Source organism: Melopsittacus undulatus, chromosome Z, assembly GCF_012275295.1.
Source record: "Melopsittacus undulatus isolate bMelUnd1 chromosome Z, bMelUnd1.mat.Z, whole genome shotgun sequence".
NCBI classification, from domain to species: domain Eukaryota; kingdom Metazoa; phylum Chordata; class Aves; order Psittaciformes; family Psittaculidae; genus Melopsittacus; species Melopsittacus undulatus.
The window spans coordinates 95715511-95859689 of record NC_047557.1 but is presented as its reverse complement, the minus strand read 5'-3'; the positions used below and the strand labels follow the sequence as shown (position 1 = coordinate 95859689).

At 38.5% G+C, this 144179-nt stretch overlaps 1 protein-coding gene across 2 annotated transcripts; it reads left to right on the top strand.

Moving 5' to 3' along the window:
• The first annotated feature begins 63581 nt into the window (after window positions 1-63581).
• On the top strand, window positions 63582-139207 carry ADAMTS18 (ADAM metallopeptidase with thrombospondin type 1 motif 18). Of its 2 annotated transcripts, XM_034073225.1 has the most exons (23): window positions 63582-63697; window positions 63853-63931; window positions 65799-66115; window positions 91314-91596; window positions 94925-95124; window positions 95876-95959; window positions 96804-96963; window positions 97585-97690; window positions 99819-99956; window positions 101438-101591; window positions 102595-102690; window positions 103671-103819; window positions 109165-109337; window positions 111073-111203; window positions 111370-111493; window positions 112717-112961; window positions 122650-122791; window positions 124306-124432; window positions 128930-129134; window positions 131486-131677; window positions 132040-132252; window positions 133615-133762; window positions 137171-139207. In XM_034073225.1, exons 1-23 carry the CDS (start codon window positions 63596-63598, stop codon window positions 137284-137286), a joined length of 3684 nt encoding a protein of 1227 aa, XP_033929116.1. In that variant the 5' UTR covers window positions 63582-63595; the 3' UTR covers window positions 137287-139207. The 2 variants fall into 2 exon arrangements, with proteins under 2 accessions (XP_033929116.1, XP_030907849.2); XM_031051989.2 differs by lacking the exons at window positions 63582-63697; window positions 63853-63931; window positions 65799-66115 and having other exon boundaries at window positions 91540-91600.
• The last annotated feature ends 4972 nt before the right edge of the window (window positions 139208-144179 follow it).

Sequence of the window (144179 nt, the reverse complement as noted above, 5' to 3'; positions counted from 1 at the left end):
ACTTGGCTATGCAGTCATCTAGGGAGGTTTCTGTGCTCTCTATAAACTGACACTTTGGGAGGCAAATCTACAGGGTTGTTTGCAGACTTTTGATTACAACTGGCTATCATCCAACCAGCTCTGAGTGTGGGCAAAGCAAGCATGTGTGTGTCTGTGAAATACCAGGAGACACCACTGTGGGGTTTTCTAGGATTGCTCTACTTATAGCATGTCTTGCAAATCAGCTGAGTGTCAAAAAAGCTATGCTGAAATCTGGAAATAACATTTTTCAACAGCAACCCCAACTAACTGAATCTATAGGAAATAACTGACCCAGATCCTGTGGAAGCTGATAGACACTTTTGACTACACTTGGCTTTGGAAATAGGCCTTAGTAGTCTTCAACACTTGTAATGCAGAGCCAAATCTGATCACATAAGCATACTGCACATTCTCATATTCCCCATCATTCTCCTTTTCCTTCAAATCAAGAAAGAGACCAAAACAGAATCTGATGGTTTTTTTTTTCTGAGTGGATGCTCCCAAACTTCTAGAAAGCACAAAGCAAATATATAAGGTTGCATTTTTGATGATTAGAAATTTCCTGGACACTGATGGTTTTGCCTCATGGTGTGGATATCTTAAAGTGAAGACACAACCAATCATCTTTGTTCTCTTTCTATAGGTTATATTTTATCTTGAATGCATACAAAGCATTTCTTTAGGCTTCTGATTGTGATGGCCTGCTAAGTCATTAATTGCCATGGGGCACTTAAAATCTGTTTCTGCTTCTACCCGCTACTGTTTCATTGCGTTTTAGTTTATAATTGCTTTCAAATACACCTCATGAATCTACATTATTTTAAAAAGTGTTATTCCAAAAGGCAAAATTAATTTAAAAGGAAGTTTCTTGTCCTCAAATTAGCTTATATTTGGATGGCACATAGTCATACTACATAGGAGAATAATGCAGTACTAGATTACTGCATTAAGTTAAAATCAATTCAAAGTCAGTGAAATTCTCTAATCTAATAAATGCCAGATATTCTGGATTTCTTCAGCTGGAGTACTTACAAAGTTTGTAACTAGTGACTAATGAGAAGAAAAATATTCACAAATTACACAGAATAAAGACAACAGAAAAATTAAAGATAGATTTGGGAAAGAAATAGTATTGAATGAACCTTAAAAGATATAACATCTTAGTCAACTTCTTACCTGTAGGTTATATTATTCCCTGCAATTTTAAAGCAATCAAATATTTACATCACAATAAAAGGAGACAAGAGATGGTGGCTCAAATGAAGCTAATGGTAAGAGTATCCATTGTTTAATGCTAACAGTCTTGCTGCTGAGAAAGAACATTCCATTCCATGTGTAACAAAGAATCTTGCATATGGTTTAATCAAGATCTGTAAATAGATTGGATCTATATTGGTTCCCCATCTGTCTTATGATGTTGAGCTCTATGCAGTTTCAGCTAAATGTAGGAAGAAAAACAAAGATCACCTTGTTGTACAGGCTTTGTGTAAATAGTAAGCGAAATATAGGAAAGACCTGCTCCTGCTGAAGAAGAGGGAAGGCTGTAAACTACAAATTTAATGTAATCAGCAGAGATCCAGACTTCACTAGTTTAACTGCTCAGGTTTTATTTAGATCTATGTTGGTTAGAAAAACCACACATTAACCAATTTGACTTATTAAATATGGATGAAATTTATGTAAAATTATAAGAATAAATAAACAGCCTTCACTCACTATATGCAAAAATTACACTAGAAGTTTTGCCTCCACAAACAATAACTGATATTTTATCCTGACTTCTGCATCCTAAATAAAAAGGTGAAGATAGGCATTACTGAATGTACAGTTTATTCCATTTAGTAGTATCTGAAATAATCTGTGCAAAACAGGACATAGAAACAATTTTTTTTTTTGCAGTGTTTCAGTATTTTTAAAAGGTTTGGGGTTTCTTTCATTTTTTTTCAAAAACTCTTTCAAGTGAATGCAAAATATAAAAAGCAGTAATGGTTAAAATTAGCTATTTTAAAAATTTCCTTGAGAAAAACCTGTCATTTGTGAGTTTTGCCACCTGTGCAAAGCTATGAATTGGCTCATATTTAGCTTGACTGTACAGTGGATGGAAGGAAAATCTTCTGCAGGCCAGCCCTGTGTTTGTGCTCCATAGCAAACATGATTACTAGGAGCACTTGGTAGGTGGAAGTCCACTGTGAGCACTGTGTGCAGCCGAAATATCCCACAGTCATGCACATGTAAAACATTAATGCTTGTAAATGGACATCTGGTGTGAAAAGATTATCAGGTACACCTCGCAGAGCTGAGAGCCCACAGGAGCTGTTTGAATTCCAAGGAGAGATGGGTGTTTCAATCACAGCACCAAGAGTTTCTGACCACCCACTGATTTCATGGGAGTGGCAGAAACCCGGTATATTTAATGATCATGTTCTTAGTTATGTAGCATATTTTACAAAAATCAATAAATTTACTCATCTGAGGCTGGACTGTGTCTCCTTTTCATGTAGTACCTATTACCTCAAAGACTTATTGTCTTAACAGTTCACTTACCAGCTTCTATACTGATTTATGCCTAACAATGTGGCAAGTCCCAAATGAATACAAAATACTCATTTCTTCCAATATTGTATCTAGCTTACGAGAAAACAGGAAAACAGGGAGCATAGGGACCAGTTAAGAAAGAGCAGTAGAAGTAAGGATGGAATCCACCCAATATACTCTGTCCACTAAGCAGTTTCAACATGCTCTGTATCTGTTTTCACTAGTCACAAATTATTTGTAGACATTACCAAAGTTAAGTGTGTGTGTACTTTTTCACTTAGAGTGTAGGCTGGCTTTTAGTTCACCTTATGATGTTTCAATTTTGGATTATATTCTTTAAAGCATATTTTATCATAGGACTGAACACCAGCCAATTTTATCCTGGCATTTACTGGAATGCTGTTTTCTTTTGGAAAATTGAGGTTTCCTGAAATGTGGTTTATTTTGCAAATTCAAAAAGTGTAGAAAGCCAGGTTCTTGATCTTCTTTTTAAGAATCAGATCTTATCAAACTTGTATTTTTCTACCATGAATTCCCACAAGAATAAAAAAATACCTTATTTTATTAAAATATTTTTACTAAGCACGTTTTAAATATATTTTAATATAGAAATTTACATTCTTGTACATTCATTTTGTGTTTCTAATAGATCTTGTCAGACAGAAGAAATCTAAAATATCAAGTATTGTATAAGCTGTGTTTAGCTTCTGAATAGCTCTGACTCAGCACAGACTGTATTAAGCCAATGGCTGTTCAAAATGGGTTGGTTCTGTTTGGTTGACTGAGATGGTAAAATCTGCCAAAATAAACACAAACTCTACCAGCACTACTAAACAGTTTTCTGTTTGTATTAGATTCAAAAGTAACTAAGCACTCTTCAGTTTTGCATTAAGAATTATTTGAGTTGACTTCTGCTTCTTCAAGTAGGAAAACTTCCATGTTCATCTTTTGGCATACAATTTGGTTTATTGGTGTGTCCTTTTAGTATCACTTTCCGTGTAATGAGGCTTATATATGAATCAGGCCAAAAAAATGCTTCCCCAGATATTTAAATTGAAAAGACTTTAAACCTTGTGTGAATACAGGGGAAAAACATGGTGTCGTTCTTAACTGAGATGGTGTCTGTCATGCTCACCACCTCTTAATGTCACTCTGTTTTCATTTGATTCCACAAACGTAGACCAAACGTGTCTTGTCCTTTTCTGGAAATGGAGGGGGTGACCCCTCACTTAATTAGGCTGTTTCCACATTTATAGGATGCAAAGAAAGGAAGTCTAATGGCCATCTCCTGGTTATGGTAACAGTGAGGACAGCTGATACACTAGTTTTTATGTCCTTGGTGTTATTTAATTTTCCCCATAACACACACTTGGATCAGTCATGGCTTATTGATCATCCTGAAATAGCTGTTTCCAAAATTATAATGCCCTTGGGCAGAGCAATGAATACTTCTAACTCATTCCTTGATTCCCTACTTTCTTCAGGTTAAAAGTAACCTGTTGATCTCCATCATGCATACCCTTTGATATACTGGGGGAATGAGGTACCGGTTTTGTATAGCTGTCCTTCTCTGCCATTTGGTCAAGTTGCAGAAGTCCAGAATATGTCCCTCAGCTCCCTGCTTTGTACATGAGTGGGTAGAGTGACAGCGTGGGGTGGAAATGGAACTCATCTAATATGGGCAAAAGTGCTGGTCTTCACCACATTTCCCCACAGTTTTCTAAATGCAAGAGGTACAAAAGTCTGATTCATTTGCTGTAGATTATCTGTGATCGTAAGGTAAATCATTACTAGCCTGTTACCATAACAATTTTAGATGCCCGGCCAGACCCCAGGTAGCCTCTCATTCCTCGAGTTGTCAGTAAAGCTTCAGCTTATTTATTTGTTCTGTGCTTCTGAACCCCACATCTTTGTACTGCTTCAGTTCAGTGCTTCTCAGACAAAAACAGAAGAGAATTGTTTACAGAGTTTCTACTAAGGGCAAGCTGCAGATTTCACACCCACCGCTGGAGTCTTAAGGAAGCTGCAGTTGGGCAGTGAGAAGGTTATTTAAACAGAGCAGTTAAAGATAATCAATCCTAGTGACTTAGTGACTGCACGGCCGAAGTTTGCTTTGAGATGCTCGTCTTAGAGCCAGGGCTAATTGAGTTCCATACTATTGTTCTTCTTACTGTAAGCTGACAAGTGTCTGACAAAAATTATAGGGTATGATGCTTACAATAGCAGAGGAGTTGACTCAGAGATCTAGGAGGTTTGTTCCAGTCCTTTGTTTCTACAGAAAACCAAACTGTTGAGTTCAGAAATTGGCCCAATTTCTATTAAAGGAATGCTGAAAGACTGTGAAGCTGCAGTGTTCTCTGGGGAGGTTTGGTGGCATGTAGATGTTAGTGTCACACTGAAGACATTGAGAAGTCATCAGATTATGCATGTAAGTGTACTGGGAAGGGTTTATGCTGAAATCTGTGTAAAAGTAACAGTGGAAAAAAATCTGTTGGAAATAACCATTTAGCAATTATTTATAAAATTTTGCAGCTGTTTTCAGTGTTTTGATACTACAGATCATGTGTTACGTGTTATTTCACTGCTTTTGGTCCCCAAAAATACTGAAAATCAGAATTGTGTTCTGCACACATGAGCAAAAAATCTGAGAATGGTCTCAGGAAAGAGGGCTGTATACTGTAATTCCTATTTTACATCTGGACCTGTCCTAAGACAGAAAATAGTATTAGAAATGACAGAAATATTAAGATTATACAGAATTCAAAGCATACTGGTTTCCTTTTCAAAGTGCTATTTAATAAAATAATGGGGAAGCTCAAAATCTAAATTTCAGGTGAAGTTTCAGAGAAGCCTGTTTTTAACCAGTTCCATTTGATTTTCCACTAAATGTTTTCATTAACGACTAAGATGAATGCACATTCAAAACTTGTAAATTATAGTTAACTGAAATGGTTTCAAATATTTTGGAGGACAGGATGAGAAAACCTGTGTGGGAAAATAGTGTGTAGTAGTTGTTAAAAAGAAATATTCACACCTATTCCAGCTGCTGGTTGCAGATGTTTATATATATATCAAGTATTATTCTGTAAGACTTCGCACTCTGTTTCCTTCGCTTTTACACTGCAATAATATTTATTTTTTTAATCCTGAGATTTTACCTTTTTTTCAGCAAAACCTCAAGGGCAAGAAAGAGGAAAATCCATATGTGATATTATCTCAGCACTCCCTGTTCTCCTGTTTTACTACATAGGATTTGAGTAGCACATACACAAGTTAAAGTGTTTTCCAAACACTTTTGACAGGCAAGTTTTCAGAAGGCTCAAATATATTATAGGAAAAATAATAATAAATACAAGTGTTTCAAGATGAGCCTCAATGGCCATTTAGCTTCCACAGAGAAATGACACAACATTGGGTATTATGTTCACTATTTATGTATTAAACAATAATTTGCTGTTGCCTATAGTATACTTGCTAGTGTTGATCTATAGCTATTACCACACTACAGTCCCAGTTTGACTTCCTCTGACCTTTTTTTAACTGGTGTAATTCCATCAGTTTCACTGGAGTAGCTCTTAACTTAAATAGCTAAAACTGAGGTACAAATGGTGAATACTTGAAGTTTTTTCAGGCATAAAGAGAGTTAAAGTACACAAAACCTCAACAGACAATATCTGTGCAATGACAGGAATGTGTCATTTATGTGGGCTTTGTTGCTGTCATAGGATGTGAAGTTTTTCCCACCTCTTTCTGTGACATGATGCTATATAAATCCAGACTTTTTCATATTAACAGTCCCACTGAGTTCAGTACTGTTAGGTATGTGAGAAAAGTTAAATGAATTTGACTCTCATTAATTCCAGCATTAATGAGGGACAACATCAAAGTGAAGAGAAAGAATAATAATAAAACAAAAGTTGAATTTCTAATCAGAAATAAAAATATAATTAACTGTTCCATTAAAGCACAAAGATAATGAATGTGACATACTCAATAGGAAGTGAGGGTAAAATGTTATGTTCAGGTGAGAATTGCCAATCCATAAATCATGCATATAGTGTTTCAGAAGGAATTTATCCAATTGATTATGAAGCCATCAGATAAATCACTAAGGAAATAATCCATGACAACAGGCTTTATTGTTCCTCACAGAAGTTCCCATAGTATTCTTTTCCATTATTTCACTGGAACAGCACTCTAAACTTGTAACACAATAAAAACATTCCAATTCAACCAGATGGAAAAATCAGATTTGTACCCATGGTACTCATACGACAGATACTGCAACATCATCACAGCACACACGTACTTTTGTATCTAAGAATGTGACATCCTCCAGAACAGCACACTAAAATTCATGGCCTTTAAAGTAATAAGAGGCAGTTATTTTTAAGTAGTAAGTGGTTATAGTAGTTAAAGATGTTAGAAGGGGACAAGCACTGTGTACTGTAGTGACTGAAGCACATGTGGTCTTAAATCTGCAGTGTAAAATTTTGACATAGGGAAATATTGCAGCCTCTTAGCATCAAGAAGAGATATTGTTGAATAATACACCCAATCTGTTTTTCCTCTGTCTTGTTTACAAATTGCTAGGACCAACTTGTGCAGAATGTTGTTCTTTTATGTAATATGTGATCTGTAATAACTTTTTGTTCCTCACTTTCCCCTGCTGTAAGAGGTAGGACAATTGATATCTACCACTCTTTCAAGAGATCAGCAGTACCTGTGAGACACAGTCATGATTACGGATCAATTCCTTTGAAATCATTTGACAAACGACTCTTTGTGAGCAGTTAACAGCTCAGATTGCTCTGGTTTGGCACGTATGATAGCTAGGATGTTTCTGTTCCCTGATGAGCTGGACTCCTCAAAGCAGGACTGACATGAATGCTTCATTATGGCTAACTCAAGATACATTCAATACAAATTGATTCACAATATTAACTCAGAAGTCAGGCTTTGGGCAAACACGGCTCTTGTAGAATTATTTTAGATTGTGTCAATCTAATGACAGTCATAGTATACACCTTTTGAATGGCAGAGAGTTTTTTGCTGTATTCACCAAGAATCAGTGAGAGTTCATGCGGATATACAATGAAGAAATGGGCATGAGTTACCTCAGCACATTTTTGCATCTCAACATATATATTACAAACAGCAAAACCCAAAGATTTTAAACTTTAAGGAATGTGCTGCCATACAGCTTAAGTGTTTTTTATCCCTTAGAAACCACGTCCTTTAGCTTAAAAATTGTCTTTTCTCACTTGCCAAAGCCACAGTACAGAACAACCATCAGAAAGTGATTAACACTGTCTGTCTTTTCTGATTAAATTAAACAGATGTAGGGTATATGTCTAGGGCAGAGGTTGAACTTACTAAAGGAGCTTAATTTAAAACAACAGTTTATGTCTTTCACTACACTAATTTATTAATGAAGAATTTTTCCTTTTTCAATTTTATCTTAATGCTAGAGCAAACGCAGTTACCCGCTTGTCGTGTTACCTCTTATCCCTTCATCATTTTAAGATAATGAGAAAGAATGATAACAAAACTGGAATTTAAAAAGATCAGCAGTTCAAACCAGACACCAGTGAGAAGTCTGTGCACCTTATTTATAGGAGCAAGAGCTCCCATAGACACCTATAAACACTGAGCACTTCTGTCTGCAACATCTGTTGAGAGTACCACCTTTGAACTGGATTATAAAATCTCCCTAATGAGTAATTTCTGAGTGTATGCAACAATCTGTGCCACTTTTTCAACCGTCTCAGCAGGAGAGAAGACAAAATACTTTAATGTGGGCTTGAGTCTCTCCTGTATCTCTAGTTAAACAGCGTGCACATCAGTCTAACCTAACTGCCTGCCTAAGTATAAGCCACTGACATTTTCTTGCTAATAAAGCACCTGAGCAGTCATTAAGGGTTACTTGGTTCCACTGAAGCAATTAAACACACTTTTTGTCATATACGGTGTTGGAAAGATGTATATAATCATGGAAACCAGAAGTATTTGTATACCTCATTGAACTGTATACTATTTGAACAGATGGGAAACTTCACAGCACTAAATACTGCAGTGTCTTTATTGTCATGTGTTTTAGGTGTAGTTTAACATTTCAGCAGAGACATCCATTAAGCTCTTATAACATGGTAGCTGCTATGAGCTGTAGTTCATTTCAGCTTTTGAGTACGCCAAGCCTGCTTCTGCATGTGATAAATGGTGTATTTTCCAGAAATGCTTTGCTTCAGGGTTATAGTTTTTGTTAAGTGACATGAGTTGGCAGTTAATTGCAAGGGGGTTGCCAAAGGCTCATAAGGCAAAGAAGGAAATCATGTCAGTAAACTACTTTCACTTTTCCTACAGGACACTGAGAATGACCTTACTGTTACAATTGTGCTGTGTGTCCTGTGCAGGAGCATAGGTGCATGCTGGACACAAGTAGAAAACCACTTATGCAGAATGATTAGACTTTCCACAGTATCACCAGTACTGTTTCTATCCACATCCCCTTTACCCCCCTTTACCCCCCCCCCCCCCCGCCCCCCCCTCAATATTTCCTGGTCTTAAGGTAACGTATTGTCTTACCGTAACACCTTGTGCTGGGTGTGCTGGATGAGGCTTGTGGCCAAAGACCTGGCTGCACTCCAGCAGGTCCTGTCTCCAGCAGCTTTCTAACCACATTTCCTTGCCAACATATTTCTTATGCCATTACATGAAGAAGGCGGGAAGGGAAGGCTGTGCTCCAGGCCATTAGAGGCAGATGTGTCCCTAGAGTCTAACAGACATAATTTAGAGTACCTCAGAATTCCTTCTAAACAATTCTGGGAACCCCTTGGGGACCCCACCTGTTCTCAGGGAAACAATAGTGGCTTACAGTAGTTTTGCTCCTTTACCTTCCACTTAGGTGTGCCAAATGGAGTTTGCGTATCTGAATGCCTATCTCTGTTCTCAGGCATTCATGCGATGTGGTGTGTTTTGGACACATCCAACCTGGGTGTTTATCTTCATAGGAATTTTTAAAAAAGCAGCAGGAAAAGAAATAGAAAGCTTGCTATATCTAATTTGTTCCCTGATGAATCTCTGAAGAAAGATTATGCTTAAAAGCTTTGATAAATGAATAGAGATAATTTGAAAATCAGATCCCTTTATGATTCAATAATCTGTCAGGGTTATGTCATGTTTATGCAGCCCAACCAACAGAAAGTGTCTAGAAGAAGGCATCAGAAAAAGTTACTTAGAATTGACATAGTTTTTGCCAGTGTTATGTATTCTGTTCACCTCACTTTGGAAGTTGGTGAACTCCAAGTTTTTTGTTAAGCATCCATTATTTTTGAATGCCATGTTAGCATGACCCAGTCAGCTGTGGTAAATGGTAATCCTTGTTCTTAATCTTGAGAGACATATATTTGGAATTGAAGGAACTGAATTCCATTATCTGTACCTTGGTGAGACATGTAATATAATCCAAATCTTTTTATCCAATTAACCTGGCTTACTTTAAAACAATAAAGTCTTTTGACTTCAATCAGTTTTTCTATGGAAAAAAAATTAGTCACTTAATGTAAGGATCATATTTATCTGAAAGCTGTTAAGTGATATCCTGATAGTCACAACAAGCTGTACATGAAGAGACTTCAGATAAGCAGTACAGTGCAGTTTATACGCCTTTTAGATAATGCTATTGTAATGCTTCTCAAGGACTAAGAAATGTAGCTCATCCACATTGTTTATAATGACTTGGAATACAATAGGGAGACAATACATTTAAATGTCCTCAGTGTTCTTGCCACAGCATTAGTACATAATTCTTTGAGCAGCATTCACAACATACTTACTTTGCTGTATTACAGTTTCATACTTACATTTTATCTCAGAAACAGCTCAACACCTTTTCTAAGTCCTCTCAGCTGTCTAAATGCAAGTATTTGGGGCCTCACTTTCCTTGATCTACCCTCAGATAACTAATATTCTGATGTCAACATGAGTTGCTGGTACCTTTCTCCAACTGTATTGAAATCTCTTTCCTTGCTGTTAAACATAAGACACTTCACTCATTTTGTTGGCTCTGTGATGTCTAAGATCTATGTTTGGATTGGTCTCTACCTTTGTTTTACCAATTCATTATTTTCAGGTTCTGTCAAAGAGCTTCTAACACATGAGGCAGTTACTAGCAACTGGCATATAAGAACTGTTCAGTGCACCTGAATTTCCAGAAATCATCATTCTGATTGGAACTCAGTAAGGAGTGTGGGGCACATTTCCCTTTCTTTAACTAGCTGCAATTGAAGGTCTGAAAAGATGTTTTCATGCTACCAAAACCAAGATTTATTTGCATGAGGAGTGGCAAAATGACCAAAGGGAATCATAATGGCTATTTATGGCAGAAGTAACTTTAACAATAAGAGGGTGAAATCAATTCTAACAGGCAGAAGCTGTTTTGTGATGGGTGGAGAGCAGAAGGGACATGTGCAAGTGGCCTGTGGGAATCTCAAAAAAACAAGCTAATTTTAAAAAGTCCAAATATATATTGTATGGAAAGGATTACTAAACTCTAATGCTTTTGTTTTATATTCAAATGATCATCTTTACTAAGAAGAAAAAGCCATTGCTAGCATTCAGGTACTTTGTGGAAGTAGAAAAAACTGTGAGTTGATGGTGTCTTGGAGTCCCAAGAAAACTACAGAGGACAGCTTTCATTTGAGAGCAAACCTGGTTATATAGCTGAGGTCTTTTGCTTCAAATTTTTCTTGGAGCCCTCAACAGTTGAAAGTGTTCACCTACAAGTAATACAGCACAAGCGAGACTGGACTTGATTGTACAACCCAGACACACGTACAGCCTTAAATACACTCATTCTGCAAGGCACTTAATTCTAGACTATGCTTTGCTGTCACACTGAAAAATGGCTATTTACCATTGGCTTTAAGACCTTTAAGAAATCAGTTCTCATATATTATATTTCCATTTAGTTTGCAGGTAGGTTTAAAGATGGTGAGCCAAACCCATATGTTGCTCTTGTCTCGTGGTGGATCTCTGAATCTTGTAGTTAAGAAACCTGTATCTTTGTTTACTGCTTATTTAAATGAATCACACTCCTGCAACTAATGCTAAATTAAACCATAAGTTTGGAGGTAAAGCAATTATTGAGGTACCACCCCTGGGACTCAGCAGCTTCTGGATTATTTCAAGTTGTAGGTTAGGAGGCAAATGCAGTTCACCACTGACAATGTAAGATGGCTCTTGGGAACATGCACTAAATGGGAATATATCCAGATGTTGGACTCCCAGATGTGTGAGTCATTGTGGAATAATCTTCCGATCAATCAGTTTCTGTAAAAACAGGAATGAAAAAGCAAACAATATATAAATGTGAGTTGCAAACTGAAATTCAGTGGGCTGTAAGGCACAAAGATGGTCCTGTCAGTGTAGAGGGCTGTGGCTGAATCATGTCTGGGAGGTTCTGTGTAACAAAATCAGTGTTACTAGACAGGGAAAGGAAGGCAAAATATAGCTTCTCACTTATATGTTGATGTGTAACAACAGTAAACAGAAATGAGATGTACAACACATGAATAACTGTCTGCCCAACTTGCTGAAAATCAGCTCCTTTCTTTGTTTGCAAACAGTGCCACAGAATCACCATAAATCAATAACATTTAGAAATCACCATTTCCACTCTGTATTTTTATAATTGATCTTTTCAATAGTTTGCATTTTCTTAACCCTTTGAAGTCAGATTCTATATGATACAAATACAAATACTTATAGTTTAAAGGTTTTATAAACAAAAGTGGATGAGGGAAAAACACTATGCTACTTTCCTTGACCTAACGTCTACACAGAGGGATTTTAATTTTGACATGCCTAGACAGATACCAAATGCCAAATAGTTTTAACTAACATCAATGCACAATTAGCAGTCTTTGTAATTAATCAGGGCAGAAAATTGGAGACAAGGGCCTAACACAGCCTTCTCTCAGTCTTAATGTCCACTGTGCAAAAGTATAAACCTTTTCCTTACTCTTTGGACAATTTTCAAAATGGCTCCTGCACAACTCAAAGATGACAATTACTATTGTTGCCATTCATTCAAAGACCTGTCAGTCTTTGAAACCCTGTCATTATTTATGTTCAAAGGCAGGAAATACTAATGAGGTTTGATTTCACCAACCTCCATGAGAATACTTGCGTATAATTCTCCTCTCAAGATAAAGTCACATTTTGTGTTATTTTGTGAAATATAAACTCATATGTGAAGCAGGAGCATCTAGTAGCTGAGAGATGATATCCTTAAAAGATCCTAATATTGTGGTAAATGTATTCTAGTAAAATCCTCAGACCTGCTATATCTTTGCAGCCTGTTTGTGGATTTATGTGATTTTTAGGTCTTCAACATGCTGTTTCAAACCAATGGATCAAAACACACATTCTGTTTAAAAAACACTTTGGACTCCTGGTCCAGAAGGAAGTGCATCTGGAGGGTCAGGAGATCTCTGTGGATGGATAAGGAGTTGCTGAGGAAACTTAGAGGGGAAAAAGAGGTTTATAAAAGGCAGAAGCAAGGACAGGCAGCCTGGGAAGAATACAGGGTTGTTGTCCGGGAAGCTAGGGACCAGGTTAAGAAAGCTAAGGCCCTGTTAGAATTAAACTTGCCTAGGGATGTGAAAGATAACAGCAAGGGATTCTATAAGTACACTGCAAATAAAAGACAGATTAGGGACAACATGGGCCATCTCCAGAAGCTATCAGGAGAACTGTCTACCTTGGATTTGGAGAAGGCTAAGGTTCTGAATGACTTCTTTGACTCAGTCTTCACTGGGAAATGCTCTGACTACACCACCCAAGTCTTGGAATGCGAACGCAGGGACTGTGAGAATGAAGACCTTGGGTCCACTGTAGGAGAGGATCTGGTTCGAGATCATCCTAAGAACCTGAACGTACACAAGTCCATGGGACCTGATGAAATCCATCCGCGGGTCCTGAAGGAGATGGTGAAATGAAGTTGCTAAGTCACTGTCCATTATATCTGAAAAACCATGACAGTCAGGTGAAGTTCCTGGTGACTGGAAAAAAGGAAATATAATCCCCATTTTCAAGAAGGGGAAAATGGATGACACAGGGAATTACAGACCAGTCAGTCTTACCTGCTTGGTAACAGCCAGCATAATTTCACTAAGGGGAAATCCTGCCTGGCCAATTTGGTGGTCTTCTATGATGGGGCTACAGAAATGATGGACAGGGTAGAGCAGCTGATGTCATCTACCTGGACTTGTGCAAAGCATTCAACACTGTCTCACATGACATCCTTGTCTCTAAATTGGAGAGACATCAATTTGCTAGGTGGAGCACTCGGTGGATAAAGAACTGGAAGGATGGCTGCACACAAAGAGTTGTGGTCAATGGCTCAATGTCCAGCTGGAGACCGTAATGAGTGGTGTCCCTCAGGGATCGGTGTTGGGACCGGTCTTGTTGAACATCTTTGTTGCTGACATGGACAGTGGGATTGAGTGTGCCCTCAGCAAGTTTGCCGATGACACCAAGCTGTGTGGTTCTGTTGATACGCTGGAGGGAAGGAATGCCATTCAGAGGGACCTGGACACACTTGTGAGGTGGGCTGATGCCAACCTCATGAAGTTTAACCATGACAAGTGCAAGGTCCTACACCTGGGTGGGAGCAATCCCAGGCACAGCTACAGGTTGGGCAGAGAAGAGATTCAGTGCAGCCCAAGGAGAAGGACTTGGGGGTGTTGGTAGATGACAAAATGAACATGAGCCAGCTTCAGTGTGTGCTTGTAGCCCAGAAAGCCAACCATATTCTGGGCTGCATCAAAAGGAGCATGACCAGCAGGTCAAAGGAGGTGATCCTGCCCCTCTACTCTGCTCTCGTGAGACCTCACTTGGAGTATTGTGTGCAGTTCTGGTGTCCTCAACATAAAAAGGACATGGAACTGTTAGAACATGTCCAGAGGAGGCCACGAGGATGATCAGGGGCTGGAGCACCTCCCGTATGAAGATAGGCTGAGGAAGTTGGTGCTGTTCAGTCTGGAGAAGAGAAGACTGTGTGGAGGCCTCATAGCAGCCTTCCAGTATCTGAAGGGAGCCTATAAGGATGCTGGGGAGGGAGTCTTCATCAGCGACTGTAGTGACAGTCTAGCCAATGGGCTAGAACTTAAACAGGGCAAATTTAGATTGGATATAAGGAAGAAGTTCTTTACTGTGAGGGTAGTGAGGCATTGGAAGAGGTTGCCCAGGTAGGTTGTGAATGCTCCATCCCTTGTGGTGCTCAAGGTCAGGTTGGACAGAGCCTTGGGTGATATGGTTTAGTGTGAGTTATTCCTGCCCATGTTGGGGGGATTGGAACTTGATGACCTTAAGGTCCTTTCCAATCCTAACTATTCTATGATTCTATGATTTTATGGTATGATCAGTTTAAATATTTTGCATTTCTTCTGGTACAATGTATAAAGAAAAGCTACATTTATTTTGTTACCACTCAGAATTAATCAGGCAGCAAAACCTAAGATGTTTACTACTTGAATATTAAATTAAGATTTCTAAAAAGATGTTTGCAGTTACTGTATTTACAGCTGAACTGTTTACTGTGCAGATTTTTGTGGAAGAGAATCATAGAAGGTTTTCAGAGCTCAAGTTTTTTACTGTTTTCCCTCTGATATTGTCATAGAATCATAGAGTCACAGAATGGTTTGGGTTGGAAAGGAGCTTAAGGTCATCTAGTACCAACCCCCCTGCCATGGGCAGGGATACTTCTCTCTAGACCATGTTGCCCAAGGCTCTGTCCAACCTGGCCTTTTAAAGCTGCCAGCAATGGAGCATTTACCTCTTCCTTGGGCAACCCATTCCAGTGCCTCACCACCCTCACAGTAAAGAAATTCTTCCTTATATCTAACCTGAACTTCCCCTGTTTCAGTTTAAACCCGTCACACCTTGTCCTGTCACTACAGTCCCTAATGAAGAGTCCCTCTCTGATATCCAAATTTATTTATCTGTATTTTTTATGGTCTTTCAGAATGACTTGCTTATCAGAATGACTCACTTATCACTCACCAGTGTGATTTATCGTTTTACATTCTGACTGATAATGTTTCCTAGTCTGATCAAAAAGATCATAGAAGAATACAGTACTAAAAAGTCCAGTGTAATTAGGTTATTTGCAATGTAAATTACAGCTACTTGAGTTGAAATGAAATGTACTTAAACTGTTGTTAGTTCAATAGTCATTTCATGTTTCTGTATTTCATCTTCTAAAATGTGGATTTAGTGTGGTTTTATTTTAATAGCAGAAGGATTTTCCATGTGGCTGGTCCTATTGCACAGATTTGGCTTTAAGCTGGGATCAGAAGAAAAAACATAATCATGTATAAGAATTAATTACAGCTTTAGCAGATAAGCTAACTTTAAAAGATACAGGCAAATCTGTACTCATCAAACAGTGATTTTTTTTTTTTTGAGCTTCTTTGTTGATTGTCTTTGTTGTGGGAAAGTATGAGAGACATTTCAGGAATGATAACCTGATTGCAAAGATAAGTACCAGAAAAGATTTGATCATGTCACTGATATTGATGGGAAAATATAACTTGAGTTTTCATGGGGATTGACTTGGTGGGCAAGCTAAAGTGCATGTGTCAGGATTAGGCTTGTCAGTGGGAAACATTGTCTGGTCATTACAGTGAGCTCATTTGCGGTACTAAGAGGCAAGTGAACATTTGTAAATCTTTAGTCTTTGCTGAATAAAACTGAATGATTTCAGTCAAACTGCCATCTCGGCTGTAAAATATCAGTGACTGCAGAATGACACAAATCCATCTGTGTCTTGGGAACTAAGGAAGTATTGAGATAGTCTGTCCCAAATCATGAGACTGCTATAGAAATGATAATATTGAATACTATGATTCCTTTTTTCAAAGTTAGTGAAGAAGATAATGGCTTTGGTTTATAACACTAAACTAAAGGAAAAATACTCAGCACATTGGAAAAATGTGTCTGTAAATTGCCTGGTTGAAAAACTGGAGAAAAATGTGCTAACTGGCCACTGCTCTGAGAGATGAAGCAGAGGCTGTATAGTCCATGTTGAAAGGTTTCAGTGCTTTCAAACTGTCTTTGAGATCTCCCACCTATGGTCATCACTGAGGGCTAGCGATACTCTCACTCCAAAAAAACACCCGAGGAAAGCTTTCCCAGTTACACCCCACATCCTCTTCCTGACATTTCCTTCTGAATGTGCTGTCAATGCTGCTGGAATCATAGAATCACTTCCAGCTTTTTGTTCTGGAAGGGAGTCGTGTGATAGCTTTAAGCTTAGGTATCATAGGGTCTGCAATAAAGGAGTCTTCATCTTTGAGGTCTTAGGTCCCCAAAGGGCTCTTTATGCCCCTATGCAATTCAGAAGGAGAAGAATGGGGGAAAGAATCTGAACTTCAGCTGTCTCTTAACATTCAGATTTATGAGTCATGTCACAACAAGGTGCAGCCCTGTTTTGTTTACACCATATTCTCAATGTAGTTCTGCTTAATCAGTGGCAGAGCCCTATTTCTATGTTTCAAAGTATATTATTACTGATTTCATTACAGCTCAGAAACATGTAGTTATTTATGCTCTTCATGTGGCAAAAATAGGAAGGTCATTTGGTACTGCTTGGTGTGTGTCATAAAAGCTGTAGTCCCTAGTGAATGGAGGATTCTGTTTGTTATCAGTGATTACTTGTTAATGAGAGAACAATAGTGGTTGCTTAAGTCTCAAAACACAGAATTATCTTTAATCTTTTTCAATGTAATAGAATTTCAGGATATAAACAGAGTTCCACAGTTCCATGCACAGTTAGGTCTTCAAAACTGACAGGAATTTCCAGAGCCCATGGGCATGCAGAAGTTTCAAAAACAAAGCTTGAGGAAAGAAACCTCAATTTTCTGCTTGGGCAGAACTCTAATTCAAGTCTGCTTTGCAAGATATATATTTGAATTACTTCCCCAGCAGAGACAAGGAAGTCAAGACAATACTAGTGGTTTCTGTTGCACAAGTAACTCACTTCTAAACTGTGTACCAAACCCAGCAGTCTGTTTAGGTGCACCTCACTTTAATCACAGGAGAGTTCCTGTTCACTAGTCAACTGTAGGGGGTCACAAACTAATCCAGAGGATCTTACTGCCTCTGTGCTCCTGCAAGTGCATTTGTACTCATGATCACAAAGAGTAATGTCTAAAGATCAAAGGGTAATTTTCAACCTTGTAGTGCCCTACAGTGGAGTCAATTACATGAATAATTCAATATATCACAGGCATGCATTGTAAAACCCAGGCAGAGGAAGTACCTTTGTGATAACAGCCCTGCGTCAATGTGTCTCTTTGCCCAAAGTGCGCTGGGACTGAAAGCTTTTGCTTTGTTATTTTAAATCAGTGTTCTTTTTGAAGTTTTCAAACAGTTTTATCCTACAGATTACAGGAACAATGATACCTGTGTTGCACCATACTACAGCAGTACTTTGAAGGGGTAAGCAAACAGCTGAGGAGTTACATTCTAAGAAGCCACCAGAAGCAGACTGAATTTGGCAGTCAGTGGCCACCTCATCTTCTCCAGGGTTGTTTGTGCTCCTTTGCCTTCCATGAAGAGCAAGATGAGCAGCTCATGATTACATTCCTGTAGATCTTTCAAGATTCACAACTAACTTAGAAAAAGCAAGAGGGAATCTCTGCAAACCCCATAATTGTGAAAACAGATAAGAACCTTTATCTTAAAAGACCTATCCTATCTGTGTAAGATAAATAAAGAGATAGTATAAAATTACACTTCTCTACCTTCATTTTAATTCTAATTACTGATGTCAGTATTAGTAATGTTGCACCAAAGCAATCTAGTGCTATGGAGCAAGGAATAAATTCAGAATCATAAAGTTGTTCCTTCTCTGCCTTACCCTGACTTTTGAGATCTTGGCATCCTGTTGACATGCATAAAAAATGTGTAGTCAGATGTACCTTCTCTCCAAGAACAGGCAAATAATAAAAAGCCCTCTCACAAGCAAGGAAACAATTTTTTTCTCCATAAGGATAAACTAATTTAAAACATGTTGTAGGGTGCGTCTCATGCTCTAATGGGTATGTCAGACACATGACATTATTTAGTATTACACAGCACAAGGCATCATCTTTAAATCAAAGTGTTGGATGGCCCATATTTTTGCTTGACACGTAGCAGATGCCATTGGCTTACATAAATCTTCAGAATGGATTCTTAAGCTACACAAATAGGTGCAGTACTGAACAGGGAATATTAGAGTGTGCTTTGCAAGAAATGCTGTTTATTACCAGGAGAAAAAAGATCCTGAACTGTATCCGTTCTAATACCAGTTGTAGGCAACTCCATCAAGCTGCGCTCTCAACTGTTATCCTTCTTTTTAAAAGAAGCTGAGGCAGGTGCTGACACTTACTTGAAGTGCTGGTTTATCTCCCTGGTTAAACTAAAGGAGCAGAAGCAAAGGCTTTTCCTTTCATCCTCCCCACCAGCTGAGTCTTCATAAAGCTAGCCACAGTCTTTGAATATAATCTTGTTCCTTGTTCTTTTGGCATCTGCAAGAAAACTCCAGTTGCTCATAATCAGGAGCCAAATCTTCCAGTTTAATTACAGGAACAATATACAGGGCAAACCTCTCAAACTGGAACTACATGAACATGGAAGGAGCAGAGCTTTAACAGCATACAGCATGCTAGATCTTATGCTGCAGTGGAGTGAAGGGAAAAATAAAGCTCTGGCCAAGGAGACGACATTATTTTAGCAGAATTTTCCGTTGAAAGAAATTGAAAGTGACTGATTTGTGATTCTAACAGCATCAGGACAATACTAGATTGATGAAGAAATGAAGCACAGCTGTGGCTGAAGGAGATGAGTATTAGTATTCTCAGTGCTGAACAGATTGATCAAAAGTCTTTTAAGCCTAGCTTTGTGAGTCCACCCCATTGACCTCAGCTGGGCAGTAGGAGTCATACTGGTATGAAACTCAAATGCTGTTTCTTTTTGAAACTGCTTCTCCTAGAGTCATCCCCAAAGCAATGAAGGCTTATTTATTAATCAACTTTCATTAATAAGATTGAGTTTATTGGTTTTCCTCCTCTTTTTTCCCTTTCTTCTTCTACCTCTTGATTTTTACACACATTGCCTTGGTCATTTGCTTCTTCACTGATCTTTTCAATATTCGTAAAGCAGAAGTCATACATAACCTATGGGGAAGTACATAACCAATCATGTATTTTTTTAAGGTGAAGAAGAAACCATCTCTGAAATGAAGAATTTTTATCCTGTACTAATCACTATTATACATGGCACAGACACTCCTTGTACTCACAATTAGTGTGCTCCCAGTCACTTTCCCAGGCACAGATTCAGTGTTAACAATGAAAAGGTGAAAGAATGAGCACAGGTCATTTCTAGGATGTTCTTTAAGATGGGAAAGAGAGGAAAAGCAAAGATAAGGAAAAAAATAAGTAGAAATAAAAAGAGAGGAAAATGTTACTAGAAAAAGTGAAAAGCAAGCAAGCTGCTGTGAGGAATTTGTACACATTATGCTTATAAAAGAAATTACTAAATATTCTTCATGAAGAATATGAACACAGCACGTCATACAATAAACTTTTAAAAGTCCGTTTCAAGTCCTTGCTAAAACAAGTTTAGCAGTCTACAAACAAGAATGCTTTTAACATTGCAACATCCACAGCCATTTTATAGGTCTTGTGGCTTGGATCTCATTCTTGGTGGGGGTTACTCTTTATTTTTTATCCAGAGTGTTTACATCTTTGTGGTGTCAGCAATAAAGGCCCATCTTTATAAGACCAGCAAGAAAGAAAAGCAATAAATCTCTGCAATGTGTTTTCAGTATGTCTATAAATCTGAAATATTTAAATGTAAACCAGTCCTTTTCTTTGAAAACTGTGGATTGCAACTCACAAAAGGATTGATTACAGTATTTTTATTCAAGATGATTTGAACAAAGATGAACCTAATATGTTTTTCCTTGAATGTAACTTTGAAATTAAGGGTCACTGTGAGAAGAAAGACCCCAGGATTTTATTAAAGGGATTGTTGGTGGTTTGTCATTATGGGATTGAAGCCAAAACTGTTTTTACAGAAAGTACAGTTCAGTGAGAAAATTATATAACCTGTGTGTCATAAAGACACAGTAAAATATTCAGCTGTTTAGATGAAAACAAACTAAGTGGGCACAGATAGGTCTTTCTTCTATGTCTATATTCATCATCTTAAAAGTAATGTTACTCAGACAGGTGAATAGAGATTCCTGTAAGCAATCTGTAAGTAGTTCAGAAGGTTTCATTGAACTGGGCATCTGTGCTGTATTCTCTTGATGAACTGAGATTTTAATTTCCCAGTTTGATAAATGATAATACTTCAAGAGCAATACAATCCCCAAAGGATCAAAGATTCATTGTGTTAACCACCTTAAAAGTGTTCAGCGTTTTCTGGAGTTGAAAGTAGTTTCTGGCCAGCAGAGATCTTACTGAAAGAATGGGACCTGAGACAGAGTGATAAATAGATAACCAGGGCCTGAAAAGCAGGAGAAAGACAGACCCATGCAAAGAAAACTACAAAGCCAGGTGGATTTAAATAAATCAACAGCTTCAGACTGCAACAATCTACAGTGACCAGAGAAGAGGTAGAATTACCTGGGTTGTCATTCTCTTCTTATCAACAAAGTGCTGAATGTAACAACAGTGGAAGTGGATTAATAAGGAGATTGAAGGAAACAAGAGATTTTGATTAAAAAAAAAAGGATCCTTCAAAAGATTCAAGGTCAAAATGTGTGTTTTAATTTGAGTGGCAGCAGTTGCTCATGTACTTTTGCCCTTTCTGATCTCTGTTCAGTACCCGAGTGCCATGAATTCCCTTCTGATGAGTGTATGTTTTGGGAAACACCACACAGTAAAGCCATTCTTTCTAATATGACTCTACTTCATAAAATCCTTGAATGAGAAATATATTACATCATTTCTGAGGCATATACCATAGAGTGTGTGTACCTACTTTCCAAAAGACACTGCTATTCCGAGTGCAAGATTCTAGTAAAGAGTCTGTATTCAACTATCTCCTCTGAACACCAGCATTTTTTTACCTCATCTGCTTAACTCACTAATTGTTCAGTCAAAATGCAGGTTAGTCACTTGTCCTTGGCACCTAGTAGAGATTTTGGCAACAAAAGATGCACAGTTCCAAATTTTTTGCACCTAACTTGAGGCAATTATGTCATTTATATGAGTTAGGTCTGTAGTATGTACATAGGCTGCCTATGTATGGATATATGTGTATGTATATATATGTGGATAATGTATAGACATTTTAAGAGGTCAAGTCAGCCCACTGAAGATCTGGATGAAGGCCACTATGGTGCTCCAGTTTTCAGGAATTTTTACAACAGCAGCTTCAAAATATCAACGCAGAATTCATAAGCTGCACATAGACAGATTCCACAAATAGTCACACAAGGCCAACCCACACACCCAACTGGATATTTCCCAGCTGCTGGAGCGAGTGGGGTCCCCTGCTGCTATCTCTGTCTGTCTTAGCAGCTGGGAAAGAGCTTCCTGCTGCTTCAAGGACAGTTGGTGCTTTTTTCCACTTTTAGGATGGAAAGAATGAGAGATTCCTAGAACACTCTCACTGTCTGAGAAGGGTCCCCAGCCACCAATACTGCAAGAAGAGAGAAGGTCTTACTTTTGGGGTGAAGAACCATCAATGACCTTGGGTTATATTGTGCTGCTTTAACCTGATTTAATGAGGACAAGAAAAGGGAAAAAAGAGTTAGTACTGAATGTAAGTACTGATGGAACTGTAGAGGAGTTAGCACCTAAATTCAAGCATCCTAAGAAATTGAGTGAATTGAATAAACAATGTTTGTGACTATCAAGGGTCAAATCCTAGAAAAACACATTAGTAGACATGTTTATGTCACCATTAACATTCAAGTAAATCACTGTGTCTTATTCTAGTAGCAATGCATTTGAACTGAAGTTGTTAGAAATCCCCTTCAGAAATTAACACAGTTATTCTTAATAGCAATTATGGCTTTTTGCAACCACATTCACATCAGTCATCTTAGAAATACAAATATTTCTAATTAGCAAAATGGCAATAAAAGAATTCACGTATTAGGCTAGTGGCTGGAGTTGTGTTTCTCTGTCAGCACTGAGCTGGTTTGCCACTTTAGCTTTCAGAATGATTGCATATAGCAGTTTGCCAGGAGATTTTCTCTACATACAGTTGTACAAGTGCTTCTGTACTCTAGAAAACAAGAAATGACAGGAATATGTTGTAAAAATGTATCCTCTCTGTTGGGAGGTTTTTTATTACACATACATTTAGTCCAAATAATTTTAAACTTACATTTCCACCAAGGCTCATCTTTGCTTTAACAAGTGTTTTTTATTAACTGGAATGGTGGGGTTTTCATTTTGAACTGAAATCTCCTTTTTGTGTTTTAAAAAGGGCATATATCTGAAGGCTTATTTTTAAAGCTGAAATGCAATATGTTAAAAAAGCGGTTGTGAACTCTTTTTCTATAATTGAAAAAATACATGAGTTAGGCTTTAAAGTGTGAAGAATGATACAGCTACTATCTGTGCTGACTCAGGCCAACTTGCTTCCATGCTGCTATGACCTTCAAAAGGAGCTAGAAAAATCACTTGAGGAGAATTCCTGTCTAAAAACGTGAATCAAAACTTTTCATCACTGCATGCAAAATATCAAGTGTAATACATGTTATCATTTTGATCTTACATAGCTTTTTCTAATATTAGCAATTTAGTCTGACTACAACAGGATCCTAAAAGCATACTTTTATTTTACAGTTGGAAATTATGCAGTAATAAATTCTCCTTTCTTAAAAATGTAATGAGAAGCAAGTGTCATTGTAGCTATGTTGCTATGACACAGTGCATTTTTCATTGTATCTGGCTCTGTGTTAATAATACCCAGATGCAAATGTGTTTTTTTTCCTCTATGTCTAAATAATGCTTAGGGATCAGAACGGCCATAATGATCTGAATGGTCATAAGAATAAGTAAAACATTTTTATTGGTCAGACAAGAACTTTGAACAGTTTTTAAAGACATATAATCCACTATGATTATGTTCAAGGGATTAATATAGCTTGATTTCCAGAATTGTCCCTGCAGGTCCCCAGGTCAGTCAAGAATAATATCTAGACAGATTTGCCAGTCTGAAATGGTTTTAAGTGAACTTCCTGCCCATGTTCAATTTAGCCTGATCTAACTTGGCCAAAGTCAGCCATTTCCCTAATGTGCAATTTACAGAAGAAATGTGTGAAAATTACGCAAATGTCTAGTTTTGAGTAGCATATTGTTTAAGTAAGTGGTTATCTATTTTGATAAGTTAAACAGGTTGTCTGTAGAATTTTTACTGAGAGGATAAATGATTTAATCCCTCTAAGAGAGTAGGATGATGTTCCATTGAACATTGTTGGCAAATATGCTTAAAAATAGACATCTAATTGATGCTTATTCCAGACATACTGGAGAGAAGGGATAGGGCTGCTGCATTAAATATATTAGCAGTTCTCAACAATTATTTTCATCTATGACAGTGTGTGGTTTGTGTCACAGTGTGTAGAGTATGTCAAATTGTAAATTACCTGTCAGCTAGGCAACATGTCTACAGATGCCATGATATTATGTCATACATGTAGGACTCTGAGCGTGGAAAGTGGGTGATCTGCTGGTCAGCTGCAGACTGTTTATGATGCTCCTCAGGGAAAACAGGGGTCATAGTTTGGGATTGCTTTTTTATGTCGTACATTGTTTAATAGTTTACCTAAGCTTTAAAATTACTATTCTGTTCCACTTAGCACTCTTTATGTAGTTCCTTGTACCATTCACTTAATGTGCCACTTCCTGATTAGTGTCATTCCCATATGCCATATATCTGTTTCTTTAGGGAATCACAAAAGTCACCAAAAGGCTAGAACAAGCACTGCAAGTGTCCCCCTAGCCTTTCTCAATCTATTGGTTTTCATGGGTTGTTACTAACTTTCACAGACATTTTGGTACATCTTGTATCATTATATGCTGGAAAAATGGGGTACTGGAATTCCTTCCTAGACACTTCACTGCTAGTGTCCATAGTTGCTGGAGTTCCAAAGATCACATCATACATGTGTAGCGCAGAAACAACACAGAGTTTTTGTGACCCCAGCTGATTCTTCCAAGTAAGCAATAAGGAAGGATATCATCATCATCATCATCATCATCATGATCATCATGATCATCATGCTGTGTCCTAGACCATACTGTTTCCTCAGATTCATACTCCGTAATCTAATGATCAAGATTCAATGTACATTATCATTTTGCAAAAGCATCTGAACAGCTGAGTGAGTGACAGAATGCAGCCCTGGTAAATCCCTTTCCTGGTGTTAGACCATTTTGTTTTGTAGAATTATTATTATTTTTTTTGCAGGTTTTTTTTCTGCTAATAATAGGGAATTAACAAAGTCAGTTCACTAAAACAGTATTAAGAATGTCTGGTTCAAACAGACTGGCAAGCTACACTGAAGCTGTATAAAGCTAAAGAGCACACGCTGGGTAAAGTTTGTACTTTTCCATTGATTGCTCTGCTGTTGTGCTTCATAACTGGAGTTCTGTAGCTAGTACTAACCTCATTGTGTTAAATGTCCATGAATAATAGTTCTTTCCATAGTCTGTTTCTCTCTAAATGTTCCTGCACTCATCTTTTCACCTACCACTTGCTTCAACCCCATGTTCCTCTAATTTATCACACTTGTCATAAACTACGTGTCCTGATGGCTCTGTCCAGGCTGTTGCTCATCTGTTTCTGGGAGCTCACCAGTGATAGGACAGTGGTGCCTATCTTAGGTATACCTTCACACACTCCTTTTTTTAGGGATTTGTTAAACTTTAAACACCTTTGTGCTGTCCTGAAGGGAGGAGCTCTGCAAAAACTTCCAGTGTCAGGTTGGAAACATAGGACCTCATAATCTCCTAATAATAACCTAATAATTACCTGGTACCGTTGTACAGTGACCAGTGCAGACAGCACCTTCAGTAGCAAGTGGTTCTGTACCTCCTGTGCTGAACTTACTGCCTTGTTCATATGCTGCTGCTCCATGAGGGTCAGAGGCTAGAAGGATGTTAAGGCCTTCCATGGTCATGCCTTGAGACTACCCAGTAAATCTGTGATTTAAGCTGGCAAGTATTTCAGTACACTTGATCAAAAAGAATGCAGTTCTTTAACTTTCTCCCACTTGGCCATCCCTGCTCATAACTCAGATAGAGGGCAAGCTCTTCAGACCATACAGGCTTATTTTTTTTCCTCAGCTAATGTGGAATAGTCTGAAACCACCTGAAGTCAATAGCACAGAAGCCACAGTGCAAAATTCTGGGTTTTAAAGGAATCCAAGGGCTGCTTACAGCCAGAATGTTCTCCAAGACTTGTACGATTTCAGATCAGAACTGCTTTTATTATTAAGTGCTGGGTCGCCTGACAAAAAAAAAGAAGGTGATTCACTTGGATGGTGGGGAGAACTACAGCTCTGCTGTAATGAATTCATTATTAACACAGTGAGAGACAGAACCAGGCAGTTTCAAATTCACAAATCATCTGTCTTTTTAGTAATATCTGTGTTTTTTGGCACCCCAAGAGCAGGCCCCGTTTCCCTGGAGAGACTCTTTCATAATGCTCAATAATGCATCTGTTATTATGAGAAGGATGTTGGGAGTTTTGAACGCAGCAGCTCAGCTGAAGCAGCTGTTGCTTCAGAAACACCAAAAGCAGATAAAAAAAGGACATTTAAAATTTTTAAATATACTCTCCCATGTGGTCTATTTCTCAGCCCAAAAAGGGGCCTTTGCACTGCAGCTGCCACCTGTCTGCAATGGGGGAAGCTTTGTAAAGGGTTTTCCTGGAGCTGCGCTTGGCTGCCCATTTCAGGACACAGCCAAAGCCAACTGTTAAAAAGTATTGTGAAGAGTGAATTCAGTTATTCCTCCCTGCTTAGATTTCTCATGACCCTTATCTTCCACAGGGGCTGGCAGTTAGAGTGAATGACATGGCGAATCTCAGGCAATGCAAAGCCTAGTAATCTCCAGAAACAAATATAATTACTGGGCTGATGATAAGTATTTCATTAGAAGTGACCCAGGAAACAGCAATTACTATTTCACAGAAAGATGAAGTGTTGGTAACCACAGCAGAAGGCTGTGATTCAGCCAGGTAATGATCCTCAGCCTGCAAAGGGGAAGTGTTGTAGGCATCCATCAGATTTCTTACAGGATGATAGGTTCCACTTGAACTCAATATGAGGGCAACACTAAGGCTAGTTAACAACTTTCTTGAAAAGATGCCAGGAGACAAACCTATGGATAAGCTGTTTATAGCTTTGATAGACTTCACTTTATTGCATACAAACTAACTTCCATGTTATGTACTTAGTGCTGCTCTTTCTGAATGGCAGATATTTGCTCTAGTTTAAGTTTTGCCTCCCCCTTCAACCCACTTTCTCATATTAAGTAACACCCCACTCCTTAGTGAATACAGCTAACTCAGCTGTGACTTTTAAGGAGCAGTGAAAATCAGTTCTATAAGGAAGTCTTGTTTTTAAAGCTGTTTTATATAAGATTTTATATCTAACTTCTTTAAGTATAGAGTGGAAAAACTGAACCATAATTCATGCAATAGTTCCCTTTCTCTGTGTTTTGAAAGTGTAAATCAAAGGTAAGACTTATACAAATAAAAACCAGCAAGTGCCCGTTAACGCAGAGAGTGCTGGAATTCTGGATTTGCCACACTGATATGCAGACACCAGTGGGAGTCATATATATTTTAGTGCATTTCTAGTAATTTCTAAAATAGAAGAGCAAGTATCCTGTCCCTATAGCATATTATTTTGTTTATCTTCCTTGACTTCTCCAATTAACACAGATGGCCATTCTTAAATTATGGCTTTTACAGACATATGTGGCTTTATACTGACACAAATTGCAGCTCAAAGGAAAAGGGAAAGGAAAATTTATAGTTCAGCCCAATACTGTATGCCAAGATCTAAAAACAGTTTAAGACAACTTCTTAAATAATCATACTTCAAACAGCACAGTCAAGTTCTTAGGCCAGAAATGCTAGGCGCTTTCGTACTTCCACAAACTCTGTGGAAATAAATGAGTTTTCTTTAGAAAAAGAAATTCAGACAATTATTGGAGGAAATGCTGGACAATTTTCATCCAGTCTCAGAGCTGCCAATTCTCACAATATTGGGATTTTAAAAATAATTCCAGCTCCTACAGTGTGAATTACAATAGATCCCTAGTTCTTACTTTATTTTTTTAAAGTTAACTTCCTTGTTCTAACTGCGGAAACGAGAATAAATGTGAAGCTTTAAGGTTGAAAAAGTTGAAAGAAAATTTCATAACACTATTCTAAAACTATGAAGGTTAAAGTTAGCTCTTTCATTCTGGGGACCTAACTCATGATACTACAGCTGTGCCAGTACTACTGTCGAGTTTAAGGTACGAGGTACTCTTCTGGAATCAACACTGCTAAATTCAATACTGTAATACTCATGTTGCATAGAGAGGTAATGCCCAAACTTGTGTTTTTACTACAGATTCTAGTGGCATATATAGGAAGAAAATTAAAACTCTGTAATTCTTTATGAACTGCATACAATTTTATGCAATTTCCCACAAATTCTTTTTTTTTTTAAATCCTCAAAACAGGTCACGTAATTACTGTTCCAGAAGATATTACAAGAAAAAAAAACAAACCTATGATTGGTTAAGACCTAGTGTCCATGAAAGACTTCCAGTTAGATATCTGGTCAAACATCCTGTGTCAGTATAGACAAATTGTACAGCATTAAAGTACCTAACATTTTTGCAACTCAAATGAGATATATGAATATAAATGTATTAGCAGTAGGAATCACATAGTGTAGCATATTTCACTACCACTATGAGTTTAGCTTAGGTTAGGAAATCTGGGGTGTTATTAACTATGGAAAAAATGTCTTACATGTGAAACAAATATGTATTTGGGTTTTTCTCAGGAGCTGGTGGAGTTGCCCAGGTTGCATTCCAGGCAGATGGGTAATACATAGTTTCCAGAACAAATTGATGTTTGGAAGATCATGTAGATAGCTGATACCAGGTGCATAATTTGGTTTTATCCATGCTATGTCACTACCACGCTGACATAGCAGAAAAAGATTGGCAAGATACTGCAGAGGAAAGTAATCCAGGGTCTAGCCGTGTTCTTGAGCACTGGTGCTGGGATTACTCTTTTTGTGTATGTCTCTGGCACTGAGTTAGGGATGTGTTACTTTGCCATTGCTCCTGTTGAACACTAACCACCTGCTCACCACAGAGTGGACACAGGAAAAGCAAGCTGGGTGCTGGGGCAGAGCACGGTGTCTGAATAGTTAATCCTAGTCTTTTCTGAACAGAATGCTATGGGCAGGTGGAAGTATACACTTGCCTAGGACTGGCTTGAGAAACACCTGGAATTGCTGCACAGCTGTCTTTCTAGTGATCTACCATATATTATCTATCTCATTTTGTTAGGAATTATACTTCTTTTGATACTGCAAATGCACGAAGAAGTAGTAAAGCATGAAGTATAAATCTGTGCTTAGAGAATTAGATTATTCTGAAAAAATGAAGTACTGGCTGATAGTGATGGATGGCACTGTTTGTGCATCTATTTCTTAACTTACACAGTTCTTGGCATGAAGAATATAGGGAGTATAAGATCTCATAATTGCTGGGGAATTCGAATTTTCAGCTATTTGTTCTTCCTTATTCCCCAGTCTTCATGATAATCCACTATTTCTTCTTCCTAATCCCTTCTAGTATTAATCTACATTAATGCCATGTATTTATGTATATGAGACATGGATTGTAAAGTGTTATTTAGATCTGACTCTCCACTTACTCTGCTTCTTACTATATTTATTTTTATTTTCATAAAATATCTATTTTACTTATACATCTATATACATACAGACATACATATATGTATTTATTAACATATAAATATGTGAGTGTATATATGTATAAATATGTATGCATGTATTTAATTACTGTGTGGTTGAGGCAAAAGTACATGGATACATACCTATAGAGATTTTGCCTTTAGTCTACATACCTTTCCTTAAAAAGGAAATATATCAAGACATACATTTGTGCACACACAGTTACTAAGTATTGCAAAAAATGATGTAGCATCATTTTTAAAATAAACTATACAAAATTCAGACCGCTGTCTTAAATATTTTTGCATACATAAAAATACATTTGTGCAGAAAAAAAATAATTTTCCATTCCTGTAGAAATTTATGCATAGAGTTAATTGAATAATGTGGATAATCTCATTATGATCAGTGAATTGTTACCAGGATTTAGTTAAATACGAGCCCAAGTATTTCCAGAATTAGGAATATATATTAATTAAATTATAAAAGCAGGCATTTATTCAGATGGTTGTGCGTTATACTGAGAACATTTGATCACACTGTAGCAAACTTTGATCCTTTTTCTATGTGGCATATAAATCCATTGGAAAATGGCCTTATAATCCAAACCGTGATGTAATTCTAATGTACGTGTATTTGTTCATTTTAGTTAAAACTGAGGGTTGTGAGGGTTGAGGTTTTTCTTGCTTTTTGCCCTGATTGTCTACAGCTTAATAAAACTTGCTGGCCGATTTCTATATTAAAGTTAAGTAGTAAATATTTTATTAACAGATGTTTGCATCAAAAGCTTCCATTTGGATGCCAGCTCAATACAAAGTCCTATTACAGAATAAGAACAGCTCCTGTAACTGCAATTATGATTTTCATTTTTCTCAGACAGGAACCCACTAGTGTCCTACTTATGAATGTTCTTACATATCCCTCCAAGGAATAATTGCAAAACAATCAGAGCACATCTAGATGGGGCTCAGTTGAAAACTTATAAATCACTTCTGTCAACATTTTTCATCAGTGGTTGATTTATGATATGACCTAGTGCCATAATGATACAGGGATCCAAATTTGTAATCATCCATACAGTCAAACTGAGACTCAACATTATGGAGAAGCAGAAAAACACTTTCAAATTAACTGATTAAATGTGCTGAAGGAGAATATACCACAGATAATCCCAAAAATGTTGCAGAATGTGGTTTTGCAAGCTAGCTCATTGGCTTTCTGTCACTTGGAGAAGGATGTTATCATCAACACATTCCAGGAACCTCCTGGACTGTTTATGCACTGCTGTGTTGTCCCTCCAACAGATATTGGGGTATTTTAAGTTCTTCATGAAGGCCTCATCCATGTGGTCTTCCTCATCAGGCAGCCCATAGCAGACCCCTATTATAATGTCCTGTGTCCATGCCATCCATTTAATCTTGTCCCATAATCTCTTGATCTGCTCCTCATCCATCTCCAAGTGGATGTGGTGGAGCTCCATCCACTCCAGCTGGTCATTGCCATACAGGGCAACATATCCCATGTCCATCCTTCCTGAAGCACCTGTATCCTTCCATTCCAACACTCCAGGCATAGGTGCCATCCCACCACATCTTGATGCCAATAAGATCACAGCCGTGTGGGTGTGTGCACATCTCTAACTCCTCTTGTTTGTTCATTATGCTAAGTGCATTTGTGTAGAGGTATTAAGAGCCACAGATGATGCTGATGTGGCTGGTGTGGCAGGATTTATTTTGTGCTGATATTCAGGTCCTCTCCTGCTGACCTGCAATTCCTCTCCATGCTCTGGGTGTATTTTGCTGGTGTCAGACTGATAAGGGTGGGATGGACTGAGGTTCCCCTTCCACAGCAACTTTAGTTTAAAGCCCTCTTCACCAGCTATCTATCTCTGATAGATAGACCCCATCAGCCCCCAGTAGACCAGGTTTCTCAGAGTTCCATGGTCTAAACAGCTGAGCCCCTGGCTGTGGCACCAGTCACATAACCATTTGTTGACTCCCAAGATTTGACTGACCCTTTCAAATCCCTTCACTTTGAGCAGGATAATTGATGAGAACACACCTGAGCTCCAGAGTCCCTTACCCACCCCTCCCAGGGCTCTGTAACCCTTCTTGATACTCCTCAGACTGCTCCTGAGTCACTGGTGCCCATGTGAAATGACAACATCAGATAATAGTGGGCTGTGTGAGGCTTGGTAGTCTCTCAGTGACATCACTGATATGAGCTCTATAGGCAGCACCCTCTGTAGGGAGCATCAGGTCAGCTAATGGGTGCCTCTGTATCTCTGAGAAGAGAGTTGTGAGAGTTACCTATGACAGTCCTCCATTGCCTTTTCTTAGCTGTGCTGGTTGTTAAATGCTTTACTCAGCTCCAGCATCTCTCCTCATGGGTCTTTCCTCTTCAGTCTGCAGAGTGGTGTTTAAATTATTAATAGTTTTGGTTTCACAGTGGTTATTTTGGTGAGGAGTACAGGATCTAGCAGAACCATGGTACTCTGGGATAGTTTATTTTGCTCATTGTACAGCAGTACTACCCCACTGCATGCACTATATCCTGAGGTACAGCAGTGGCTTGGGGAGGCTAGCTAAACTAGGCTTCCAGATTAATTTCTTTTTAGAAGCATTTTCCTCTCTGAAAACAAACATATAGAGTGAAGCAGCATCCCCTGAAGAGAATAAAAACTATGGAGTCACCTCAGTTAGAAACTGCGCAGGCTGGTTAAGTAATTTATTTCATGCTCCTGAATAGAAGCTGATTTCATTCACTGTGAATGGAGATTGATTCAGTATAATTATCCTCTCTAGAGCTTTAAACAAACCAGCTTTAAATATTTTAAGTGATGTGGCTTTTATCACTTCCTTTGGACAATATTTTCATTGTTTAATAGATCTCGCTCTGAATTTTCTTCTGATATCCTGCCTAAATTACTTAAAAACATATCATTATCTCCTTTTCTACTTAGTTAAAATTCCTAATAACAAGCCCTGTCAATTACTGTTGCCAGGAGCTGCTGCTTCAAATGTTTCAGTAGAGATCATACAGCTGAAGTTTTCCATCAAAGAAGGCATTCTCATAGGTATTAAAGCATTTGGCATTAAAATATATATATTTCACAGATCATTCCATTTCTATGCCTAAAAAAGAATCCTTAATTCAGCTATAAGGACCCCATATTTTATAATTAATGCAAAATAGAAGATTCATCTAATGATAAGGAAGATATCCTCCTCTGGTGGCACTGTGTATTGGGATGGCCAGTGGGAAAACCTCCTGCTGGGTCTTGAAGCCACAATATGTCTAAAGCGCCGTTCATCTGCAGCTGTGGGCAGAATCAGGTCTCTTTTTTGTTCATGATTGCTCTGTCTGATAGCCATGGGATGTCAGAAAAGCAATCCTGCTTTCTTAATGAAAAGGGTAAGTGAGCCAGGAAGCCTGACTGATGGGGAAGTGAAGGAGCTAGGAAACTGCAGGGTTACATTCAAGCACTTTCCAAGCAGATGGCAGATGGGTCTTGATTGTATTGGCCAGATTAAGATTTGGGAATGTCAGATACGACTGGAAGGAAGAAAACCATGATGACAGCTCATTGCACATGGTTACACTAGCTTTTACACTGGAGTAATCATGTTCCTGTTTGCTGATTAGCTTATGGCTGTTTGACCAAAAAAAACTGGTGTGCGTATCCACTCTTATTACCCACATGCCCTTGACAGATCTCTTTTTACATGGGCTCTTATTAGATAGACCACAGTCTGAATTCCTTGAGCTTCACAACCATATAATTTACATTTTTGTCAAGTTTAGTTTACAGTAAATGCTGGAATCTCCTCATTCTCCTGAATCTTTACCTAGTGCATCTTACCAAGCTATAAAGGAGTTGGCCTAATATTTTGCTTCTGTTCTTAGCAAAGAACATGGCACATCAACCCATCTGGTGCTAGTCAGTAAGTTGTGTAAGACAGAGCAAAAATGTGTTGTTCACTTGCATTAGACCTTCAAGTTTGCCTCTCTGTAAATCCTTATCTCCACCTGGCTTACAGCATTGTTCCTATTGAAGGGTCTGTTTTGCTGAAATCCTATAATGCAAATCAATGCGTTGGCATGTACAGATGCAGTGAATGTAGTAAATATCAGGTAATGTAGCAGAAATTTTTGGTGCTATATGTTTGGCAGAACTCATGACTGTAGTATGCTGGCAGCTCCTCAATTAGGCCTGCTCCCAGCTAACCTAATCTTTCTTATCTCATGCTTCAGCAGTTGTGGGTTGACTGTGAGAGATGCATTTAGAAGTTTGTCACATAATCATATGGGATGGTAAAAGAATTCCTGACATACTTTCCTTACCATGGGATGGCAACATCTGCAGTAAAAAGTGTTTTCAAGTGGGTTTTGGTCATGCTTTGTACAAACTCTTCTTTTAAGACTTCCTGCAAAGAAAAGAAACAAAAATAATTGCCCATATTACAAGATCATTTTAATTTCTGTCAAACTAATAGGATATTTGCAAAAGAGAGATGTAAATTACCTGAGACAAACACAAGTTTTAAGATGAAGTCCTACCAGATGCTGTCCTGCCAAGTGCTGAAGTGATGAAAAGTGGACATAGCAAAACCATGGTATGGTCTGTGTGAAGAACCAAATCAGAGAGATTCTTTATAGATAGACATAGAAAGTGCTGAGCTAAATCACTCAGCTAGATATTTATAAGCAGAGTTGTGTTTATTCCTTTCCTTTTTTCTACTCTGAGAACTCCTGTAACGTATTACTATTGAATACATCTTTATGAATATTTTACTGTTAAACTGCATCAGTTGCGCATCCTGTTCAAGTGATTATCTTGAAGGCATGTGGCTAAAATGGTTAAATTACTCACTGCAAGAAATTACTGATTTTCCAAGGACTGAACAGTTACATAGTGCTGTGGGACAGGAGACATATGGCTGATGAGATCAGTGTGAGGAAATACACTTTTAGTGCAATGTTTAAGGAGCCAAGACAGTGGAACAGCACATTGCTTTCTGGGCAGTTTCACCACCTCACTCACCAATGAGAGTGAATTCAGGTCCGCCCTTTTGATCCAGTAAACATAACACATATAAGAATGTAAGTAGCCCCAAATAACATAAAATAATAAACATAATATTTTGAGGATGCTTACTAGCTACTGAGAGAATAAGAAAGCACATTAACAGTTTAAGCCCTATATTCCCATTGATAAAAGAGCTCTGACTATAGTCTGTGCCCGTCTTGTGACACAATTTCTGTCATGTGTCCCTTGAAACTAAATTTCCTTTGGTTTTAAAGCCTCACGCCTATTTCTGAGTCTTGTGGCATTTAAATTGAACTCCAGAATTAGTATTTGACCTGAAAAAAAGTTCTTGCAGCAGTGTGAAGAATCTCCAAACGGTGTTAAAAGAACAACAGGGTGTAATGGATTGCATTTCTACCCTCCATAGCAGGCAAAATCGTGCAGTTCAAAAGCCAGAGGAGAGAGAGAGCTTCACGTATCGTCTTTTAAAAAAGGATCTGATTATCTTGTGTTTGGCTCATGGTGGCTTTAACAGCTGGGATTGGCAGAGGCATCAGCATGGGGACTGCATACCTTACAGTACCAGCACTTTGCTACATCTTTGTGCTGGGGAGGTGCTAGTATAACAGTGTTATTTCAGCCATAGCAGCTTCACATGGAAGGTTGGCCGATGCCAGAACACTGTGAAGTGTAAAAACGGGTCAAAGCACTTTTTTTCCATTATATATATTCCCAGGGTGGAGGTGAGGAGGAGAGCATAAACAAATGAACATTTGTGCTCAGCAGTATTGAGCTAGTGTAGTCTCAAAGACAATGAGAGGCAGTGAAGGAGCCTAACCACATGCTGTGCTGCTGTCCTAACCAACAGTCAAGTCAGCTGGGGCAGAGAATACACAAAGCCTCTTTCTTAAGTTGTTTGACGTCTCTTTCATTGTAATACACCCCAATAAGCTGTCCTAGACTTGTGCTACTGTCCAAAAGAATAGACTAACTCTGTATTAGCTTTTTGAATCAGATAGCCAGAGCGAGCAGTTCAGAATAGACAAAAGACTGATAAAAGAAACACCAAAATGATACAGTCCTGATGCAAAAAACACTGAAGCTGTGGGCCAAGTAAGATCCTGTAACAATAAATAAAACAAACAACAGAATTGTAATTAACTGACTGAGAGGACAAAACTGACTACAGATAAAATCACAACAGAAAAAGGGAGACTAATATAATTCTTTCCTCTGGCTTTCTTTTCACCTACTCTGCCACATGGAAGGAGAATTTATGTCTGAACACCCTCCACGTTGTTCCAGCGCTGTGCTTCCATGCACAAAGCAGCTGAAATGCAGATCGTATATATTTCGTTTCTGCTGGCAGCTCCTCACATTCCATCAAAGGCTAATAAGGCATTTTGGATGCTTCATCTCATTTCTTATCTTCCTGATGGCATTATCATTCCAGTCAGAAAGGCACTGAATTCAGCCCTTTCTGAGATCACCCAACCCTTACAGCCATGCTAACAGGGAAAGCACATCCAGAGTTATGGTCCTCCTGTAAGTTCTTCCTCCTGTTGCTGTCACCACAGACATACACACCTTGGACACTGTGAGTGCCATATTTTTATTGAAAGAGTTAAATGAAAATTGACAGGGCAGCTATTTTTCTTTCCCTGTCCTTGCTGCAAGGGTGGCCTTAGCACACTGTGAAGTGCTCACCCAGTTATTTTACATGCTGCACACACAGCCTGTGTTAAGTAGGCTTCAGTTAACAGCATGAAAACACTTGGATTTACATATCACTAGTGCTCCACTAGAGTATATGGGCCTCTTCGTCTGATAGCTTCTGCAGAGCAGTGCCCTGGAAGAGCATAATATGACCAGTCACTGGCTAAAGCTGCCCACTGGAGGTTTGCCATGCGAAGATTCAGGATGTTCTTTTTCAGCATGGCATCCAGCCTAACTGCACAGCAGGCTTTAAAATAGTGTGGAAATTGGTACCAGTCTTCCTAAAATGCCATAACCATGAGATTATTTATTAAAAGATTTATATCTTGTTAATCATCTCAGAACCACCCACTGGTGTTTTGCTTTAGAACCTGTACTTGCAAACTGATGATTAGGAAGATAACAGGAGGGATTTGTTCCAGTAAAGCACTGCTTTATTTTTAATTAATACAGGAATTTCAAGGGAAGACACTTTCATCTCTCTCGGTAAGGAGAATGTGAGTCTTCTTCCCAGCATCAGTAAAACATAAACACTGTTTGATCCATATGTATTATTTTTTGCAAGCATAGGTAGTCCAGGTAGTTTGTTATTAGCATTTTTTGCTCCTTGTCATCAAAGGTGGCAGTGAGCTTCATGGATATGGATAAAATACAGCTCAAGGGTGTCTGAGCAAAGAAAAAGTTTTGCAAGGGTGAGAGTCTATAGTGGACCACGTAGGTATCATGCTGCTTTTACATGGTATATCACAGCAAGAAATGAAACTGTTAATTATATCTTAAGGCTGATTAGAGAAGAATATGGAGAGATTACTGCACCATGGACCTTGCTGTAAGATAATAAAATGATCGTTACACACCCTTCACAGCCTAAACCAGCAAGGAGGAGTATAGCAAGCAGGCAAATTAGGGTAGAAGAAGTCAATGATACAAGCAAAGTCCTAGATCAATGTGGGCTGATGAAAGATCAGTCTCTGGTGAACAAAGGAGACTCCTGTGCATTATTCATTGTAGACAGTTATGAGAAATTAATCTCTTTGGGTACTGCGGTGAATTTTGCCACTGAGGCTGTATCTGGACCCCACCATTGGTATGGTACATAGCATGTTTTAAGGTCATGTTTTATCAAAATGTTCAGATTAGGAGCCTGGTAGGATGACACAGTGACCTCCTTTGAAGACCCTGGCAAAGCAGTAAACGTGTGATAAATTCTCCTCCCAGGTACAGATCTAAAGAGAATTGTGCCTATCTTGAGGTGCTTCTATTACACAGACTAAAATTAGCTTTTAACCCTGAGAAGAAATGGCTAACTTCCAGCTCAAAGAGATCTCTGAGGAGACATGTTGTGGCTACACTGAAAGGGACAGAGGATTCATTAAGATAAATCAATGCTTGTATAGTGAAATACATGTCTATTGAACTGTATGTTTGGCAGACACTTGCATGTAGTTAGTAAAAGTAAGTGATTTAAACCAAGGTTTTGAAGGTGGTAATGTCGTGTTTCTCATTTTCTGGGGATCCAGCTTGAGACATCTAAGCTAATGTTTCTGGTTTGCAGATGTGGCAAGATCTCTATTGGGCTGACATCTGTTCTGAGTGGAAATGTGCTATACATTGTAATTGCTTTAAAAAGTCAAACCCCGTGCTTCTAAAACCAGGCAACCCAAACAAGATAGTACATTTGGCAATGATGGAATCCTCATGAGTCTGGGGAGGTGCAGCAGGGATTGCAGGAGGCTCTGGAGCAAAGGACGGGAACAAAATAAAAGGCCCAGTAGCGGTAGTGAGCATTGTCTGTTCCTGTGCAAGGCATATGGCTGTATAATGAGACTGTACCATAATGCATATACGCATGCCAAATTAAAACTGCATAGGCAATTGCAGAGGAAACCTTAATCCTGGTACCTCCTGGTTGTTGAATCCTTACTTCACAAACTTAATATCCTTTTGTATATACATCTGGGGGCACTTAACATCAGTGATTTATACGGCACAACTCCCCAATGGTACGAGCTTGTTACCTTAGGGCTGTGCAAACCTATGAAAAGAGATGGTTCCAGACCAAACACTCTATAATTTAAATAAAACAATGAACTTGATGGGTGTGTATAACAAGCATGTGAGAGGTGCTGAATGAAAAATGGTTCTCTCAAATTTAGTGATCTCTCCAGTCCCATGTTAAACCTAAAATGGAGCAATTAATTGATTGTGATAGAAGATGTTCATACATTGTTCAGCCCCAGCTTTGTACTGGTACTGAAGAGGTTAAAGATCCTTCAATCACCACAAGACAGCATCCTTTTCTGCAGTCTGTTTCCTTTAATAAAAGCTGTTTGTATCATATTAAAGAAAAACAAAACATAGAATCATAGAATAGTCGTAGAATCATCTCCTACTAGTTCACTGGAAGCGGACAGTAATGTACCATATGGTGCCTCCTACAGGAGGGCTCTGAGCCTGGAGCTACCCAAAAATTCAATAGAATTGTCCTATTAATAGCTTTGAAACCAAAGATTCTTGAGAGCTTCTGAAGTTTCCCCATGAAATCCTGTTGTGCTTTTCCTGACCAACCAAAACAACAAAGTACAAGTCTGTACAAGTCAAAGAACTGCAGGAAAACCTGGTGCAAGTCGAAAAACAAAAATTCCAGTGTTGGTGGGCTTCAGAGCTGAACTATTGTGAGCTCTGTGAAAATCTAACACAGCAACCCCCTAATGTTCCTACAGCACATGTAAACACAAAGCCATGTCTGCAGCAACTGGACTGGTTTTCTTCTATGGGGCTGTTACTGCTTTAATCAGACCACATGCACAATGAAATAAAACATCTCTTTGTCTTTTCTTGGCCTTGCTTCTTTCAGAATTGAGCATGACGTGAAGGTCAGATCTGGGGAGGACATGGGCAGAGCTACATGTAGGCTGCCTTCTCATGCATACTCATCTTTGTCAGCAGCAGAAGAAGTAAAAGTTAATAAAGATTTCCATTACTCCTTTTACCCTAAGCCTTCCCACACCAGCTTTATGTCTCTTCAGCAAAAGGTCAGCCTTTTAAAGCATGATTTAAAATGTGCACCCATAAAAAGAGAAGAGCACCACAGAGATCCTGGGTGTTTAAAGTACACTCATCTGTAAACAGTGCATTCCTCTTGTGTCAAATACATACGCTTTTGCTGAGATCTGGTTATTTTGTACTCTTCTGTGAGTTACCTTTATATGGAAAGAACTGATGTAAATGATACTTCAGAGGAGACAATGAAGGAACTAAGATCACGATCGTGTTCTTCTACAAGACAACTAATGAGATTGAGCCTTAATGAAGGTCCTTAAAGGAGTGACATACTTAAAGAGTATGACTTGGAAGGGTCAGATTGAACATCTCCAGATTCTCATGGTTCTGCTAGATGAGATGCACATACTTTGCTGCTGCTTCCCCAATAGCACAGAATAACTGAGGCCTCATGCAATATTCTCCTGCTGCTCTCAAAACTCCACTTTTAAGAAGTCCCACAGCCTGGTGCCATTCTGAAGAAAAGTCCTATTAGGCCATAACAGCCTTTCATGGCAACCCATGAAAACTCAGGCCTGCAGCAGACTTGCCACAAGGCACAGGTTAGACAATTTGTGAACATTAAATAACAACAAAGCTGAATGTATGTAAACAGCAGGAATTTCACTTCCCACAGAATGCAGCATTGCTTGAGGCTTGGTAATACCAACCCGCTGGATGTGGATGTGGTGACTAAAGTATTTAATGCTCAGCAGTTCACCTCTGGAAGAGCTTGAACATGGAGGTACATTAAGGAAGGGTGTTTCACTGCTTTCTTTCACCATCTTCCTCTGTAAGGAGCCCTGAGTGATCTATAGGATAAAACAGCTGGCAAATATGTGTGGAAAAGTAACACACTGCTACTGCAGCTTCTGCAAACGCTGGATATGTGGGAAGGAAACCTCCCCCTGCTCCTCTGTCTGGCGTAGGCAGGAGATCAGTAAAGACAAAGTTGTTGCTTGCAGGCAAGCTGTGTTGCAATGCGCCAACCTGTATGCTTTGTACTAAGACTCATTAGGTTTACTGACATTGTGTAATATTCTTAGTGTAGCCATAAAACACTTCAGTTCTCCAACTTTGCATCCACTGAGGCTTTTAAAATCCTGTGAATTTATTTCCAGTCATTTACAGAGACATTTTAATGGATAAAGAGACATCATTATAGATTTCTTTACTTCAAGCAACAGGGAAGCAGGGTGCCCACTGGCAAAAAACAAAGCCAGAAGCAAGAGAAAAGTTCTCTAAGGGACCAGGAAAATACAGTTCTGCCTAAAGATAATACTTTTTATTTAAAGCTATTATTGTCTGGATTTTCCAACTGAGCCTTCTGCTGTGTGAGAATGGGCTGCATGTTGTGTATGTTTGGGGTTTTGCTGCTGTTTTCCCAGGGATGTTTGGCGTCCTAAAGGAATATGCAAACTACAGATGGTGCCCAAAGCAAGGATACGTGGAATGTAGCTTGGAGTGCAATGCAAATGGAGTGCTTGAAAGCCTTCTTTTCTGCTCGTGCAGGCCAAGGGAGCAATCAGAGCAGAAAGACACTTTGCTCCTATTATGTTATATCAGACTGTTTGCTGAAAGACTTCATTTGCCTTTTTTGTCTCTTCCTCACTTTCTTCAAAACCCTAAACATTTAAAAGCTCACTTGAATACTGGAATGTGTGGTACATTCTTGTCTTTCCTGATGGGACAATGTCTGTGCCATGGGGGTTGCTGAGGTAATTCTTTACTGACCCTGAGTAATTCCAGGAGCTTATTGTATAAAATTCCAGTGAACTCTATTGTGTGAAAACAATGCTTAATTTAATATCTAATTTAATTAACTTCTGAATTCCCTTTGCAAAAGAATGCAAACATGGAAAGACACACTCTAGGTTATAGCCAATGCATTTTATGGGCTATACTTGTTTTCCAATGGCTTAAGCTGTTTTTTAAATTATTATTTTGTGTTTGTATTCAAGAGGGTTTATTTACAATCAGAGGTCATTGTATCATCTTTGGGATTTATTTCTCTTCTACTTTTGCTTTCATATACCAAAAAAGAGTGCATTGCCTAAATTAAAACATCATAATTGTAGTAAATGAAGGAGGACTGGTTTTTGCTCTCTGCAATCCCACCCTGAGGCATATACCGTCCCTTCTGTACTAAATTCATTTATACCATTGTTGCAACAAAACAAAAAAACAGAGCTGATTGGAACATAAATATCTTATTTTGCAAAAAATATTGACAAATATTTCAAAGAAAGTTATTATTTTTAAGAAAAAAATCTGAAAAATACATTTTCTCCAACAGTTGGTTCAGAATTTGAAATATCAAGTCTTTCTAAGGTGAGGCATATCCAAATGGAACATTCAGACACTTTGACTTGATTGTCTCTGTCTTCTTAAAGAATTTGTTGGAATAGACAACAATCACTTAGCTATTATCACAAACCCTCTTTTAGAACCCTTTGGCCTAAGCCCATATAGAGCCTTATACTATTATGCAAGATGTCAGTTTATTTTTTCTTTATCAGCTGCGAGGGCAGCTAAAAAAAGCTCAGACAGGGCATGTGATGGGATCCAAGCATAAATATTTTTTAAAATGTATACATTCAACTTTAGAAAAAGTTGAAGCTCTGTAATATTTCTTGCATGTGATTTAACACCTATGTGATAGCAGTGCAAGGAAAGAGGAACTGAGTGATTTAAATGCAGTCAGAACATGAAGTTGCTGATGTAGCAGTGACATTCGCGTATCTTGAAGATGTACAACTTCTGGAATACAAGTAATCAAATTTGCTACATAATTTAATTCAGATGTTTTGTGGTTACTGGAAAACAAACAAAGACCACAAACTGAGAGAAAGACCTAAATATTCTCTAATGATTTATTAGGAAAACTTTCAGCCTACATAAGTGATCCTATAAAATTGACTTAATAACTGATATATGGAGCACAGTAAAACCAGACATTTTTGTCTTACAGTTCAGTGTAACCATATCCTACAGCAACATTCTGAAAACTCCAGCAGATGTTCTTTAAATAAATTGTTTCATGAAACATGCTGCTCTTTTCTTTTGAGAGGAAATGTCCTTTTGATTGGGCTGTAATGGAGATACTTTACTGACTTCAATGGATAGCAGAAAGAAAACTATAACCATATTGATGAAAGCAGACATTTTTAGTTCAAAAGCAATAATAATAATAGACTGAAGACTTTAGTGAGATGAAAATTTATTCCTTGGTAAAAATCCACAGCTACAGTTGCAAGAACAGCAAAATGTTCTTTGTTTGAAGTGATGTGATACACTGATCTCAAGCTACAGTCAGTGTGCCATGACACCCAACTGCAAGAGGACTCAACACTCAAGTGCGTGTTCTGAGTGTTCCTCCCATTGCAAGCACAGAGTGGTGTCTCTGATAGATGGTTCAATAGTCTTGGTACCACAGGTGGGAAAAGGGAGACTTGATCTTCTGCATATTATCAGGGCACCATGTTACAGCAAGGGAGTATGTACAAGCCTAGTCTGGCAAGTGTATGGGTGAATGGGGAAGACTGTACTGATTTCATTGATCACTGGTAATTTATTAAGTGATCAATACCCTTTAAAACTGAGTAAAGTCAACAGAAGACTTTGACCTGGGTGAAGTGAACGATGTAATATTGACAACAGTTCCCTTAGTCAAGGAGATTTTCTTTCCATGCCAGTTAAAGACAATTCTGTTTTACAACAAAAACTTCATGAATACACTGTTAAAATGATTATTTGCCTGTAGGTTGCACAAATAGATCCACTCAACAGCATGCCATGACTCCAGTGTCTTTTGACAATCCTTTGTGTGCAGGTGGATTTCAGGCTGTATCAGCCACCTGGGTGAGAACTCAATTTTCAAAAGCTTTTTTCTGTTTTTTCCTCAAAAAGTGAAATTTTCAAAGCCTTGTATCAAAAACCTAGAGCTGCAAAATAGCCTGGACAAAGCTCTCAACATTTAATGGGAATTTTGACTTAAAAAATTAATCAGCTGTCCATATCCTTAAAGATTGTACGATGCTGAGATGAACAACTAATTATTTAAGGAATTAAATCTCTCTCAACTGACTTGCTTGCTACCCTGATGTTCAGCTCTCTTGAGAAAGACTCTTCTGTGACATATTCTTTGGGAACGGACTGTCTTCTGGGTCCTGCTGGATGCAAATGGCTGTACTGTGATCATACCATGGACAAGATAGTAATATTAATCAGTATTTGAAAAGTACCCTCTTCTAACCTAAAAATATGTGAAATACTCAATTTACTCATTAAGAGATGACATTCACAATCATTATTAACCAGACCATATATTTTAATTATTCAGTGTCAGGTTCTCTGTAAAACAGAGGTGATATTTATCACTAAAAAAACTCATTGGTTGATGTATATAAGAAAGTGACAGATAAGAGCTATGTTATCAGAGATGTATTTTCCCTGTAAAATAACAATAACTTAATTAGTACTTCAAACATGCAGGACTGTAGATCTAATTTTTCAGTATATGTTGCTGTTTGTAATAGCTATCTGACATGCCCCCAGTCCACCTCTACATCCTCTTGGTGTATTTGTAAGTTGACTCTCAGTTCTTGATGACAATTTCTTTCGACACTGGACATGTTTTTTTGTATGTAAGTGTACAGGTTTCTGTCTGGCTTAGATTATTAAAACAGCACAAAGCTCTGAACTATTTTCATAGAATCACAGAATAGTTAGGGTTGGAAAGGACTTTAAGGTCATCAAGTTCCAGACCCTCTGCCATGGGCAGGGACAGCTCCCACTAAACCATGGCACCCAAGGCTGTCCAATCCAACCATGAACACCACCAGGGATGGAGCATTCACAGCTCCCTTGGACAAGCCATTCCAGTGCCTCACTACCCTTACAGTAAGGAACTTCTCCCTTATATCCAATCTAAACTTCCCCTGTTTAAGTTTGAACCCATTGCGCCTTGTCTTATCACTACAGTCCCTCATGAAGAGTCCATCACCAGCATCCTTATAGCCCCCCTTCAGATACTGGAAGGCTGCTATGAGGTCTCCACGCAGCCTTCTCTTCTCCAGGCTGAACAGTCCCAACTTTCTCAGCCTGTCTTCATATGGGAGGTGCTCCAGCCCCCTGATCATTCTCGTGGCCCTCCTCTGGACTTGTTCCAACAGTTCCGTGTCCTATTTATGTCAGGGACACCAGAACTGCACACAATACTGCAAGTGAGGTCTCATGAGAGCAGAGTAGAGGGGCAGGATCAGAGTGATTTCTGCAGAGGCTGAAGTCAAATAAAATAGAAAAACATTTTACACTCTGATTGAAACACAGTACCTACAGTTACAGAGCAGCAGGCACAGCATGTTGGAATTATTTCCTCTGACATTTGGTATTACCACTTTTCAGAGCAGGTGAAGCCCATTTTGGTGCAGAAGTTGATGAAATGATGTTTCTCTGCATGAGCTGGCTCTGTGTGGAAAACATCAGTGTGACAGCCTTGCAAGAGGGTCAGTGCATCATATTTTGTCAGCACAAAAAGGTATTCATGGCACTAGCAATCAGTAGTATGGTTAGAGCAGAGAGGAGACCACACATAGGGTGTGTGAATACACAGATTAATTGACCTTAAAATATTGTGTATGGGGCACAAAGAGGCTGTGGTTAAAATTCCCAGTGTGTTGATTCACATAATGTCTCTGAGTGGGAACATGTGGCTGTAGTGTTCAAAAAGTTTTGCTGCACATTCTTTTTATTATTCCAGTGGCCAATCTCTGGTTTGCTTATGCTTGATATGATTTCTCTTCACATCTCAGGTTGGATGGAATAAGCTAAACCTTTTGCCATTTAGCAAAACCACAGTGATTTATGTTCTCTTCATTATTTATTGACATTAATTTCTGCCTCAGGGACATTTTATATTTGGTAACTGATAGATTTAGGTTTCAGCTCTAGGAAACCTATTCAGTGATGTCTCTGAGCCACATGTTTGAGATATAGGAGCATAAACATGGCATGAATAGAGAATTTTACTAGAAAATGTTGTCATAGGTGGAGAATGACGTAAGTAAATGCCCATCAGGCACTAAGGCTGCCCCTGGCAAGCTGCTGAAATAGGGCAAAAAACAAGCACCTAATAAACTCTGAATTTCTATAATGAAGGTACTTCATAGAAGTATCAGTATTTGCTTTCTACTTCAGAGTTGAATAGAAATTATTTTAATTCATCACAAATGCATGTTATAAATGATGTACCAAGCACCTGCGTCTGTGCCCATTTTCATAGTCATATATATTTTAGTGGAGCTATTTGTTTTTTCTAGAAGAAAAAAAAATCCACAGAGACTTTTTATTAAAAAATATATATATATAAAAAAAGGTGGATGCAGAAATTGAAGTGAACTTCAAAGTCATCCCCAATTCCTGTATGTGATATGATTGGTAAATGATAAATTTGAATTTGATCTTTGACGACAACTTAGGAGAAAAAGTTCAGAAGCTCAAAAAACCCTTAAATCCTTTCCTCTAGAAATAATTCAGACTGTTTGGGGAAGGTTTTTGTTTAATCATCAACATCAGACATCTCTTTTATGTGTTTGGAAAATTGTTATAGTTTTTGGTTTTATTTTTTTCATTTTGATTTGATTAATTAGATCACAATGAAGGCACTGGAATAAAATGGACTGGTTACTTCTTCCATCGTTTGAAAAACAAACTTTTGGTTTGAGATCTCGTTTTTTCTCTTGAGTGCATGACAATATACTTTCACTTGATTTTTGAAGGTTTATTTGCAAAATGACCAACATATTTCTGTTCAGCTTTCTTTAAGTTATGATTTCTTTTCTATTAATCAATATTATTTCAATTATGTTCATATTTTTTGAAACACATTGTTTAGCAACTTTCAGCTGCTGAGCCCTCTTTTAATAGGTTGATGAGAAACTTGTCAAATTTGTGAGGAAAAAGAAATAAAAACATCTTTTTTTTTTTTAGCAATTTTAAACCTTTCCACCTCATGACACACAACTTGTACGATCATTAAAGAGTTCTGTGACATAACTGGATGAAATTATGAACATATATGGGGTGAGAGTATTACAAAGTGATGACAGCTAATTCCTAATTTCGCCATTCATTATATTTCTTGTCTTTACAAACAGCTTGAGATAAGCTGATTTTTGTGGTTGATAAATTCTTAGTTATCATGTTGCTGTATTTCTTGAGATGTGTACTCTGCAATATGTTAACCAATGGAAGAGCCTGTCAGAACTAAATAAAATAAGGATAACTTAGGACATGCTGAACCCATAAAGAAATCCCCCTTCCCCCTCTTCCACATCTGCATGAGGAATGAGCCATGAGTCAAACCAGGAAAACAAGTTTGACAATGCTCCATTTGCAGACCCAAGGAATAAAATGGGGAAAGATGGAGTGAAATAAGGAAAAAACCCTGCTACAAACAACAGTTTAGACTGTTTACTGTTAGATTACTGTTTAGATTACTTTGTCTAGTCTGTGAGTTAGGTTAATTTAACATCGCAATTTAAAGACAAGAGAGGAAGAGGGAAAAAGCCTCACCAATGGCCTTTGGTATAACTTTTGCACTCCACATTAAGGAAACAAGTTTTGTATGTGCTGGTAATCATAGTAAGGGCTGGTTCTACAAAGCCTAATTTCAACAATCTGCTTTCTTGATTACACCTAACTATTGAATGATAACCCATGATCAGATACTGAAATAAGTATTCACTTTTTTCAACTCTCAGTTGAGAGTGAGCCTGAAGTTAGCTCTCCATCATTAACATGTTCTTTTAAGATTTTTTTTTATTTTATGGTATGTAGCATTTCCACATTAATATTTAAATACATAACTTTCTATCTTAGTTTAATCTTATTCTTATATCCTTCAGCCTTTCATGACATTACAGTTATCTGATAAATGCACAGTTCTCTGTTTCCTTTGAAGTAGTGAATTATTATTCAGTATGGATTAGATTTTTCATAGCATATCTTCCATGCAACACAAATCGTGAGTTTCTTGAGAGCCTGACTCTGAAACACTGAATCAAGCTGCAAGGTCTGGTTTAACGCTTGCTCCAAGATTATGGAAGCAAATTTTCCTTGTCTGGTTTTGGGAAGCATCAGCCACAGATGCATGAAGGCAGCATATGAGCTAGAATATTCACAACAAGGAGCATTTAATTTGTTTTCTGTGAAGAGTTATTTCATCATCTAAAAGCAAAAATTGTCCCTGCTCTAAGGGCTGTCAGTCAATACTAAAAGGAAGTTCCAAATCCCCAAATTTTACATTTTAGGTCAAAGATTTGATGCTTATTATCAGCTTTAGTGATGGTAGTAAGAAAGAGGTAATGTCCCAAGTTCCTTCAAACCATGTGGTCATTTAAGGATATTACCTTTTACCTGTAGTGGTAAAAAAAGGCCAAAGTCTACAAAAAACTGCAGCAAATAACCCATGCAGAACTGACTTCTGCTACCTAAACCCTCATGCAAGCATGAGTATGTTACAATTTAATGACTTGTACATTTCTCTCATGATTTTTAAGATGGCTCTCATATATCTGATTTGATGTGAAATGCTAGAATTAGGGCTGGAATGGTACCTTGGCTTTCCCTGTGTTCTGGTAACATGGATGTCTGGATAGTGAGAGGTGGTCTAAATCTGTTTATAAGGAAGCCCAGGATTACACACAAGAGGAACATACTTGCATCTATACTCAAGACTACAAAATACAAAGACTGTGAAAATTAATGTTTCCTATAGCACCTGAAAAACATTCTAAAAAAAAAAAAAAAAGGAACAAAAGTAAAAGAAGGATATTTCACAAGCTAGAAGTTAAATGAAGACGGATGTTGCCTGAAATTTTGTAAACGCTGTAATTCCGCCCATGGCTCCTGCATCATCAAACTGTGACATTCACAGGGATTGCAGTGAAAATAGTTTTGAAGCAAATAGCAATACCTCCACTGCAGTCTTCAACTCCCATTCAGGGAAAATATTCTGTTTGCGCTGTGCATAACTGGCTAGGTTTCCTTAATGGATACCTCCAGCAAACTGATATGTTCTTGTTCTGGACGATTGTTTAGAAGCTTATGGTCCATGCTCCGTTCCTAATAACTTTTTCCACCCCACGGAGAGTCGGGTGGTGCCTTTAGGAAATGTGTGATTCAGTCATTCCAATTCTCTTCATTTATGTTTCAGTGAACTGCAGAAAATCTCCAGTCATCACAGTGCCACTTCCATCTCTTAACAGCCTGAAATATTTATTAAACTCATTAAGCTCCAGTCTTGGTAGCTAATTACAACAAACTTATGTTTATGAAAACAAATCTAGCCATGAAGATTAAATTTAAATGAGTGCTAAAAACTCCTTGCCTTCGGAGATTTTTGTTTTTCCTCTTTTTAATTTGTCATGCTGATTTGTAAAGCTTCCTAGTTATTCTGGTAACATTAGCACTGTTGATAATAACAGACACTGTTTGTCTTGGAGAAGTGCCAGTATTCTAAGTACATGTCTAATTTGTCCAGACAGTTTTAAAGTCTCTTGAATTTAAATTATATGTTTAACCTGAAGAGGTACAACAGCTAATTAGAGATTAAAATTTGGGATGAGAATTTTCTAAGTGAAATGAACTACCAGAATTCTTTGAAGTTAAGGGCACTGAGGAGGTTCTACCCCTTTTAGCATAATGATTGTCACCAACCTATATATTTAAGCAAGGCTCTCAGAGAATTGGGCATGTATATTTGATACTATTTAAAGGTTCCAACAGACCTTGTGTAGCTGATTTTGAGGCCACTGCTAGACTTAAACCTGTTTGTGCATATTTACTGCTGTAGAAAAACACTTTACCATTGCTTGGAACTGGAGCACCACCCAAGTTAGACCTCCTCCAGGAACTACAGATAGGCTACTGGGATGGGCTCTTTTGGCTGTGATAAGTGGCATTCCAGAGTGGTCTTCAATCTTCCACTGTCTTCCACAATAAAATCCTCAGTAAGGTGCTTTTTCAGCAAAGTCCCCCCATGAAGATAGAACAGTGTATTTAGGCTGCTGTAGGACAGGAGTAATTGCCTCCATTACTACTTGTGAGTGTTTCCAGAAGCTGTCTGCAAAAGTATCAATGCCCATATGCAGTGACTCCCCAGGAATCACTGGGACAATTTTGTGTGCATAGTGCATAGGCTGTACGTAGGCTTCTGTGAAAGCACTCTTCTTTCTCCTTCAGCAAAAAGGGAAGAAACTCTTTCAAGAAATTCTGTCTGTAGGATTTACCAACTATTACAGCTTGTTTATGGGTATAGACAATGTCAGACACCCAGACTGGATTAAAATGCCTCTTGGATTGCTTTATATTCTCTAGACAAAATTTGCTATGGATGCCCATTTCTCCAGTTCTTTGGATCTGTACACTCTGAGCTGGCATGAAATTCTATCTAACAGTAGGTTTCAGCAAAACATGACCTCAGTTGAGCTATACTGGCTCACACCAGCAGAGACTTCAGGAAGAATCTGTCCCCCTGTTCACAGCAGGGAGCCTGTGAATTCTCACTGATGCTTTTAGTAAGCTGATACCCAGTTTTACTACAAACATATTTGCTGTGAAGTGCTGTGAAATTCAGAGCTCTGCAAAAGAGTTGTCAGTTGTGGATTAGCAGAACATGAGTCAGGAAGATTCTCTCCTCAGTGAGAAAGGTAGTGTAGGAAATTTTTGTCATTTATAGGCTTTCACTTTAGTTTCAGTAAAGGATTTGGAGCATGTGCTAAACTGAGCCTCATGACTTGGTAATGATGGGACTATAATGACACACCTCAGTGATGTAACACTTGGCATTACAGAATCACCACGTTTCAATTATATAGCAGCATGAAAAAATCTGAAACACTATAAAAGATAGCAGTGGATCTAAGAAAACAAGGCATAAAGAAATGGAAGTTATATGACGAAGCATTGGTCTTAAATAGCATTTTTCAGCTTGAGAGTCAAAAGGTGGCAGTCAGAGATTCTTAAAAAGACAAAAAGCCTCCCACATAATCACCCTTGCCATGGAAATATCAATTGATTTTTTAAATACAGCTGCTTCCTTCTTAATTTATATGTCAATGACTTTGTCTTCTACTTTTTCTATAAATTTATCTCAGTAAATCATAGAATCATAGATCATAAAATCATATAATTACAGTATGGTTCATGTTGGAAGGGACCTTAAAGCTCATCCAGTTCCAACTTCCTCACACGGGCAGGGATCCCTTCCACTAGAGCAGCTTGCTCCAAGCCCTGTCCAACCTGGCCCTTAATACTGCCAGGGATGGGGCAGCCACAGCTTCTCTGGGCACCCTGTGCCAGCACCTCAGCATGCTCTCAGTAAAGAATTTCTGTTTAAAGCTTAAAGCCATCCCCCTTTGTCTTATCACTACATGCTTTTGTAAAAAGCCTCTCTCCAGCTTTCTTGTTAGCCTCATTAGGTGGTGGGAGCCACTTTAAGGTCTCCCTGGAGCCTCCTTCAGGCTGAACAAACCCAGCTCTCTCAGCCTGTCTTCATAGCAGAAGTGCAGCAACCTTTCGATGATCTTTGTGGCCTCCTCTGGACTTGCTCGAGCAGGTCCACATCCTTCTTACGTTGGGGGCCGCAGAACTGAATGCAATATGAGGGCAGAGTTAGATGCCCTGGAAGGAACTAAGAACCAGCATGTAACCTGATGACCGGTGTTCAAGGCTCGCTGCTGACATCTGCTGGGTGGAATTTCAGGTTTACTGGCAAAGGGAATTTTGTCTTGACTTGTTTCTTGGCTGCAGTGGAGCCAGGATATAAAATGTTATGGTGGTGTAGAACAAAACCATTCCTTTATGCACATACTAGGTCTAGCATATCCTTTAGATATGATATGATATATCAAGTTCCACCATTTCCACACTGTCAGCTTTTCAGGCTAGAGCATGCAGATGGACTGGATGCAAAAGTCACCAGCTAAGTGCTTCTGGGTTTGTGACTGCCTTAATCCTACCCTTTGAATTTAGAAAACATTGATTTTAATTATTTTCGTGATGTTTTAAAAAATACTTGTGGGTATGCTTTGAGTTTGATTGCTTAGGTTAAGTTGGAGTTGAACCTGGAGTGTCCCTCTGGCATTGTACGCTGTAATGAGACAGATTTTAGGAAGAAGCAGCCTTATTTTTCTTTTTAATTGAAAGGAATAGGAGTCAGATAAGATATCATAGCTTGATAGCTACAGTGAATGCTGCCAAATAAAATCAGGTTTTGTCTTAAAGTGTTTTTGTAACTGCCAGTCAATAAGTATGTGCAGAGTTTGGATCATGGTACAGCGACATTAGACAGGGCTCAGAGAAGCAGGCATACAGTGTAGCTTCTGGAGGTGCATTTCTTTGTCACACTAGAGTAGCATGTTGGACTAACCATTCCAAATCCAGTTGTTTCCTCTAGTATGCTAACATATTGATGGTACATTGCTGAGGATAGAATTACTTCATCATTTGACATTCGGTTTTATAGTCCAAGACAGGGAATGGACGGATGTACAGGAAGCATACCTTCTGGGGTTCCAAACATTTCACTCACTCTTGAATATGAAGGGCTATCTTTCCACATGTGAAGACTGTAGAGGCTCTTCAAACTAAAATAAATTGAAGTGCATTTCCAAAATTGCTTAAAGCCTTTAAAATCTATGTTTAAAGTCAAGATTTTTAGTGTATCCTCTAAAAGAATATAGCTGATTGGATTTTTAATATTTCAAGGAGTATTGTTCCCTCTTGAGCATCTTATTTCCATCCCTCTTTAGACAAGAGTGGACAGTGACATATCTTTTTAATCTCAGTCCACTCAGAGCAATAAAATGGAACTCTCTTTTTCAAGTATCTATGGATTAAGTTATTTTTTGCTTTTATTCAATATGAATGATATCTTCAGATGTTTCTATAATGATACCAAATGAAACTTGTATTTACACAGTTTACCTAGGACTGCATCTGACTTCTTCCAGGTATGTCCTCTTTTTCTACCTAGATTCGTTGTCCAGGGAAAACTGGGTTAATGTGATGCCTGTTTAGGGCTCCGATGAGCTGACCAGGGCCACGTGCAGACATATCTATTGCATATGGTCAGGTCTATTCTACAGTATATGAACAATGGATCACATGCATTCAGGTTACATGGGATCTAATGTGTGTGTACTGAATAGGTGATCTGTGTGAGCACAGTAAATCCAATTCACTCTGAACTTATTCTATGTGTATAAATCAAAGACGCATCCCAGACACATTAGTCTCACTGATTTCATTTTGTCTGGGAAAACCTGGACAGAAATATGGTAGCCCTAAGCTTCCCACATTCCACACTCCACACACACAAGTAATAGGTTCATGTCTTGAACCCTTAGTCTCTCTTGGGCTTTCCATTATTGTTGATACAACATATAAATCTCAGGTTAAGTGTTCTCCTGACTTTGCAGTTATTTGCGATTTTCCTATAGGCTCAACAGTCCTTAAATCCTTCTGAGTCACTCATTAGACTTTTAGGTGGGAAATAGCAGACGAGCCTTGGTTTAGCTCTGTGGATGATTCTGTAGAAATTTCTTCTCTGTGTAGTGCCTTGGTGTCTGACAAAACACTCCAAGTGAGTTTTTGCAGACGTGGGCATTGTTCTCTTTGTTTAATGTTCTCTGCTGTTTTCTTAGCCAAGTTGCTTTGGTATTTATTAATTGAGAGTTGTAAGTAATCCAGTTAATCTAACACTTGATCAGCAATTTCAAATCAACATTTGAGAGGGAACATGCCCCAAGGCAATTGTTATTTATTCTGGTCAGGTAATTCCTTTCTAGGTTGTTTAAACAGCAACATGTTTTCTGTAACAATGAGGCTACCCGAATCAGGAAAGGAGTTTGCAGAAGTCTGCCTTTCTGTTCCTTTAGAAGCTTAGCTAAGTGGACTCCTTAGTGTGATAATGGTAGTTAAGTATTAAAATGAGCATATAGCAGCATAATTAAGGATATATAACACTGCACTGGAAGGTCCAGGCATCTGGTAAGTATTAGATTTGCTGGTTATACAAAATCATGAAGATACAAACCACTTTGACAGATCTGATAGGGAGAAGAAAGATGAATACATTACCATTTAAGCTGCCCTTGTAGAACTGAGAAATCCTGTAGTGCTTTCCACTTAAAATATTTCAACATCAAAAGCCAAACATTTGGCTCTCAGGGAAAAGTTCTCATATTTACATGTATCACTCTTTGCTAAATTCTCCCTTAAGTATTTTAAGTATTTTATTCCTTTGTGGTGTAAATATCAACTATACTGCTCACATTTGGATTTTAGGAGATTTCTCCATTTGGAGTTTTGGACTAAGAGTAAGTCTTGGTATTCCAAAAGAGTCCAATAGTCATGAGGCTCTATAGTAGAGTTGCTTCTGGGCAGCCCATAAGGAAGAAGTTAGAATAATCTCATTGAAATATGAAAACCTGAGCTATAATAAAAGCACTGTGATAATTCAGGGGCTAGCATATACAAGCCACATTTGTAGTTAATAAACAACCAAGCTTTAATCACTGCAAGCAGATTGCTCCCTTTACACCTATAAAAAAAGTGCTTTGAAAGTTAAGCAGCACAGGCACTTAGTGAAAACTCTGACATTACAGAGTTTTATATTATACCTCGTCATGTTTATCAACAAGGTAAAGCTGTCACACAAGCCTCCACTCTCCCTTTTCTTCCTCCTCCCGAGAACAACAACCTGCATGCTACCACAGAATTAAGCTGTATTTAGTGAATTGTTATAGCAGGGTTTTCCTGGATCTAATAAGGCAAGTGTCTGCAGCTCCAGAATAAAGTGGAAAACTGAAGAAAGCTTTGAATTTCAAACATCTTTCAGTGAGGAATTAGTTTTAAAAGACATACAACAAACAATAAGCCATGAAATAAGTCCAGACACCATAATTCAGGGATAGAATATGCTATGAAACTGGCAGGCATCCAGGTCAGAGCCAGGTGCCTGTCTTGGACTGGATTCAAGTGGCCTTAGGCCACCTACAGAGCTTTCAGGTAAAACCTGGAAGCCGCTCACCTCAGTATGCCCTACCTTACTTCTATTTCAGGTACTTGTGAAGGATTCCCAGATGGCTGGCCCTCTTCCAAAACAATGTGCTTTCAGATCGCATTGTCTCTATGCTGTGATGAAGCAGGTTTCAGAAAAAATGTATCTGGAAACCAGAGACTTAATAAACTGCCCATTTTCCCTAGTTTGCAAGGAGATAATTTTACTCAGGAGAACAGCATTTATGTCTTGCTGCTCTTGACGCCCTCAGAGTGTGATTGCAAATCAGCAAGACACAAGGGTATATATATATAATGAAAGGGACACAAAAGGTAGATCCTGAAAAAAAAAAAAAGAAGAAAATAATAAGTTTGCAGCTTAGTCTATTATAGGTCATAAAAAAAAAACGAAAGTACTTTGTCATGCTAATTCATCATTTACCTGTCACATTCTTTTGTTGACTTTTAATTCCACTTTGTTCTGGCATACAAAGATAGGCCAAGGTAATTCGAGATGTAGATGTTAGCGGGTATATTTCTGATTGTAAATAAGTTTTGCTGGACCATGGCTAAGTCCTAGACATGTGATGCCTTCCTGTGACAGATCCCATGTATATCCCAGCACACATCATGCACTGTGTGACTCCAGTTTCATACTGCGAGGGCAGCGGGCAGTGCTAGCTGGCCTGGCGGAGCTGGGATCAGCGCATTTCTTCCTGCTACATGCGACTCGGTAAAACTATCCCACAAGCATGGGTAAAAACTAATCAGGTTACCCTCAAATCGACTAATCAGTTTCAGTTTCTGGTTATAAAGTTCTAGCACAATGTTGCAGTGTCTGCTTTGCCAAGAAGGTTAAAATCTCATTTCAATTCAAGCTAAAAAAATCCCTGCTCTCATTAAAAGTAAAATGATTGAAATGGCCATGAAATCACTTTTATTAATGTGACACTCTCAAAGAGTTCTTCCATGGAGCAAAACAACAGCACTTTCACAGTACTTGGTATTTCTTAATATACTAATGAAAGGAAGGATTTTGATAGTAAGGCACCTCCCAGTATACACTGAGCATTAGGCTCATGAGCATGGATTTTCTGAGTGAAGCTTCAACCTGCATGACTCCCATTTTTGTTAATATTCTATTCTATGTTTCTCTTATTTAATATGTCTAAAAATCACTTCTTCCTTAACTCTTCCAGCTATCTTCACATTTGTGCTCCACTACAGCACTGATGGTCTTAATATGCAAGTTCAGAATTGCTACCATACAGATCTTACTCTGTCCTTACTGAATCCAGTGGAAGAGGGGCTGTTAGTTTCAGTATTACAGGCATACAGACTAAAACAATTTAATTAGTTTTTCTTCCCAACATCCAGTCCTATTGAAAATAGACAAAAAATCAAACACTTTCCACTCAGTACACACACACAGTAAGATATTATTAAATGTTGTCACAGCAACCGATGCAACACTGAGTTTGTAATACAACTGTTTGACTCCTCAACATGCTGAAATCACTTTGGAAATCAACACCACAGTCAGGGAATAGTTTTGTTTGCAAATTAGGAATGCAAAGAAGGCTGTGGTAAATTAAAAACTGTAAGCTGAGCTCCTGGGATAGGAACCAATTTTCTGTTCTGCATGTGTTCAGCACCTAGCTCAAGGGGTCCTGTACAACTACTGCTACCATATTCTCTATCTGTTATCATCCTCTTTTGGCAAGAAAAATAGTGGTAAAAATATCCTTTTTTCTTGCAGAAAATAAAAGGTAAGTCATGAAGGCCTTGGTTTCATGGTAAAAATGTATAAAGCAAGTTAAATATTTAGAGTTCATGCCCTTATGCAAAACTGTGAAGTGATTGCTTACTGCCATTGTGGTGCAAAATAGCCTACAAGAAATTAGAATCTGGACCTTAAAAAAATACAGCTTTCCAATGTCTAACACAAACCCCACTCTTGTTATGGTACAAGTCTTTCAGTACACAGCAAATAGAGTATCTATGCAGATTTATTAGACAACGCCTTCTTTGTATAGTATTGCATGGTGCTGTAAGCCCTTTCTTATAGGAGCAAATATGGAACAGCTCCATAATTCTGTGGGAGACATTTTCCTGTTTGATTGCCAAGCTGTAGTTAAAATTCCCACTGAGAGGTCCATTTTGAGTAAGAAACAGATGAAGGTGATGGGTCTGGGCAGGCAACTACAAAGGAAAGATGAACATACAAGGAACCAGAAATAAAAGCACCTAATTTTCATAGGAAATGGGCTGATACTTAATTGAAAATGGTTAAACAAAGTATTTGTGGGTGCACTGCAACTGTTACACAGAATGGACTGAAAAGGCTCCTGAAACTCTTTGCAATCTATGTTCCCAGCAAGAAGGCTGAAGTAACAAAGGCTCATTGATGTGAAAAGGGAGGGAAGTTTTTAATAGAGGAATCCCAGGAGCCCGCCAAAGAAGCATTATCTTGTATTAAAAAAATCTGCAAATAATGAAATTCAGAGGAGAGAGAAGCCAATTTTCTTCTTTGCTTGGCCCATGAAATTAGTAGCAAATAAAAGAAGAAACACATGGAAAAGGGACTGGAGACTAAATCTTCCTAGCAACATAGTTCTCAGGATATGCTGTTCAAAGGATACAGGGGTTTATGTTCAGAAATGCTGAGCAGGTTCAGCTCCTCTTGGTCTCATCTGGAACTGTGAATTCTTAGGACTTTGGAAAATTAAGTCTCCAGAGTGCACTTGAGATTTTCATCCCACAACTCAGATTCCCACCCTGAAACTAACTGGATACAAGCCGGAAAATTGTCATCAGAGATCTTATCTTATAAAGCAATGCAAACTGGTGCTAACACTTATGGGAATGAGTCACATCAGCAGAAGTTACCTTTCCAGATCAGAAATAGAATGAAAAGTCAGGATAACATGTCAGGTATGGGGGAGATGAAGCAACACTAGTGGGTGTAAGAGAGAAAAAACCAACTGTTAGCCTCTATTGGATGAAACAAGTTTGTTTTGTTTACAGAGATGAAAGAAGAACCAATAAGAAATGAATGAGGTAGCACTTCATCCCAATGCCATTTGTTTTGGGGGTGGAGTAACCTTCTACATTCCTATCATGGAAGAGAGAGGTTGAAACTTCCATGTGGATTTTCCTTCTTGGCATGGTTTATCCTTTTCTGGGGTGCAGATGCTGGCTGGCTGTAACAGAGACTGGGCTTTCCTTCCTGCACGTGATGCCAAAGTATGTCTGAAACCAATACTGGTGTCTTAGAAGTAATTTGCAGGGGGTTTAAGTATGTCTTTGTGACTCTGTAGGCTCCACAGCCTTCCGGGTAGAGAGCAGATCAGTATGTATAAAAAGCATTTTCAGACTGGATCTTTGAACCTGCTGGATTGCATGGTTCCTCCTGTGCCATTTTTGATCCATTGTATAAATACAGATTCTGGCACGTGCACAACATTATAAACTGCATAATTGTTTTTATTAGAGTTCTGTGAGTTTGGAGGTACCTGTGCTTTAATTACACTTGGCAAGGCTCCAGGAAAACTCTTCTAAAATGTAGTGCTTGCAAAGCCTCAGTTGGGCCACCCACAATGACAGCTTTTATTTTTCTTCTATTAGTGATGGACATTTTCATCTCATTTTGTTCTGGGTGTGTGACACAGCCCCCATGTACCGAGCTGCAGCTTCCCTCTGTTCACTTCTCAGCCACAGAGTGTGTCGGGACATTATGGCAGCAGCTTGTGACATGTGGATCCATGCCAAATCAATGCTGTTTGTGATGTTTTTAGGTTGTCTTTCTTGCTTCCTTGTTCTCCCCTCCCCCTGCTGAAAGTTGCTGGTAACACTAGAAATGCAATTCAATTAGTTGTTTCTAAAACCTAAGCATTGCACCGACTGCAAGAGAAATGCAGAACGCTGCTCTGTGAGGTTTCTATATGTCAGCCGTAAGAGCCCAGCATGGAGGTGGTTTTAGTTCCGCTCCTGAGCCCAAATCTCTTGTGCTGCAGGACAGAGCAAGCACAATGCTAACAAGTCAGCAGGATAGCTGGAACTTCGTACTCCATGCCAGAAAGTAGGATGTCCAGCTAGCACAAATAAATGTGTAGAACTAATCAAATTAGGATGGACATGCTGTGCAATACAGAGAAACGCATGTAAGCAGAAAATTGTGTTTAATATTTGTAATCAAAAGCATTTATTTGGGACTATAGCAGCCCAGTGCTACGTGCAAATTGGGTGAGGAAAAAATGTAAACATTGTTTCTTTGATTTTGTTGGGAGTTAGGGTACAGCAGGAATGCTGGATCAAGCTCCTTTTCCAGTGGCGGTGATTAAAGAGCTATGTGAAATGAATTTAGGGGCTTATTGACAGAAAATATTACTGTGAATGGTGGTGAAAACCTATTCCACAGAGATTACTCTTTAATGCATGGAGTTTGACAGAATTTATAGGGTGCAAACTGAAAACTGTGGGCTTAGAGACCATTTCAGGATGTAACTTCAGTCCCAACACTGCATTTTGAGGCTTCTGCAGAAAGCAGAATTTAATGCAGAAACTGGTGAGACAGTGGAATTTTATTCAGTGAACTTTCAGGCCTTTAAGGAACAGGAGTTAATGGAGGAACCACACTAAGTCAACCAGTAGATGTTTTTGTTACTTACACAGTTTCCATGTCAGCTGAAATACAGTTACCCATAAACAGAATGACCAGTGACATGGTATAGCCCATGCCCTGTGTCGCTAAGGAATGCAATTAGCCATCATGCAAAAGAAACTTTATTACAGTAGCTCATATTATAGACTGAACACTGGTTGGAAATGCAGAAATATGCTTTTGGGAACACACTAGACTAGCATTTTCCATTCCGGAGAGTACTGTAGTAGCTTCAGGTTTCATAGCAGTAAATAAAGAAGTCCTCATAGTTTCTTTTAAAAGCAGTCTTTTAAAATCTGGGGAGAGGGGAAGGTTATGATGTAGGAATGGTTCTGCTGTTAGCAGGCATCACAATAGGATCTATTACTTTGGCAGGGGGGTTGGAACTAGACAGTCTTAAGGTCCTTTCCAACCCTAACTATTCTATGATTCTATGATCCTATAAACCTGCTCTGTGGAAGTAAGAGCTAGTGCTAATGCTGTTCCAGCTGGAGGGAAAGCTCACGGGTGTCCTCAGACCATCAGTCTGTCAGGACATGCCATGTTCCAGCTGTGCCCCATTCCTTACTTGAGGTGCTCCCTATGACCATGAGTGCTCTTTGTTTACAATCTGTTTTCTGCATGAGAAATCTCTCTGGCAGGAAGGATACAGCAGACTACCTTCTCAGGTTCTGTAACTCAGTCAGATAGAGAAGCTATGATCCAGCTGAAAGGATCTGGCCATTTCCTAAACTGTGTGGTATTGAGTGGGTTTAGATAATGTATGGATAGACTTGATACCAGAGGACTCCATCCCTGCAATGCCACTTCATCCATATGATCCTTTCCACAAGTTCTCTTTTGAGTTGCTGGGATTTCGTTCAGCTAGAAGTTTTGTCATGCTACCACTGAGTAACAGTTGCTGCAATCTTTAGACAAATTATGTAAATTCAAAATATGCCTTGAGATTATTGAATTAATAACATAATGGGAAATAAAATCCTCCTTGGCAGATGGGGTATGCATGGAGCATAACCAACTTTGGAGCATGACTTCAATTTGGAGCCTTTTCAGCTTGGGACAAAGATGAACTTGATGGGTTTTGAAAACTACCAGCTCATTCTAAAGAGGGTCATTTTCATTTGTAAAGGGGTTTCCATGAAGAGTTCTTCACAAAGCGTTTCACCCAGCATGTGGTTAATCACCACTCACTGTAAATGAAGGCAAAAGGTTTCTGTGCTTCACAAGAGTAAAGCATCTTCATGAAGATAAACACAAAGAAAGAATAAAGACTGAGCTGGAGGAATCCTATGGAGTGTGTACATGTATCCTGATTACCTAACACGTATGTTGCTCAGTAAGAAATAGTGACAGAAATGGTCAAGTAGGAATGGACAGCTGCAGAAACTGGATGCTGACTTGGCAAAAACATACCTGTTCTCATTCTACTATGTGTATTCACCCAATGCATTGTGACTGGCTGATTAAAACAGGACCTCACTGTACCATTTTCCCACTGGAAGTACTCTGCTTCCAATTATTCAATCATTTATCATTCAGATATGGTAAAAATTATTCAGATTCAGTTCTAATAGAAATATATCTGGAAAAATAACCTAGATTGACAGATGAAGAGGTGACAGCTAGCAGACAACAGACTTCTGTGAATCATTCACTCATCTCAGTGGTCACGAATGTCTCACGTGATAAAGAACTTGCTCTAACAAAGACAGCAAACCAAACATGATGGCATGTATTCTGGGCTTATTTCTTCTGCATGCCTGTCACTCATGTTGCTGTTAATGTGAGTTCTGTGTGGGGCTGGACTCTATCCTGAAGACCATGACAGCATAGGTCTTGAGGGAAAGTCTATAGGAATTCTCAAGAAAAGAGGGATTCAGAATTAGAAAGAATAGCTATTAAAACTAACAATCCATTTTCTCTGATAAACTAGCAAGTGGAGAAAAGAACATCTAATACCTTTGCATGTAGACATCAAGGCAATAGACACTTTGTGCGCAGGTGTGGTGTGTCTAGAGCAGGCAGATACGAAGCCCTGGTGAAACCTGGGCTATGCTCAGCCTCAGTGTGGACACAAAAAAGAAGCATTAACTCACTGCTGGTGCACAGTAGACACCCCTCTACTTTCTCTGGCAGATACAAGAGAAATCATGACTTCCTGATTCATGGTACATAGATGACACCTTTATGCTGGAGATCCCTCCCCAAGAAGGATATTACTGTCTGTAGTTCAGTGCTGATTAAGTATGATAAGTTTCTACTGGGTCTCCACATTTTATTATATTCACTGATAATGGAGGAGTCTCTCATGTAGGTGGAACTCACTATGAATGGGTCCAAAAAAGCAGGGGAAGAAAAAGACCTAGTGAAAACATGACAAAACTGATCAGCACAAAAAAGTGGTAGAGCATCCAACTGGAGAGCTCAAGGAGAATGGAGGAGTCCAATCACAGACTGCAGAGTGGTAATGATTATCTCTGGAGGAATATATGCTTGCTGGTCATCTGAGGTGGGAATTGCTGGGGGGCTGGAGGGGGAGAAGAAACCCCTCTGCCTGCATTGTTACTGCAGTGCTGACTGGGGAGCTTTATTTCTCTAAGGTTTTTCATGGTAACTATGTTTGCACATGGAAACGAGCTGCCTGCAGGATTCTCTGATGTTTATGACCATCACTGCTGGGAACTTGATTGACTTGGGGAACAAAGTATGATGTTGTCTGAGCATGTTAACTGATCAATGTTGTTGCATACAGGCCAAGAAAGGTTGGGGTCCCCTGCCTAATGCCAACTCAAATTTGGACACATGTCATTTATAGCCATGAAAAGCAGTGTCACATTTTCTTCTTTGATCATACTCAGAAACGATAAAGCCCCAGGGTGAAATCTTAACTCCACAGAAATCAAGAGCAAAACTCCCTTCGGTGGTGCTAGGCTTATGGCAAAAGTTGCCTTTTTCTTTCTTAAAGAAGTCTCGTAATTTCTGTAGAACTGCATTCATTTCCCCCCCATTCACAGCAAGTAAAATGTCAGTCTTCACAGTCAGGTAGTCTACTGAAAACAGTCAGACCTGTCCATTCAGGGTGTTGAGGGCCGATAATAACATTACAGCCCAATAATTTTATATTTTTCTCCTATTATCTCCAATGTACAGCATGTTTTATATGTTCTGCTCCACTGGGACCATCATAAACCTGCAGCCAGCTGTTTCATTGGGGTATACTCAGTGGGAGGCGACAGGTGCACTGTTAACAAAAAGGTCTTGAAACTTTATCATAATATATTCAGCAAGGTGATAATGTAAAGCCCACTGGGAAATAGCGAGAGGTGGAGGAGAAATTCCACACCTGGGAACTTATTTAATGATTAAAGACAGCAAATGCTTTAGAAGGGAAACTGTCTCAGATCTGTCTAATGCACTGCCCCAAACAAAACCCCTGGAGAAGGAGGCAGGAAGAGGAGATGACCTCCAGCTCACCTCGGCTCCTAGTGTGCTCTCCACTCTGGGATGGTGACACCTTAAACTGACACAGCTGCTGTTTGTTCTCGTGGTGAGACCCTAGCACAAAGGAGATTTCAAGTGAAACTGGACTGAGACACATACTAGAAACCCTTCTAGCACAACGGGGAGGTCATCAGGTGAGGGATACTTCTCTACATGCAGCCAAAACCATCAGGAACAAGTTCTGCATTGGCTTCCAGCCTGGACCAGCCCCACTCACTTCAATACTTCAGTTTCCTTTCAGATTATTTAGATCTTTAATACTTTACTGCAGTTTTCTGTAGAAGGGAAGTGTAACCTAACAGCATACATAGGAGATTAGTGAAGACCAGAACCAGGTGCTGCACTTGGCTCCTTTCAGCCGTGTAAGCCACTGTGTAAAAGTCAGCTCCATGATGGACAGGAGTGTGGATTTTGAGTAACTGATCACAGCTGTGTTTTCTTCCCAGACAACCTAACCTTCGTTCGATGTGCTTGTTCGTCTGCCTGGTTTGGGTTGACTCTCCCAGCATCACCGCAAGAACTCCCGTGCCTTTGCCGGAGCCCCGTGTCTCGTCCCCTCCTTTCACCCTGCGAGGCTCCCCCGGTCCCGTGCGGGTCCCCGCAGGTGTGCGCCGCTGCCCCGGCCCCTCCGCTTCCGCCGGCCCCCGGCCCAGGTGCCTCCCCGCCCGATCCCGGCCCCGGCCCTGCCCCGCCACCTCCCCATTGGTCCCGCCTGCTCCTCTCCGCGTCGCCCCCCGGGCGGCGGCCGCGCCGAGACGCGGCGCCGGAGGCAGCGCTGCCCCGCGGCGGCGGCGGCGGCGGCGGCGGCTTAAAGCGTGCGCGGCGGCGGTGGCGGTGGCGAGGAGCGCTCACCCGCACCGCACCGGGCGCCGCTCCATGGGCTCCGCCGCCGCGCACGGCGGGGATGCGGCGCTGCTGCGGGGCAGAGCCCAGGTGACCATGCGGGGGATCCGGGCTCGCCCGCCTCACGCTTCGGGGAGCAGGTAGCACACCAGGTGCGCGGCGGAACATGGACTGTCTCCTGCTTGTCGGCTGGACTTTACCTGTTGCGGTTCTCAGCGGCAGCTCCATGCGATTCCTGGCTCTCCCGTGGCTCGGAACCGCTGTAAAGGCAGGTCGAGAACACTTTCTTCTGCAGTCGCCTGGTGTACTTTCAAACCAGGTTACTGCGCCGTTTCTGGTGCCTTGTCTTTCTGCCTTCCCTTGTCAAGTAAATCTCGCCCAATACTTTTTTTTCTCTCTTTTTTTACTTTTTTTCTCTTGCAGACCCTTCAGCTGTGCTGCCTCTGTTGCATGTCTCATGCAGCAACTTTAACCAGTGACAGCATCAGTGAATTGAATCATGGTTTGTATTGCTCTTTCTGTGTATACGAACATTTGCGTGGATGCGTTTTTTTTGGTGGACTGAGCGTTTAAAGGGAAGAAGCTGCAGTCTTAAGGGAACATCGGAGTGAAAGCAAGTGAGCTGGTGTAAAATAGCTAACCATGGGCAGAGATTAAGTTGTTAAACCCCGTGAGCAAAAGCTAAAAGGAACAATATGTAACAGCAAAGCAAATGAATGAGATGGTAAATACACCCCCATTTACGTGTATGATTAGAAAAATGAATGCATATGTAGCCACAACAACAAAACCTCTGTGTCTGCTACGGAAGCAATGAGACAGAAGTAATGAAAAGGTTTGGGTGGGAGAGCAGGCGAAAAGCCCTGCAGCGCAGGCTAAGGGAAAACAAACCTGGTGAGGAAGGACTTGTGTGAGTGAGAGCTCAGCAGCTGTTTGTTCCCAGGGTGCAGAGACTAACACTTAGATGCTGATGACTTTGGGAAGTTTGAAGTACAGTATATGCTTTTTATTGGGTGCGAGTGGAAACAAAGTACAATAGAGAAGCACACCAGGGTGCAGAAAGGAAAACCCTCCTGCACCCTATTGTCTGCTCGCTGGGGGATTCCCTCTCCGGCAGCTGCTTGCATTTTTTGGCCACCAGCCTGCTTAGCATCCTCAACTCCTGCCGTTGATTAACACCACTTGAGGAGAGTCAAAGCTTTTGATGTATTGTTTCCACTGTCTTAAGGAAAAACAACCTATCACTGGTAATGTTTTCAAATTAATGTGTGTCAAATAACATCTATTCAGGCAAAGAGATTGATAGTTTTTGCAACATCTGGTACAACACAAGAAGCAGTTTTTTTTTTTCTTTGAGCCATGTTATTTCAATTTAGGAAGAAAAAATTGTTTTACAGTCAGATGCATGATCATCTTTAAGTATTCACAGAGAAATATAGCTCAAAACTGAAATGGGGTTGGGAAACTGTTTGTTCAGCATAATTACTCATACAACTAGGAGTAGGTGCAAAGGTCCTAGTTCAGCCAACGGCTAAAATTCAGACCCGACTTCCAGGATACATGTAATCCCTATATATGGCTAGATCAGCAGTGGTAGTGTACTTCAAGCCAGGCACCTGCTTATGCAGCTACCTGAGTCACGGCCTCTCTTTTTAACTTTTCTAGGTGGTTGTGATTAGATCTTGGCCTTCTTCTCACAAATAATCTTGTAGTCTTTCACATATTTTATCCAAAACAGTAAACTTCTTTGACATACAATTAGCAATGGCTGAATAAAGGTTATTAGGTAGAATGTAATCTCTTTTTGCTGAAGGTCAGTTACAATTTGAAACCCAGTCTAACCAAGTCACTACAAAGAGATGAGGTCTTGCTCAGTTAAAGCATTAATAAATTAATCCTTTAATCCATTTGAATAAGTGGTGCAGTTCTACAAAATCTCAGTCATGGTTACCCCTACAGTGATATAATATTTGCTGCCTTCTTAGGGAAGGAAAAAACCCTCTTGAGCATGAGTGGCCTTCACATTTGACAGCAATTAATACAGGGAGAGGGGAAAACCTCCGGATCTGCTGGTGATGACAAATGCCTTCAGAAGACTGATTGTGGGAATGTTCACAGCTATGCTAGTTAGTCTGTACCTCTCAGTGGGGCAGAAAAGAAACAAACACAGTTTGAGAGCCTGTGTGAGTTACGGGGGTGAATTTCTGCAGGCAAGACTAAATACATATGTTGCGTGCAGAGCTTTCAGGCCATTTCCAGAATGAGGGAATGCTTCCTGCCCTAGTGAAAGTTTGATGCTTACCACATTAGAATGACACTTACCTTATTTGTTGAATGAAAAAGCTGATGCTAACTTTTTATCATTACAGATTATGTATTTGTGACACCTGTCAAAGTGGATTCCAGTGGATCGTACATTTCACATGATGTTTTGCACAGTACTAGGAGAAAGAGATCAACTCAGAGTTCAAAGAGTTCCTTGCACTACAAATTTTCAGCATTTGGACAGGAACTTCACTTAGAACTTAAACCTTCAACCATTTTAAGCAACAGTTTTATTGTCCAGGTACTCGGGAAAGATGGAGTGTCAAATTCTCAGGAACATGAAATTGAGCAGTGTTTCTACCAGGGATTTATAAGGAATGATAGCACCTCCTCGGTAGCAATTTCGACATGTGTAGGCTTGGTAAGTGTTTTTTTTTAAACAAAACAGCATCAAAAGTATTTTCATATGTGGAATAGCAGCTGAAGGTGATTCATATGGTATTTAGGATACCGTGAAGCATCAGAATGTCCTAATACCACTAGTTGCTATTGCGTTTAACAGAAGAGGTTTTGTTATAGCCAATGAGCTACTTCACACCCTTTGTGTTTTTTTTATTAGTCTTTTGGGGTAAAAAAGCACAGAAGACTGAGTCCTAGTAATTATACCGTATCAATTTTCATTTGTTTGTGATAAATGATATTGTTTTTGCTTGATTTTAAGTGAATACTATTCTGAACTAATATGAGTAAAGAAAAAAGAAATCAATCTGTAAGCTTGTAAGAAAAAAATATTATACCTAGGTTTGTCAATTGCATTAAGGAAGGGCAATTTCTCTAACTCAGCAGCAGTTAGGAACCAGTTTCCTTTCACTTCTTTTGACAATTCCAGCCTTGTTTGGGATTATAAATTTGAATTAATTGATCTCTTATAAACGTGTTTAATATTATCATTGCTTATTTTCCATTTATGGATGTCATCCAAGTTCATGAAAAATTATTACCCAGAAATGATTTTTTTCAAAATACATTTGACAGTGCTCATTGCCTTCAGAGAAGTCTTTATTGATGTAATTCAGAAGAATCATCTACAGAACTAATAGTTATTGATGTTCTTCAGGCTTAAGCCTTGTACTTGCAAAGCAGTCTCCTATGGATGCGGATCAAAGCAATGACATTTGAGCATAAGGTGTATAAAACTACCTGTATGCTTTGTGGTTGACTGAGGTCCAGAGGATATGTTGGGTCACCCTCTAGAAGTCTGTTTTGCAAAGGTACTTGTCCATAAGGGCTATTAAACTGTGTGACCAGACCAAAAAAGGAGCACTTGAGACACCCAGTGTTTCCTTTGAAATAGTAATCTGTGACTTGAAGACTGTTGGTTAGGAAGAGCTGTTGAATACTGATAAGTGGTTGAAGTAGTCTGAATTATAATTTGAATGCTCTACTTTATTTATTTATTTATTTAAAATTCTTAGCAAGTTAGAGGAATTAGTATATTATAGTTCATTTGAACAGTTGAAAACGTGACTTTGAAGCAGGTGCCAGGTACTGGAACGAAGCTCTCTTGTTTTTTAACTTGTGTTTGTGTTAATATCAGATGTGCTTAGCTCTTTCTGTGGAAGCCCCATTTTCATAACTGTCAGCTCTATTTATGCAGGAAAAAAAGCCTGTTCTCACTTACTGTTTGTCCCTTCCTATAAAGAAGTGTTCTACCTTCACACAACAGTTACAGTTTGGGTGATCTCCCCTGTTTGGTCATGTTTTGTTTTTTTAACATGCCTTATGAGCTAAATGAAGTTGGGCTTGTCAAGTCTTGTCTGGAGAAGGAAGGTTCAAGTCTGCCTCAGGTCACAAAGAAACAGAATATGGTGATCTTAACTGAGGCTGAAATGGATCTTTTACCACTGTCTCGACATAGAGATTGTTATGACTGTAAGATTCACTTAGAAAAGATCCAGAAACTGATCAAAAGAGAATAAATATTGCCATGAACAAATTTATTATGGCAGTACCTAGGTTTTTGCAATACCTAGATTATCAACAGCTAGAATCTTTAATCAGTTCCAAGGTTGAGTAGATTTAACTTTCAATTGTTGTTTTAAGCAGGTAAGTGAAGTAAACCATTACTTATAATAATCTCCTGCAGAGTAGGTATCACAAAGTGTAACTTTTTCCTCTCCTTATACATTTATTAAATAATTTCAGTGCACGTAATGAATCCCAGGCAAATTATCAACAGGATTCTTACTCATTCAGCTTGCGAAGCTGCTTTCTTAAAACTGTGTCGTCAGCTGTCTATAAAGACAACCACGTCACTTTTCACTGTGATCCAAATTCAGTAATCATATGTTAAGTCTGGACGCTGTGCTCTGATCAAGAGAACCTTGTGAATAGCTTCTATATCCTCTTTGCGCCAACTACTTTTGTCACTTGGTTGCCCTTCTTTCCTATTTGCTTTGTTCGCTGCAATTAAACCAAAAGTGGTGTTTCTTCTATATGGTTGGTAGCACTAATCTTTCCATTGTTCCTTTCATTAGCAATAGCTTCTCTACAATAAAACTGCAGTGACCCATTCTTTCAAGCCTGGAACAACACAATGTGATTTGGAAGCAATTGCATTTCAATAGACTACAGGGACTCTTTGATCTAATTTTTTGGATGACCTAGAGTATTCAGTCATTCAGCTGTCTGTTATCTGCCATTGCCTGCAGAGTAGACTTTCAAGAGAGTCTATATGAAATGGTTTGTTAGGCAAGATGACCTTAACTTAACACTTGGAAGGGACAAGAATTTGTTGTTTTGGTACAGATCTGTTAAGAGATCTGTGTATCTTACTTGTGTTTTAATAGCTTAGTTGACAGTATGGCCCCACAGTTTTATGCTGATTTGCTGATTTGAGACCAAACAACACAATTTTCTTGATGCGTCAGAAGGCAGAACTGGGTCTTTGCTCTATCTGAATAGTACTTTAATATCTTAAGTTAGCATTTTAGGAGAATGTGTACAGGTTTAGTGTGAGTACTGTTTCTTGTCTTTTCATCATCAAAGTGTTGAAGTGCTTTGATTTTTCAATGGGAAATTTGCTTTCTTCTGTCTTCTGCCTTTTCCTGCTTCCCTTATTTGCTGGAGCAATGCTGTTATGCAGCAAGAAACCCATGATTATATCTTTTAAATGAAAGTATCTTGTATGCAAGGAATCTTCTTTCAATCTTCCTACATGTCTGCTTCACCCTCAGACATTGAGTAGTAGCGTCATAGTGATAAGAGTATGACAGATGCATTAGAATATAGGCTTATGTTGTACATAGTACAGATTTGCTCAGCTATTTTATCAAAGTTGCTCAGAAGATGGATGTACTTCACTCACCTTCAGAAAAATGTGTTCTGGACTATCTGTGGAAAATATGATACATTCCTTCCAAAGAAATTGTGATAATTTTGTTCATTTTTGTGTATTTTATTAATACATTCTCACTTTCAGTGGTATGTTTTGGGTGTTTTTTGTTTTTTTTAACTCTTAAAACTTTGGGTTAATGGGTTCACTTTTATTAGTAAACACAATTTGAGTTTCTCTCTCTGGCATCAGTTTAATGTGGCCAACTAGACACTAATGCAAAATTTTTAACTTCTCTCTCCACTGATATTCATTATTACTTGTGATAAAGGTCCTGCATTACTCCAGCACGACTGTTTGGAGTTTCCTTCAATCCCTTCAGCAGTCCCAGTTGATACATCCAGACCACTGGTTTGTCTTGCTGGTTCATCCTTGGCTTGCATTCTCCAATTCAGGCTGTTCATTCTTCCCAAATTAAATTTTTTCGAACTCCTGGCTTGAGCCAATTCTTACTTAATTGTAATTATATGACTATTGTTATTTAGTAATATAGTATTTCTTATAATTGCCTTTAGCAATTGAATCTAATTAGGAAGCAGATTATGCCAAATCCACGGAATACAGGGGTGGTGGTGTCAGTTTTTCAGAAGGAGATGGTGCTGGCTGCTGTTAGAATAAAAGATGGGGTTTAGGACTTACTCAGTGTTATCTGTATTCCTGCCTCATTCTCTTGCCCCTTGCCCATTCTCATCTGTAATTTGTGCCATCTCATCTGTGTTAAAACCAGATGTTTACTGCTGGTTTGCTCTCTTTAACTCCATTTTCATGATGACATTGTCTCTGAATGACTTGCTACTGTCTTATCTGTGTGTAAATTGTGTGGTTGTCTCTCTTTGTATGCTAGTTGGGTCTATGTATACATAATCTCATGCATAAAGTGGGCTGTTTGCAGTCACACAGTAAATTAGACCCCTGGAGTTGTCAGTAGTCTATTTGTGTTCTACAGGCAGTCTCGAAAGTAATATATAACTGTGCATTTTGGAGGAGAAGTCATGTTCCCCTTGTGAACTAGAACTCTCTCTTACAAAGTCAAACAAATTTACACTGTAGTCCAATGCATAACATAGAAAACAGGGAACATAATGAATGAGTAGTTTATTATATAGCATTTGTGGGGATGTTGATGCTGCTTATCAGAGAAGACAGGTGAGGACATACAGCAAGTACAAAACATTCACCCAGAGGAAAAAAACATACAACATGAAGGAGCTCTTCTACCATTACATTGGAGAGTAAACATGTATGTGTATTCTGGGTCAGAGAGAAAATTAGTGCAGTTCATGTCCTGTAATGTCCTGTATGTAAAACTATATGAAACATGGGTTTATTGCCCAGGCCAAATTCAGCCCTAAGCAAGTACACTGACCTGGAGGCCTGAGAGGCTGCTCCTGCTTACACTAGAGGTGAATGTGGGCCATTCTCTGTCTTTTATTTCTGTACCTCAGTTAGAACAGTAGAGTCAGCTTCATGCACTAGCTAGTGCCCTCCTTTGTTTTTGGCAAGACATGATTGAATCTTTCATTATAATGGGACTCTTTCTCTTGTCTCAAGTTCTGTTATGTTTGTTAGTGTCTCATCAAGGGAAGAGAAAGAGGAGGGAAGGACGCATCATGTTACACTTGCTGAGCTGTCAGAGGAGCCTACGACTGGAGAAAGGGTTGGACGTAGCACTGAAAGAGAAATAGGAGATGTATTAATTCAGTGGAAGATGTGTGTGCATGTCTGAGGGCAGGACTTTGCTCAAAGTATCAGAGAAGCCACAAAATTACAGCTTCTGAACACAGTCTGGCCACCTAAGCAGCAGGCAGGCAGGCAAAGCAATTCATGTACCCATTCTTTGTAGTTGTTTAATTGCACCCTGTATTAGCATTATTTAAGTTCATGCTAACAACAGCCTCTTATTCCTTGAGCTCACACTTTAAGTCTAATTAAATATGTTGAGACAAATCCCAAGGTTCTTCTGCAGACAAACTCAAAACCAGTGAGCCAGACTGCTGGTAAAAGGACAAAATAATTGCCGCTCACACTGAGGTTCCTTTAGAAACCTACAGCTGTAAAAATAGGACAAAATTTCACCCTCTGGGACCTTGAAGAGAAACTAAGTACAGAGCTGGTGATTTGACTCATTCTCAAAACTATTTTTAGTCCACCCAGAAGCCAATTTACAAATCCTACATTTTCTGCCATTATACCAGCACAACATGAACAGCATCTGGCATATGAGTTCCTTGACTTTCTTTATATTCCCACACCATTATATCTCCATCCTTTATAAAATACAAACTGTGTTTTACAGGATCATAATTTTCTTCACTGGACATTTTGCCATTATTCTTTCTGTAATATGGTAAAGATGAAAATATGAAAAAACCTTACAGGAAAATGAGGTGACAATGGGAAAAAGCCATATTCTTTAAAATATTTTAAATTATACTGAACAAATAAAAGACACTGTTTCTGGTCTCAGCATTGGTTTGACTGCTGATGAATTGTGTGATTAGATCATTGTTCATCCTTCTCCATATCTGTGTCATAAGCTTTCCACTTAAAGACAGCGATATGCTAAGCATTTTGTCCCTACTGATTCCTGATAGGTGAGAAATGGAATTATAGAAGATAAATGGCAGAGGAAAAAGTCTGCTTCTACTGGACAGGAAAACTAATAGAGGTTGTGTTCTTCCATGGTTTATATAAAAAAGCCCTGGAAGCCTGGAACATGCATAGAGGAAATCCTGTGTCACTGAGAGTGCTTTGACTCCATCAGCCTGAACACAGTGTGCTGCTTAGGAGAACAGCTCACAGGAGTACCCACAGGAGTTGGTCCTCAGTCATTTTTGTGTGCTTCTTTAGTGCTGCCAGTAAGAGCATGGAAATTTTTCATTGATGTATTGGTGTACTTCAAGCTGTTGCGAGTATTGCTACTTACACCCTTAAAGCAAGTCCAGAAACAGGGAGCCATCCATTTATACATAGATAGGCAGTTCATGATGGCCTTTCTTGTTAAGCCTACTCTTATCATAAGTTTCAAAGGAATTAGTAGACTCTGTCTATACTTGAAACATCAGTATTTTTCTTGCTGTAGCAAAGTCTTTCCATGAAACTTAGTTCCCACACTTTCCCTGGTCCGTTAGAGTGAAGCTTATAGTGAAATGCCCTCATAAGGGTCAGAAGAGGATGACCTGTCTGCACAGACTTGACCTCTTCATAACAGGATGTCTTTGATGTAAATGAGGGTTTTTATTTTAAGCGCCACTATTTTCATTTGGACCATCTCTGCTGCTAAGATGCAGCATACTCTGTTCTGCACAGCTGTGCTGTGCTGAACATATAAAATATGTCCCTCTTTAGAGGCTGATTCTAATAAGTAATAGCAGCCTTCAGTCACTAATAATTAACTTAAACAAGGTTTTATTTCTGTCTTTTTTCCCCTTCTTTCTCCACTTCAGAAGTGTTTGAGGAAGATACCAGGTTTGCAGACCTGGAGTGTAAAGGCTTTTGTTTACCCAAAACACAATGACGGTCTGTGAAAGTGTAGTTCAAGTCCAACTCAAGCAGACCACTCCTGACCCACAGCAGTAGAGCGGAAAGTACAGGAGTTATCTTGGTTGTGCCTTGGCCCCGCCACACAATCCACTTGATCTGAGCAAACAATGGGATCAAAACTGCTCTTAAACATTTTGTTTCTTTTCCTCACAAGCTTACTCCCTCAGCCTCACTGCACAACTAGGGCCCTGACTGCGGTGACAGCTTTGTGATTTGCACACTCATACTCAGTTGGGAACTTGACTTTGATTCAATGTAGGCTTCCAGTTATGAGTGGTCTGGGTGGTTGCTGGGAGTTTGTTACTAGCTCCATAAGTCCCTTTTGTTTATTTTGGCACATGGAGTTTTTGTCACATGGAGTTGTGTTCGGGTCTGTTTTCTGATTTTCAACTTTTTAGGAAAGGTTTTGTATTTTTGACGCATGACATGTCCCATTCTCTTTGAAAGAGATAATAGATTAATCACTGGGACTGGTGTCCAGTACTGCAAACAGTGAGAGAAGGATGGAAGTTTAAACACCATTTTCAATGTCTGTGGTCTTGAAATTTACAGTTCATGGATGGGGGCAAGGTAAAAGCTGGGGCAATGCTAGACAAAGGCATCAGAGCTGTGATGCTTGATTATTTATCTGTCAATTCTTTAAGACAATTTCAGAGCTATTTGCATCTGATTTCATTCTCTCCTGGGCATGAGTAATGTTGTCTTAACAGACATATAGTGCTTTAGGGATTTTCTAGAAAATACTATGTTTTTTTCTGTTTGGAAGTTGCAATGTCCAGTGATACCAACAGTAGCCCCACTAAAGTCGGCAGCCTTTTTGGGCACTGGAAGCTTTCCCTCTGACTTGACTCCTGCACACATACAGAAGCTGTTACATCCATATGGATCGCTTTGTAATGGTCTTCTCTCAGTGAGCTGGCAGGAGAGGGATTAAACTTAGTTATCTTAGTTATTATGCTAGCAGTGAGAGCTACAGTGAGTTTTATCAGCTGCAACTCAGACTTCAGTATCTTTTTTCTAAAAACCACTCATTTTGTATTAGGAAGGCTCTGACTAGCCCTTAAATGGTATCTGAATTGAACTTTAATGGATAATTACATTACAAACAAGGTTTTCCTCTGTCTTTTTGATCATGTCACTGAGAGCAGAAATGTTGGTTCTTTCTTGCCTTTTCTTATCCCATTTTAATCCCAATTCTGTTGCTGCAGGTCTACCATAAATTACAGTATGCTAAAGGAATTTCCTATTGATTTGCTTTGACAGTGATTTGACCAGCTATGTGAATAGCTGATGGAAGCAGAACTTATCTTTGGTTCAGGCAGTAAAGCATTGACTAAAGCTTTGAGGTAAACATTTACAGAAGAAACCTGGAATCATAATGCCTTGCAGCTCAGTACAATTTACAAACATGTATTAATTAAGCTTCAGTTCTGCTTTACTGTGTGTTAGATGAGAACAGCATCCTGGCTCATAATAGGTTGACATCAGTAACCTTTTATTGTTTATCGTGCTCGGAAGTCACTAAGAATGAGGGTGAAGAAATGTCAAATAATCAGGTCACACGCAAGTGAATGAGTCTTGATGGTTGAAGCTCAGTACCGTGGGAACCATTATTGTCCAGTGTAATTTCTGGAACATGCAAGTTAATTTCTTTTTTACAGTGTGAGTTCATAAGCTAGGGAAATCTATAAACAAGTTGTACAGTCAGATGAAAATCCTTTCCCTCAGTCTCATATGTGGCTGCCCAGCTAGTTCCTGCCCAGAAAATAGTGAAAGAAAAAGGTTTGAAGACAAAGATAATAGGTCTTGAGGTTATTCTTATTGGAATAACAAGGCCCAGTGCAAACCTGCTTAATAGTAGAGGAAGCTGAGGCAATAATGTGATATTTACTTGCACAGACAATAGGGTGTTGCCTTTTCACTCTCTTGTGGCATTAGCATTTCTAGCTGCCCCACTATGTACACAACACACTCATGGCTTTATTCTTGAGGACTGGATTCTTGCTGTTCACAGTAGGATCACTTGAATGCTAGTGCTTGCCTGCCTAATATATGTTAATTGAAGGACTTTTGTGTCTCAACATCTTTATTAATATTAATGGAATGGGATTTTTAATGGACCTATACAAAATATGCTTGACCTAGCTTGAGCCCTCACTTTTGTTTTTATACTCTGCAGCACAGTGCGGCTTCCAACTAATTTAAGAACGTAATATTATATTCTGTGGTAGAGTACACAAACTAATGAAACATGGATTACTCTTCAGATCTGCAGTTTCTTTGCCATGAGATATGGAATTTATATAACACCAGAATATAATTAGTTTGTTTTTTTTTTTTTTTTTAAATTGTGAAATTTAAACCAGATTTGCTTTTTCTTTGTGTAAATTGTTGCACTTCAGTGAAAAGAGTGAGCATGTAAAAACAATCCTATCTTGACCAGCTTTGGCTTATGTGACACACTCATTCTTTTTTTTTCATCAAAACAGTAAGTCTTAAAATTAGGCTAGACTAAACCTCAAGAAATATTTTGAGTTGATATTGTAATTGAAGCATGGTCTGCTCATGGTAAGGGGTAGGTATAACTGTGTAACACAGTGATGGAGAAGAAAGTTTAAACTTTTCTAAAGCTGTGGCTAGCCAGTTTCATATATTGCTAATGCTTGACAGAAAGTTTTGTTATTTGTTTTGTTAGATAAAAGTATAAATTAAAGATTAAAATACCAGTTGGGATAGGGATGAGATTAATTTTTTCAGCCACTATAGATGATTATAGTATGGGCAAGAAAAACACTTCCATCACTTGCACCTTTTTGCTACTTTTTCTGAAAAAACGTCATTCCTACAGTCCACCATGTCACACTATTTGCAGTAGATGTCTCTGAAATCACTGTAGAGACCAGATAACCACAACAGTATCTTCAGCCTCCAGGTTTTTTCTATTTGCTGGCTTCTCTTCATGCTAGAAGGCATGGGAAGGCTGTAGGGATATTCTTTGCTCTCCCAACATCTCATATAAATGATCAGATTGTTATCCTGCCTCTAGCAGCAAAAGCTTAAGCAAAGGGGTGTAAAAAGTCAATTTCCAGGCTGAGACATAAGTGAGCAGCTGATGTCTACTGATTCCTGTAGCACAGTATCTTCCACTCTTATTGACAAGTCGTTGCTGGCATTGCTTATGGGCTTCAACTGAAGCTTGTAGTGAATGAAAAGTTTTTATACTGACTACTTCAAATCAGAACCTGGCCTTAGGAGTGTTTTCTTCCTCCCTACATCATCCTGGACCTTGAGTCCAGAGGCTCGCCATTTCCTTGGGAAATATTACTAGTTACTGTTTGGTTTAGAGAGACATTTTGCAAATGGAAAGTACCACTGTCTCATTGAGAAAGTGAAGCATGTCCATTTCTACTCTGGACCCCAAAACATGTCTTGTACATAATCCAAGGTGGTGTTGTATAATCAGATTTCACCGAATCATAAGTAAGATGTTAAAAAATGGCCAACTTGTAAGGCAAAGAAACCTGTCTGTAGATTGACCATCTGCTGTTCTCATGGAGATCTTGGACTACTAACAGCCTCGAGTAAAATGAGGCAGGAGTTCAGGCAGTTTCCCAGAGAACCAGCTGCTGCTGCTAGAAAAGGCACCAAAGTGCTTGCTATCTGGTGCCTGAAGCTGCCAGAATTGTTTCAGTGTACTAATGCCAATTGTTTTTGTTCTGCTATGCTGCCAGAGTATTGTGACAATGGAGTAAAGGAAGCATGACGGCCACCAAAAAACACAAAGTCAAGAGTAAATGTAAAGACATTACTTGGCCGAATCCCAATCAAGTCCTGATGAAGCTTGGCATTGGAAGTAAAAGAGGAAAGTAGGTTTAGAGGCTTGTTTCCCTTGTCAGACAAGAGAGGGACTTCAGTTTTAGATCTACAAAAATGTACATTATCACTTGCCATCCTGGGAACACCTGTAGGAGGCAAGTCCTCTTTCATCTTCTGCTCTTGATAGGAGAGCTGAATAATTGCAGACAGAAGAACGTAGTCTGTTCTGAAATAGTTAATTGATTTTTCCTTTTCCTGTGATTCCTCTGATTACCAGAGAGTCCTGGGTGGTCATTTTAACTGCCTGAGGCATAGACAGTCCTGTGGTTGTCTCTTCTGCCATTCAGTAACTATATTCCTTACTGGCAAAATAATAATTATCATTTAAATCAACACCTTTGTGGTTCTTCTAGGAAGGGACTTAAATTTTTAAGAGAGAGTTTGATGTGATTTGTCTCTGACTTTTGTGGTAGGTGAATGGATGTAGGGTTACTGCAAAAAATAATAATGTAGAGAATGTATATCAGTATTGCACGACTTCTATCATTATATATTAAAGGAATAAGTCATTATAAGTCTGTAAATTATAAAGATTATTTATTCTTGGGAAAAAAATCAGATTGGTGAAATTTTTGAGAATTAGTATAAGTAATTCAAAATGCTATCAAGGTTTGGTGTGCTATTCTAGCCCTTTCAAATGGTTCAGTGCAGTTATAGAAGAAAAAGCCCTGGACAGGGGTGATCAAATGTGGAATCGTGGGCTGAAACTGTTCCAACAGGATGGGAAGTGTAGTTTAAACCTTCTCTTATCTCACCAGTGTCCATACCCATGCTGCCTCTCCACAGCAAGATGTTTGATTGATTCATAACAACTGATGGGCAGTTTAAAATTTCAAAGCTTTTAATTTCCTTGTTCTTGACAGATAAAGAGGGTGGGCATTTCCTGATAATGTGGTATACATTCAAAATATTTAAGTTCCCTATGGTGCTATTTGTGGCTAATTTACTTCCATAGCACATTAACGCTGCTGGCTTTATGCTGTGGGAGGAGTGTGTGGTGTAGCATGCTGTGAAGAGAGGAAATGTTTCACAACAAGAGGTCCTTCTAGCTTTTCCTCTGTTTATATTACCACCTGGAAAGCAGAAAAGGTGGAGTAAATGACTGATGATCCATATGGATTGCATGAACAGTCACATCTTTAGTCACGACATATTAAGCTCGTAAGTTCACACTGGAGAAGTGACAGGATTGCACTTTAATTCCTGGAAGCATATATATTCTTATGTAGGAAAATATGTAGGCACAAACAGGGCTTGAGTGCCTTCATGCTAGTAATCTTTTGGCCATCAGTGCCCCTTTAATGGCCACTAAGCAGACAGATTATTTGGGGGAAAATATGGGATACGCTAATGTGAGGAACAGAGGCTCGAGGACAGGGTCTAAGAAACAAGTTAGAATGACAGATCAGTGGCTGTGCAAATGACACAGAGTTTTACAGAGACTTGGGATGGGAGTACCATATTTTTTACTTTTCATATTAATTTTTCTCATTCTTGCCCATGAAAACAGATGAATTATCTCGTTTATGAGAGTTGGTGTGCTTTGACACACTACTTGTTTGGCTCATGCAGCACTTCTCAGCAGATCAAGCGTATCCTGATTTCTAAGCAAGGGTTGAAGATATAACAGCAGCTGAACTGTGTAGCAGTTCTCTCAAGTTATGGCTGAAGTTACTCATTTCATGCCTAAAGTCCACAGAGAGCAGCTGGGGGCTGCAGTGTGACATGGAGAGAGCTCAGGTCTTGTGTTCTGTGGTGTCAGGAGAGAGCAGAGAGACACTCAGGCCCTGGGACTGGGACCTACAGAGGAGATTGAAGTGTCTAAAACACACACTTCCATGATGTCCCAGAGCCTCTGTGACCCTGACAGCACATTCCTCTTCTTGGAGCTTTTTTCTTAACCTATGCTTAACCTGACCTTTGCTTAACCTACTGTTCAGCAGATTCATTGCACAAAGTGGGTCAGACTGCTTAGGAAATTTTGCCTCCAAAATATTTTGCTGATTTTGTTTTGGTTTGGGGTTGTTTTTTTTTATAAATCCTTTTATAACTGCAACATGCTGAGTTGTCAACAAACTCCAGATAATTGTATCTTCCTTGACTTTACTGCATTTTTATTTCAATAAGAATGCCTATAGTGTTTAACATAGTGCCAACATCTGTGGCAGTAGGTTTTTAGGCTTCTTAGACTAATTTAATAAAAAGTATCTCACAGAATAGAAAGTTGCTTTTAGGCACAACCTTCTCTTTGTCACTCTATCTTTTCTATTTCTTGAGATCTCAGAGATCATCACATGGTTACTTAGGCTCCACAGACTATATTTTGAGAGCCTAATATGTAAGGTAGTACACACACACTGAAAATACTACTGTGCAAACACTTTCATGGAGAAATACTGTTCACTTGCTTGAAAATCAATGCAAATGGTGATTGCTAAAACACAAATGAAAGCCCTCCCTTCTTGGGCCAGTTTCTGTGGGACTTTGTAAAATACAAAACTTAATGTCCTATCCTCAGCTTCTTTATCCTCTCTTCCCATTTCTCATTCTCAAAGGTGTATAATAGAACTGCTTTCTTCAACAAAAAGGCACAAGTGAATGCTTGTACACCATTGTTCATACTTTTTTTAAGAATTATTCCTGCTAAGAGTCACGTAATTCATACGCTTAGTATTTAGTCACGTAATTCATACTTAAGTATGCTTATGGTAAATTCAGAGTAACCTTTCATGACCAGTTTAGTACTGCAGGCCTATTTGATAAGTATAAATCAAACATGGATCTGAATACCTGGAAACTGTTATGTTAACACTCCAAACACTGGTTGAGACTTGTGTGTTGTACTCAGACCTTGTCAGGAGAAATAAATTGATGTGTTGGGTTGAAGGGTGGATTTACCTCTCTTTATGCTCAATATCTGGACCAATATAAAGGTAATATTATTGCTTCTATTTAAGTGTTATGGCATGATGTTTTATTTCATACCAAACCAGGACCTCTTTGTGGCAGTTTTTGCATGCCACTATAGTTATTTTTGTCACAGATATTTCTATAGTCAGACAATTGCACTGAGAATCTTTTCTCATCAAAATGTTATTTATAATTCTATTAACCTTTTGAAGTCTGTGACAGAGCCACCCAGGTTTTCTGCTTTTAATTTTGGTGCAGATGCACAGCAGAGCAGTTATAACATGCTCACCTTTGTGCATCAGTCCCTTGAGTAGAAACATCATAGACTAATTTGTGGGAGAGAGGAATGTGAATGAGTGTGCGCAGTTTAAAAACAGGACAAGGATTAGTGCAGTATGTCTGAGCACTGCTTATTGGTAGCTACAGGTAAGAAAACAAAGAATCATGGACCCATGGTATGCTCAGCAATATCATACTGTGAAGGCAGGTCAATGGCCATAAATGTTTCCTACAAATTATGAGGGGTTTTTTTTCATGGCATGAAATATAGATGGAAATTACTACATTTATCTTAGCAAATAACTCAATTTTTATACAAATGCCCTTTGTAAACCAAGATCTGGATGCTAGGGATGGTTTTACAGTTATCTGACTGTTAGGTGGAGTTGCCATTGTACTGGTTTCTCAACATTGTGAAGAAATAAGAAAATGGTGAGGTCTTATTTTAATTCAGTGGACCTTTAGGATGCTACTGCCCTGCATTTCGTGTTTAATGGTATGTATTGCATTCAAGGTTTTATTGACTTACCATTTCTTGGGATCAAAAAACATGTTTCAGACATACCTGGGCTACTGCCTTATTCAAATAGGTCATTACAGCAAAAGAAGGAAAAGTGAAATTTAGGCTTTCTGGCTCCTTCTTTCACAGTGATGTTAACTAATCAAACTGTCTCTATAGGCATATGAAAAATAGAAATCATTATAGCAAGGGAATTCCTAGTTGTGGGCAAACCTATCAACTTTCTCAGACTCCAGTGACTGAATGCATATTTCTGATTCACAAACCATGAAGCATTGCTATTCCTGTGAGTGGTGCCACCTATTAGATAGCATACCTATCCTGTGACCTTCTGTGCTTAGTCCAGTTGGTCACTGGATCACAGCTGGAGCTACTGAGTGAAATTCTGGAGGCTGGGGCTGCAGCTTATAGTAAGGAAGATGGAGGCATTTTAATAGAACAGCCTAGCTGGGGTCAGACATGAGCATTCATAAGTCAGTCTTGAGCATTGACTGGATAGATTACAAAATCCTGACTCTAAAGCTGAGAAATAAAGAACAGAGAATCTGAAGAACTGGGAGTTTAATCCAGATAACCCAGACGCCAGCCTGACATTCTCACTCTTGGGCCATCTTTGCTTCTTGTTTTCCATTCCCTTAATGGCCTAAGCTCTTTTGTTCCCCTCCCTTTCTCCTTCCCACATAGATATTTCAACATATGTATATGTCTGTGTATGTGGAATATCAGCAAAGCTGATACTTTGCTCCCTACAGAGTTTCTTGTGACCACTCTCTCATGTAACTAATCCATAGCAATGTATACCCCAAGAAGGAAAATTAAAAGGTTGGGAACCACTGACCTAACTTCTTAGTAAGCAATACAGCTGGCAATCAGATGTAACCCGAGCTCCTCATTATTGGAGTTGCTGAGCTATTCATAGCAAAGTAAAATTGCTATGGGAATTGAGCTGGATTTATTTGTTTGAATGCAAATTATCCCAGGTCAGACAGGCTCAGATCTTCTGCCCCCTTGAATTTGTTTGCATCAGCTCTGCCAGGCTGAAGTTTTCATGAAGGATCTTCACTGGGGAAAAGTGGGTATGAGGAGTGAACCACCGCTGTCTAGAGCATTTGCTTTGGGGCTTTCATACAGTCAGTGTAAGTCACTTTGAAGCCAAGACCTCTGAACAGAGTGAAGGGTCTACCCTTCATCAGCTAGCTATGTGTGGTGTCCAAATGCTTTGGATAAGTGTGTCTCTATATTGGCTGCAACTTCAACAGGGTGTTTCATAAGGGAAAGGAAGTCTTTCAGGCTTGTCTGCCACTCTTACTCATGATATGAAATGTTCTTTTGAAAGGTCTGGCTGCCAAAGTCCCATCACCACAGGAAAATCTGCATTTTCACAAAAAAATAAAAAACACCCAAGGTTGATGCTAGTACACATGTCCATAAAGGGTAAAAATAGCCATTAAAAACTCAGTTGAAAATTATTTAAGAAATCAGAAAGAAAACACAAAAGCGTTTTGGCATTATTTTGCAAAATCTCATAATTTATAGCATTGTTTCCTGCAAGCCCTGATTCATGACTGCTAATGTTTGGAGTTGCATGTCTGATAGGGAGGAATGTTCCTTATCAGAAACACTCAAGCAAGCATCTGTTAATGCTAAGTACCTATGAAAAGGAATTTCCAAGTACTGATTTTAGTTATCTATCATCAGTTGGTTTTTTTTAAGCTGTTCATTTTCTGTGTCACTGTGCCCTAATCTTAGTGGTTTTGCCTTTATCACAGCTAGAGGAGCAGAAGATTCATTAAGAAGCCATGTGCTTTCCCTAGAATATTAGTATATCTGAATTCCATCCACACAAAATCGATTAGCTGTACACAAAGGAGGAGGAGAATCTTGCCAGAACATTTTCATTGCACCTAATTCATAGTAAACCATCCTTAGGGTGAAATTCTGCCCTGTCCAAAGGTCCGTTAAAGATCTTGGCATCACAAAGTCACATTTCAGAGATTTAAGAGGAACATGAATGGTGCTTTTATTTTGTGCTGTTACACAAACTGAGAGGACAGAGAGGGCTGCATTTTCTATGCTTCAAAATTTCCAGAGGATACACCTCCTCTCACACTTTAAGGGTTCTCTCAAGCTGTGCACTGAGCTACATGAGATGCTCGATTAGAGGACTAACTGAACTACCTTCTGAAGTCAGCTGTTCTGTTATTCTTGCTGTACTGTAAGTAACTAATCAGCTGTAAGACAGCACATGACAAATAGTGGGCTGCCTTTTTTCTTAGGAAAAGTGAAGCATAAATGCATTCATAAAACACTCCTGCTGTTTCCTGTTTGCTTTGTGATGGATTTCAGAGCTGTCATAACTAATAAAGTATCCAGATTTTATCTTACAGTTGCAGGGATTTGCTTAAACAGGCCATATCCAAGTGCTTGTACAGCTACCAAGCCTAAATTTGAGCTGTTGGTTTTAGCTAATTGCTTTATAGCAATTAGCAATTTCAGTATAGCAACCATTATAGCAAGTCAAAGAACCATGCTGCTAGAATCATTAAGGAAGTGATCTCCAGTGCAACTTGGTAAACCTTTGGCACTTAAATATTATTAGTGTATAATTAGTGTCATAATATTGTAACTTACATTAGTATTTTTCTTCTGTTCATTTATCATGCTTATTTCTGTTTAAAAAACAAAAGACCCCCAAAAAACCCCAAAAAACCCTCAAAGCATGAGAAATGAGGGCACTCATGTACTGACAAGCAAGTATTTAATCTGTGGCAAAGCAATCAAATGTGTGTTAGTTCTAGAATATCTCATTACCCTGCAATAAATACCAATTTAATATATTTAAATACCAATGTGACTGGTTCAATTACCTTAAGTGGAGGAACAAATAAGAATATTTCCTTATTTGCCATATGTTGACAGAGGGCTGCATAAAGATGTTTAAAACAAGTTCAGTCAACTGCAGAAATACAAAGGCACTATTCAGAGATAACACTGTCTTTGTTCATATAGGAATAATTAAAGACATGCAATTTTGTTACCTTGTTTTAATAATTGCTGAATGTTCTGCATAACACTTCTTTTGAGCAGCCAAACAGAGTAGTCTTTTATGACTAACTCAGACTGGCAATTTAAACATCGTGCTCTCCTTCTGTCAGATCTGAAGATAATAAAATGGTATATTGTGAAGAACTCTCCACATTGTGCATTTGCAAAGAATCTATATTGTATTAGAAAGTGGAATAAATTGAATACTTCTTGTAATTCACTAAGGATCTAAAGAAAAATGTGATCTTCTGTACAATTCTGAAATCAGAGGAGGCAATCAGTGATTCTAATGCTTCCTTCCTTCACAACAAAAATATTTTAGTGTGTATAAAGGCCACTAACTTAACCTAAACATTTGCTGTGGTACAGAGCCAGATATTCCAATTTATGAAAATCAGTAAAGGTCTTCTGAGGTTGTTCTCATCAGCCGAGGACTCAGTCCAATAAAGCATTACATTTGTAGTTAGCCATCAGTAACTGCCTATGTGCAGACTTGATCCTTTTGTGAAGGATGGGTGAATTTCTTTGGACAACATAAAAGCTAGGGGTTTAAAATTTAGTTAAATTCTCTTTCACTTAGTGTGTTCACAGGCCTTTGTGCTGCCTGGTTTGGGATATGATCAAAAATGAACATGCTTTGAGTTTTACTCGTGGGATTTCTTGACTTCAATAATACATGTGTATTATTGGAAACCTCATGAGAGTCCATTCTCACTAGTTTCCCAGAACATTTTCTTTCCCAGATTGGTAAAAATGCCCTCTGGAAATGCTTGGAGAGACAATGTTCAGCTCAATGGGAGCTCCTGGGTACTTAACACTCTTTGAAAGTAATTTATTTCACAGTCTGTGTATGGACTTAAGGTCCAGACTTTTCACCTCTTGTTGGAGAATTGTGGATCATGTCCATTGTCACTGGCATTCAGAAGCTTGTTGAACTTACCCAGTGCTTCATCTGTGCAAAGTGCCCTTCTGAGGGGGACAGAAACAGCATATAGAGGCAAAACCTGCCTCGGCTCTGTCAGCTGCTTTGGTCCCCTTCACAGTTACCCCTCAGAAAAGGGGCTGTAGGCTGTAGCAGAGAGGGAGTGAACTTCTCTAATTGCCATGATTTACTGCTGTTGGTTCGGCTGTTTGTTCATGATGCTTCCCAAGGGTAAAGATATCTTTCACCTCAGCAACACTTTCTGCAAATCTGTTCCTTCTTTCTCTTTTACCAGATATGTTCCTTGTCATTTTTTTTTTACCTAACTTCACATCTTAATTTGCTTATTTTGCTTATATTTTCCAGAGCAGTGACATTTTGACCCTAACCTGAGAGGTGCTCAATAACCCATCTCTCAAAAAGGCAGTTAGTGATACCAGGTATCTACAATTCCAGGTCAGGCTGTACTATACTGCTGGCTATAATTCTTGGAAGTAGTTTTGCTTATGACTTAGTAAGGTTATAGCCTTACATATGTCTCAGACTACCAACTTAACCCATCCCAAGAGGTGATCTACTTCATTACACGTTCTCTAAAGAGGCAATGATTTATTTAGACTGCTTACATGATTGCTTTGAACAGCTTTGTACTAGTATTGATTAAATATCCTTGCTTTGGAGGAAAGAGGAATCCATAAAATGAATGTTGGCAAACAACTCTATTCTTCCAGGGATTCCTTGGCTTGTGTGAGAAAACTCTTATCTTTGCCCCATTTTTAAGACTTGACCCAAATCCCACTCTAAACAGCTGGTACTTTTCCTCCTGTCTTGACAGGATTTTGTGTCAGGTTGCTGGTGTACACACAGGGGCTGCCATCTCCACATGGTTTTTTCTTGAGTGTGCATTTGAAATGGATCTGAAATCACTGTCGCTATTCTCCAAGCTCGTGTCCATGAACTAGGTGTTGCAATATACCATGTAGACATATAAATGTTATGCTGTGCTTGAGCTGGGGGGCCTACAAGGATGCTGGAGAGGGACTCTTCATGAGAAACTGCAGTGAAAGGACAAGGGGCAACAGATTCAAAGTTAAACAAGGGAAGTTCAGGTTAGATACAAGGCAGAATTTCTTTACTGTGATGGTGGTGAGGCACTGGCACAGCTTGCCCAAAGAAGTGATAAATGCTCCATCCCTGGCAGTGTTCGAGGCCAGGTTGGACAGAGCCTTGGGTGATGTGTTCTCGGGTGAGGTGTTCCTGCCCACAGCAGGGGGTTGGAACTGGATGATCTTAAAGTCGTTTCCTACTCAGACCATTCTATGATTCTATGATACCAGCTGCCTTGGATCATGTCCAGAATGAAAAGAGGGCTGATTGCAAATGATACAATTGTTTTTGTACTTCCTGTAGGGACTACCATTATGGGCTTATAGAACCTGATGGAAGGGCCTCATTTCCCTGTCAGTCTGTGTTGGAATCTGAGGAGATACTGGAAATATACAGAGACCTCTCCCTTCTTCTAACACATGTTGCAGTATATTGGTATTTGAAAACTGGCATCTGCCCAGTTCTAGAGGCCAGTCTGGGCCTGAAGGCAACTTCTGGCTATTGGCTTAAACCAGGACAGTCAGGTAGCTCTTAGCTGTGTGAATAGCTTCATGTTCTCTGAATCTCCATCATGCCCTCTTTCTGCTTCTCAGATGCTCATTATTCTGGTATGGGAAACAGTCTGGCAGACAAAAACCACAGGTGTCATGTTTGAGCTAGGGGAGTCTCTGCCCCAGCAAGGGAGTTCTTTGGTGGCAGAGGTATGTCTTTTGTGTTTCCTTTGTGGTGCTAAAGTGCCAGAGACTTAGAAGTACATCAGGGCAGAAAATAAGAATTTGACTTTGATTAAAATGAACTGTGGCTGAGAAAATTTCATGAGTTTTCACTGCAAAGTGAATGAGAAAAGACTCCAATATGCTGTGACATGAGACAGTCCCAACAATATTGTGATGTGAATACTAGATGTATAGGCATCTTTGACAGCAAGTAATTTTAACCAGCAGCCTTAGCTCTTCAGTCATCTGTTCTTCTTTGTATTTTGAGGGAGTTCTTAATTTATGTTTTTATTTGTTTTAATCAGAACTAAAACCTGTACTTTATGTTGCTGTACTTTACATGCTGTACCTCTTGTTAAGATGTGATTGAATCAGTGATTTGTGGGGTTTAGCAGCTGGGCAGTTGTGAAATAACACAACAGAAGTCTTGGATCAATGTCCACTGAAGTCTCTGGAAAACTTTATGCCAATTTCAGTTGGCCTTTTGTCAAGTCTTTTAAAACTGCATGAATATTTGGCACTATTGTAATGGGTGTGAAAAGACATTTAACTTCTGCTTTTAAGAGATCTTTCATCTCGAGTACATGCATACCCATCTAATTGTGTAGGCTTAATTGATTTCTTTGGCTGTTTTAGCTGCTCTCTATTAAGATACAGTGGTTTTTTTAACTCCTTAATTTTACGTATATGCTCATAACACTGAATAAAGCATTCTGGATATAAGTAGTGTTCCTTAGACAACACATGCAAACCTTTTAGCACTTTATTTAGTTGAGATACTCCTGTCATTGAGCAAACTGTAACTTAACTTCGCGTCAGTCAGTATGAAGTAGTTATGTTTAGAAGAGACACTGCAGTTCATTTATACTTTTTGATTCTTAGTTTCATTTCATTATGCTTCTTACCTCATTATTTGAATCTGGTTTATGAATCTCCCATAACTCTAATATGCATATGGCCAAGCTGTTGCCTCTAGTTTAATTAGTATGCAGTGAAAATGTCTTGTATGCAAAGAACCCAAACTCATGAGACTATTCTAGTTTAGAGCAAGGGTTTATCAACTGTTTTAAAACTTATCTTTGTTCAACTGTAGGTAAGAAATGTAAACTCTGAAAATACTTCACTCACTGTCACTGTTGTGTTATTATGGAGGGTCTGTTTTTTGGAGATGCTGAAGCCTCAAAATGCATTAGGTTTACAGGCTGGTGAGCTGCCAATGGCTTCACTCAGAATCTAAGAACACAGGGGGAGACAAATGGGAGCAGCCTTAATGCTGATCCAGGAAGAGACCAATGAGACCTGTTAGAAACTGACATGTTAGTGTGATGCAAAACTGTTCCATGTGGAAGTTATACCTGGTTTTGCAAGCTAAAGTAAACTTTCAGTGGTTTCAAAAATTCTTATATTTCAATTATAATCTAACTTCAACTAAAAAAATAATGATGCAAGTATTTTATTATAGTTTCTCATGTCTAAATTCCATTTTGAGATTCTTCCTTTTGAAACACACCAAGAAAATAGAACAAGTGCCTTACCTTGGCAATAACATCCTGATACTGAGGAATTTCACAAAGAGGTATTGGATCTGAAAATTCCTTTAGGCTGCAGCTAAACAAACATTTCATAACAAATAGCAGGTGGGAGGAATGTTGCCTTCTCATCTCTTCCTAACTTTTCTGCAAGCAAACTGCAAGTTCCTCTAGTTTATTGATTCAGAATTATTTGCTAACCACACAGACCAGCATACGTCTTGCTGTTTACTTTCCAGTGGCATGGAATAGCTCTTAGAGAATGGTAGCAAATGTGTGTTGTGAAGGCAAAACAAGACAACAGCAAATTCCAACTGAGCAATCTCTTGGGTTTTCCTTCCCACCATATTCTCACAATTAGTGCTATTATTAGTGATAGCCACAGTGGGAGAGAGAGGGAATAGACAGGAGTCCCTGGTCTTTTTCATGCTGTGTTGTCTAGACTTATAAGAATGTTAGATTTTGTCATCCTACTTCCTCTCATGGTGTTTTAATTGCAGAGAATCTGAAATAAAAATGGAGTTTTGACCTACCTGACCCTCTCCTTGTTGAGTCCCAGACCCATCAAAGTTAATGGAAAGGTATCACTGAATTCTGATTCAAGGAAAATCACGTGTATACTTCAAGCTATGCTGGCAATAGGAAACCTAATGTATAAATTTCCATGACAGTTTTGACAGTATTTGTTCATCTACTGAAGTATTTGAGCTGGATAAACATACTGCATCTAACTCACAATTATATTTCACATATTTGTAGAAAACATTCCCAGAAACACCACTACAACCACCACCACCACCATCGCCCTTTTTTCTTTAACACTTACACGGCCCAGGAGTGCAGAGTAGCCACAATCTGGCTTTCAAGAACCAGGAATTCTTTGGCAGTTTATAGGCAGAGAAAATTATTCAGTGCTAGTATCTTGCCTTTGGGCTCTGGTGTTTCTCAGCTGGCATAGTTTCCAGCCAACATGACAACAGCCATAGGCTACTTTGCTTTACCTAAGGCTACAACTCAAGAACCTACAAGAAAAGTATCTGTCAATTGTTGCTCAGCTGCCCCCTTTGCAGCAATCTGGAGGGCTGCATCTCTGTCAGAACCCAGGTCAGCATTCTCAGCATTACTGTGGAATTACCCTAGAGATTATCTTAATAGGAATCCTTGAAACCATCCCTTACCTAGAAGAAATGGAAAATGGTCTGTGATTGAATGAGTGTCCAGACTGCTCTGTGGCACTTACCCTTTCTTCCTGACAACTTCATAAAACTAGATGTTATCAAAAGGAAGGTATCTTTCATTCTCACAACATTTTTCAATTTGGAGGATGTCTCTCATGTAAAACCCAAAGGAAAGAAGTCTTAGTGGAGATTTAGGGTCATTTTTTGCTGAAAAAGAAGAAGAATGAATACATTTGAAAGACACCCAGTCAGCTGCAGCCTATGTAGAGGTAACACACATGTAGTGCAGGGCCCAGAATTCAGTTTGTGTGTGTGTCCCAGATTCTCAATCCACCCTTATAATACTAAATATAGAAATTACATTGGGGCTGAAACTTCGTGTACATCAGAGACAGTTTCTTACAGGAAAATGTAGAAAAGCCTTTGTTCCATATGGTTTGAATCATTTACAGAATGAATCCTACAGGAATAATTTTAGATGTGGAAACCTTTAAAATGGGGAAATAAAAACCAGATTCACTACATTTCTTTTTTTCCAGCTGAAAAAAAGCAAAAATCATTTAGCAGTGCCCAATTATCAGTGCACTCTAGTAGATAAAGATTGCCTCTCAGAACCACTTTTAAACTGTGCGATGACACACATCATAAGGATTAAAATATTAGTCTTTTTCCCTACAGGAAAGTACTTTGTCATGACCAAATGTGATCTGACATTTGAAATATGCCAACTTCTTGCAGTGAGCAGGAAAGTTATATTCTTGTCAGTTATTTAAAGCCTGTCTTCTGTTGACAGAGGCAATTGTAACCTTAGTTTAAAATACTAATTAGATACAAAGTGAGATATGAAATTATGGAATTGGGATGAAGAAAGGAAAGGGAGCAAATTGTTAATCAGAATTATTGTCGCTGTTTGTTTTCGTATTATTTTTCAGGAGGCAGTCAGACCCTCCCAGTTCATAATATAGGATGTCTTGACAAATTTATGATCACTGTATAATTTTATGGGTGCTAATATTAGGCCTTTGGGAAATATGCTCACTGGAGAGTACTGCAAAGCTACCTTTGATTTGGAATGACATAAGTGAATTTCCATGAAAAAGGCAGAACATATGACTCTAGACTGTTGAGGACCTTTATATCTCTGATAAAACTTTTCTGCTGGAATAGAATTTAAAACAGTTTTAGCATTTGTTTAGTAAGCAGTGAAAGCTGTGAAGATCTCATATGTAATTTTCTATTTTCACTTGCTTTTCATTTTCTACTGAGTTTTCCTCATAGGAAACCATTGTGACAGCGCAGAAAATGCCACAAATCCTCAAGGAGTACAGCGCTTACATTAGGTATTCAGACTGCTCTCCTTCTGATACCCTTGGTGTTCTGGTCATAGGAGGCTAGACTAAAGGAAAGCATCCATTTCAGAAGGGAATAGGTCATATATGTCCAATATGTGCATTTTCAAAGGATACTTTTTGAGGAAGGAGGTGGAATCACAATCTGGGAGGACTTAAGATGTCAGACACAATGGTTTGCAATTGACATTTGTCTGCAAATATTTTTCTGAAGCATAAGAGATAATGTAGTCCTCGTGGGATGTCAGTTTTGGCTGGAGGGTGCTGGCACATGGTAGATTCTCACTGATCCAAAACAAAAATCTGTATCTAGTATTATGTATATAATGTAATAGAATTACCTGATGAAACTTCTTGGTCTTTGACTTGGTAGAAAGGAGTGTTTATTACAACATATTTTACAAAACCAATAAGTGAAATAAAATCATAACTGATTAATGAGCTGCATGGAAATACTTCCTCAGTGCCACCCACAATTTGCTGGCCCTGATCCTGGAAACACTTCATCACATATACAGTTTTATGCACAGATACTATGTGAAAACTACAGTGTAGTTTTCCCATACTCACTTTTGTCTTTCAGGGATAAGGAGAAAAACAATCAGATATTTGCTTTCACTGATCAATTTTTTCTTATAGGAGGACATAAATTTTAAACTGCATTTCTGATGATTAAATTCTGGGGAGTTGATTTCTAAATAATAGTACTAAAATGTAGTATGCTTACATTTCCACTTAGAGTAACCTGGAGTCCTGGATTCCTGTCTGGTAAATACCTTGTTCTGAGAAATACCTGAATCCTAGTTCATATATTTTGTTTTACTAATGTATGTATTTATTTGAAGTTGCATTTTCCAAAAGTATATCCTGTACACAGTCACATTTACAAACAAATCTATACTCTGAAGAATGTATTAATAATGCACATGAAATGATTCATGGTGCTGTGTGAAGAATGGATTAATATTGCACATGAAATGATTCATGATACTGTGTGAAGGTGCTTTGCTGCCAGCCACACAGTTCTTGTTTTCTGTGTTATCAAACATGAAACCTGGTCATCTCCAAAGTGAAACAATGTGTATGTTAATCAGGAAGGCTATCTAGATTGTATCTTGAATAAATCTAATTTGGGGGTGCACATTTCAACTTGTGTAGGCTTTAAAAGGAGATCACTTTGAGAGCATGTTCCAGCTGTGAACTTTGACTGTGAACTTTTCTCTAATTCATGGCGTTGTTTCTCTTTTTTAGTCAGGTTTGATAAGGACACAGAAGATTGAGTTCCTTATATCTCCATTACCTCAGCAGCTAGCAAAGGAGCACAACTACACATCACCTGCTGGACACCATCCTCACGTATTATATAAACGAACTGCAGAAGAGAAAGTACACCGGTACACAGTAGAGTCCAATTCCAAATTCTTTTCTTTTGGTCATCACAGAGCGCTCACTTCCCACAAGCATCATGCTCAAGCGAATGGTTACCACCATGGAAGGTTTCAAAAGCAACATTTTTGTGGACGTCGCAAGAAATGTATGTAAGGAAACTTTCTCTCCTTGTTTGAGATAGTGGTTCTCAGAAACTGTGTAGTGATTCTGAGGTGTGCTTTACAGTCACCTTTGTGATGGAGATGTAATTTTAAATGATACATGAATATAAAATAGAAATGGAATAACTATGAGAAACTTGATTATTTCTTTCAACTGATGTAATAATCTGTTTTATTAAGACATCAGAACTACTGTTTAGTTTTCTTATTCTCTACCTATATTAAGAGATCCCTTGTCTGACTTTTCTGACAGTTTTCAGTAAGCAGTTCTGCACAGTGATAGATACCAAGTCCCTAAACTGATGCCCTCTGTTAGTTTGGAGGTATATAACTGATTAGGCTTGAAGATGGAGAAAAAGTCTCCCAAATAATTAATTTCTGAGAGAACAGAGAAGTTTTTCAGAACTCCCCATCTGATAATGAAATTTTCAGCAGCCGAGATCTTCAAAAAGAACCTCCCATGTAAATCTTTTAAATAAGACTTAGGAGCCACCTCTTTAAAAACATATTGGAATATGTTATCCTGCCAAGGTCTATTCTGAGTCCTTCATTAGGCCCTCAAATTGCAGAACACTTGAGAGCCCCCTTGGAGCCTATATCTGTACTTATGGCATTCAGTTGATTCTTTTTGAAAGCTGATCTGCTTCTGAGCTGAGCTTCTTAATGAGGGTCTCCAGGACTGCACACAGTATTGAAAACCTTGTCTCTACCCCGTTGTATTCTTACAGCTTCCTACCTGAGTTCTGAGAAAATGAGCAGGTTTCTTTTCCAAAAGGCATGTAGGGAAAAAAGAGAAAACCAACAGAAGGGAAGGAATGAGAAAAGAGGTATTGGAAAAAGTGGCTGGTTGAGACTGAAGCCTATCTGAGGCCTGAAAACTGCTTATTAAGAATTAACTGCTGCTTCAGAAATCCTTCCTAGATTTGGAAGCCAAAGCTCAAGTGCCAGATGCAGAAGCATCATGATTCAACCTGTAAACATTTGCATTCTGATTCAGATCAGAACTACCTCATCACATACTCCCATTCCCTCCTGTTGTGCTTTCCTGCTGCCTGCTTCAGAGCAGAGGGTAATGGTGCTACGTTAGCTCATCTGCTCTATGGTGTTTTCTCTTATTTACATGTCCACTGTGTTCTTGTGTCTTATTTACTGTACCCTCTGTGACTGCTTGTCCAAATTCAGAATTATTCATGTCCTTTTGAGTTTTTGCACAGTGCTCATCCCTATAATAAATGAGTTCATTTTGAACACCGTGTCTTCATAACCTCCTGGGATGTGAGATGATATATCATTATTCCTGTCTTATAAATGAGACTTACAGACACAGGAGCGGTCAAAAGTAACCATTGCTTTTGGTTACCAAATTAACAAACTGAGATTTTTCTTGAAGATACTCAGCAGAATATATGCTCCTGTAATTGCATGTGTATCTATATATTCAATAATTTCAGTTACAGCTATGTGTTCTTAGCTGCATATTCAATCTGGGTTTATGTGAAATGAAGAACATGCAATTAGCATCCAACTGTGATGAGTTTAGTATGAATGATTCATGTATCATTGCTTATGAACTTGGTGTCACACACACTGTTAGGATCTGATTAAGCAAGATTCCATTTAATTACCTTAACCACAAAACCTTTCCACATTCTACAGTCTTTCACTTCATGCAGTTCATATGTGTAACCTTCTGAGAGAAAGGAAGGAGGAGATCTAAAACATACCAGCCTATTTCCATACCCAGCCTTGGTTAATATGCTAAAGAAGAAGTCAAGTTCATGTTCACAGAGCGAATGACATCTTACAAATAAAATCACAGAGCAAATGACATCTTACAAATAAAATCACATATGATTGTTTAATTTAATATAGGCAAATGTAGGATAGAGAAGAAAACATGACAATCCAGTAAATACTGTATCTGGGACCTTCTTTGCATAACTTAAGTGGGTTTAGCTCATGAGAATTAACTAAACTGTAGTTAGTAAATGATGCTTGAAACATTGCTGCTGCTTTATCAGTAGCTGTGAAGTTAACTCAAGAGCAAGACTCCACTGCTCATGGATATATGAATGAAACACCTTGAAATTGTATTGCCTTCAGAATAGTGCATGTAAACTGATGTGTCTTGAACTGAATGCTTCACTCTTGGGTGAGGCATTTCTTCATGCCCTGATGTGCTTCCAGTAGAGAAAAGTTCTTTGACAATTGTTTGTAATGAGAGGCATATTATAATCTTACTAGCACAGTCACCTGTAATCTTAAATACAGTTTAGAGTGACGTAGTTGAAAGCAGACTGCTGTTGTGCATTCTGTAGTATTCTTGATTTCCCAGTTAGGCATGGGAGGAAGTAGTGTCTGTTTTAGCTCTGTTGTTGGAATAACTTTCTGATGAGGCACAGACAGGATTATTTTTTAATTACCTAAGGCTCCCTCACTTGTGTCATGTTACATCCTGCATCAGAAAAAAAATCCTGTTGTTATCCAGATAGTATGTTAACATGGCCCTCGAGTTGATTCTTGATGCAGACCAAACCAGTATATAGATTCATTCAAAGGAAGCCATGAATAACAGGAGCATTATAAGGCGTAGAACATAGTTTTCCCATTTTCTGGATCTCTGAAGAAATGGAGTAGTGACCATTCTGTAACTGTGTCATTGACCATGCTGCACAAGCAAAGACAGAAAAGGTGCACCCTGGTATTAGGGAGTCCTGGCTGGATGCACATATCCTGTTGTCAAGCTCTTCTTGCTGTTCCCTGACATTTCCCCGTACTAAATAAACATGTTCCCAACAGGAATAGTCTCAGTGGCAAATTCATGTAGAAGGTTAATGCCAATCACATTAGCAATAGCAGGCTGGCAAGAATCTTACTTGTGGGGTGTGTCTGCTGTCTGTACTGACAGTGGACAGCTGTTATGGAAAGGGCTTTTTACCAACTACTATGCAAGTAGCACATGCCAAACACCTCAGGAAGTTATCAAAAGGACAAGAAAAATGTAGATATTCTGTTAAAAAATCTCTGTATTTTTTGCCACATTTTTTACCGTTTTATTAGGTTAATTTGTTATTTTAAACTACTTATTGCATACAAATGTGATTCTCTCATTTCCTTCTCTCACTATAGCCATCCTTCCCCCAGGAATGGATCAGATATTTTTTAATAAATGTACAAGAACTTAGCCATAAGTATTAAATCACATGCTGTAAAAATAATCCAAGGCTTTAAACCTGTGATGCTTAATTTTCTGAAGAAACTGTTCATGGGTGACCTGAATCCTTTCCAAAACTGAGTTTTATTTCCTTTCAGATGCACCTAAGCCACCCACAGAAGAGACATACATTCGCTCAGATGAGTATGGGACTTCATCAAGGTTCAGAAGATCACCTGCTAAGATTCAGAAAAATGGAAGTCTAAATGTTGAAACCCTTGTTGTAGCAGATAAAAAAATGTTGGAGAAACATGGCAAGGAAAATGTAACAACATACATCTTAACGGTTATGAATATGGTAAGATGTGGTGCGACTGAAGTGTGTTTTCCCTGTGCAACATTGCTGTCTCAGAGTAAGATATTTCATTAGACAAATAATATATAAAAAAAAAAAAAAGCAGGGACACCTTACACAAAGCTTTTCTTCAAACATCATCTAATGCCTTACTTAAGCTAAATTGCTCTTTAAAAATATATCCCTATATTATCCCAGCTCTGGCAGCAATACATTAGGGCTAAAAAAAGTAATAAAAAAGTATTAAAATATTAAATTTTAAGATACTTCTTGTGTAATACAAAAAAGACAGAGAATTCTGAAATTGAAACTTTCTTTTCATTTAATGTCATGAAGCTTAATCTATTTTGTCTGATGTCTCCCCTTGAAAAAGAATTGAGAAAGGACAAATTTATTTTGGGAAAAAATAAGGTAAATTAACTGTAAATACATTTTCCTTTGTAGCTCTGCTCTTTAGTTTTGTGCTATAAAACTTGAACTTAAAACTTAATTATACTTGGTCTAGAAGAACAAGGACAGAACAAAGCCCATTGAAGTCAATACAAGGTTTTCAAGTTTCTTGAATAAATATAGTGATTTGGGGCATAATTCTGTTGGGGTATGTTCTTTTGGATGAATCCTACAGGGTGTGGGATTCCATTTATTTGTATTGAAAGTTGAAGCCCAGTGCAGTAACTCAACACTCAAAATCTGTTTAGTCTGTTTAGAATATATATGCATGTAGATTATATTTCCTTTTCAATAATTGTTTCAGGTCTCTAGTCTGTTTAAAGATGGAACAATTGGAAGTGATATAAACATTATTGTTGTGAGTCTTCTTCTTTTGGAACAAGAGCCTGTAAGTTGTGTCAGAGTTTTTTGTGTGATATTCTTTATTTGGTACTGTTCACAGAGAGCACTGAAGGCTCTCATGTTATGTACATGAGCTTTCATGTGAGGTGTCTGAAAACATGAAGCATGAGCAGATTAAAATCACAAAAACTTCCAAAATCACATTTTCTGTATTTCATTGCTTCTCTGCTTTTGATACTAAAGTCTTCATGTAATGTTCTTCAGAAACATTAAAATGCTTCGAGTAAGGTATAACTCAATGATTTCCAGCATCTTCTTGAAGAGAAATAGCCGGAATGAGAAACCTACTTAAGAAGTATTTAAATAAATAAAAAGACTGATCTGGGCTTTCCAGGATGTGATGACCAGAAGGGGAAGGAGTCAGAAGGGGGAAGGAGTCAAAAGTCTCAAACAGAAGATAGCATGTAACAAAATGTGGGAACCAGGCAAAAGAGGGCAAAATCTCTTTTGACAAAAAGAAATTTGTGAGAGGTTGATCTGCTTGGGTAATAGTTTTCCTCCTCAGAAATCTCCAAACATTTTAATCACAAAATTGGAAATGGTTTAGTGTTCAGTTTTATCGGAAATCAAATATATGTACACTGTAATTCTAGCCATTGATTTTGAAAATAAGTATGGATCTGGGGAAAGGTATGGTTTTATTTTACTGTTGTAATAGATTCCCTTAAGAACTGAATCAGTCATCACAGTCAACATGGGAATGCGTAAGTTTATGTAGAGCAAATACAAAAAAGTAATTCCCTTTTCTCTAACCAACTCTTACTCTTTCAATCACCTTTCTCAAGTACTGATGGTAGCACCCTATTTCTGTGCCTGTGAAATGTCTACAGGGTGGATTACTGATTAACCACCATGCAGACCAATCACTGAACAGCTTTTGTCAATGGCAATCTGCTCTGGTTGGGAAGAATGGAAAGCGCCATGACCATGCCATCTTGCTTACGGGTTTTGATATTTGCTCTTGGAAAAATGAGCCCTGTGATACTCTAGGTAAGACATCAAAACACATTCTGATAAACTCATGGGTGGGAACAGCAGCATCTTGACTCATGAAGACTGAAATGTTTTAAAATAAAAAAAGTTCAATTTTGAACACTGTGTTAGCCTTATGAGACAAAAGAACAGCATTATATATGCAGTATGTATTTGTCTTTGAGGCACCAGAAGAAAAAGAGTAGTACTGGTATAATTGCTTCAGGAAAAGTGGCAAAATAAGTTATCTGAGGACATCCTTTTGGATTGTCACCCCTTCAAGGAATAGTTTTGATTTAGAGACTATTTCTGAACCACTCTAATTAATTTTTTTCTTTTTGTGACTCCTTGCCCTTTTTGAGTGGGGTTCCTCCCTAATTTAGGAGCAGTAAAGGCATGAGGTGGGGAAAGAATAAACTTTACAAATGATTTTGGGAGGTTAGATTTGATTTATACATCTTATACAGAAGTCTCTTTATTGTCAAATAAAAGTGCTGTAATTCCTCCATGATGAAACTGATGAGGTAGACAACCATCTTCATGCACCACAATGGGCTGACTTATTAGGACAAATGCAGATGATATATGTATTTGGAATTTTGCAGAGGAACAAGCTTTTGTATTGCTTCTTTCATTCAGGTTTTGCACCTATCAGTGGCATGTGTAGCAAGTACCGAAGTTGTACCATTAATGAAGATACAGGCCTAGGACTGGCTTTTACAATTGCTCATGAATCTGGACACAAGTAAGTTTCATGTGTTTTACATTTTCTTTCTATACATAAATATACAAATCTAAAGATGCTTAGGTTTTACTGTCCTGTTTGGGTTTTTTCCCAAATAATTTTTAACTACTTTTTTTACAACTTCTTTCATGGTTTTGGTTTTCAATTCTAGCATAGCTTAAGCTGAGTTCTGTCTAACCACTGGTGGTATGGACACAGAATTCCCCTATGTGCTGCAAACCTGAAATTAAAGGTCAGATAAAACATGGACATAGGGTCTTTATTTTGTCCAACAATGAAATAACTTTGAAAAGCAGTCACACTGTGGTCTGCTGTTTGGTCAAGGCATCAATTCTTCTGATTCTGCATGACTTAATCAGGACTATTTAGTTTTCATTGTACAAATATGCTCTACAGTATATACTATGACCTAATGTCTACATGAGAGACCCTTTCACAGGTTTCTGTACATCTGAAGGGAAGCAAGGAATTAAAGAATTAACCCAGCTACCAGTGAAGCCCATGGGAATTATGCCAACACTTTCAATGGGACCAAATATGTAAAATATATATTGTTTGATCCTCCTGTCAGACTAATGCAATTTCACTGACTTCAGTACATTTTTAATGCCCTTTGATCAGTAATGAGAGAATGAGGCTCATAGCACATTTTTGAAGAATTATCTCCTCTAGTCTCTTAATGTCCTTCCTTCCTGTTTATTTTCTTATTTGTTTTGAGAGATTATACTTGGAAATGTTTTAATTTTTTTTTTCACCATTACCTTTTATTGTAATAGTATTCAGTTTTTCCTTGGTACATTTCCATACTTCTGTCTAATAAAATGCATCTTATCTCCTGGAACAAATCTGTGCCAGATACAAAAAGTCTTTATTATAATTTGTTCATGTTCCTGAAACAACCTAGTATGTGATGTAAGACAACAGAATTTGGTCTCTGTGATACAAATTCCTTGAGTAACAAAAAAACTGTGGCAGACTTGGAGGTGCTCAGATCTACTGTGCATATGTTAACCTGAGGATTTCATAGCAGGAGAATATTCTGTACTGCACAGATCACACTCTGTGATCTACTGAGTAGTTTCAGTTGTTATACATTTTAATATTTTTCTTCAAGTGGTTTGTGTTTTTACCTGAAAGCTTAACGGTTCCTTTGGGAGTTCAGAGCCTGTCCTGTCAGTGGGTATGTTAAGCTGTGGATTCTTTGGCTGCAATGCATGTTAACAAAGTTAGTATTTTATAAAGGATTCAAAGGTATTAGCTCAGTTGGTAATTTTGCTTGTCCATTTATAGAAGGAGACATATATTTTAGCAAGTTTGGAGCCTCCGCTGGTGGCAGCACATGCTGTAATTCTGATGAGCCTGCAGTGATTTATAACAGCAGAGGACTGACTTCAGTACATTAGATATTCCCTGCACGTGCACAGATTACATTCATAGAGTTTCCAATGCATTACAATGTTGAAGTAACAGATTATGAAACTTCTATTCAAAACATATTTAAAGTCACAGATGTCCCATACAGTGAATAAATACAAAACAGTGAAAGGAAAAAACCTGAAAATTAGTTTTACTATATCCGTAAGCTGCACATAATTTGTAATTTTACTGTGGTTTTTTATTGTTCCCTATTACTCCTTATATTATCCTGACACCTCTTCTAGTGAAAGCAGAGCATCATGATGCTGCAGACTGAGCCAAGCACTCAGTAAGAAGCAGTATTCCCACTGAAGAGGTTACAGTCTAGGCAAGTAAGTGACAGTGTATAACAAAGGCAAGGAAAAGAAAGTGATTTGCCTGAGATAGTATAGCAAATTAATGGCCAAAATTAGAATCACATTTTTATATTCATACCTTCTGTTGATTCAGTCCCACTTCTTTTCCTACAGATAGAATGTAACTATGTGGTTCTTCCATCCAAATTAGGAGAAGAGTGAAATTATATTCTTACAGCTGTGTAACACTGTTTTTTTCTCTGGGTTCTGATCTGCATGCCATTAATGGCAACAGACATTATCACTAGGCAAAGGAGGACTCACACTGTCACCCAAAAAGTGTTTCTTGTGCCCCAAATTTTGTCTTGCTTCTAATTAATCTAGATTTTCACTCTCATGCTTGGATCTCTTTTCAGTTTTGGTATGATTCATGATGGAGAAGGAAATCCTTGTAGAAAGGCTGAGGGTAATATTATGTCTCCCACACTCACAGGGAACAATGGAGTATTTTCTTGGTCTGTATGCAGCAGGCAGTATCTCAACAAATTTCTCAGGTAGGTCAGATGTAAATCTGGGCTAGTGCCAGAGAATGTGTCTTTAGTAACTGGGCTTGAACTCTTGAACAGACATAAAAATTACTTAAGTGTGAAATTCAAAATGTGCTCAAACCCATATACTATTTGAGCCCACACACTTGGACTTACAAAGTGTATAGGTGGTATGGCATGTAAGTGGCTCTAATCCTGCCTCTTTTCAAAAGAATGAATTTCACCCTCCATGAATATCCTGCAGCAATGACTGGCATGTCATTCGTTCCCAGGCATTCTTGTCAGCAGCTAGGTTTATTAGAGAATTACTAGGAAGTGAACACAAAAGAGGGCAGACACAGTGGTACCAGAGTCATTACAAAATGTAAATTAACATTAGTCCCCTTTCTCACTGGAGTTACTCTCTTGATCTATCTCACGACATGAGGAAGAACATTTTGCATTTTTCATATGTTGTTTCTGGGGGTGGAGGGGAAGGAAAAAAAAGAAAAGATGCCAGTTATTTCTCCAGCATGTTGGCATTGCTCAGTGGTTCTTTTAAGGGAACTGTGTTTTGGTCTGTGTTTAATGTCAGAATTGAAGTCCTTTCCTGTACAATTCCTTTTATATAGCTTGTCATACATGAGTAGACTATACAAGATTACTAAAAAATGAGTAGGTGTTACTAAGACCAAATCCAGTACAGGTGGTTTAGATGCTAATTCCTCAGAGTGAGAATCAGTCACGTAGAGAGTGCTAGAATTCAAGGATCTGATCCTTGAATACCTAGTTAGTATCCTAGTGTAGTGGTTGGGAAAGGTGACAGAGTTCTGATGGTACTTCTTTTCTGCTGCAGTGATGCAACAAATTCTGACTACACAAGTGAATTGAAAAACAAAATGTCACATAAGCCCTCCAACATGCAGTATGGTGCAAGAGACTCTTGTAAGATAAATGCAGCATGTAGACATGTAAATCCATTTTTACAGAGTGACCTTCTGCAGACATGGGTTCTTAAACATATACAGACGAAAAAAAAGTAGACTCTTTTCTTTGGTAGGGTGACTTTGGACACAGGAACCCAAAGCACATGTGCTGTAACAGCCTTTTGTTTGTCAATGCACACAGAGTGAATACTAAAATGAGACAATATACCTATTGAGTCGTGATTTTGAGAATCTAAGGGAAAAGGAGCACGCTAGATCACGTTGCTTGTGGTTACACAGGTATAAAAGGAGGAAAACAATTTAAGATCATTCATTGTTGTAGTCACAACAGTCCCAAAGCCTGGAAACTCCTGCTTCCTTAAAACCTTACAGGTCAGGCTACGCACAAGATGTCAAGATCTTTTGGTTTCTGCAATAAGATAAATTTCTTATTTCAGTGCATGCATCTAAAGCTAGTTAAAGATACTGTATACTATAGTATGTGTTTTTGCTGGTCTGTAGCAAATTAAAATATTTTTATATAAAGATCATAGTCATGATTAATATACATTCTCATTATAGCACAGCTCAAGCTGCCTGCCTGATTGATGAACCTAAGCAAACAGGACAGTATAAATACCCTGACAAACTGCCAGGACAGATCTATGATGCTGATACCCAGTGCAAATGGCAATTTGGAATGAAAGCAAAACTGTGCAACCTCAGCTTTGTAAAGGTACCTGTTGATATAATTTTGAAAGTTAAAATTCCATGAAAGAACTGAAATACATGAAATAAGTACAAGTAATACAGTGTTCTCCGGCAACCTGGGCTATTTCTCTACCTTATCTTGCTTGCCAATTGCTTTGAAGGTGCTGGCCTCCTTTGAGGAATGTCACAATCCCAAGGGAGTTTCAGAAGGAAATGTTCTTTCCAGAAGTCATAAGGAGTACAGTTGAACACAGAAGACCCATGAGTCCTTGCCTACTATGCTAAGGGAAATTAGCAGGCAGTAGAGTTTTGATCAAAGCTTGCAACGGTGTGGGATAAAAAGGGCTAAGTTTCTTGTGTTTTATGCATTGACAGCAAGGCTAGGGAAAGATCTATAGGGTTATCTTAGAGCAATAAAGGATGAATTTAGATTAACCAATTATTTTAGTGACTGCTACACTCCTTACTGATCTCTTCAGAGGAGACACTTTACTAAATGACCTAAAGTGCTCATTCTGAAAAGAAGTATCGTCATTTTTTTTACTCCTGTTATTATCTTGGAGTAGTTTGATTTATTTTATACTAACCACATTTATCAGGTGATGGCAGCTGGGTTTCTTCTACAGCTAATAAACAAAGAAGAGAGAGTGAATAGCACTGTGGAGAAACTGGTTTTCAGATATCTCTTGAGTTTTATACAGTCTAGTCTCTTCACAGTATCATAGCCCATGTAGACTTGATGAAATTTTAGCCTTGAACTTTTAAACGCTGGTTTTTTTTTTCTATTACAGTCTCTCACTCAGAATAGTTCTAAAGGATAGATAAGTGAAAAGTTGTATAAATAAGGAAGCAATACAGAGGATGTGGCTGTTCTATGTATCTTAAACACTGGATTTTCTAAATTCAGAAAGGGTTTTATTTATATGGCTTCTAAGGTAGCAGAGGCATGTATCATTTGTTACTCTTTCTAAATACCATGAGATAGTGGGAATTATTAGTACTGAAGTGAGCACTATTTTTCTTTACAGGATATATGCAAATCTCTCTGGTGTCACAAAGTGGGCCATAGGTGTGAAACAAAGTTCATGCCAGCAGCGGAAGGAACAGCTTGTGGTATAAGTATGGTAAGTTGTTTTGTAAGTAGCATAACACCATTCTAACTTGCTTTTAGACTATACTGGGTCAAATACCAGCTCCTGTCAAAAGCAATTTTATCCAGATCACTGCAGGTTTGCTAGCATGGACTTCTGGATTGCTCTGTAAAACATTGCATTGTGATGCATAGTCAGGACTGGCCCCTGCAGAGGTGTCTGATGGCAGGGAGCAATGCTTCTCTTCAAGCTGTGGAACTGGATACAGCTGGCAAATCTTAATCAGTAGAAAAATCCATTAATTATGAGAGAAGTTAGATCAAGTTTTCAAATTCCACTAATATAAACATTCCTTAAGCCATAGTATTTGCTGTAAAAAGGCCATCATGCATATTATCATCAATTATCACCACTAAAAAAAGTGTGGTTATTTGTTTTAATTGAACCCTCTAATTAAGGTGAAACTTCTAATTCATTCTCATCAATAGTTACCCAAAACATTTTCTTTTCCTGTAATGTTTCTTCCAGTAGAATATTTAATTTTCATGTTACTGACAAATGTTCTGTTTCACTTTTTCTCTTTGTGCAGTATTTCGTAATTGAATGATAAAAGAGCAAGATGTTAGCAAAATTTTAGCAGGCTATTTTCAAATTACATGGGAAGTTTTGAGGTTCTGACAGCACAGGACAACAAATTAACATGGATTTTTTGGAGGGGAAGAGTAAGCCAAAAAAAAAAAACTCTGCAAGAGTTTTGAAAATTTGTACCTCAAAAATCATCAGCTCAGAACACAGACAAATTTTAGGGTATTCCTTAGCTATACTGTTGTGTATATCAATGTCCTACTTCAGAATCCTGGTCCTGCTGTGAACTATTGCACTGAGTTTAGTGGGTGACCTAATGTTTATTAGGGTTAAGAACTGGAGCTTTTAAAGGTGGATTTCTTCTTTTTTTTTGCATCTACTAGCTACTGCTAACTCTAATGGGATGGTTTTTGTCATTCTTCTGGCAGTGGTGTCGAAGAGGACAGTGTGTCAAATATGGTGATCATGGACCCAAGCCTGTAAATGGCCAGTGGTCTGCCTGGTCTGAGTGGTCAGAGTGTACTCGCACTTGCGGAGGTGGGGTCACGTATCAGGAAAGACACTGCAATAATCCAAAGTAAGACATAGATATGAAAAGGTATTGTTTTATGCTATTTATGTTAATAGAATGAAAAAATAACAGTCCATTTCTGTAAGGAAATAAGGTGTGAAAATGTTTCTAAGATCTTTCTATCATGTCTAATATGACCAGCTAGTAGCTCAAAGACAGAAATATTTCCTGATACTAGAAAGTAGTGGCTGGCTGAAGACTGCTAGAGGTCTAGAACACCTACAGACCAACTTTCTCAATTTATTTTGTGATACTACAGTTTATCAAATACCTGCAGAAGCGACAAAACACCACAAAGACATATTCATACCTTGTAATTTAAGAGCAAGGGAAAAAGGTTTTAAGAGCTAGTAAGACTTCTGACTTATGGAGGATAATAAACCAAAAATGTTTAAATTTAGTATCAGAATGGTTGTAAAAAGATGTCTTCATATGTCTGTCAGGTTCTTTGCATTCTTCTGTATTTTACAGGCCTGAATAAAGTAGCTGAGCTAATTGTATCCTAACTAATGAAACATTTCTGGTATTTTCACCTAGTGAATATCCTATCACTGTAAATACTAGTATACCTTACAATACTAATTCAAAATAGAGGTTAAGTGTTACCTGACCAGCATCTTTCCCAAGTATTCAATTCACTTCAACTTACAAGAAAAAAAGTATTTCATTGTTTTATTTCATACACGATTTCAACAGGCATAGACACATGTATTCTTCATTGCACACAATAAAAACAGCATTTACACTACAGTAATAAAACCCAGAGAAAATATGACACAGTTTATATGAGGCTGTAAAGAAGCCTCACACCTACTATACAGTGCTGCAGTAATAATATCCACGTTTCACATACTATGTTATAGGAAAATGTGAGTTAGTTAAAATAGTCTTTGTTACCCTCACTCAGTCAAGCCAATTTTTGCAGATCTGAGCAGAACATTTTCTCAACTTTTCTGTTGTTTCCTCGTGTAATTTGATAAACAAAATTACCCTATAGCTTCCTTTATTAAACTGTTTAGCGACAGAATGATAAATCTCAATTACACGTCATGCATCTTTTTTGGTTTTTCTACTTTGGTCTCTGTTTTGCCTGTGAATTTGTGTGTATGCACATTGTTCTTTGCATTTAGTCATAAGCCTTCCTGTGCTTTGCCTGTGTGACAGTAGTTGACATGTTTCAGTTTAGTGCACTATTATAACTGATAATGACGTCCAATGGTCCTCAGACAGAAGCTTTTTAATGTGAAGAATGTCTGCTACTATAGCATTATGTATTTAAAACTTACATTCAGAGTGAGCTATCTGTTTACTTAAAATAAGACTTGGTACAAGACTTAATGTAACCAAATAAGGGGTGATGCCAGAAATAGATCATGTTTATACTAAATTTAATTCTATTATAGTAGTGGTAATTCAGTTAGATCAAAAAGAAGAGACTATATATCTCTCTCAGGGTTTGAGTGATGAAATGACACAACTATAAATAAGCCATCCATACAACAGCACACAAATATCGAGGTAGCTGTATTTCCGATCACAGCATTTCTGTATAAATGTGGAATCCTTAGAAAAATGATACTATCCATTCTCAGTGTTATGCCACATGGAACAATTTATAACCTCATCACTATTCATTGTTCACCTCTATAACTACATATAAACAAAGAATAATGATTCCTTTCTTCTTGGACTTCTGAAATATATTTTGGTACATGTATGTATGTTATTTGATATGTATATTTATTTCACTTTTCTTACTGCAGATTTGTGTAGGAGCTAATGTTTATTTTGTTCAAAAACTTGATAGATGATTTTGGATAGCAAAATTTTGAGAATGACAAAAAAATAAAATGTATTTCTGTAAGAGATTAGGACAGGATGTGTGGATCTCTGAAGAACTGACTGGACTCTCAAATGAGGCTTTTCAATAAGTAGTTAATTTTTCAAAATAGCTCATTTCTTGTGAACATCAAGGGAGATGACTAGGTTTCCAATGATCTTAAAGGTGAAACGTCTTATTAGAAGCTTAAAAGACAGGTGAAGAACATTTATTCAGGCTGCTGCTCATGAAAATCTCATTGTCTGTGTTTGTATCTTGCAAATAATACCCAACCAATTCACTTCCCATTCTCTTGATAATTTTAAGACAGACCTTGTGATCACACCCATACAGCTCTAGGCATGGCTCCTGAATTACCACCGGAGTTATGTATGAATCCATGTGAACAAACACTCATGGAGGTCATGTAGAGCACAGGACTATGCAGATTTGCTAAAATCATTATGTTTCTGTAAAGTGTCACAGTGTTAGTTTCGTGGATCTGGTTTTCATACATCATAACATTTTACAATTGAGGTACTTCTCCAAGATAGAAATAGATTACATAATTTAATAGTTTAGCTGTGAAAGAACCTAAAGAGTGCCCGAGAGATTTAAATTCACGCCTAAATCGTATCTGTGGGACTGCATCCTACCCACCTCACAATAGTACATTGTTCAGTAAGAGCAGAATGGAGTTTTAGGCATGCATGCAATCAAAAAACTGAATCACAGTTGTATGAAAATAACTGCTGAATCTTCTGTGTACGAAATCGGTAACAGTGATTGCAGACACAGGTGCAAAGTCATGATGCCATTTAAAAATGAAGACCGTGAAAGATCTTGTAGACCTTTCAAATTTGTGCGGAATAAAATAGTCCAGCTTTTTAAATTATTGTAATATGGTTCATGGTACCTGCAGAAATGTTCTCACTAGAACCACTAGAACTTAAATGATGACAAAACATCAAAAACAGGAGTCCAGAATTTCAGAGTCTAATTCCCTGTGTAAGGCAAAAATTACTTTCCTTGATCATGTTATTGCCAGGATTTCTCACTCTGTGTTGCATTGCAATGAATGTCCATTTTGCTTTCATTGTTCATGGAGTCTATTCTTAAAAGGATACTGAGGAATTACTTTAGGCTACATGTTGAGTCGTACATAAAGTGGAGTACTTAAATCTTTGTACTTGAACTCCTTTTGCTGGCTTTTCTCCCCAGATTTCTCCTTTTTCAATTGACCTCAGCTCTAACAGCATCTATTCATGCGTGTTCCCTATGCATGCCAGTGCTGGGGGGCGGGTACATGAATGAAAAGCTCAGGCTCTATCTGTATTAGAATCACTGTACCACTACAGAAATATTGGAATACCCACTGCAAAGTGTTCCGCTACACTCACACTTATACTAACAGAGCTTTGGCAGGCAATCAAGCCAGAATCTACCGGTGGTATAAACATCACCAATAAAAGCATGATTTTGTTAGTTAAATAATAGTATTTTCTCAGAAATTGGGTTTTGTAGATCTACATCTAGTTTCCTGTGAATTACTTAATTCTTACTGACATCTTGCTGGTAAAAATGAAGGTGGGGAATTTTCCATAATTTTCTGGCCAACAGTTTCAGTAATGGGAGTGTACTGTAATATTAAAATGCTGTAACAGAGCTGGGAAATGGAATGTCTCTTCCAGTGCTCCTTTAGTTTGGTGGAATTTTATACCATCCTCAAATGCAAGACTGGCTAGAAATCACGATCTAGCCATAAATAATTCCATTATATTGCTTGTTTGGTGGCATTTACTTGGAAGGAGGTTGCTTCTTTTCCTTACACTAAAGGAGATTTGTTTTCTGGGGCTAAAAGAGGTCAAAAATCATACATGTGCTGAAGCTGTAAAGAAAGTCTGTAGATAACTGACTAGGGACCCAGTGGTTTGGCTGCCTTAACTCAAAGCTCTCACTGATTGAACAAAGTCAACATAAATACTCCCTGTCTTCACTCTTACCCTTGCCCACCATAGCCACCAGGTAAGACAGAAAATCTGAGTCAGTTTTAAGACTTTTGCTATACACAGTTTGAAATAGAGCTGCACGTGAGTCTTCACCTCTTCCTTTGAAAGATTGTTTTGTAGCCCACAATTCTAAAAAAGGCAGATACTTTGTACATTCAAAGTTGTTTCAAAACATAAACTGTAAACCTCAACTTTATTAGAGGTTTAGACATATGGGAAGCAAAACTGATAATAAACAGGAAAAGCACCTGGATTTTGCCTTCCACATTGCACTGAGCTGTTTCCATAGTACTCCAGTCAGACGCATGCCAAGAGAAGCTGCATGGGATACATGTTATAGGGAATCATTGTAACATAGTGTTTAGGGATTTAAACAAACAATACATTGGAAGTGCATCCTTTATACTATTATTATAAACTATTATTAATATATTATTATTCAATATCTTTTATAATATTCTTATTTTTCCCTTAATGTGTGTGTAAAATGGGCAGACTGTCCACCGAAAGATCACAGTTTATCTTCCAAGTATGTATGTTCCCTAATTGTTAAAACTCATTAGCTAAATGTGTGCAAGTGCAGCATTGCAGCATTGTTACATTTCTTTCACTTGATGCAAGAAATTGCGTAATTTAACAAACAGTTCTTAGAATGTGGTGTTTTGAAGGCCTGGCTCAGTACTTACAGATGTGTATCTGAGCATTGTGAAACTGCAAAAATAACACCAGTGAATTCCTGTGTAGATCCATAAGGAATACAGAAGTGAGAGAATCATTTTCTCAGCAGCTCGTGAGACCTCTCAATCACTTGAAAAAGAGGAAGTTCTTACATTTTACATTGTTTTACAGTAGTGTGCATGGACCAAATAGTTAAAAAAGTGATATTCTGGTAACATGAGATACCAGCAAAGGAATAGCACATGCTCTTTTCATTCTGGCCAAAATTAAGGCAAATGCCCAGGTAAGGTTTGCTGAAATGGACGTGACATGCTTGAAGTTATCCATGAATCCTAACATTTCCCTACAGCAGGACAACTATGCACTGCCTTTGTTTCTTTTGACTGTTTAAAAGCACATTGTTTCAAAATGATTTACAAAACATGAACAACCAAATGTAATTATTCATTCTGTTTATGTTTGATCAGTGTTATGTTATCCTTTATTAACTCTTATTGTGATAGGTAATTCTTTGCACATGTTCATTCCAGGGTTACAGCAGGGTATAAATAGCTGCATAACAAGATTGAAACCAGCCAATACAGAATAGCCCTATAAATTTAAATTAGTGAAAAAACGATTCACCTCTAGATGGTTGCATCTTTGCTGAGTTTGCAGTAATTCAAGTTGATAATTCATGGCAACTGCTTTGCTTGGGTTTAGGAACCATGAAAATTAATGGCCCATATAAGAAATACTGATCTCCTAAGACAATATATCCTCATTTGCTCTGTGTTCTCACACACATAACATGCCAATCACACAAAAAGTGGAGTTTGCAAAAGAAGTTTTTTTCTTTCTTATAGGCCACAGTATGGTGGCAAATTCTGCCAAGGTTCCAGTCGTATTTATCAGCTTTGTAATCACCAGCCATGTCCTGCAAACAGCTTGGACTTCCGTGCCCAGCAGTGTGCAGAGTACAACAGCAAACCTTTCCGGGGATGGTACTACAAATGGAAGCCATATACTAAAGTAGAAGGTAACTATGTCACAGCTCTGATGGTCAGAGGTAATCTCAGGAAGCGAGCTATAAGCTTCAATTCATCCATATTCTTTGGGCAAATATCACCCTGATGTAAGCAAACAGAAATTCAGTTGGCTTGTTTGAGATGTATTTGCTTTCTAGCACAGTTGAATCCGGTCTCCTGTGCCATACTGCTTGTATGAACATGCAGAATTTATCTCGGTTGTGAATTTGAATCTTTGTCCTCAGCATGACTCCCTGGCTGCTGCTACCCCTCTCTTTCATTTTATATTATGTATCGGTTAGTGTAAACCCAAACCAAAACAATTTCCATGGATTTTTCAGCCTGGGAAATGCAAGCTCCCACAATAACATTTCCAGAATCTTCCTTCCTTTGGAATGTTCTCAGATTTCAAAACGTAGCAATAAATCAACCTTTTGACTCTTCTGCTGGTATAGTCCCATGAAAATTGGAAAAACAAACAATGTACTGGCAAAAAGTTTTTTGAAGTCATCTTTTACTAAGACATCTTCATAAAGTTCAGTTCTCAATAACTATTTCTTGTCTTTTGTACAAGCAGAGTTTATTTTTCCTTTATACATCCTAATTTTGCAAATATTTTCAATCAGTATTCATTTTTATCTGATACAACAAACATTTCTGCAGTTTGAAATCACAGTTTGGAGCTGCAGTTGCTACTACTTGATTAAAAGTGGCTGAATTGTGTCACATTGTAGCTGCTTCAGTTAGCATCTGCACAAATTTGGATTTGACGGCATTAAGTGTATAATTATATATATAATACATACCTATTGTATGCATATATATATTATATATATACAAACATATATGAAACTTTGATTTACAGCCTGATTATATTTTCTTCAAAAGTCTTTGCAGACATTTTCACGGGTATATAGAAATCTAAGTCCTAGCAGCCAACGTGAGCAGAGGAAAGAGGAAATGCAGTTTCGCAGTGTGTAGCAATAATGGATGATGTATAATAGGGAGAATAATGCATCTTCTTCAATAGAAATTAAGATAGCCTATGTTGTAGGGGCTGCATTTAGTAGAAGAAATAGGAGCTTAAAGTCAGGGACAAAGGGCATAATTTTCAAAAGCAATATGTCCCCAAGTGACTCTGAACTTGAAGAGGCCTGTCCTTACATTCTTAGCTGCTTTTCAGTATCTAACTCAAGACCTACGTTTACAGTCCTGAAAGCATGATCTGGTTTTCAGAATTGCTACAGATGCCTTGCCTCTGCAGAAAGTGCTATTGACAATCCAGCTGCTTATTTAATAATAGAAGGACAGTACTCTGAATCCAATTTCATGTTCTTCAGAATTTTGATGTGCTGTTTTATTTGTTGCCCGTACTATTTGTATTAAAATTGTGTATTTCAGTAATTATGACAATATTTACAATTGCATGATGAGTTTTGTCTATGTAGAATTAATCTCTTATGCTGTTTATAAGCATAACATACTGTCCATATATAAGAAGAAATTTGATTGACAGACAAACCCGCTTCTCTTCTAAACCAGCATAATATAAGTTACTGCATTTGCCTGTATTTCTGCCCATCTTGGGGTCCTAATATGCCATCACACAAAATTAATCCTTGTAGCTTGCCATCTAGGATGCAGGAAGCAGACTGTAGCAGGGTGCTTTTGACTTTTGTTTAAACTGTGCTGTAGGTCTGCTAATACTTTCTTGTATTGTTATTTGTTTTTGATTTTTACCCTTAGAGGAAGATAGATGTAAATTGTACTGCACAGCTGAAGACTTTGACTTTTTCTTTGCAATGTCAAGCAAAGTGAAGGATGGAACTCCATGTTCTTCAAATAAATATGATGTTTGCATTGATGGAATATGTGAAGTAAGACAAAATTAAGTTTCTTACAATCCTAAAGTTTGTTGTTTTTTTTTGTTTTTGGTTTTTTTTTTTTTTTTTTAAGAGGGCAGTTGACTCCTTTATGGAAAATGCAGCTGTTTCTTTAAATTCCCTTGTGTCTGAGTCCTTCACTTGTGCCTTTTGGTTGCAGCAAGTAGGGTGTGATCATGAACTTGGTTCCAAAGCTGTATTGGATGCTTGTGGAGTTTGTAAAGGAGATAATTCAACATGCAAGTTCTTTAAAGGCCAATACTTGATCCAGCACAAAGCTAATGGTAAGGAAAGCTGTTCCACATGATCGTCAATTCATTGCTCTGCTGTATCCCCCTGTAATAAATATGACTCCTTGCTCATTAGGGCAGTGGCTACAAGTCCAGATGTGAACTGAAAATCACAGGGAGAGTGAGAGGAAAGTTCACATTTCTCCTGTTTCTTGGTAACAAGAAAGCTATGAGCATAAGTCTTGGTTAGTTAATTTACAAGGATTCCTCATGTTTCTTAAGCCACATTTTCCCTTTACGTGTGAATTTCCTCTTAAAAGAGATGTTAGGATTCAGGCAATTGAACGAATAGCTGTCAACAGCTCTAACTGGGATGGGACTGTATAAAAAGTGATACACAGCATAATGCCAAACATGACAGTATTTCCATGTCCATTTTCAAATGAAGTTGCTGGAAGCTGTCTAGCTGATTCAGTGGATGATCCCATTGCTAGGAGATGGACTTTCCTTTAGTGGACTGTCACAGGCTTCCTTTGAAAAAATCTTACTGTGCTGCAGTTTCTCAGGCATAAGATGCAGATAGTATTTTTTTTACCCATGGAGGTATTTTGAAGATCCATTTACTGTTGATCATAAGATATGTCACTACTACAGTAATACAGGACATTGTTTAGGATGTAGTAATACAAATATACGATGCTAGAAGAATAACCTAAACTGGATGCTCTGTGAAATTAGCTGTGTGCAGTGTGTGCTGGAGACCATCACCATGGTCTCATCTGATTGTAGAAGTGAGATTTCTACATGCTCAGGGTTCAGTGGCTCACACCAGGGAGATCGTGTGGTACACAGGGCTTTGTGAAAGATCTCTGCATCCCAGTGCACCTCACCCAAAACCAGTTGTCCGTGATGGAAGTAGTACCTTTCAACTACTGTAGGCAGCTACAGGGGATACATGGTAAAACAACTGCAGTGAAACCACTATTAGTCAATTCTGCATTTTTCTAAAGAGAACTTGCTTTTTCTTGTCTTTAATCACCAAGAAAAAATCCAGGAACTGAAATACCTCAGAGTTACTCTGATTACAGGCTGCATGGTGGAGGGGGTGCCTGTAAAATTAGAACTGATTTCTTGTGGAAACAGAATAACTTTGGTGGATCAGAACAGCTCTCTTCAATCTCTTTTAAACTGCAAAACCTTCAAACTGGCTAAGAAATGATAAGCCATCTCTACTTGTATGACAACTGCAAAAATGTTGCTTGCTTCTTTTATTTCAGACTACTATGCCGTGGTCACTGTTCCAGCAGGAGCACGCAGTATACAGCTCCAGGAAATGCAGATCTCCACCAGCTACCTTGCAGTGCGCAACCTTAGTAGAAAGTATTATCTCACAGGAGACTGGACAATTGACTGGCCAGGAAAGTTCTCTTTTGCTGGAACAGTTTTTGATTATCAACGCTCTTTTAACCATCCAGAGAGTCTATATGCAGCAGGACCAACTAATGAGACGCTGGTCTTTGAAGTAAGCTTTCTTCTGTTTATTCTTCCCTTGATGTCTATTACAGAATTAGTAAAGACAGCTTGAGCTCTGCACTGTAGCTCTCGGCAAGATTAAAGAATAGCGTTGAGTCATGGCAGTATTCAGACTTAATTGTGTGGTCATGCTAGATGGAAAAACCTTTCACTAGTCTGAAGTTTATCAAACTGACACAAATTCAGTGAAAAGGAAGGTGCATTAACCACAGCATATAGCATGATTTCTCTGTTGCCGCATAATGGCTATAGAGATTATAAGCATATCCCATAAATGGTATACAATAAAATTCAGTGATGTAAAAGTCAAATCTGACATTATGGCAAGGCTTAATGCTAACAGCTTCTAATAATACTTCTGAAACTGCAGACGCATGTAGCCAGTCTAACATCTACCTTGGGACACAGTTGGTCGAAGTACCAGACATAGGCTCCTATGTCATTTCTGTTGATTCAGTTTTATTGGTGATAGCACCTGAACTAATGAATTTTATATATGTTTATCTCCCAGTCAAATTTGTATCACCTACTCGGTCTAACGGATATTCTGTGTTGAAACTATATTTCGCAGAAAGTTATTTTGGTACTTATGTGGTTGGTTCCAGTGTTACAATTTTGAGATTGGCCACTGATACTTTCGTTCTAAGAAAAATCTCTTTCTACATTGAGTTACTTCAGTAGATTTTCTCTTAAAATGTATCAGAACATCCGAGGGGCTGTTCCTGGTTCAGTTGCTCAAGTCTTTGCTTCCTGTTAACCACATTAGTTTGCCTGTTTTGTCAGAAAGCTCTAGCAGATCTTTGGCTTTGTAACTGATCCACTGTGTCTGCTTTGGTGAATCCTTTCTTGTGAGAAGGAAGGAGCCCTCCCTAGAAGGGATTTAGTTCCTTCTTTCTCACACCTTCCAGCACCACTCTGGTCACCCACTATCAAAGGCAGAGATTTCTGTGGTGTGCATTTGTGCCCTTCTCTGAGGCAGCAGCCTGCAGTTGTTCTTCCCACCACAGAACACCATCCCTCTGCAGGAGGTATCAGGAGTGGTTAGCTGAGAGCTCCACATCCCATCTCCCTTAGGCAGCTTTGTTCCGTTAAACTAAGACAGACAGTTAAGTGTAGACTGTGACATGAAATATATTCATCAAGGAGTATTTAAAACTTCACAAGTATTCGACCAAGTGTTATTTGGAATATTGAAGAGCCTTACTGCTACCCATACAGATTGAGTCATGCACTTAAATGTATCTTTAAGAACCACTGAAGTTCATGGACCACGCACACTTGTTGAAGTGCTTTAGGATGAACACATGCTTTACAACAAGACAAGTCTGACATGGACTAAGGGTGTGTATTTTCACAAATTAGTATCACAATTTGCAATGCTTTTTAAAATGTTTTCTTCTGAGTAAAGAGAATTTTCAGTTTGGGTATATATGTGCACAGGGATGCTTTAGTCCAAGAAAGAGTTTGGTCTACAAGTTACAGACACACTTCCCCATCTGCAAAACATCTCTAAAACAGCCTTACACCAAAGAAACAGGCACACTTATAAATACTGTGAAATGTTAAACTGAACTCTCAGGAATCTTATTTGTCATAATACAAAGTAGATTAAACTATATTATTACAGAGCTAAAGTATGAATAATAAATTTCCTGCAAGATGACTTACTTGGCATACTTACTTGCACATACTTTGCAGAATAAAGATTAAAGAAAGAATTTTTAATGCCAAATAACACTTCTATTTTCATCCTATCAAATTATGCTAAACAGTTTTATTAAGATTTAACATTTAACTGGAGGCTATTGCTCCTTTGAGAGCTTATTTAAACTTCCCTTGTATTTTTATTGAAATACCTACACCACTGGCATTGGCAACTAGGGATTCTAATGACTGCAAATGTTACGGTCACGTATTCCCAATTACATGTATCTATGAGCTGTGGTTAAGATTTTTTTCTTCTTTTCAATAATTTAAGCAAGATTCAACAAGCTGGGTTCTGGAAAAAATGCAACATTTTCTGTGTTCAGAGATCTGCATTATTTATGATTTACCAGTAACTGTAAGCAGCAAAAATGCCAATGAAAACTGAAGAAATATGTTTTTATGAGAAAATACGCATATTGCTAAAGATCTGTTTGCAGCAGTAATAATGAAACAAATCCTACTTTGACTATAAATACCAGAAATTGATAGAAAGCTGAAAAAAGGAGTGTTTAAGCCTACTACATTGTAGTTTTGTTTATATTTTCCTCTTGTATAATTTTCAGAGCAGCGTACAAAAAGAAGTCCTGCCAGCATTATTTTATCTAATTCAGTTGGTTTTAAGTAAAGTAAAGCTTTCCAGGTTTCGGCTTCTTCCTGTAATCTTCAGATATTTTTTCATATTTTTTTAATTAAGTTGTTTCCAAAAGAAATTTAATATTTATTTTCTAGATTAAGGTTTGGGTTTTTTTTTATTTTTTTTTTTATATTCCCCAAGAATTTGGTGTGAGCCCTTGTAAAAATGCACACTGCAGGTATTGAGCAACTGAATAAATTACACGCAGAAATACAGGAACTTTTATTATTCAGGTGGGCAGAAAATACAGGATTTTGTAGGTGCATTTATTGCCATTCCACTGTGTTTTGAAAGACAGATTAACACAACTTGTGCCTGTTCAGTTTTGTAGTCATAATTTTGCTAGAGGTTTGTGTGGTGACTCGAATGATCCAGGTTTTTCACTGTGCTTCTGAACACAAATAAACCTGCACATATCCAGAACATTCAGGCTCTGCACGTCCTCTGAGCAATACTCACAAGAGAGGATGGGACTGGTGCTCTCCAGGTACGGGTCCAGACAGGTCTGGGAAATCTGTGCTCAAGGCAATCACTTCCTTTGAAATGCAGTCATTCTCCAAAGTATTTTCTTGAAAGAGACATCTGAAGCATGTATTAAGAGAGCAGGAGGAAGCCCAAGTAAGAAAAAAAGTCTTAAAATTCCCCACTGTCTTGCATAACACAAGTTCAGCCTTGCAGTTCTACAAAATGCGTTGTATTTCTGTCTTACTGTACAGAATGTTCCCACACAATTGTTTTTCCATCAGGGTTTTAGATAGTTCAGCTGAGCATATACTATTTAGTCAGACAAGACTGATAAAGAGCTTTTCTTATTTACCCTGGAATTTCCAAAAAAGAAAAATAAATACACATATATATATTTACATATATTCTATGTATGTAATTATGGGACCAAGTCATACCAAAGAAGACAAAGGGCAGTGAATCTGTAATTTAACTAGGTTGTGGGAGAAGAAATATAAATTACAGTGGCCAAATATTTTCTGGGGAGAACACTGTGAGTTGAATGTAGGATTAAACGTGTGGGACTAGTATTTCCTGAGCACAGCTACTGGAAGGCTAAATGTATGATGAGATTTTAGAATTCTTCTAAACCCATTCTGGATCATTCAAGAATTAGTCTCACAGAGGGAGGGAAAGCAAAAACCAGTAAGCCAATGCCCTTCAGAATCTGTGTATCTGCATCCTTCTGAAGTAGTATTGATACTCTGATGACTGTGGGTTTGTAGAAACCAGTAAGAGCTGAAATGAACAATAATCATGGATTTAGAAGGCAATCTCCAAAATGGTCACATTCAGGTTAGATGAAATAACAGGCAGTGGTCAAAGGGGTAGAAATATGATAGTTAAATGATAATTTAGGATCAGAAATTAATACCAGGTTTTTAAAATACAGTTTCAGTAGCATAATTGTCTCATCTTAAATGGAAATACACTGGAATATTTTTTTAATGTAGTTGAATATATTCAGCTAATTTGTCTATTGTTTGGTGCTAGGTGACCTAAGGTCAGCACTTTCAATTTAAAGACCTTACCAGTGTCTTTCTGTTAACTGAAATATTCTGTTTATGAATAATATTCTGAAAATAATTCTGAATAATATTTAATTTAATCAGAAACAAACAGTAAAAAAATTCATCATTCATTTATCTAGCCTTGCAAATAAGGACTGCCAGTGGGAACCTCTAACTGCTGAAAGTACTCTGAGGAGAGGCTAGCAGGGCATGAGGGACGCTGCCCTCACAGGGCTTTAGCAATACAGAGCTCATATCAAGTCCACACATGACATCCACTTGTTGAGATATTCAGTCACCTTCCACAACTTACTTGAATTATGAGAAAGATTCTGAAAGGGCAAAAGAAAATGAACTGTTATGTGGGCATGACAAGTACTGTGAGACCTGGAATTGATAAACTAATGTTAAAACACTGAGAGTTTAATAAATAATAAATAATTAATAAATAATAAAATTCATTTTCTATTCCATCAGTAAGTGGATGAAAAACTGACTGATTTGGGAAGTCAAACATGATTTGAGAAAGCACTGTAAAGTTTTCAGGGTGAGATAGAATTCGAATCTTCATTGGAGTTTACCTCAAACTTGGTGAAATCCAGAAATTGAGAAATCTTTGTGAAAAACATTTATTTGGACAGCAGTAAGTAACAGATAGAGAGGGTGCTTGCAAAGACGTAGACACTCATGGGAAGAGGTGGATGGAGCTCCAAAGCAGGAATATGTCTAATTAAAACCAGTAAATCACTTCCTCTTTATCAATAGGGGAAAGAAGAGAAAGGAGGCCAGGTGGAATGACTTTACTGATGATGTAGCTGCCACTGGGAGAAAGCCAAGTTGCAGTTATAAAGCACTGCATTTATTATTAGCTACTAGATGATAAATTTGTACTGATTTCCCCTAAAGAGAAAGTAAGCGGAAGAGAGCTAAGATGTGCTTATAAGATACAGATGTTGGTTCAATACAGTGGATAAAAGGGTCTCCTTTAGTGAGGAGAGATTAGCTGGACAGTATCCCTGCAGGTTGTACATTTAACATGCGAACAGTAGAAAAAATGGAGACACAATAACAACAGAAGATAAATTTGAAACAGCTGAAGTAGAAATGAGATCATATAGGACCTTTCAAGCATACTCTATTTTTTCTTTTTTTCTTTTTCCTTTTAATCACCATAGTGGACTTTCTTGAAAAACAATCATTTGTCAAAAGCTTTTAGCTAAGATTATGTTTAAAATGTCTTTAGCAATAATGAAGAGATAAAGCTCCTTTTGTTTTAAGGTTTGGCTTAAGTAAGCAATGGGTAATTCTTCCTTTACAGGTGCTTTCCAAGCAGGTTTTCTCTCCCTTTACTTCGACATTCCTGACGTTAGCCACTGTCCAGCATCCCATCCAATAAAAATCCATTAAGACAAGGGTCCTTTTTAAAGTTTTTTTAAACAGTTTTCCACCAGTATCATATGCTACATGATTAATTTATCCTACTGAAACCTGAGCAAATCCATAAAAGTAGAATTAATCTTGATTAGACAGAAAAATCGCAATCTGGCTTAGGGTGTTGGATATTTAAGCAGCATGTAGAGTCACAGTGGATGACAACTGTAGGTCTCTCAAGCAGAGCTCAGGCAGGCACCAGCCTTCCACACAGACACCTCTCTGCAACTGAGGTCTCACTGCTGACAGCTTAACCCTGTCACACTCACATAAAGAACTTATCAAAGACTTACAAGGCATGGAGCAACCTGAGAAATGTAGGTGCAGTCTGAAGACTCAGATCAAAGCTAGCATGTGTGGATGCTGGGATTCAAAGTCTGGGCTCTATATTGTGTAAACTAATCTCTTTTAATCCAGTGTGTCACAAGTAACCTCACAGGCCCATCTTATATTAAAAAGTACCTGAAAGCAGAGTCAATGACAACAAAACAATGCTGATGTGTGAGCTGCAAAATGGAGTATTTTATTGGAAACTTAGGATAGATATGGGAAAGAAAAGTAATCTCAAAGAAAGGAGCAGATGCACAGCTAGTTTAGTAAATCTGTTGATTTAGCTCTGAAATCAAAATTAGCAAAAGGAAAAGGTTCTTTGCTCAGGAGAGTTCAATTTATCCATTGTTTTAACATCTTGTGCCCTAAGCGAAAGCCACAGCTCTTTTTCTTCAGGATAGATCTGGCAGATTCCAGCAGCAGAGTCTGTGGTTTTCGAGCTCAAGAAGCTGTAAATTTTATAACTCTGCGCCCTGCGGCAGAGCTGCTGACTGTTGTGTCTGAAGTCAGGTGGTTGGTGTGTTAAAGGTAGACATTAAACAGTTCTATGGAGGAACTGGAAATGTTTAAGGACGTTGTTTGCCAGCTGTAAATTTGGGAGCAAATGCCAGTTGGCTGGAAAGATGCTGGAATGCATCCAGTTAAGTAGACTAGCATTGGAGGTCTTTCCAAATTTGTAGGTCTGATAACTTGGCTGTATGTGCAGACTTCAGTTATTGGGTTGTTAAGGAAGGGCTTTATAATGAATGTTTGAAAATATGATAGAAAACTTTTTACATGCTCATTACTTTGGCAAAATTGCAACTTTGCAATAGTATTGCATTCCTGGTGAAAGCTTGGTTGGACATTCTATTTTGTATATTGTTTTCCAGCTGAATGCCATGGACTTGGGTTTTGCCTCCTACAATATTTTGACTCTGATACTTTTCAAAAGTTTAATTTTGGCCTTTTGCTACATAACTGGGATGACCCAGGGGGAAAGAAACCCCACTGTGATGCAGCTCTTGCTTTGTAAACATTCCTCATGGAGTCTGCTGAGTGGGAAGGGGTTCACATGTGGGCTGCCGGCCAAGAAACATAGTTCACCCCATCTGCCCACTATAGTTGTGTCTGCTTTCCACGGCATGAGAAGAGTTGTAGGCCAAGATCTTGAAATGAGTATGGCCCAGCTTGCCTGGTGTGCAGGACCTGCCCCCAGGCACTCGCTCAGCTGGGGGCTGGGAGTTTCTTACATCAGTGATGATTGTTCTCAGAAGTGATAGGAGCACATCTTGTTCTAACTCATTCAAGATCACTTCCTCTTAATTTCTTTCATTTTTTTGAAGCACCAGGAGAATATTGCTCTACCAGGAGTAAAATGGGTTGCCACTTTTATCTTCTTATCCTCCCTCTTTCATATTCTGACTTCTGTTGTTCAGGGGGAATTAATTGTTTCTTGCCTCTAGTATCGCCAAATAAAGGGCACTCTCAGGGACAAGTGCTCAGTCTAGTATTTCAAAGTATTCTTATCTAGAAGCTTTTCTGGTTTTTCGACCACTGACATAGCACAGGTTTATGACATTTGTCAGAATCACAAGAGACGAGAGCTTACCCTTACACAAGGGTATGGACAAAACCTCCTTCTCTTTCAACACATGAGTTACTAAAAGGCGAGATAGAATTTCAGCCTCTGCACTTGAATGAACACAGAGCATCTACTGAAAGGGGAGAAAATGTTTCTGGCTGCCTGAGATGCTGAGATCTGAGCTAATACCTGGGATTTATAGAACCTTCAAATGGGTAAAAGCAAATTAAAGAATTTTGAGGTCTAGTCTGTAAGAACCAGGAAAGAAATTGTTTTAATTGAAGAATAATTTTCCAGGGCTCAGTTCTTACTAGGGTTTAACACAGCTTTTTTTTTTTTTTTTTTTTTTTTTCCCTGAAGCACATGTTCTGAAGCTTTCCATGTTAGATATTTGTCTCCATTTGTCCCTCAGAGAAGGAGAGTAGGTTGAACACAAATCATCACAGCCTGTTCCTTCTACAGATCTGATGGCCATGAGCTTGAGGTTCAAGATTCAAAGTTACTGTGGAACAGCTCTTTTAAGGGAGTTGGACTTTTTGCTAACAGCAATTGGACAGCTTTATGAAAGCAAAAATTTAGATAGAAGAGATATTTTCCTTCATCTGAAGGAACAGTTAAACCTTGTGAAACATTTACATCAGATAGTGGTGAACAGCCAAGGATAAAAAGAAAGATGCTCATGAATTAAGCTTGGATGGGTGAGCTGAAAGCTTTCACATGAAATACTCTACCTGTGCTTGGAGAGTTTTCTAATCTGAATCTTCCAATGACAAGGCATGTGCTCTCCAATACTTTTGGAAGTTTTTGACTTTTACACTTCTAAGTGTTGTATTCTTAGTTTGGATCATTATTAAGGTTTACTGACTGAAATAAAATCTTTGGCTACTAGGGAAGGAAAATACAGCAACCTTTGTTCTTTCTTCTAGAAAAGTAAACAATGCACAGCCCAGATCCTTCATGTGTTCAACATTATTGGAGTGGGAGTCATGTAATTTTGGTCTGAATTTTCAATGTCATGGGTAATTTCTGTACATTTACAGAATAATTTAAAATCTTTGGCTAAATTTCAAGATATTATTAGTCATAAAATGTGCCGATATTTCTTAGTCTTAAACAACATAAATTTAAGTTTGTTATTATTTTATGAAACCAGTCTCTATGGATATCAGTATCCATGCTATGCTTAAGCACTTGGGTAAAACATATATGAACTTGACTGATATTTGTTTGTACTTTGAATGGTAATTGTTAACATAGATTGAAATTGTGCTTGTAATGCTGATGCTTATCAAAAAGCATATTTAGGACCTGAGGTTAACTACACCTCCTCTTTGTATTATGATGACCAGACTTATACTGGTGAAGAATTAAAACATAATTGAGCTCTGCAACTGCAAACTCTTGTGCTTTTTCTACAAGTATGAATACAAATGCACTTTTGCTGCCAGAAAGTTTTAAAAATAAGTTTTTAAATAGAAATTTATCCCCAAATATAGCTCTGTGTCAGATGTTTGTGCATCTTGCATTGATTATAATTCAGATTTGAAATGAATACAGTATATTTCAGAAAGCTGTCTACATGTAAACTGAAATATAATTTAGAAGTAAAACAGTACACCCCGAGAGGTAGGCTCCCCAAGTTAAATGACAAAGACTAGTAATAGTCAGTATTCACCAATTCTATACATTTTCTAACACATTATGCTATAATGATGTATAAATTTTTCTCCAATCCTTTTTCCATGTAGACACCAAAGGACAGGCCTGGACTGAAGCTTTGTCAGCTTCAATCATTAGGAGAAAAATACCAGCTGAGGGTCTTCCAAACAAAATTTATCCTCAGTCTGCATAGAAAACAGTTTCTTACCCTCAGCCTCAAGAACTGAGGCAGCCATCTCTAAACACCTATGTTCCCAGTCTCCACACAGCTATGCTACTTATTTGCTCAAGCTTCTTTCCGTCAAACATTTGAGACCTGCTTGGTTACCAAGCAAAGGCTTTGTCATTCCTAGAAGGCAGGAAGTTTCTCCCACCCCCATCCTTCATCCCTCTACTGCACTGCCACAGCAAACCCAGCACCTGCCTGTGAGCCCCAGGGAATGCAGGGACCCAGTTACAGGCTTGTTGCAGGAGCAGAGCACTGAGAGCTGGGGCAAGGGCAATGACAAATACTACGTTACCAAAAGGTTTCAGATAGTTGGCATCTACTAAAGGCATCTCTGCTTCCCTAAGCCAGTCAAATGCCATCTGAATTAAGGGAGCATTATGCCCTGCAGGTGTTAGTCCAAGCAAACACTTTGCTGTTTAGGAATTACTTCAGTGGTTTTTAGCTTATGGAAAAATTTAGTCTCCTGAGCATTCTTTCACAAAAATGGTGTGTACAGATATATTATCTGTATCATGTTCAATTCGTCTTCCTTCAGAATGACAAAATCCTTCTTTTGTTTCACCTCCTCCTCCCTCTTTTTTTAAACAAACTCCAAATACTCCTCTACAGATCCTGCTACAAGGCAAAAATCCTGGGATTGCTTGGGAATATACGTTTTCCAAAAGCAACAATGAAAACAAGACATCTGTCAGAAAACACAGCTATTCATGGGTGACGGTGCATTCGGAGTGCTCAGCTACCTGTGGTGGTGGTAGGTAACTTCCCAATTGCCAATCATCATTGTCTTTGGTTTTTTTAAGGCATTTCAAACATTTCAGCTGCCTTTAATTTTGCAAACGTGTATCAATACATACGGAGGTTACACTGAACATGTGGTCCCTATTTTTTTTACCTGACAACTTACAGTATAGATGAAATACCTTCATGCATCTTTTATAGTAAAAAGAAAATCACACCGGTCTCAGTTCACTTTACTTACAGCGAGTCAGTCTTTTTTCTTTAGGTAAGTCCATAGCCATATGATATCTTACATTGAAGTAACGTGAAAAGTAAATGTGTGTTTTGATGGTGTTGTAATTTGGAACAAAGATAGCAAATAATGAGTAAAATGTATCTTACCTGTAGAGAATAATTGAAGACTAAATTATTATCAAGACCTTTACAAACAGTTGCACCTTAATTTTGTCACTGTTAAACTAGAAATACTCAAGTTCTGCCAGCTCAGAGTCCGAAATCCTGTATAAGCTAAGGATTTCTTATTACCATATTCCTATCGGTATTTGCGTTGTGCAGACCATCTGTTTGTTCTTCTAAATTCTGGATGTTCTGTCAGTGAATGTAATTCTGGGATGTAATGAAAGCAGAAAACTAGCATGTGGGGAGTCCCGCAAGAAGTATGGAGAATTAACATTTTAGTAGCCCTTAAACTGGAACTGAGTCATATAAATAAGATTAAATAATTCAGTTTTCCTTAATACCAAAGAATAAGACTGGGTAACCAAGAAAATGATGCATTATGCTCCTGTATAGGAAAAAAAGGCCAGGTGAAATTCAGGAACATCTTGCTATTGTGTTGTCAGGCTTCACAGCATCTGAATAAACTGTTTATGGAAGAAAGACCCTCCAGGAGCACTGTACACATAAAATATGACAACTGTATTTTTCTTTCTTCCCTTTAAAAAAATAGAAGTTGCAGCATGGATATAAAGATGCTGGAAGCACGGCTGTTTTCAAATTTGAGTTCCCATGCCCAGTGAACCATGAGTGAGGGGAATGATACATCTCAATTAGAGATAAATTGACAAAATCACTTCATCTCTTAAGGCATTTGTGGTCTTCTCTACCATCTGTCCTGATGTTGACACTAGATGAGTTTAGATGCGGGAATCTGCAGAATTCTATAAACACAAAATGTTTTGTTGTAGCCTGCAAGTGCATGAAGAGAGCTCTAAGCAAGCACTGATAGTTTCTGCAGGGAATTAGGATTTGAGGAATTACTGCTTTTTGCTGTGGGAAGATTCTACAAATATGCTGTTTATAACTGAAATGTTTCATCTGACTTCAATGGTACCTGTGTTACAGAGAAGGGAATTAATGTTAAAAACATGCTGCCAAATTAAATCCTATTTTATTTATTTCAACTCAGTGGAATTGAACCAAGGATGAGCTTGGACTTGTTTAGTTAAAATTCTTCCCTGCTACTCTTTTTTCTTATATTTTGAATAAACATTTGTTTTACTGTATTTTTTTGTAATACATCCATAGGACACATTACAGCAAAAGCAATTTGCTTAGAAGATCATCGTACACGAGTTAATTCCTCCTTTTGTGGCCCAAGGATGAAGCCTTTAACTGAGACAAAACTATGCAACACTAATCCCTGCCCAGCATAGTAAGTGCTCTCTATTTTTGTACCTTTTTTGCTGTGTCTTACGACTGAGTTCACCATGAAAGAAGTCCTCTGACAGGCAAACAGGACTGTATAGCCTGTTAGATGAACCCACTTTTATTCTGTAACGTAAATCAGTAATTGTTTAAAAATGTTAGTTGTGTAGGCTTCTGCCCAACGATAATAATAGAGGCAGTATTTCTAATGTTGCTAAGCAGGACCTCCCGAGGATTGCTTGCAGCTCTATCACCATACTGGGGTTAGCTATGTGACACCAAGTAAATCTAAGTTACTTAGAGGCCTGTTCTGCCACCTTTACTCACCTTGAATCAGTAAGACCATTTCCTGAGTAAAGTGCTACTCCCCATGTGGACACTTGGCCCCATGACTCAGATTCCACATATTAGATTAGGTTAAAAGAACCTTGTGAAGTGTAATTAGTGCTTTTTGGACAAAATGTCCCACAGAGTATTATGATACCAAGGAGAGGACTATCTAAACCAAATAAATCATCAGCAATGCTCCTGGTGCACACAAAAATAAATATGAAGACATTGCCTCTGTGAACAGTCTTAGTTTCTAAAAGACATAAGAAAGGTGAGATGCAAAGGAAGACGTTGACATACAGATAAGCATTTAGAATCCAGCTGGTCTAAATCAATAGAGCTCCTTTAAAAACAAGTGAGTTACGCTGATTTATAGTAGCTGTAGTAGGGGTCCTTTGGAAAAAAATGCAGTGTGCTCGTATAGATAAGCACAGTATTGTGTGGCTTGGAATAGAAGTGGACAGATTGAAGGACGCATAGGCCATCTTTCTCCTACTGTTTTGGTTTTTTTTTTTTTTTCACTTTTGGATTTCTGACTTTGCAACCCTAGCATTGTTTTAATTTTATACTAAAGATCAGAAAAGCTGCACTATGCTCCACAAGACACTCTGACTTCCTGGACAGAGAATTTCTAAAGCGATATGTTGAAAAATGAGGAGTGTTTCAGTGAGAAATAAAGACAACTGAAGACGCATTGAAGTGCACAGGCAGCAGAAGGCAGAGGAAATGGAGTAAAACTCTAGACCTGGTGTCATCTGCTGGTTTACTCTGTGGTGATAAAAGCAATGGGGTGTAGAAGCAATTGGCTAAGTCTGCTCCCATACTTCATAAAATAACACATTTAATGAAGCTTAATAGGAAGCATTCCTCATCTCCTCCGGTCCAGAAGGGGATGATGGGGCAAAGCAAAAAGATGGGTATGTTCTGCAGTGGCTTTGTTTTTACTTAAAAATCCATAGTTTGCAGTATGTTAAACATACTAAAAAATAGTCCGGTAATAGTTTGGAATTTCCTGCCAAATTTAAAGATTACAGCAGAGTACACAAAATCCAAATAGCAAATTATACATTACGACCACAAGACGAGAGCGATAAGATTTAAGTAATGGCAACATGTGACATGAGAGCCCCATGTTCCTGTTTCAGCAGTTTCTTTAGATTGTGTTTAGCCACACGATTTTTTCAATACCAATTTTAAATAATCTTTATAGCCAAACACAGTCTTTCATATGTGACTTATCTTCTGCCAGAACTATTTTTATCCAATGAACTCAGTATCATGTACACACAAATGTCTTGTCTATGATGTCCCCAGGAGTCTTTTTAAGTTGTTTATGCTTACCTTTGCTTTGATGTGGCCTTGTTATGCTATAAGGCTTCACCAGAATCATATTCATTTCTATTGACCAGACATGAAATTGCTATTTCTGTTAACCAGAGATCCCGATGTACTTTGAACATCCACTGATACCCTATCACTGAAAATGCTGACTATCCATTCTGACATGCAGTTCAATGTTTTTGTGCTGAAACTGCTCTGATATTCTTAGATTTACTACTTTTAAAATACAATTAATGACCTGAACCCTAAAAAGAGTAGAAAAAGAAAAACCATAAACCCCCAAGCCACCTTTAGGGAAACTCACTAATTAATTACTTTTGAATCCTTGGGATATGTTAATGTGTGGAGAATCTACATGTAGGACCATGTCTTAAATTAACAGATTGCCATTCATCTGAGTGAAACTGTGCCAGACTCTCTGCTGAGGCATCTGCCCAGAAAGTCATGGCATATAATAATTCCCATAAAACTGAGACAGGCAACATCAAAAAAATGTAGTATTAATAAATAACATTGAGAAAACAAAGAATGCTTAATAGCCAGCAAGTAAAGCAAAAAGAAATATGGTAGGTGCAACAGGCAAGGGAAGGAGATGATTAACATGAGATGCAGTTTTGTGTCAGTTTTGTGACATAAAAGAGGCTCCAGAGTTACAAAGGTCAGTGAGGAATAATTACTGCATAAGAACAAAGACTTATTAGTCTGAGTAGGAACAAACTACTGTCCCGACAGCAAAGAACACAGAAAGGCATCGGTACTGCGCACTGTTGTTGTTGGATTTCAGAGCTGCCAAATCTGGTCATAATTATTTAGTTATTTGAGCTAATGAAAGATACTCTTGGATCACAGCCCAGATAATCTTGGAAAATGGCAGTTTACTGCAGGACATTAAAGTAGGTTTATTGCCCTCGCCTCTGTGAAGAAGGAAACTTCTGGACACTTATAGTGAATAAACTCTTAAAATGAACACTTCTGGTAGTTCTACCAATCAGTGTTGTCCGAAACATCAAGGCAAACTAATTAAAAGTTGTAAAATGGATTAAAATTATAACTTTTTTTCCCCAGAAGTTTGCATTGCAATAGTCCAAATATTTATAAATCAGACAAAAAGGAAACTTCTGACGTGGTCTGGAATTACGTAACTACTGACTTTTCACATTAATATTTCTTTGTCCTTAAATGAGTGCTTTTTATATTTCCCACTACTTTTGGCAGTTACTGAAGTTACTGACTGAGAGTTGGGATTTCTCCCGTTCCCAAAGGGATTTTTCCAAAATAGGCTTTTTATACATTTTTTACAAATTAGAATTAGATTTGTCTTCAGGCAGATGTGGACAGACAAATGGGATGCTGTTCATCTTTCACACAGTAAGAAAAGTGAAAAAACTATATGTAAGCAGCTATTTCAGTGGTTACGGGACTGCTGCTGTGAGAAACTGTAGGGTAGGCCAAGCAGCTGGATGTGAGATTAGAGCCTTTTCTGTGGCAAACATTATTAAAAATGTATAAAATGGATGTTTTAAAATCTTTAGTTTAATTTCAGTGCTGGGTCTTTAAATGAGACTTCTCAGCTTGAGTAGTTGTGTTTCCTTTGTAGTTTCCTTTGTTCTTTCACTTCTATTTTCCTATCTAGTAGTTATTTTATCGTCTTACATCGACAAAGACATGTGGTTGGTTGTTTGCAAAGTGTCCCACGAAGGCTGGGGACCAAATCATTGTGTTACTAGCAGAAGTACTGAGCAGCTACTAACATTTAAAAACTGAACTTACCCTAAACAATTGGTGGTAACTCTTCAGACTCTTGTGTCACTTCTGTGACACGACGTGTAACTGAAGCGTGCCTGTGACTGGAGGAGGGATTTGCCAACAGCTTTTGCTGGTTATATTTCCTCTGCTTTATTTAGATTCTACATCATCTGTCTGCCAAATTTATTAGTCTGAGGACATTTAAATCCTCAAGACACTAATGACAGGACTGCTGATTTTAGCAAGCAAATTCTTTTTTGTGAATAGAGGCCAGTAAGGTTTGACATAAATAGCACTGGACGGCACCATGCCAACATCCGCCACGCGGTGTGAGTGAACCTACACACAAATGCACAGGAGATACTGGCTCAGCTAAGCTGGCCCCATTCCTTCCCTCCCACATCAGCTTTCCTTTTGTACCAGCTAAAGAGAATCTTCCTCCTATTCCCTGTCTTCTGAAGAGACGTAAAAAACACAAAATGCAAACCAAAGGGCAGACCTTTCTAATAATCAAATCTGATCAATTTTCAGAACTGTTTTCATTTATTTGTATTCTTCCTTTGGCCTTGGGTGTGTTTGTCTATTTGCAGATCTCTTTAGCAGCTAAAGTGACAAAAATTATCATCCTACCATTTATTTAGAAGAGGTTTTTATTTTCATGTTTTAGGGAGCATTTTTTTCAATTAGAAGCATAGACATGGTTAGAGAGGCATGGTGATTTGTTAGCCAAACCCTTAGATCTTCTGGATACTCCACCAGCCTGGCAGCATTTCTCACAATCTCTTTGGAATTCCAGATTCCAGGTCAGATTCACAGGCAAGCTGGTTATGGTAGATGTAGAGCTGTACATAAGTAATGCTAATTTTTCTAGTTGTGTGACTTATATTTTGTCCCTAGCAAAATGTTTCATACTTTGAAAATGGATAATATAGCTAATTATGTTTTTTTGATTTCTTGAACAGACAGCAGTACATCAGGAGAGTAGGATCCTGAATAATTTCCATTTGACAGGGGGCTTGTATGAATTGATTTGATAAAGCTAACTAACTGGGCTCCTGTGTTTCTAACATGTATTTTCTTCTCTTAGTTGGTCAACAGGTGAATGGAATGCATGCAGCAAATCTTGTGGAGGAGGGCAACAAACCCGTCTCATTCAGTGTGTACAGAAAAAGGCTTTCCAAAGAGAGGAGGTAGTGGCCCATTCCCTGTGTCCCATCAGCACCCCTACGCAGGTGCAGATGTGCAATAGCCAGGACTGCCCACCTGAATGGAGCCCGGGACTATGGTCTCAGGTAATTTGGAGAAAATCTTGCATTTTTGTCTGCTGGCATAATTCAAATATTGCCAAAAAAAAAAAAAAGCTCAGAAAAAAAGAATAGTATGAACTTTGTGAACGTCAGTACTTTGCCAGTGGCTCTGTTCATGAAGATAACATGTAAACATGTATATATTTTAGTTAGCCTTCCTAAGTGCTCAGACAGGAGGGTTTGCCAGAAGTGGGCACGTGGTGTCCTTTCTGGTATGTACAAACAGAAGGGTAATCTTTTCTGGTTTTATAACTGAAGGCTCTATGAATTCCTCAGAGCCATCACCCCCCCTCTGAGATTACTTCATGCAGTAATATTAATTTTTCTCAGAGATTAGAAGCAGTCACGGAATGAAGAAATATTTGGGGTTAGAGTTGTGTGTTAATGCACACACATATGTGAGTTGTGGGTTAGTAGATTTGTGATGTACATGTTCACTAATCACTTCTGTACATTTGCCTTTGTTAGAATAACTGTTCCACTTCAAGTAGAGTACTGCTGCAATTAGTTGCCCAGAGGCGCATAAGGCCCCTGAGCAGATACCTGTGTGCACACACCCTGCTCTGCAGACTTGACAACTGCCTAACATCAAACCAGCCTGATTTAAAACACACACATACTTACACAGAGTTCATCTCTGCTTTTTCTTTCACTCATATTGATGCAGGTATGAACTGTTAGTGTAAGGATAAGTGAAGTACTGGGAAATCTGGGATTTAAGAGAGAGCTGCCAATATACTTCTGTCAAAATAAGCTACATTATTTTCACTTTTCCATCTTCATTTAGTGTGATTCAAGGTGGATTTAAATTTACCCAAAAATCTCTTACTTCTGTGTATAATTTGTAGTAATGTTACTCTTCATGTGTTGAAGAGCATCTTGACCTAAGCTGAGCAGCATAGACTGCCCCTCCAGAGGGGTGTCCATAAATGGACTAGGACAGACAAGTAATCACTCAACACTCCACTGCAACAAAGTTTTAACAGTCAAAAATGGAACTTTTTTCTCCAGTGTATGTGAAGAAAACCTTAGTGTGGGAGGAGACTGTAAAAAATGAGTATGATCGTTAGATCCTTAAAAAGGAAAAAAGAATGAAGTCTTCAAACACATTCACACTTTCAAATTTTCCTTCCTCAAAAATTAAATAAAAACCCCCACCACAATTAAAAACAAACAAACAAAAAACAAACAAAAAACAATAAAAATTCCTTCTCTTTAGGAGATGTAAAATTCAAGTTGGAATTTTCAAATAAGCCTAAGAAAATTAAGCTGACAAGAACTGCTGAAATGTAGTGAACAGGCCTATTGAACAAGTTGTTAGTAAAGATTTTAAGATTCAGGTGAAAGCTGTTATATCACAGGCTCAAAGGAGCTAAAGAGGGGAAAAATGCAAAATATTTGGCCTCTCGACACAAAACAGTAATTTTAAATGACAAGTGTTGTTTATTGTTTTGGGGAAAGATTAAACATAGAGATTTTCATAATGCAAATATTTCTGTTGTATTGTCAGTATAACTCTGCTTTCAAGACATTTTTTTAAAACATTTGGTTTTTAATACTAGTGCAGGACTCTGCCTTGGAATGTGCCCCTTAATTATTATTAAGAAAAATTAGAAGAGGATGGAAGAAGGCAGAAAGCTGGCAATATTATTTCGGGGCCATTTATTTCTTCGTTTCGTCAGGAATGGCTCATTCATGCATTTTATTGTATGCTAAGGCAATGGAAAATACAGAATGTATTTTCAACTAAAACCCAATGCAGCAGTGTGTATTTATTCACTGTGGACTTGCCTAAGTTTCAGTTGTAATCTTGGCAATTAAAATATCTCTGGTCAAACTTCCTAACCATTGTCTGTATCAGATTCTGTCTTGTAGTGAGATTCATTTGGTGAAGGAGTTATGTACTAATTCCCTGGGTAGTTTTCTCTGCCTGTATCCCATCCCTCTAGGCCAAGGTGAGGACAAAATAACAAATAGCTGAGAACTTTGTTGGGAGATTTTCTGATGGGAGGTTAGGACCAGCTTTCAACTATACTGCCCAGGGAAAAAAGCATATTGCTCACAAGTCCAACTTACCTCATCTACGGAACAGAGATATTACTTATCTGTTCTGTGTGGAGGCTGTAAGAGTTCAGAGTTTACATTAAGAAAGGATTTAGAACAATGTTTCAGAAGTGACATACAGATGTTGCTGTTATTTACCAATAGAATTTCAAGTTTACTTATAATGGCAGCTACCCAGCACATTAGCCATGATTTCTGTGCTCTGCTGTAAAACACAAACAATGCCAATATTCATTTCCTCTGGTTCAAATGAATGTTTCTTTCCATCACAGTGCTCCAAGACTTGTGGGAGAGGTGTTAAGAAACGGGATGTCTACTGCAAAAGTACTGGTTCTCCCAAGGTTAAAATCTTGCCTGAAAGTATGTGCAGCAAAGACCATAAACCTGAATCCCATCAGACCTGTGTGCTAGGACGCTGCCCCAAGAACGACCGTCTCCAGTGGGTGGTTTCTTCCTGGAGTGAGGTAAAGCAGTGTGGTTACATGGCTAGGCTGCTCTTGGAAATATTGACTCAGGGACATGCATAAATCCTGTGGGGGAAAAGCTGAGCTGTCATTTTTGCATCAGGTGTACTAAGCAAGCAGCTGTAGAAACACAGTTCTTTACATACAACTGAAATTAAATGTACCCCAATGTCTTTGTCTTTCAGGACATTCACTGACTCAGATTCTTATTTCATTTTACACATTATGGATCATGGTCTTTGTGGGTTTAGTTATATAGTGCTTCTATCATTTTGCATGACTGGGGGTCTCTTGCACGTAGCACAGTCTCCTTTATCTGCATGTGTTCCTTTAGATTTAAACAGTGTACTTTGCCCTTGCAGTGCTCGGCCTCCTGTGGCCCAGGTGTACAAAAAAGAGAACTAAAATGTGGAGAGAAAACCATCCATGGGAAATTGATCACCTTTCCTCAGAGAAGATGTAGAAACATCAAGAAACCAAACACTGACCTGGAAGAAGCTTGTAACAAGGGAGCCTGTCCATCACAAATGCTGTATAACATGGTGTCTGGCTGGTATTCCTCACCCTGGCAACAGGTAGGAATGGGAAACTCTCACCTCTCTCCTTATCCCAGCTAGCACTCTCTACAGCACTATTTCATGTCTTGACTTTTACAGGGCTTATAAAAGGAGAGTGTTTTTCTATGCAGTAGCTCAAGTAGCAACCCCTAGTGTTTTTCACTACGCAGCATTAAAGAACAAAATAACTGCAGTGTGGCTCTTGGACTCTGCATCCACTGTAATTAGAAGCTGGTTGCAGTGCTGGGTTTAGGGAGCACCAAGCCTAGGAAAGCTGTGGTATCATATGCCACAGAACAAGAACTAGACCTTGTATGGCACAAACACCAAGCTACCTAGATAAAAGCTAGCACTGGTCTTACATTATGCTGTAGTGAAACATCCAATTGTATGGAGGAAACATCTCCAGTACTAGCGGTCCACAGGTGTCTTCTGCATGTACCTATTCCCTAAAGAAGGATGCACCACTCAGCCACTGAAACATGGTGCAGCTGGTCCACATCCATCATATACTTTGGTGCAGCTCGTTTCTTTGTCCTGAAACTGAAGAATGTCACCTAAAAATGTTATTCATGCTCGAGACGCACTACATTCTATGCTCATTTTCCAACACTTTCTTCTCAGTCTTCTTCAAACTGCACTGTGGTTGAACTATTACATATCTATATGCACAATGTATTTGAGCATCTGCACAGATTGCCTGGAATTCCCTAAATACTATGATTAATTATGGGATCAGTCTGTATTTGTTTCTACATTCTTGCAAACAAGCTTCTGTATTTCTGGAACTTATCTACTTTATGAGTCATATATCAACGAGACACACACTCATTTAATAACATTTACATGAAACAATGTATGCCTGACAATTGTAATCAGATGAAAATGATCACATTTATCTTAAAGACAACTTTTCATGCAACACATACAAGTAAAAGGCTTATTAACTTTTAAATACTTCATAGATCTTCCTGCAAATGCATAGTGGTTTTCCCTAGATACAGCTATAATTATGGTTCCAATGGGAGTTTTATCTCTGTTCAGACAGCAGGATTGGGCCCAGAGGCTGAGAGTTCAAAGAAATCAGTGCAGACAATCAGGAACAGGTTTTTTTCAATGTTTCATGTCTGTCTCCATGCCTGAGTAAGGAACCAGATTTTCAGCCGAATCAAATAACCAAACTTTTGGAAGGGAGAGCAGATGCACACGTCTTTGAAAAGTTGGTCCTGATGGAGGTTGCTGCACAGCAACACATCCTTTCCTCACCTCTCTTGCTTTGAAAGTCTCATCCAAAGCTCTGAAAGTTACTGCTTCAGCTTTTGTGGGCTCCCAGAGAGTCTCTGTAAATGAAAAGCGGCTTTTACTGTTTCCTCTTCACAGTGCACAGTAACATGTGGAGGGGGAGTGCAAACCCGCAGTGTACAGTGCCTGCGCCATGGAAGACCGGCTTCTGGGTGCTTGCCCCAGCAGAAACCAGCAGTCCTGAGAGCCTGCAACACTAACTTCTGCCCCATCCCTGTGAAAAGAGGTAAACCCCAGCTCTACATGCTGCAGCATGGTTGGTTGCTTGGAATTCTATATCCAGCAAAAATCACCTTTTCCAGTTCCACCCACTGAGGATTTGTATTTGGCATGTTCCTTCATAAATGATTTTCCCCCAGACATTCCAGCTTTACAGTTACTGTCTGATACTACAGCATCTCTCTTCTCAAAATGAACTCTTTTAAAGCACACTTGGGAGTATAACTGACACAGGAGATCTAAAAAGAGTTTGTCAAAAAGTAAGGTCATTTGGTTCTGAGCCTCATCTTTATCCTGTCTTGTTGTATAACATAAAAACATCCTATGCTGGTACTGTTTTATGGTTAATAATAGTAATTTTTGAACTAAACAATGTGAATTTGCCATACAGGTTTAGCCTTTTGAAGTCTGCCTAAACTTCAGATTGCACCATATCCTGGGAGTCCCAAACCATTTTGTCTAGAATGTACATCTCTTCCTACTACTTCTGATTAGCATAAGATGTTCAGTCAGGGAGCACTGCTAAGCTCTGTCCCCATTTTTATGCCTACTGTGTCCCACTCCACATCTCCAATGTGTTTTGCAATTCTAGAGGAGCAAGAGGAAGAAGGGGTTTTGTGTCACTCTGAGTGACAGCAGAGGAGTTCTTGCGGAACCACAGCAGAAAGCAAGTGGTGCATTAGCCCCACCCCATATATTTGCTGACAAGCTGGCTACAGTTTATGACTCCTTCTTAACTTAAAAGGCTTATAGAGGTCTGGGTTTGTCCCATACAATGCTAGTGATCTAGGTCTGCTAAAACACTAAAATACCATACATCAGCTGTCTTGTTACCATTTTAAACCTGGGAGCTGCAAATAACCTCTGTAAAACCCAGGCCAAATTGCAAGAGAAAGGTGGTAACAGAGCTGGGAGCAAAGGTCAAGCTCTGGCCTTGCACCTTGTGAGCTGACATTGGCCAGCCACCCCCTCCTTGACACCAACTGCTGCCGTTCACTGCACAGAGACCCTGGAACACCCAGAGGTTTCTTAACAGATTCTTCTACTGCATCATCTCAGGACATGTAGTTATCAAACTGATATATCAGGGGACCTGAATGCAAACAAGGATGTATAGATTAAATGGCCCTGAAAGGGATAAGTGAATAGTTCTGTATTTTTATAAGTAAAAGTTCTTAACACGTCAGATTAGCCTTCCTAAAAGGTTCTCCTGTATTTTGGAGTTTCTGTATTATGTCCTTTTCTGTCACGACATAGCAAGCACTTTTCATTCACCTTTGCTCTGCTCTGCTGTATTTCATTTCTGCAGTAATGTCTGTTATTAATTTTTGCCTTGGCCTGTTTCTGCCTCTCCTCACATCTGCAGGAGCCCTTTCTCCTTTATTATAACTGGGTCATCAGGCCCTAGAGATCAATTATCTCTTCACTGCTCTGTAACTTTCTGTCTAAACCAGCAAAAAGAGAGGGAACCAGCTGTGCTGGAATCACATTGAAGCAAATGAGTTGCTATTATCAGCCATGTAGCTCCAGCTCAGTGATCACAGTCAAGAAATTAATGTTTCAGGGAGAGTTTACACACTTTCCTAGACAAGCTGGGTCATTTCCATCCCTCTGATAGATGCAGTTGCGGTCACCGTAACTTTGAGGAAATCCAACTGCCTATAATGAATGAAAATTTAAACAACCCAAGTATAAATACTTGAGTAAACAGAAATAAGGAACGGGCAGCTTGACCCACATCCATTGAAATCTGTGCAACTCTTTTCGTTAGTTTCAATAATCTCTGGATTAGGTCCCAAGTGTAAAGTTTTTGGCCTTACCTCTGTCATGTCAGCACACTGCACTGTGATGTTCAAAAGGGGCAGAAAGACTTACTAACATTGCCTCCTTAGTGCTTATAAAGTTTTTAAAACAGTAGTTTGTAACTTGAAAGTCTCAATCAGAACAGCTTTCTGCACTTTGTGCTGTGTGCATTTTCTCAATTCCTGTACAGCCCTTTGTTTGAGGACAGTATTTTCTTTATGTAGCTTTAGCATTTACAGACAGGCTCACTTTTTAAAAACACTGAAAAATAAAATGGCATATTTAAAAAAATATTATTATTTACTTCTTAATTCAAATAAATTTGAGGGTGATAGAGGTATACAAAATCACCTTTGCCATCATATAAAATGGAATCAAAAAAAGCAAAGTGGTGACTAAAGAAGATTGTGTAGAGACAGAGAGCACTCCTGGCCCAAAGACATGACAGAGTTGTCTGTGCTATGTGAAGGAGCATTTATCTTCTGTGACTCAACTTAGCTGATGGGAGAACACAGACAATGGTGGCTAGATTTTTCTTCACTGTCTCCTTGTAAATTCCTTTTATTGACCATGTAAACAGTAGTTCTGAGAGCTGAATGGAATCTTTTCCCATGCTCACAGGAGATTTCAGTTTAGCTATAAATTTTGCTAAACCTCATTTAAATGTCTTACTGCTCTCTCAGACATGGTGAGTTTGTTTATAAATCATCCACATGAATCATCACTCTGCGCTTTTAAAGAAGCATAAAGCATCCACTACAGAACTGTGGAAAGGAGCAGCTATGAAATGTTTTTAAAGTGAGTGGGCTGTGAGTATAAATGATGTGTATGTAAATTTAAATGAAATAAAATCTTCATTGAAAAATACAGTGTATTTGTAATTAAAAGCTGCACTTTTCAGAACTAAGCATTATTAGCCTGTCTCTCTTCCCAGTGCAGTTAATTAAGATTTCACCAACATAGCTGAAGTGCTAAAAGCCCAATTCATGCCACCCGACTGAAGTGTCTAAGCAGAGATTTCCTAGGCTGCCTGTACAGTCAGAGAAAGCAGTCCCTCTAGCAAGTGTGGGAACACAAACCTACAGTAGAACCCTCTGTGCACATGTGTGCTCATAGCAGTATCCTTGGACTCTGACTGTGACACACTTGGGATGTAGAGGCACAGGTAGACTCCATGGGATGTTGGTGGCAAGCAGCAGTCAGTAGCATGCCTGGAGCAGGCTCCCTGGTACAAGTTCCTGGCTTCAGAACAACATTTGTAACTGGAGATAAAAACACAGATGATTTTTTTATCCTCCACAGAGGAATTTCTTCCTGTATTCCTGAACCTGGGCTCTCAGTTTTTTTAATTCCTGTAACCTCTGACATACCATTATATCAGCTCTATGTCTACCAAATTAGCCATTTGGATCTCTTAACAAACTAATCACCTCTCTTAACAAATTAAAAAGTAAATGAGTATTTTTGAGCTAAAGAAAGTTCCTCTTTGAACTGAGTCACCCATTGTGTTTTTAACATTACCAAATGCATGCAAGCATATGAAACTATTGCCTGGCTTGTATACTTGCCAAAACAGAGTCTTAACCATTTTGCTTGGATTTCTCTCCTTCAGATGATCCTTCTTGTGTGGATTTCTTCACTTGGTGTCATCTGGTACCCCAGCATGGTGTCTGTAACCACAAATTTTATGGCAAGCAATGTTGTAAATCATGCACAAAGAAGAACTGATAGCATGTTATCTGAACCCACCAGTGACAGGATTCACTTCTGCAATTCATGTTGGAGTTAACTTTGCTTTGAGGCAAGACATGGTGCCACATAAACCACTGATGGAAGAGCCATTTTCTAAGGGAATGTCTGAGGTACAGTAATTATTGGAGATATGTTGAAAAAAGAATGTTTCTTTCTTTTTTTTTTACTTTATTTGCTGACCTCACTAAAGTACAGGGTACTATGGATCACTTGAACACTGAGACTCGAAGGGGCAGTTCTTCTTTCTTTTAAAGGGTCATTTTGCACTGTCCTATGTTATGAGGAAGAAACTGAGGCAAGGAAGCCTCTTCTGGCTAACTTACCAGAATGCAAAGCAAAAGAGACTGGGAGCCTGAGGAGGAAGGTTACAGCGTGGCAGCTTGACAGACGGCACTATCAAAAGCTTTCCCTTTATGATGCTGTCATACCAGGGTAAGGAGGTGGTTTGCTGCCACTGCCACAGAAAGACACTCCTACGGCTGTTGTCTGGATAACGCAGCGTCACATGTGTGACTACACGAAGTAATTAGTGCACTACAAAGATAAATGGTGCTTCTCTATTAGACTTGCTGCTGGAAAGGCAAGTTTTGCATCATGCTAATGTTTTTATTAATTTGAAGAATTCCTTTTCTGCTTTATGTAGGAACTCAGAGGTGGTTAACTAGTAACTTGAAATGTATTCCTAGAAATATTCAGCATTAGAATATTTGGACTTTTAATATTGCTGTGTTACAAGTAAAATAGGATTTCATATTTCAATTAACTCAAGGAACTCAGATTTACTGAACTCAGTGGTTATGTTTTCAACTTCCTAAGCTCAATAGGTATGTCATTTTAAAATTTAAACTTGATATTTTAAAGTAGGTTTTACTCAGAAGGTAGGTTATTCGAATGACAAGATAACTGAAGCATGTCTTCCTTTTAATTGCAAATCTGCAAATTTTGATTCATCTGTTACCCAAAGGAAATAACACAACTATTACAATCCATTACTTCATGCTAGACTTCTCTAAGTAGATATTTAGTTACACAGGTTATATGTAAAAAAAAAAAAGAAAAAAAATAAGTGGATGATTTACTCTAACCAAATGAAAGGCAATTCTATTTTTATACATTCTCCTGATTGTTCTATTTAGTTCAAAATTCACCAGCAAACAAACAAAACGTAAAATAATGGTATTTGTGATAATTCAGTATCACGATGCTCTGTGACACTATGCTACAGTTTAAGGTTTCTGCATTGAAAAACCTCTAGCTTCTTTGCCAAACCATTCTGAGATGGGGATGTGTCCTACTGTAATTTTCTAGGGAGCGCCTATGAGGGCCGTATTTATCGAATTCCACCCAATCCCACAACTCCATTTGATGAATGTAGTTCAGTTTTACTGTTTCTTTAAAGTATCGTTTCAGTGGCAGATTAGCCAGCTCAGCACTAATGGCAGACAGTGGTCACTTAAAATTAGCAGTTCCTTCTGCAACAATTTAAATTAAAACCATGTATGCTATGATACTTTAAGAAATGATTATTGGAAACATATCTCAGCCTACACTGTTCTGTCTCTATATTGGACGTTGTGTAATTATAACCTTTTTTCTAGGAGAACTACATGGGGGTTTTTTTGTCTTGTTTTTATAATTGTGTCCTTTTTATTATTTGATGTAAAATAATTAATTTATTAATGCATAGCTTTTCCTTTATATTTCTTTGCTCCCTTCCTTAAATGACAACTGAGGAAAGAAAATGGTAGTGTCACAAATATGAATTATGGTGTAAAAAAGCAAAAAATATAAGTGTAATATTTAATTATTTTATAAGCTTTGTAATAAAGTACTCTAACTGTTTCACTATATTTGGAATTGTAAAATTCATGAATAAAATATAGAGCTTATAAGTAAATACCGAGTAATGCAAGTGGTGAATGCATTCATCTGCGTTTGTGTCAATCATCCCGTAGTGCCTTTTATTAAACACTGCCCAGTTTTCTCCCTGGTCTTGGCTGCTGTGTAGCTGGCTGAGGTCTGTGAATGTGAGCAGCCTCCAGTTCTGGGCAGGGGGAGCAACAACTGCTGCCCCCCAAGAAAAGCCTGTCCTTTGGGACAGCGGAACTTTAGCCACCAGAGCTAAACCTCTGCCTAACCATGCCCCCACCATGCAGGTCTTGTATGGGTTAATATTGGCAGGGACTCCTCAAAACAGTGGGTTTGAGTGTTAACAAGCTGTTATGATGAATGGGATGGAGGTCATTCCTTTCAGGCACTCAAAGTCAGGCAAATGTGCCAGGGTCATGTGAAACTTCACTGCTCTTGAAGGTCCCATTATACTGGTGAGTGAGGAATGCATGCCTGGTTATTCAACAGAGGGAATGTATTGTAGTTGCCTTTTAAGAGCAGAAGATGTTTCTCGTTTGACTGACTACCCTACCATTGAAGCAGCTGGCTTGGGCTGTGCCCATTTCAGGCACCATAAGGCAAAATGGACCTAACTAACTTCATGGTTCTATTTTCAGAACAACACAAAAGCTAAAAAGCACAAAAATGCCATTGCTTCCCCCTCCTCCTGCCATATGGAAGGCAAAACTGAGCTACCCCTTCTCTCACCAAGACAGTGGAAACTTGTTTATCACAGAACCAGTGTGATTCCTCCCTGCACATATTGCTCTGCAAGGTGGTTTGCAAGGTATGAAGCCGCATTCAACACAGCATTAGGTTTTACAGCCTCCCCCATCTGCCTGGGGATACTTATCTTCCTAAAATGACTCAGCTAAGAAGTTTCCAAGACAATTCCTAGTAGGGACTACATTGATTCACTGCATATTTTCATATATATTATTTGTCGTTTGTTGTTTTCCCCTTCTTTCACCATCAGTTCTCTGACAACAGCAAACTATACCAAGTATTGCTGCTAGGATATACTGAACATGCTTCTGACTTACTTACAGTATACTCTGGCAGGCGATAGTAAGCAATACATCAGCCTGCTCCTGAAGGATTCTCAGCAAGTGCTCCTCTGAACATGATTTGGACTAGTGATTTCAGTAATTAATATGCCCACATAAGAATTCAGCCTCTAAACCACTTTGTGTTTTGGGCTAGAATTTTGGAATTAAGATGAGCTGACGGTTGTCAGTGAATTACAGTGTTGGAGATGTATGTTGAAAGAGGAAATATTGCATAAAGATGTGCTATTGTGTGGTTGGATCAACCCCAAGTCCATAACTGTTTTATTGCCGAGCCCTTACAATGATATTTGGTATACAAAGCCTGGCAGTTTTCTAGAAGTATATTGCTGGAAGGCTCACTTTATAAAGCAGAATGGGGTCTTTTCACAAAGGAATAGCTCCATTTCCTGTAGTCAGCTTTCATCACTCAGGTGAAGGATGCATCTGCCTAAAACTCAAACAGATATTTAATGAATGGCTTGATTGTGTAAATCAAACTCAGCTATCTCGGATGCCCAGAAGACATGAAATGTTGGAGACAGATGAACGTTTAGTTGCATGTGGTTTTATGGTAACATGATCCATATCCCATATTTCCTTTATTTTTTAGCAAATCCTATTCAAAAGCATCAATAAAATAACATTATTATTTCTACTGTAATAGAAGTCCAATCCCACTGAATCACTGAGATCCCATTGTGTACAACATGTACTCATGTCATAGAAGGCTTATGGTCCCAAGTGTACAACAAGAAACAATAGGAAAAGAAGATGTTAACAGTGAGTTCATTGTGATTGGGAGAAGTGTTGCTCATGACTGTCTGCCTGGATGCTGCAGAACATTTCCAAGGCGGCTCCACACAGATAAGATCAGAAAGAGCAATAATGGGGAGCTTGACTCTGTTTTGAAAGCAACCGCTGAGCATTGCTGAGGTCTGGGTGGACAGTGGAGGGGAGAGACAAAAGGGGAGCTGGGATGCACTGGAATGAATCAAAAATGAGGTGTGTGCAGTGCTGGGTCCTAACCCAGGCAGTGAGTCTCTCAAGATAAAAGCAACACCTGCAGAGTGTTCTGACTGTTAGCCTGGCAGTTATCAGGAACTAGAGAGAGGTGTTTTCAGCAAGGCAGTAAGTCATCTTTCCATCAACAAAAAGGTCTGAAGTAAGGAGAAGAAGCTGCTAGAAAACACCTTGAACTCCTCCCCAGCCAATATCAAACATGAGACAAATCGAGCTGACTTTCCTGCACACTGTGTGCTGCTGTTACCATGGATATTTTTCATCCCTGCTCTTCAGAAGAAACCCAGGCCTGGAACATGTATACCATGTTCCAGAGTTCTTCAAATTGCAGCTTACAAGTAACTCTTGCTTCCCTTGAGAATGGGGAGCGACAGACCAGCGGTGGGGCTGTATCAGCTCTGACTTGCACAGCAAATGATGCAGACACAGATTGCTATTCCAGCATTGGTATTGTGTTGCCCATGGGAAGTCGCTGCCTCCATCCTTGGGAAGGAAAACCATCACCATGATCTGGCTCAAAAAGAATATTCTAACAGCAAGCACACGCCAGGTGTGGCTGAGGGAATTATTGTACTTGTTTTCCATGATGGATACTGGGGCAGAAACAATCTGAATGTCCCAATTAGGCTGAATGAGAGACAAAACCTGAAGTCCTAAATTGACAATGCGACCCAGTAATGTTGAAAACAGTTTTCCTCATGTTCCCCGAAGGAAAGCATCTATTATGGGACCTGCACTTGAAACTAATATTTTTGTACTCTCTGTTCAGAACTAGATGATCTTAAGGTCCTTTCCAACCCTAACTATTCTATGATTCTATGATTCAATCATGAACAGAATATTTCTTAATTTCTGGATTCTTACAGTGGAGGCAGGAACCTTCAGCTGAACCCTAACTTCCAAGTTTACTTTCTAAGCATTAAATCAATTCACTGTCACCATACATTTCAACCTTAACACTGCTATGTACCTGCTGCAATTTAAGATAGAGCTTTGGTATCCCTTAGGTGACTTGGGCTGCCAAGCATTAATTTGTTATGTTCTGTGCTGATAACGTTCACTAATCCTTTTGCAATAACATAGGAGAGCTGACATAAAAGCACATTTAAAAAGAATATTAAAGGGTTTATACTGGAAATGTTTACTCATGAAGTTCTTACCTATGGAAAGCAAACAGATTTCAGAGAACACAATACACAAGAACTCCCTCTTTGGGATTGTCACCTTCTCAAATCACTGTAATATTAGGTCTAACAGGAGAAACTGAAGGCATTCTCACCAAAGTGGGAATCCCGTGCCAACACTTCTGTGCTTCCATGGGAATAACAGCCCTTCACTAGCTCTGTTTAGATTACAGTTGAAGAAATTCAGGATATCTGCAGAATTCAAGAGTTGGTCTTGTACAGAACACTTCTTCTGACCTAGAGTGCCCTTTCTGAACAAATATCACAGTGCTTTAACACAGTAACCTACAGCCGCCACCCTGCTTCCTCACATCAAGCAATGCTGGGTACTGCAGACATAACCAGGACTCCTTCAGGCTCAGGCAGAAAGGGGTACCTCAAAACAGACATGGCTACAGAGAAAATGCCATTAGTGTTTTCCCTGGATGCAGTTATGACTCGTCTCACTGGAAAAGCCATTTTGGTGCAATGTGTTCCCCAGAGCACTAAAACTCACATTTCCACATTGTACATTCAACCTAACTGTTAAGCAGTAAAAAGTAACTGAGGTCTCTATTTCCTTAAAATGCACCATCAAAAAATTATTTTTATAAGCTACTAAACACAATATTTTGTGGCTTTCATTCTGGGGGCTTTTAATAGCTGAAATGTAACTTTTGACTGAGAAAGACAGAATAAACTTTCCAGGTGTACTTTTAATATCCAACCAGGTAATCTCACTGACTTTCTCCCCAGATGATACAAACAGATAACCCTGCAGAAAGTGCCCATAGATATTCATTGTATTAATAGTATGTCACTATTTATCTGCAGAACCTGAGTAAGATTCAACATACAAATCAGTATTCCATTCTCTGCAGAAAGATACTTCTAAGTCCATTAAAGAAATTGTACTTTCAAAGTTTTAGCTTCACTTTAACTGCACAGCACCCTCCGCTAATATTTTAACTGGATCCGAACATTTCATTTCTAGCCAGAGATATTGCCCGTCAGCAGAAAGCTCATCACCTCAGACTTTGTGCAAATACACTGCAAATGCCAAGCTGCCCAGACCAACCACAGCTTACTCATGCCTGTCTTTGCTGGTGTGTGGGGAAAAGTCAGCCAACACACAATAACAGGCTGTAAACACAGCTCTCTCCAATTAAACATAGTACATACTTCTTCAAACTGCATCATTTACCACAATTCAATTTTGAGGGTTTTGGTGTCCACTTCCAAAATACTGGTTGCAATCCCAAAATTGTATATAAACAAACTGGAACATCTAATTTGAAAAGCATTCAGCTATTGAATGAAACTGTCAGACAGTACATGGGCTACTGCAATATACATCTACCCTATTGCATGTTCTGAACTCAAACTGCCCCTGTGCTCACTTAACATCTAAGGCTGACTTTTTTTTGCTGTTTCTCAGTTGCAATGGAAGTTGTCATGAAAATAATGAACTTGTTATAAACTTTTTATTCAGATAAGCATAGAGTTTGCTCAAGTGGCAGAAATAGTGTGCTAATCTCTACATTAGACCTATGTTACATTAGCTACATTGATTCCAGAGAGTGCCAATGCAACTCTTGGGTAGGTGATATAAAACACTTACCTCGCTAAGACACTTTAACATCTGGCACGCTCATCAACCATTTCATTTATTCCTTAGCACAGTGGCTCTACCCTGGAGCTTATGCATTTTTGAGAGCCCTGCTCAGCTTCACAGTTGTATTGCTGT

What these genes read in the sequence shown, in the direction of transcription:
- ADAMTS18 (XM_034073225.1), top strand. Translation starts at nt 63,596, where the DNA reads ATGGACTGTCTCCTGCTTGTCGGCTGGACTTTACCTGTTGCGGTTCTC. An exon ending in CTCAGCTACCTGTGGTGGTG is followed by an intron (nt 122,792 to 124,305) that starts GTAGGTAACTTC and finishes ATACATCCATAG; the next exon opens with GACACATTACAGCAAAAGCA. An exon ending in ACTAATCCCTGCCCAGCATA is followed by an intron (nt 124,433 to 128,929) that starts GTAAGTGCTCTC and finishes TTCTTCTCTTAG; the next exon opens with TTGGTCAACAGGTGAATGGA.